The following is a 144,179-nucleotide window of genomic DNA, read 5'->3' on the forward strand; positions in this document are numbered from 1 at the left end:
CAGCATCATCCTGGCCCTGCAGGACAGCAGACCCTGCCAGGGTTCTTTTCTCACCAACAGCCCTCTGAGCCACTTGCCCAGCTAGATCCATTTCAGTGCCACTGCACAGGTAATATCAGGCACTGAGGCTGATTCCCAGCTGTGAGCTGAGTTCTAGAGGTGCTTATTTCCAAGCACAAGCATCTGCAGACCTGGCCTGTGCTCCTTGCAGATGTCTATGATGCCATCCTTGAGCCAAGAGACTGACAAGGGCTGTGAAGAGCAGCCAGGATTTTACTCTCCTGCATACACACAGGCAGAGAATGTGAAAACATCCACCTCCTCTAATTATACACTGTGGTTTCTAGTACAGCTTTTATAACTATGGATGGCATGGCAAGCACTGGTGGGAGGTGAAAGTTTTTAATTCTCTAAATTTTGCCCTTACCTACTGCATCTATTTCAAGCTCTCCCAGGTAAAGCAGGAGACAGAAGTCATTCCCCAGAGCAGATAAACTCCTTTCTGTTCTCCCATCTAGATACATTTAAATGTCTACTACTTAATTGCATTGTAAAGAATCCCAGCCCTTCCCTGGCAATGGTTGCTGAGAAGGCAGCGATTCCCTTGATGACAAGGGATGGGGAATCAGTGTGACTGTGCTAGAGGAGCTAAGAGCCCTGAGTGGCCACCAAGGGAGGTTCCATTACCTCATGGTCTCTTCTGGCTTTGTGTCTGCTGAGCATGGGCAATGAATATTATTATTACAAAGTGTGTCATCAAAGCATTACTCTGCATTTATTCAGGCTGTCAGAAATAAACCACTGGAGAGCAGTAGTAGCTGTAAACAGCTAGAGAGATTGAGGAAATTGTGGTTTGCTCACAGTATTTGGGGTGAGGAAGCAAAACCTCCTCACTGAGAGCAGCCAACCTTTCCTTACAACCTGTATAACAGGGGTGTCACAGCTGCAGCTGCAAACCAGACAGCATTGCTGTAGGATCCTACTCTTCCAGTTGACAGACCAGATGGTCCTGATCCACAGGTCTCAGACCCAGCACTTTCCCTCACCATGCTCACAAATCCCTGGGAGCCATCACAGCATCTGCAGCCTTCAGAGGAATTCAGTTGTGTTGCCTTCCAAAGGGCACAGTGCTGGGGTTTCTGCAGATGCAATGACAGGGTGTCACCTAAGAGAAATGATATGCAGTAAGATCAGTGTTAGCCACCACTGAGCTGCAGCTGCCTGTGCAAGCCAGGCGTTTTCTTTTTTTTTTTTTTTTTTTTTTTTTTAAGAACTGTAACTATGTCTACACAGATGAATTTGTCAGGCTTTGCCTCCATCCTTATGAAAAGGTGTTCCTCCCTGTCCCTGTGGATTTAGGATGATGTGGGAAGAACCCAGTGTCTCATCAAGTTCTCCACTGAGCTTTTGGGTGCCTCATGTCACAATACTCACTGCATTGTAATTGTAAAAAAATAGGAAATGCAGCCTTTTCCTTTCCTATCTCAAACTGTTGAAAAAACAGAAACTAGTTTCTGACTGTGTGCTTTTAGGAGAAATGAACACCTGAGGGGTCCCTCTCCTGGTGTCATTGCTGCTCTGACCTTCCAGGATAGTGCAATAAATACCAAGTTTTCAGCACAGCTGTTATTAAACACAAAGATTTCAGCTTAACTCCTGCAGTCCTCTTGACAATGTTTCTGGGGCTTGGCTCTCTGCTGGTCCAGGTGAGCCTGAAAAGGAAGAGCCTGAAAAGGAGGAGGGCTGGTGCAGGTGGGGCAGCAGCCTGGGGATGTGCCCCAAAGCCAGTGCCCAGATCCATCCTCCAAGAGGCTGCGTAGGAGGGATGCTGCCCCAACAGCTCCATGGAGTGTGTAGAGAATTCAGGGGGAACTGTAGCATGTGAAAGTGCAAAATTTATTCATCCCAGGTTGGCTGCCAGTGGCAGGGCACGGATGGGAAGGGGAATCAGGCTCTGGGAGGTACTGAGCTGTTTGCTTGGGAGGTCACTTGGTGCCACTCTTCTTGTCCCAGAGATCAGGCAAAGCCAAAAGCAAATAACACAATTCAGCATTTGCAGGAAGAACTGGAGACTTATTTGTCGTATGATTTGAAGGGGATTATTTTCCTGCAGCTGCAAACCAGGATGAGAAGATTATGGTGGCCATGGGGTTACAGGTCATTTTATCCATTCCTGTTTCCTCCATACTGCATGAACCTTTCTGCCACCCTGACACAGACCTGTAAAATGGAAATTTGATAACTCCATAATAAAAAGCACTTATGTAAAAAACCCAACCACTGAAATAAATCATCTAGATCTGTCTCAATTGCTGCAGGTTTTCTAGGAATAACTGCTTTCATGCTATGGCAAGTACATTTCTTTCTCTCTGCTCAGATTCAGCCTCTGGTTTGATTCCATGAACACCACAGGTTGTGAGATTGACAGGTGTGGGCTCAGCTTTCACAGATTAACAAAAGAACAATTCTGAACATTCAAAGGGAAATTGTCCATGTCAGCTAATCCACTGCTGCCTCCTGACCTCTGCAGAGCTATTCCACAGATGAGCTTTGAACATCAAATATTCCCTCATTAGCCCCAAGGGCTGCCTCACCTCTCTCAGCTCCCAGGCTTGGAGCTACTCCTGCTGTGACTGAAGTCACAGGGGAAAACCAAAGGGGCGACAAGTCTCAAGGAGGATCAGTAGGTTGGAACAGAGAGGGATACAGCTGGTCAGGCCTTTAGACCATCACAGCTCACTGAAGCGCTACCAAGGTAAAATGTAACTCTGCAGGACATCACCCGCAGCCTTGCTCCCTTTGGCAGCCAGTGGTGGGCCAGCAAGGCTGTGACTTCCTCACAGGGCTCATCTGTCTGCTGTGTCATGGTAACAGGGAGGGAGGGAGGAAGGCAGGAAGGAAGGAAGGCAGGAAGGAAGGAAGGAAGGAAGGAATGAATTGTTCTGGGATGGAGATGGTATGTAGGCAAAAGAAGAAGCAAAGCTGGAGGAAGCCAGTACTCAAAGATCAGGGTTTTTTTGAGGCATCTTGGTTTTATTAGTTCTTTTAGACATACAAGGAAGTTGGGACTTCATGCTTTTAAACTGACTTTTAAGGCTATGTTTGGATTTTCATTCTTCTCACCAAAGAACCTGTGCTGCAACCCTGAGGCACACCTTGGCACACAGTGCTGCTCAGCTTGGCAGCATTCTCCTGCTGAGGTCACATCTCTCCTCATTTGCCCAGGGAAGTGGAGAAAGGCAACATCTGCCCCGGCAGAGCCTGGCTGCCAGACCTGTAGGAAGAGAGGGGCAGGATCTGCCTCTCAGTTGACAGTGATGAGGTGACAGAGGCAGTGGCTTAGGGCACAGGAGAGTTCAACAGTGCTTTTAATTAGTGCAAAGGTAGGAGAAATGGGCATGATACTGGGTAGAGAAAAAAAGTTAGGGCAAAGTAGGTATGTTGAGGGAGACCAGTTTTGATAGGTTAGGTAGTTACCTCCTTCCACCATCTACTTACTTGTGATTTTCTTAGAAGTGTGTCACAATCTCACTGTCCCTTTCATCCACTGCTCAAACACTCCTGCTGAGCCTGAAAACAAACCAACACCCCTCGAGCTGGGCTAGGCTGGCATCACTGTGCTGCAGCAGCTGATGGAAGGGTGGAAGCTGAGCATGCTGCCAGCACCACTTCTCACCTCTGGTCGGCTTTACCTCAGTCACACACCCACCCCTACCATTCAAATGAATGTTGTAGTAAAATGGCTAGTCCTTGCCAGTAAATGAAACCTGTAAATGTTAACGTATTTTTGAAGTTACTGTACTTTGTCTGTACATACAAATTTTAATTATTGGTAGAAATAACTTGTTTGGTATCTAACTTGGCAAAAAACAACCATCTCATTCTATTACTTTTGGCTATACAAAACTAATTGTTTTGGATACTAACTAAACTAACTCCATTGTTGCACGGACTGCAAAGCCCCTTTCTCACAATTGTTCTGACACAGCTTCTCTGGACTGCAGAGCCAGCAGCAGCCTCTGGCCCTAATCTCATGCGCATGGAAGAAGAAATGTTGTAGGTTTGGGTCAACTCAATTAACAAATGGAAAAAAACCTGTCTCAAATCTTTGACATTTTTTTATTGCTCAGAGAAACAGACAGGAGAGACTGAAATGCCAGGTGGGCAAACAGAACATTTAGAAACCTGAAAGACACTCATCACATGAACAATACATTGTAGATCCATATTAATGTTAAAAAAATAAAAACCATTAAGCTGGAAGTTCAACCACAAGGGATATTTCTTGAACAAATATCAAGTTTGATATTTCCTGAACAAATATCAAGGAATAGGGGAACCAAGCTCAGCCAACCTGTTCCAAGTGTTCACTGGACAGCAACAGTGAAGAAAAGCTTCTTTGAATTCCTGGAGCTTTTGACTCCTGTAATTATTTCCTAAATCATGTAGAGTGCCTATGCTAGGAAAATTAACATTTTAGACAAATGATCTGGAAAAATAAAACAAAATAGAGTAGTGTGTACACTGAGGAGAAAGAGAGGGCCAAGTGACTGAACTGTTTTGACAGGATGTTTTTAGATTAATTTATCATTTATCTGTTAAGAAGAGTTGCTTTTAGCAGTATTTCTTGCAAAGTGCAAGGCCATTAAAGCTTTCACGTGCCCTACTGTGCAGCAGATAATTAAAGACATAGCATAATTAAAGCAAACTCAAAGCAGGAGTTTTGTATGGTGTACCTGGTTAGCACAAGCATTGAGAACAGGGTACAGAGTGGGAGCCCCCATGCTGAAACGTCTCCATTTCTGCAGGTACTGAACTGATGAAAACCAAACTAATTGAAACCACACACCTACAGATGGCACAACCACATCTTCGTTCTGCTTTCAGACATTCTCTGATTCACCCAAGTCTAGTTAGTTTAGTTACTCCGACTAGAGTTGGTCATGAATCTGACCACTCTGGAGAAGGTATGGTTGAGGTGTGGTACTAGAAACACTTCATGAACACATCACCAGAATTCAGAGAGAACAAGCCTGTGCCTGTGACCACTGACAGCAATGTGCAGTTCTATTCACAGTTCTCCTGGCCTAAAGATCAGTATTAGGGCACTGCACCAGGGTCACCCTCACTCTTTAATGGACCACAGCAACTCCCTACACCCCTTTAATCACATCTGTTAGCTTGAGTAAACATGGTCACATGACAAAGATTTTATTTCCTCTCATAAACTGACTTTGCAGGGCCTTGTAAGGACTTAAGTTTAGTTAAGCTATGCAAAGATATCCACCAAAGAAATACATGGGACACCAGCTGAGGCTAACTTTGCTTTGCGAATGTCCTGCTGCACACTCTTTGTCAGATGGCTCCTTAGCTTAATTTACACTTTTGGCTCTCAGTAGATCACTGACAAGAAACCTCACAACTAATGTGGTCATACAGTCATGGCTCCCAGTGGAAATATGATTTTTGGCTGTTTAAACAGATCCAAAACCTAACAGACATTTTAATTACTACATTCACCATAAATGCAACAATCTTAATTTTATTTATCTTGAACACTTCATTCCATTAGAAACCACCTTTTCTGAGGCATAGTGTGTACCAACAAACTAAGAACTGTGTCCATAAGTAGACAGAAGCAAGGCAATAATGAAATGGAAATGCCCATGCTAAACTGCACATTAATAAATGGATGTCCACTGCAAATCAGCTTTTCAGTTATCTCTCTGATCACAGCCTTACTGGCAGGCATGTTCTATCACTCAATACAACTGCATTGGACTAGCAAGAGACAGAGGCTTTGCAACACCAAAAGCAAATGCAGTGGAGCAATAGCGACTGTGAGATTTATGTCCATGTTACTCTCAGTTTAGCATGATATGACACGGTACCAACATGAGAACATGGTCCCCTTTATGAAGCCAAAAACCATCTGAAATGCAATGCTGCTTCAACTCAGATAAGCATATCTGCACTGGAAATCTGCTAAGTTCAACTAGTCATGTCCTCAGTCTGTTTCAGAATAAACATGAGATGATGGTGACTGATATTTTTCTGGTATTTTTGCTCCTGTAAGTCCCTTGTTGAGTCATCTAAAGACAAGTAACAGCTATAAACCCAGCAAACACTATTCATGTTTAACCATTTACTGAAAACACATTAAGTATAAAAAGATAGAGAGACTTTTTAGTGACAAAAATGGGAGGTAGACACCTCAGTTTAAGGTGATTTGAAGGCCATTCACAATCTCCCTTGGCACTTGAGTAATTATTAATCTGTCTAAATTCCAAAAATATGATGACAGTAAAATTATTATGTCTCTGTAATATATGAAGATAATAAAATCAGAAAATTAAGAGACCCTGAGCACCTGTGAAAACAATTCTAAAAAGATTTTTAAAAATTGCTTCCATTTCACTTGTGTGGAAAAAGTGAACAGAATAATTACTGTTGTTTCTCTGAACATCTTGCATCACAAGACAGAAGATCAAGAACAAATTCCAAATGCTGAAGGCCATCTCCTCTGCTCTATCATAGCCTCTTTTTCTACAGCACTGTAACACAGCTGTACCTCAAATACATGTTTGGGATGTCATGTGTAGGCCACACCCAAGAAAAACAATGAAAAACTCCAAGAGAAGAGACAGAATTATACAATACTGTATGACACAAGACAGAAACATTAAAATTTCAAGTGGCATTTGCTGCAAATAAGTGATATTTAAAAATTCCTCCCGAAATACTAACTTAATTCAAAACAAATCCTGTGCTGTGTAAAATTCGACATATATTTGCTAAACATTACACCTCAAAATAACTTTTAAAAAAAGAATGAATATTTAAGGTATTTTCGGAGAATTTCAGAGTTGGCAACCTCTCCTGTCAATCAGATGCTCTAATTGTTGCCTCAAAGTCAGTGGTCCATATCTTATCAAAATCCATAAAATAATTTTTATCTTATTCTAATAATAAAAACAGTAAGTTTACTTCTGTCTTATGTGCATGTACCTTTCCTTTCAAAGACCCATGGCTTAGTGCTCACAAATTAAAAAAGAAAACCCTATAAATACAGAAAAATAAAGCTTAATAGCACACAATATAAAAAATGACAAGTTTCAAACCCATTACATTGTTATTGTTGAAAAGTGCACTGCAATTAATCTGCAAAGGTCAGAGATGCTTTGATCATGTTCCTATTTTCCATGATTAAATCCTTAACAGTTTTTCATCTTCTCAATTAAATGAGAAATCTTTGATCCACCAAGGTTTTGGATGCCAAATTCTTCTGCCCAAGTGTATTACGAATAAACCTAAATATCTAAGAACATTTTGGAAAACATGTATTAATGAAGAAATACTTACACTAGTATGTTTCAGTATCTAACATAAATAGTAACTTCAGATCATCTTTAAATTGTAAATAATATGAATTAGGTGCTTAATTTCCTTTAGTATTTTTAAAACATTTCCCACTACCTTTCCACCCTAAATTATGATAGAATTATGTGAGATTAATTTTAACAGATATTCTTGTTTTCTGTTGAAAATTATTTGTAACCTCTTCATTCAGGATCACCATGTGAATCACAGAATGAATTTCTCACAAGTCTATTTGACAAAATAAATAAAAAACCAATTTCCTAAGGTTTCTGTATAATCTTCTCTCACTGCACACTGTTAACTCACTGCATTTATTATCTAGTTAACTATTTAAACTGCCATACTGACTCCCATTTAAAAATATTACTTTGTTCTTAAATTGAAATTTACCTCTTGTTGCAAATATGTTAGAATAGCTGCTAAAACAAAACTTTGGGAAGCTAAATCCACCACTGAGAAAAACAGGATATCGAAGATGAGCAGTGTTGTTTCATTGCCATAATAGAGAACATCAGTGAAAGAGTGTCCTTCATCTATGGAAAGAAAACATTTAAAAAATTTAGTATTTCTGTGAGTTGCAAGTTTGTGGAATTCATCAGTCCATGCTAAGGAAGCTGATAAGAAAATAGAGATAGAGCAGAGATAGAGCAATTTATGACATTCCATGGCAACAAGAGACAGTACTGTCATTCTACTAAAAATAATACAAACTTTTCACTTATAAAATGGCATCATACTGATGAACACAATAGGTAACCCATGTGTCAAACACAATTCTATTTACTCCTGAAATTGCAATCAGATTATTTTAAAAAGTTATTTTAAATCAAGAAGCAGATATAGGTTCCGTGTCACTGAAATTTTTAGTGGCTGTTAGCTCTGGCCTCAACTCAACAAAATCATAAAAACATTTGCTAAATGGCTTATTTAGGAGGAGGTTCAGAGCTTTGCATTATTTTTGTTTAATGGTTCCGCAGAAAATGGGTATTTTAAGGTAGAAGTACCTTCTTAACAGCCAAAGTACTCTAGCCCATTTATCTACGTCTTTATTTTATCAGAAAATACCACTTCTATAAGAGAAAAGAACATACAAACAATTAGAGAAAACATATGCTTTTCCCTTTTCCTACTTTTTCAAAAAATGTCCAATAGAAGTTTGATTGGAAACAGTGTATTTTCATTAAAAATTGTGTATTTCAGTGCCATGAAATCCTGATTTATATCTAAACTTCTGGGACCATAGCAGTCTAGATTTTCAAACAGTGTATTTCTATCAATGCTTATGATTATGAATTTCATAAACATGTGCACCACATCTGTAACTTTCAGCTGCCTTAAATAAAAAACATCACAGTCAAATAACAAATTATAAACAGGATTTCTACAGTTTCTAAAGAACTTCTTTTAACTACCTCCCTCACAAGTAGTCATTCAGTAATCTCTCCTGCTGTGAAGTCAATTTTAGATTGTAAATCCTGGGAAAGAAATCTACACAGAAACCAGAACACTTAAAATAGTACAAATACCACACATCTTTTTACCATTATAAAAAATACTTTTCTCTATTGGTTCCATGAACTCCATGCCAAGAATTCGTTCAAGCAGCAACTTATCTTTGACAATATAATCCATTTCTTTATGAACCTGTAAGAAAAAGAAAAACAACGCTTCTTGTTTTATGATTTCAAACCTGCTACAAAGTGAAGTAGAGCTACTTAGACCTTTATGAATGAAACAAAACCCATTGGTCTATTCCAAGACAAAAATAAGTACACAACAAAAAAGGATTTGTCATTTTTAAGTGCAGTCTGCACTGCTGGACAGCACTCCGATTGTTTTTTGTTTTTGAATGAAGTACTGTTCTGGATGCCATAAAATCTTTAGCAACAAATCTTAAAGCACATATGCTTAAAGAAGAATTGTAGTCCTTTAGATTTACAATTTTTAGTCTGTACCTTAAGTATATTTTCCTTAATATAGTAATGTCAATATACACACGTGATCAATGAAAGAACTGAGAAATTTGTTCATGGCGTTGTAGGCCCTTGTGCTTTGTTCAAAAGTATTTGCAGATGAGTCCAAAAGCCTGGCAGGACCACGTTTCTGAAATACAACAAGACCAAGATTTTAACAGAGAAATTTCATATTTTAAATAACATTTAAAGAATACCAATATCTCACTTACTCTTGTTAAAGTTTCATGAATCCAGTCATAGTTTAGTCGCATTTTTCTTGAAATGGAAATCTGAAATGTCTGGCCATCTGTGTTTGGTAACAAACCTCTCTGACTACACAGATTTTCCTATACAATTAAAGCAATTGTAAATTAACATTATTAATGTCATTCATAGACCCAAAAACAGTCAAAAGCTTTTAATTTCCTCTCATGCATAGATAATAGTTAATATCTCTAAATATTTGAAATCACTGCACTCTTGTTCTACTGCAGCAAGATTTTCTTAGGACATGAAATCCTGACCCCTGCTGTCACAACATCATATTTCTCTTTTCACCTGTGTTCGGTTCATTACCTTCTAATAATACATATTCTGATATTTATTCTGAAGATCTTTCTTTTAGGTCTATCATCTCTTCTATACTTGTCTCACTTTTTTTGTTTCTTTGTTTGGATTCCTGACTTTTTCTATGTCTTCTTCAGATCACATTTAATAAATCTCAGAAATCGCAAGAAAGTAAAGTTCGACATCTTCATGGGGAAAACCCCCTGCTTTTCCCAAAATTATATTAAAATAAGCAATTAGGAAAAAAATTGTAGGAATACCTAAATAAAAAACATTATTAATGAGATTCCTCTGTATTTCAGAGTTTGAGGTTTAATTTTCACATGGTTTTGTTTTTTTCTGTCCACTTAGCATTGAAATAGCAATATCCTTATTTAAGGTACTTTCACACTTGTCCCTAAAAAGATACAAGATGTCATGAAATTTAATGCAGTCCCTGATCTCGTATGAGACATTTTATATTTGCCTGATCTTGTAGCGAAGATACAACATATGACAAGCTCGCAAAAATACTTATGCAAATTAATTTCTGTAAAGAATGGGTTGTATCACCATAGTAGAAGAGATGGAATAAAGGAATTGATTGGCAGATTACAAGTTTCTGTATTAGTGTTTCAGATCTGTATCTTTATGAAAGCTTTTTGGTATGCACCTTTTTGAATGTGGCTGTGACCTTATGAAAAGGTCCTTAAATACTGAAAAGGTGACCTTAAATATTGAAAAGAAGGTTCTTAACTACATGAAAAAAAACTTTGTAGAGAAAAAGGAATTTTATATCCTTGAAATGTGAAGAAGTAACAAGATGAAACAGTGAAGGGAAAAAAAAGATGAAGAGCTAGTTGAAAGAACTACTGAGTCATATATTTACATACTAACAGCTGCTATCTTTAAGTAACATGGTTCAAGTAGTGCACAACTGCAGATCCATAATGCAAAGGTGTGTGGTCTTTATATAAAATAAATAACAGCAGATATAAAAGTGAATATTTTTACTTACTGCTTCTCTCTTCAGGTTCATATTCATTTCTTCCATATTGGTATCTGCATGTCCATGCACTGAGCGACCATGGATATAATGACCAAAGCAGTTGTGTGACAAGAGAAACACTGAAATCTAAGAGATGGGGGAAGAGAGAACACTTTAATCCACAATTATAATTTTATTTTTGATCTTCTGAATTCATAGTGAAGATCAGTCAAACCAACCAGTTCTGCTACAAATACTAAGTAGGCAGGTACTGAAAAAAATATGGGAGAAAAATATTTAGCAACTCTTTTATTAATTAGTTTTATCTATATGTAACTAGAAACACATACCAGCTTCAAGTTTAGTTTATCAACAGCAGGGATCTGCTGCTGGTTAATTCCATTGAGCCAACAAGTTAAAGCTATTAGATTTTTTTTTAATTATTCAAAGGTTATTTATGTGCTGTGTAATACATATGCATGATTCCAGCTGAACTCCTAAAAGACTCTATTTAACAGAACTTCATTCAGTATGACACAATGCTTATATATCACATAAACTCCAAAATGAACTCTTTTCTACAATCCAGGTACTACATAGGTGTTTCACAGAAGAGGAATAACCATGGCTGGAAAGATTGATAAAAGAGGTAAATCAGTATTTTTAAGAAGTTCTGGACAAATGAGGTAATCCAATCTGTTCTGACTGCACTCTTTGGTTAAAAGGGAATTCCTGCAGTACAAAGCTTCAAAACCCACATGTAAAGAAGAGAAAGTTCAGATGTGAGTAAGAGAAAAGCATGCAAAAGGTGATAACTGTTAAGAGGGACAAAATGAAATTCAGCAGCTGAGGGACAAGTACAAGATAGGAGCAAAACTTGGACATATATGTATTAAGTAAAACCAAGACAGCTTGCAAGTCAGAAGGACTAAAACACAAACCAGCACACAGAATGGCAGTAAATAGTTCCACACCTAATTTCTGTTACAAATTGTTATTTCTGAATTCTGTATCAGTACATGTAACCAATTTAAACTAAGAAAAAGAAAAACAACCAAAAAACCTAAAAATCAGATGTTTAAAAGAACGTATTGATACCTATGCTTCTGAAATAATTTTCCAATTAAAGTTTAACTGAAATCTTGCAGAGTTCACCACTAAAATGAGCTGAAGGAAACATCCGCTTTGGCTGTTAGCTAGTCATCTAAATTAAATGAATAAATATTATTTAATATTGTTAAATACTATCTTATGTACTGTTCTATTTAAAATGCCCCAAATGAGACACAGAAATACTTACATTGCTCACGCAACACAAATCAACAAATTGGCTTATCTTATCTTCAACAAATCTTTCATAAATCACAGCAAAAAATATAACCTGAAATAAATCAACCAAATTTTCTTTCATTAGTTCATCAGATTTGATGTTATTAAGCAATTAATTTCACCACTTAACACCCACAAACAACAGACTTCTGCAGTGGCCACCATTGCATTGGACTTAATGAAAAGGGATTGACATACTACTTCCTTTAAGAAGTAAAGTTGTAGTAAGAACCTGCTTTTTATTTTGAACTTGTCAGATGCTTCAAACTTGTTTAAAATAAAACAAAGTATGTGTATAAATTCACATCTTTGAAAGGACTGAAACTCTGATCCAAAGTCAGATGTGTCATATCTCAGAAGATTCATTTTGAGTCCCAAAGGTGTACTATGCTAAAACAACTAAACATAACAGTTAAGAACATGCCCCATACTATGATAAGCAGTTCGGACAGTCTAGAGATTTATTCTAGCTTCCAAGAACCAGCCTGAAAATGATAATTCAGGATGTCGTGTGTTTCACATACTTGTAGGATGGCAATGGCTACCCAGAGTGCAGCAGACACACCAAATCTTAAAATGCGGCTCCAAGGAGCTACATAGCTCTCACTGCTTCTTGTAAGACTGGAAGAAGCATCCATTAAAGCCAGGTTTGAAAATCCCACCACCTGAAGAGATAAGAAGGTCAATATAACAACAGGTGAGAATTAATAGTATTAATTAGGATCCTGCTGTTTACATCATAACAGGAAGTAAGAAAAAATAATGCAAAAATGGACCTGGGAACAGTAGCTTGCTTACTATGATGGAGCTCAACTGTGTGATCCAAAAGTCAGTATTTGGTTCTACTGAAAAACTGCAAAAGATTCTGCTGCTGTTCTGCATAGGGATATAACTTCTGCCAAATTTCAGCTCTTTGATACTTTATATTCCAGTGTTAAAGCAATTTTTCATGTGCTTTGCAACTCTTAAAAGACTGATTTATTTTGTTTTTATTGTATAGAAATATATTTTCCTCCACCATCTGCATGGTTGAATCTTTTTTAAACAAAAAAAATCTAGAAAAAGTTCCAAAATAAAAAAGATTAGAGTAATACTATGTGCTGAAATACTTAAGAGATGAAAAATTAGTGAAAATCTTTCATAACAGAAGTTGCACCAAAATATACTTGTGGTGGGTTGACCATTTCCTCATATCCTAGTGCTTTTTACTTGGGAGGAGAGACACCCACCTCACTACACCTTCCTTTCAGGTAGCTGCAGAGTGGAGTAAGAGTAGGTGCTTTCTTTTCTCCCTCTCTTGTAACATTCCACCTAAGTTGGTCCTGGCCAAAATGCTCACATAGTGAATAAAGAAAGTTTCAGGACTTTCATTATTTAATTTAAAAGAAAAATTTTTAAAGGACTATAACATTGAATAGAAGTGTTAAAATATGTCTAAGAACCTCACAAAAACAACTATATGCTACACATTTTAATAATACTTCCCAAGATAGAAAAAATTATTAAAATACAAAAGAAACAAGCCCAAACACTTTTTAAAAGCTAAAGCATAGTTTCTCACATATCCTGAAGCTGTAACTGAAGGCATACTACAATCAGGAACAGAACTGGCATATTTTATTTCCTGCATAATAAAAGGGTGCTGCAGCAAATTAGCAGGAAGGAAGCTCAGTTCAGACAAATATTAAATCAGAAATAAAGCTGTAGACTGTGGCAGGAGGGTGCTAGTAGGCAAATAAAGAATCGAGGGTGTACACAGATTTATCAGTCTCTTAAGCCCTTTAAGGAAACTCATTACCTTAAAAAAACCCCAAACAAATCTAACAAAGGTCTCTAAGGTAATTAAAGGTTGGATTCTTTTAAGTCTTCCTTAATTAAATATTGCAATGACCTATACATACATATAAACTAAAAAAAATGCATTAACATAATTACTAAGTTACATGATTTCAAGTAAATTTAAAGGTGATTCACAATTACCACACAGAATGCAAGAATTTAACATAATCACTAAGTTACATGATTTCAAGTAAATTTAAAGGTGACTCACAATTACCACACAGAATGCAAGACAAACATTAGACCCTTATGTTACACTCTGATTGTGAATTATAAATGATAATAGTAATGTTACCTCCAGAAAAAAAAGAACTGCAAGCACTTGGAAGAGAGGATTTATTTTCCTCACTGTCTGAATTTCATTCCACTCATTTGCTATAAAGTATGTCCTCCATATGCTCACAGGTGCAGCAACACTTTTAGTAACACCTTCACCTAAAAAGAGTACATACAGTAAAGCTCTAAAATTTAATATCTGAGAATAATATCTGAATTTCACCAAAGCTGCTTATACAAACAAGCATAGTTTGAATTACCTTCAACTGCTTTAAGAACTTTGCCCTTAGGTCTTTCCCAGTCAATAAAGAAAATATCAATAGCAAGCTGTGAAACCAGCAAGTGTAAAAATTGCAGAGCCTAAGAAAGAAAAGTAAGGACAGAAACAGCATATACACAAAGGTGGAGGAATAGTTATTGTATGGATTATTCATTCAACATAACAAGCAATATCTTGATTATACATGAGACTGCAGCTTTATTACCAACTTTTGATAATCTTTTGTTTGTTTAAATCTTTGAATAATGTTAAATCCAAAATTATGAAGAAAATACAGCAAAGTAACAAATAAAAAAACCCTGACTATTTCTGCATAACATACTAACCTGGACTATGAATTCAGTATAATACCCACAACTGATACAATATTTGTTTGTACCATGAAGACAAAGCAGTGATCTTAGAATTCTACATGTTTGAATGTAATTATTTGGATCTGTCTTCTTTCTAATCAGGAACTCACAGCACTTACATTCTGCTTTAAATGGAGTACTTGCTTTCTTGATATGATTCTATTTTATTTGTGTTTCTTTATACTTTTATCCTTGAAAGAATGATTTTTCAGTCTTTCTTTTGTGACCTTCTTGAGACATTTATTCTCCTATAAAGACTCCACAAAATAAATTTCTATGGAAAAATTACTTAATTCTCAGAAGAACATAACTATTAGGACATAACATCCACACACTAATAACTGTAAAAGATATTTAAAAACAAGGCTACTGAGAATGGGATACATACATAGAAGCATGCTGACATGTATTTTATGGTGAGGAAAAAATTATTTACCTTTAAACTAAATGCACATGCTATGTATGTAACAAAATCTTCTTCTTGAGATGGAAGAGGTAAAAGGACAGATACAAACTGCTGAGCCTATAATTGAAAAGTTACAGTGAAACAGTACACATGGCATATGTGACAACATAATTAAAAATGTTTAAGTGTGAATAAACTTTTCCAGAAAAAGATAAGTGACTATTAAGCAGACTGCAAGTACAACAAATCCTAAGGAAAAGAAACAGGTGAACACAAAATTTAAGCACACAAACCAGAATGTTATATAGAACTTGCCTTAATAGTCTGACAAGAAAAGAAAAACAAAAAGAAGAAAAAAGAAAATTAATGTCCATGTAAAAATATATTTAATATTACTAGGTTTTCATACATCCAAAACTGGAAGAACACTTACTTTGAAGAATACAAGCCAATAAATCCCTGTGCCCACTGTGATGATAAAGAAAACGTTGGCAAGGTCTCCAGCATAGAACAGTAAGAACTTGAAAACAGTCTGCAATTATAAAAATATGCTGTAGACATCTGTAAAACTAATTAAGTAATGCAAATGTTCATAATGCATTAATATAAAATGCTATGTAGCTCACATACATTTTCTAGTACTGAAAAGTAGCCCTAACAAAAGCTTTCCACTGTGGTTATATATTTATGGTATTTTCACTAGCTGAAACTCCTACATGCTGGTTGTTGTTCAAGGAAGAATTAATCTGAAAACCAAGTCCATTCAACTGATCAGAATAGCCCTGTAAATACCTTTTTTATTTTTAGAGCAGCATTTCCTGAATGACAATCAAAATCAAAAAGAATGCAAAACAACTACTTCCTCAAGTGAGCCTAACTTTGGGGCACAGTTCTGTGCAGCTAGAAATTATTTCAGTTACCTTAAGAAAACAAACTGTTATAATCACAGGGAATGACAGCAAAGGTGCCCTTAATGAGAGGAAGAGATGTCCCATTTCAGTTTGGCAGCTGTTCATACCTGCAAGTCAATTATAGAGCTTCCTGTCCGCCTCTTCCAGCCTGCAGTCTTGAGAAGAGACCATAACACTGCCAGTCCACCCAACACACCCAGTGCGATCTGAAAATAACAAAAAATGATTTGCAGATATTTTTAAAACACAAAATATAGGAGTAAATCCTTATATCAAAAAATTAAAGGGAATTACAACTTACATCAGTCTGAATCTGAGCCTCTCTCTGATTCATCTCATAGCTGACTGTGAAAGAAACCTGAATATTAAAATACAAAAAGTAAATATGCATAGTAATTCTGAAGTGCTACAACCATTACAGACAGTGGTAACTTTCAGTTTTAATTGGTGGGAATTCCCATCTAGGGCTACTATACAAGTACCACATACATCTTTTTTTACTGCATATGACCTGGTGTGCTCTGTTGCCAGGCCCAGTACCAGCATGTACTGTCCAACTCTTATTGCAGATTTTACCAGCAGTAATGCTGGGGATGGGTGCCTGCCATCTGCAAGTTAACTGTCTGTAATTCTTTCAAATGTGCATATTTTTTCCCTCCTGAAAAGAGCCACTGAATTCTTGATACTTTCCCTTTTATCACTGATTAAATGTAACCTTATGTAATTAGACCAACATGCAAAATCATGGTAAGCTTGCACAGCTCATATACTAGGGTTTTTTTTCAGTTTGAATGAAATAGAAATTGTCATGCAGCATGAAAATTGCTCCCTCTAGCTTAAATTTAACCTAAGACCTCTTTTGACTTTGGTCTGAAAAATTTGTACATAGAAGAGAAAATCTTTCTCTTGGTTTTGTAATATTCTGGCCTGAGTCTTTGTCACTGTACAGCTAAAATTAACACAAGCATAATAATAAATAGTATTTCTAATTAAGTTTAAAAGAAGCATCTCCCCTGCCCCCAAAACCTATCCCTTCCTGACCTATCCTTCCTGACATCTTGTGTTCCCCAAACATTTGTTCCTTCTATCACTGCACTTGGACTTAAGTCTAAATATCCTCAGTTACTACAAGCTCAGTGCTTACAGAAAGTGAAAACAAAATTCAATGTATCTTTTTAGTTGCATAAAATTTGTTAAATGCAACAAGACATCCAAAATTGGCAGTACCCAAATAGATCTTCACAGATCTAGATGTAAGGATGAAATATGACAGAAAATTGAGGAACTGAAAACAATTGTTCCTACCATCAGTATTTGAATTAGTTACTTTCTAGATACAGCGCTGTTCCAACAGTTAAGGAACAGTTAACATCACTTAGGCAGGAAAAAAAAATCTTGATTTTTCTAGCTTTCTAATTCTCTTGCTTTCATACAACTAATATGGAACTCAAGGAATGCTTCTAGGCCCACAAATTTCTTCTAGCCAGATATATATTTGTACTGGAAGTCTGAACAGTTGAAGGCTGACAAGCAGAAAATGCTAATATTAACTTTTTTTTGTTCTACCATCCTAAGATCAGTATTTTTACTTTTTAAAGCAGTGTGATCTAACATAACAACAAGAGAGAAGAATGGGACATCTGCTGCCCATGAAGGCAGGCAAAAGGGCAAGTAGATGTCCCTTCGGCATCTGCTACAGCAGAATTTGGTGGTTTTCAGAACAGAAAGATGAAACACTAAAGGATGTTTTAAATACATTACCAATATTTTAACTTAAACTACAGGTGATCTGAAGTGTTTGTGTCATAACAATCTCCTCTAAAGGCATTGTTCTAAATTAAAATACTAATTCCTTGCATAAATTGCTTGCAGTGCTGCAGAGTCCCTTATCTGTTATTTTAAGTGTGTATAATTTTATTTGAACTGTAGCCTAATTTAGCATTATAAAACCAATTTCAAATTCCAAGTGTTTTAAGTTAAAAAAGACTGAAGATAAACTGAAAAGAGAATACTTTTAACTGATTTGTTTTAAAAGGTTTTAGTGAAAACTTGTAACTTCAAAACTGATCAGAACTAGAAACTGCTTATTATATTTTGATAACCCACTACCAAAAACCGGAATTCCAACAGAACTAATAGTATAATTAAGGTGGCACAAAGATCTCACCATCACACTCTGGGTTTCAGGGTTTTGGATAAGCACATCTGTGTAAGCAACAGTAATTAGAGGAGGGTAGATGGTTCCTCTCTGTGTATGGGATACCAGCTGGATACTGCAGAAATACAGAGTATGATTATTAATAAAAAAACAACTGGATGAGCGCTTGGGAAGCAATCACTGAAACTTATAAGAAAATACTAAATGAACAGAACAACCTGATCAATAAAATGTGAATTTCTAACTCAATAACATGGCATTTCACATTTTAAATGCAAAACTGTAGTGTACAAAGGCATGTACAGAAATATATTAAAAAAGTCATAGGAAAGATTGTTTACTTGTAAGAAAATACCTGAATCAATCTTTACCTGTCTGCATCTTACAGGAGGACATCACATAAAGAAGGAGAAAAAAAGTTTCTTCCAAACTGTATTCCAGCTGAGATGAGCAATCAGTAATGACCCTAACAGGCAGTCTCACAATTTTAGTTAAACGACTACAAGCCTATTCTGGACTGTATAACAGAATAGGCAATGGGCTGGAAAAAATACTGTAAAAAAGAATATGGAGCATGAAATAAGATCCTTGTACAGTCAGCAACACACACATTGAAAAAGAATCAACGGAGGAGTCTTTCGGTCTTTCCAGACAACACCTGCTTCTAAGAGGTGACTGAATACCTGCTAACTTGCATTATGCAAACATGGTCTGATCCTTGTACCTGGAAGGGAATCATGGTGATTTTAATTCCCACAAGTCAAGGTTGTTTTCCTTCACTCATCAGAACAACCTAGGGAAATTCATTCCATTCCCAAATATGCAATGGAAAAAGCAGCACATCTTATATATTAGAAAATACATAACAAAACAACTTTTAAGACAATAAAATGCAGACTGTACAACACTGGCTTTATTTCTATGTACTATATATTATATGAGTTAATCACCTTATTGTTATTTTGCTAGCAATCCGAATTACCCTTGGTGGTTTTCCCAAGTCATTCTCTTTTCCACTAAGTGCATCCACCAAAAAAAATCGACGAGTCAAAAGCCAGTTGTTCATATTACTGCCTAGGAGAAAACATGACAGTTTCACACACACATTATTCAACACACAAAAAGAATGAAATGCATTAGAAACAACACATATAATTGTATAATACAGAGTAATTACTGAGGATATACAATTGTTTGTTTTCAACTTATACAAATATATAAGGAGATCAGATTTTATTTGTGCATATTACTGACTGGAATGCTTGCACTTAAACTATCAGAACTTGCCCACAAATACTACATTTTTAAAATGGAAACATGTTATGGTGTGTTCTGGTATCTTTAAACACAACACAGTAACAGAAGTTAACATAGATTATTTCTATTTGAAGTTTTCAGATTGTTTAAATTCACAGAAATGTTACTATCACCATCTTACCTTGATTAACAAACTTTTCATTGTACTGAAGATTCAAATTTAAAACTGGCACGGCCCAAAGATGTTGCTGTCCATTGCCACCATTATATTCAAGGAACAGGTCATAAAAAACTGGATTAGCAAAATCCAATAAAATCTTAGAAACTGAAATTTTGCACTACAAGAAGAAAAAATGAAAATTAAAAGATCACTTTAACCATTTAGTTAGTCAAGCTGTGGATTCCTTCCCTACAAAATCATTGTGGAATCTGTCCCACCTCTTCACAAAAGAAAGAATCACAGAATCAAGGTCCTGCATGAGCCTCCACTTCTCCAGGCTAAACCCTCAGCTCCCTCAGCTGCTCCTCATAGGACTTGTGATCCAGACCCTTCACCAGCTCTGTTGCCCCTCTCTCCATGCCCAGCACCTCAATTTCCTTTTTAAGTGAGGGGCCCAAAACTGGACACAGCACTCAAGGTTTGGCCTCACCAGTGGCAAGTACAGAGGGCAGTCACTACCCTAATCCTGCTGGCCACACAATCCTGGTACAGGCCAGGATGCCATTGGCCTTCTTGGCCACCTGGGCACATGCTGGCTCATGTCTGACCAGCTGGCTGTTGACCAGCAATCCCAGGTCTTCTGCTGGGCAGCTTTCCAGCCACTTTTCCCCACGTCTGAGCGCTGCATGAGGTGGTTGTGACCCAAGTGCAGGACCTGTCACTTGGCCTTGTTACCTCACACCATTGGCCTCGGCCCATCGATCCGGCCTGTCCAGATCCCTCCAGAGCCTGCCTGCCCTCCAGCAGATCAACACCCCCACCCACTCTGTGTCAGATTTGACAAACTGCAATCTTGCTGAGGGGTGCTCTTGATCCCCTTGTTGAGATGACTGATGAAGATGTTAAACAGGACCAGGACAGTACTGAGCCCTGGGGAACACCATAAGTGACCAGCTGGATTTAGTTGCATCCACCACTCTCTGGGCCAGACATCCAGCCACTTTTTCACCCTGTGAAGAGTGCACCTGTCCAAGCCATGAGTGCATATGTCCAAGAGAGTTTCTTGAGAATGCTGTGGGAAATGGTGCAAATGCTTTACTGAAGTACTGATAGACAAGGTTTTCAGCTATCTTCAAGCAACTACAAACTACTAATGATTTTATGCAAACTTGGAAATTACTGCAATTAACTACAATGGCTAATGTGGAGAATGAAGCTCTTAAAATTTTTCAACCGATTTGGAAAAAAATATCCTAGCAAACCTCACAGACATAAAATTTGAAACAGCATAAACATTAAAGTCAGGAAACATAAATGCTGAAGTAATGAAATCTGGTTCTGGGCCCACCAGTACCAGAGAGAAATTAGACTACTTGATACAGTCCAGCACAGGCCAATATGGTGAGGAAGAGACTGAAGCATCTCTGCTACGAAGAAGAGCTGAGACTCTTTTGCCTGGAGGTAAGAAGGCTCAGGGGATCTTATCAATGTGAATGAATATTGTACAAGGATGGTGTATGAGACAGAGCCAGGCTCTTTTCAGCAGTGCCCAGTGACAAGACCAGAGGCAATGGGCATAAACTGAAACAGGAGGCTCCCTCTGAGCATCAGAAGACAGGTTTTTACTGACACAGGTTGCCCAGAGCAGCTGTGGAGTCTCACTCCCTGAAGATTAAAAACCCATGTGGATATGATCCTTGGCAACCTGCCCTACATGGCCCTGCCTGTCTTGTGGACAAGACAGCCTCCTGAGGTCCCTGACTACCTCAACCACTCTGTGATTGTGTGAAGAAGTTAGATGTGAAAGCAGGTAACTTTTTGCAAATGTGAACAACCATGCATTTTAAATACTCATATAATTTGTCAACCATGTTTTCTCCAAAGCCACATGTTAAAAAAAAACAAAAACAAAAAAGTAATGCATACAATGGACAAAAATGATATTAAAAAAATACTCAGTAAGTTACCAATGTATCTATTCAAACCCAACAATATTAACTGTTATTAATACAGGTAATACAGAATCAATATCAAATACTCAAGATTTTAAAGAGAAAAGTCCCCATACTCAACTAGTTCAATGATCCTAAATATAACATGTTTTCATTCTGTCTAAAATACTGCAATATGGATTAAACAATGTTAAATAATATGAAAGATATTGTTAAATATCTTGATAAATAAAAATATTTAACAAAGATTTGTCAGTGCTATTTGGTAAACACTTTAAATTTCCCAGAGTAAGCTTTAACAGCTATTGCTTTCCAAGACTTTCACACCACCTAAATAGCAGCCAGAGTTTTGTATTTTCACACTTCAACACATAATGTGGGGAATGGTCTTCAATGTTTGATGAGTTAATAAACAATATTAATATATAGGTATGAGATGCTGTGCACATATAGGGAGTTTTATAAAGAAGTTTCTTTCTCCACTCTGTTGCCAAATAGATTATCACCTTCCCATCTAACATATTAAATGAAAAAATTAATGATGCTTTATCACTGGCAGAACAATTTCTGCAGCTCACATAATTTAGTGTTCTATTCCCTCTTCCTTTCCTGGTGTTTAGTAAAGTGTGAAAACCCCAACAGTGTTTTTTCATCGTTAAAAGACAGCTAAAGAATCTCTTTCCTCTGATGAGTCATCTGTTCAATTACAATAGATTTTCAATCTCTTCATAGAATTCACTAAAATCAGGGCATACTATAAAGAGTAAATGGGAACAATATTTAGGCATGGCATGACTGGATTTGCCTTCTTTCCATATGAAAACTGGCCAAAGATGGTGGTAGGAAAATTAAGAGATATGATACAAAGCATATGGCTGTCAAAATTCAGGCAATGTGTTCTTCCACTGCAAAGTCAGCAACCTACCAAAAACAAATGCCAGTTTAATTTATTGTGATTATGCTACGTAGTAAACAAGTTTTGTGATGTAGTTAAATAATTAAAAAAAACCCACACTAATTTCATTCAATTTCCCAAGAAAGAACTCCGTGTTGCAGCTTATGCCTAAACTCCAAAGATTCTTCAATATGCACTGAGTAACTAATGACATATAAGGCAGCTTAATTCAAAACTGAAAATAGCATTTTATATCTTACTTACATTTTGTTGGTAAGTTGTTCCAAAAACATAAGCTGCATTCAATTTAGTTTGGGTATCAGGACAAAGCTGAATAAAACATAATTATAATTAGGTTAATTCAAAGGCATTGTCTTCTCATGTGAAAAATATTTACAAGCACTTATGTATTAAGAGTTCTCACAAAAGATTTTTTTTTTATTTTTTAATAACAGAAGGATTTATTTTGGGGTCAACACAATTATTTATTTCACTAACACTGATGTGCTTAAAATGCTGGTTAAATGCTTGTATAGTATTTTTCAGTTCCGTCACTGAAATCTGTGGACAGCATCATCCAAACAGGCAAGAATAATCTTTCTGTGGACTGAATGTTCAGTGCACTGTATTGCCTCAAGCTCAATCAGAGGCTTCTGCTAAATTCAAGAATCCCATAAGAAAAGAAGTCCACATTCACACAGCCTTGTTTCTCTTAAGCTGGCATTCTCAGAGAATCAAAGCTATAGCAAATAATAGATTAAAAAAAAAATTTAATACAACTCTTTTATTTTCAACAAAGAACAGCAGATTCAGCTGAATCCAGAAAAAAAATGGTCCAAAATCTAATGGGAGGCCAGAGCCATTTTCCCAAAATGGGAATGAAGTCTAAATTTGCATAAAACACAATTCTATTAGTGTGAAACAGAAATTCTGGGAATTGCTACAATTATGCACTGAGACCACTTTAGCACTGTGATGTCTTATCATCATGCACAATCTATTACATTAAAGGAGGCTTTGAATAGAAAAGCTATTCCTTTCCCATTGGCTCTTGATACCTGTTAAAAACTTTGCCCAATAAATGTGTCCCAATAAACCTAAACTTTGATGTCAGAATATGTAAGTTTCTATGCATAGTACCTGTCTTAGTAACCTGTTCTCTTAAACACTAGTTTTCCTTAAAACTGGAGACACAGACACAAGATGGCTCATCCTGAGGCAATAACAAAGTAAATCCTGAATGTCAGCTGTTCTTCTATAGACACTGAAATGTTTGAAGTGATGTGCTCCAACAGAAAAGGAACCAACAATTCCCAATTGTTCTTGCTAGTGTTCCTATTGTTGTCTGTCTAGGGAAATAGTGAGGAGTGCCTAGATCACCACTGGACTGCTAAACAAATTCTATTCTGTAATATGCTGCAGCTGCCCTTTGTTCTCTCTGATAGACTAATTACTACTGCACTTTCTAATTGCTGCTTACTTGCATTTTTCACAGCCTAACTGCACAGTGTGGTACTGCTGAAGTAGAATGTCTGTGTCCCTGAAATGTGAGGGTGTAGTGGCCAAGGGTACTTCCAGCCATACTCCCCCTTTCTATGTAAAGTCTCCCACCATTTATTTATAACTTTCTGTTATGAAAAAAGCACATGCTGGTCATAGTGTACATTTTATATTTAAAACATAAAGAAATAAGCAAGCAAAAAAATCCCAAGACAATGCAAAGAAAATGATGTAGATCAGCTTTCCTACCTCCCTTGACAGTGACATAACCACTGATTTGACCGTCACCCCCATGATGTGTGCAAATAGCTGACAGCATCTAATGGGGACATACTCATAGCATCATCTATAAACACATGTGGACACAGAGCTAAAGAATACACTTTTCTCAACAAGAAAAAGAGGTTTAATAACAAACTACACATGAGCAACTATGCTGAATGGAAGACAGAGATAGCTGGCTCTAAATGATTAACACTATTTTCCAGAGCTTTCCAATATGCCAAATTTATACTGGTCCAAAGGATGAAGGCAGTGTTGATGAATTTATACTTCTGATCTTGTAGAGACAATTGTGAGCAAGAATAAAGAGCTGTCTTCCCTAACCTAGTGCTACAGTTATGAACTGTCATTAGTGTAATAACCAAACTCTAGGCTTTTGTCTTAATTTGGCTAAAGGTACTCGGAACATTGTGTTAGCAAGCGAAGATAACTATAATCAAACATACCTGTAAGAGACCTCCTTCCAAACTTTGCCACTTAAGAAAGTTTCCTGCTGCATCAAATGAGGCTGCAATAAATTTCAGCTTTACATCCTGTTGATGAAAAAAAAGACAAAAACCAATGAAACTTCCCTGAAGTGAACATACACATTTTAGAGACTGCTGTCTAATTGATGTTTCCTAAAACTTTCAGCACAATCCTTAATTTTTTTGCCCTTTTGATTTTGTTTTTAATTTTGGGTTTGGTAGTTTACTTTTTTATAAAAACATACCTTTCTTCTACAGCTTCAGTGGTGACATGGAAAAAATTCCAAAGGAACTTCTACATATGTAGATATGCCCTAACCTAATCAGGAATCTAAGCAGATTTCTAATGTATACAATGCTGGAATCTAGAGGGCTTCCAGGACCCTTCTGTGTTAGGAGGAACAACAAGTATTTTAGTTATCAAAACAACTGCTACATTGCAACTGTTTATTTTAAAACATAGCCTTGTAGAATATGGCTGAAAAAGGCATAATAATTTTATTTTTGAGTCAATAAGAAAACTCTAGATAAATCTGGCCATATAACTGACAAACAGGTTATCACTAGTACTATTTTCTGTGATTAGCTGAACTCGAATAACCTATTTCAGTTATTTTATTTTACAACTAATTTGGAAAAATAAATCACTTCACTGTTTGATTTACTATCTGATTTCTTCATAAAAACGTGCCAATTAACAAACTACTTAAGCAGCTCATCCCTTCCAGGGATGGATATCTGGCTTTGTTAACATTATTTTGCTCACCTCTTTTTTTTTCCATAATTCACTGCAGTAAGAGGAAAAGGCTGGAATAATACATGGAATCCACCTCTGATAAAATCAGCTTTTAGAGATTTGTAACAGAAATATTACAAATAAATTGAGTAGGGGGAGAAATGTATGTGTAAGCATCAGAAAGTGTTAAACACCACATAACAGTGATGGAGAACACTGTTCTCAGCTACAGAGCAGATAAATGGGTTGTGATAAAATCTGGCACAGACAACTTGTCAGCAAAAGACCCAGCACTCTGGCACACCAGAAGGGTGGCAGTAAAGATACAGCACATGACATTTACCTCTCTTTCTCACATGAGCTCACCATGAAATCTGACAAAAGGGTGTACATATTTTAAAAAATGTCAAAGATCAACTCTGCCTCAGATTTATGAAGATGGAAGTACACAAGACTCTGAAGCAAAAGACTGTCAAAACAACTATGAACTCCTAAGGTGTCTAAAAGGTTTGTCCAATTTTACCACTGCCAATCCAGACCCTTGGGGACACAATGAACACTTAAAAGCTGAAATCCTTTGTTCTTTGTGGCCTGGTCAGACCACACAGTCAAGCACATCTTGGCCTTATGAGAATGTGGGTATGAGCAGTGTAAGCAAAGGAAGAGACCAGGCATTATTTTAGGTAAATATCACCTTCCTCTTCCCTAAGGTCTCACACTGAGTTTTGTTACACTAACTGCCTAAAATTTACCTTTAGTACAGTCACATCTATAATAAATCTAAACGTTTTATGTGATTATGTCCTCTTCCTAATAGATGCTTCCCTATGTCTACCACCCAACACCTACCTTATCTGTTCCCTTAAAAGTGAAAGCTGTAGGAAAATGATTTTTCTCAAGCACTTGGGATGCTAATCCTGGTTGGTCACCATAAAACAGCCATGGAAGATTATGCCTCCTGAAAAGAATTACAATGTTTTCTCTAAAGAAACATAATATTTTTCATCAAAGAACATGTAGAATAATAATTTCCATACAAAGCTATTAGAGACCAAAAGTTATGGAAAAGGCAACTTACCAGTAGGGTATTGAATGAATGACGCCTACCCTTGCTGTACTGACAAAAATATACTGAAACAAACCACAGGCATCAGTACTTGAAGAGCTCAATGAGTTCATATTCATCACACACATATTTCCAAGAGCTTGGCATGCTGTTAGATTAGAGTACAACTGCAGTGGAGAAACACAAGAACACAGAAAAAAAGTATTTAATTACCCCTCCCTTTTGTGAGGCAGTTATAAAATTAAAGTTATTTTTAAGAAGCCACTCCTAAGCCTTTGTGTTCACTTGAAAGTAATTTCATTTTGTCAACACCTACTATTTTCTTCCATGTATTCAGGTACCATATTTTTATATATCTGCAGATGGCAGCATGAAATCAATACTCTCACTTTTTCAGCTTATTTTAGTTGCATCTGCTAGATGGTAAAAAAGTGACAGAAATGTCAAAATCTGCACTTGGAAAACAAAGTAAGAATCAAAATGTTTAATACTACTAGACTGTATGGCAAAGATTACTCCTTCAAAAACCTCAGACTGACAACTATAGATGCATGTAGTGTAAGTATTTTACATACATCTTCAGTTTCATGTACCTTGTTTAATTTTGGTAAACACACCAGTGCCAAGTGGTAAGCAGAGGTGACACCTGGCATCTGTGGGCAGGGGTCATTGCACTGGTATTAACTTGACACCTCCTTACCCCCATTTGTGTGGGTCAGACCAGCAGCTGCTCATCTCATGGAGGCAGCACCTCTGAATGGCTGAGCAGGGTGAGGCAGACAAACAGGATAAACTGATGCCAGTGATAAAGAATGGGACCAGTGGAAGAATACATCTCAGAGCTGTGTGTATGAGATGGTGACAGGAGCAGCTGCAAAGGTGATCTGGGAAAATTTTGAACAAAAGTCTGCTGAAATACTGACTGAGAGAACCCCTGCCAGCCTGGGAACATGGCCTGGGAGTCTGAAACATCCTTGAGAAGTACAGCTGGGTACCTGAACTTCAAAGACCTCTTGAGATACCATCAATAAGCACAAATCCAAGGAATTGTAACAGCAACCTATCATCTGGAAAGATAAAAAAGAGTCTAGACGAGGGTTAGGGTTTAGAAGAGGGAAAACATGCCAAAAGAGTAGGAATAGGCAACTGCTATTAATGGCTGTACATGACAAAGTAGAAGAACAGTCTGGAAGAAACAAAGACTAGCCTGAGATATAAAATGTTGTCATCTATTGGCTGCTCCAGGTGGTGCTGCCCTACACCACCTCATGTGTCTCTGATATAAAAGCTACTTTTTACCCAAAATGGAGAGTGAATCTGTCCCTGCCTCTCATCTCTCTCTCAATCTCTAGACACAGAGGGAGTCCCCTTCACCAACTTTTCTATGAGCTCTCCTAGGCAAGTTACCAGACTGTGGCTAGGGATGCCTGACTGCCTCCAAATTCTGCAATGCTGATGATCATCTTTGAAGTGAAACTTCATCTGTCATCAGTTTTGAGGCCCCACTCCTCAGAGTGGTTTCTTGAGTACTGTATTGGTACTATTTGGAATAATACACACATATGGCTAATTCATCATAAGCGCCTTTGCTGCTTTCCTAGTGATCATTTTGTAGCAACCTGTAATATTGAAATGTATGCCTGCTGCTACTGTTGACTGCTGCTACCACTGCAGTACATATATACACTTGCTTTACTAATCATAACTCTGCTCACTTTACCAGTAATAACTTGCAGTAATCTCTAATAAAAAAAAAATGTAGGAAATAAGACTCCATGTACTCGTGCATTATGGAATCCTGCAAATCCTTACTGTGATCTTTAGAGACTTCTTGACCAGGTAATCCTTTGGGTTGTGACAGATAGTAGAACCTGAGAAGTTAAAATCTGATCTTCAGGAGAGCAATACAGAAGGAAAATGAGAATGTGTGATAACAGAATTGGTAAAAGGGAGGCAGAGGCACATGCCCTTCACAAGTGTCTGTGACTGTTGCCGTAGCCACTCTTTCACTCATGGTTACTGTCACCCAGAGCAACAAAATGGTAAATAACACTTGCATACAGAAAGCAAAGTAAAGCTAAAAAGGGTGGTTCCATGGTTATGAATAACTGAAAATCAACTAAGAGGTAAAGAGCAGGTACCAGTAAATACTGGATATGCTCATTTATATCCAACAATATGGATAGCAGGTCACATAAGACCGAATATTTAAGGATTTTTTTCTTTAACACCATTCATCTTGTGAAAATTCCAACACTATAGACTTGCATTAATATTGATTAGCCCTCAATATTTCTATGCATTCTGTATATATAGTTATTTCTTTTCTATTCTCATCTCAAAATAAAATTATTTAAAAATAAGCAAGGTAAGTTCCAAATATAAAAGTGACATACTTTTACAGAGTACCATTCTGTATAAAAAAGCAAACTGTAAACATTAATGAAACTCACCCAACAGGCAAAGGCTGAGGACTGAAGGTTTTTCAGAAACCATGCTGATGCCAGTGTTATACCCTGTAAATAAGGAACTTTTTCACTGTCTTTGTTCACAACAACTCCTACATAATGTAACAGTCTGGAAAACTATGTCAGCTACAAGATGCTACTTATTTTTTTCTAAGACTGTTCTGTCATTTGTAAATATCTCAGTCTAACAATATCAGTTCAAAACTTAACCATAATGCAATAATTTCTTTCACTTCACTAAATTAGACAAAGTATACAGGAAAAGAGCTGAAATATTTAAGCTTTGAATATGGATTCTGTGATGCAGAAGTTTTCTTTACCACACAAGGGAAGTACTAACAATTTCAAGGGTAAGATGTTGACTTGATGAAAAATCTAACTCAGGACCAAATTTGCCAAATTAATTAGTTCCTCCTTTTTATAATCTCCTTTTTATAACTACTACATTGGGACTACACATAGCCTTTATACATACTGTAAACAATTGAAAAGACATTTTCAGTAACATATTACTTAGAAGATGGCATTTTCAGGAAGCAAATGAATGTCTGATATCTGAAAAACTGAAGACTGCTTTTCACTTTCTTTCAAGTGGTAGCTTTTAACATCAACTCATTTAGGAGCCAAATACATTTTTTAGCCACACAGCATATCGTGAATTCAGAACTACTTGGAAAATGGTCCTAACTTTGATCAGATTTCACATTTAATGAAAGTTCATTAGCTAAAACAATGAAAAGCTTCAAGCTTGTCAGTAGACCATATTTTCATTCATTAGCCAATTCAAGGAGTTCAGCAATTTCGTAGACAATCTCAAACTTTATAGGTGCCCATTTTCTTCTGTAAGCTTTAAGATCAAGCAGTAAACCCAAACCTTGTATTTTTTTTCACATGTTTTACACAAATACAAATTTTATATAGTAAAAAAGTCCAGAGGCACTCATGGTCTCTTCAGCATGTTTTTGTGATACAAGAGTAAGCTGTAAATGCACACAATTAATACAAAAGGTAACGTGCTACTAGTTTTGATACTAAAGCAATGTAAATTACTTCCCTTTTTCAGTTTCCAAAATGGCAAGAATTTTTAAAAGCTTACTCCATTATAACAATGCTTGCTTAGTGTCTATACCTGCACTCTATCTTGATGCAAATGACCTTGCCATCACTGGGATCAGACAAAACAAAAGGGAATTTGAAATATTTCCTGAAAGTAAGTAATGAGAAAGCTTAAAAGTGTTTTAGAATAAATACACTTACTAGCTGTGCAAAACGAACAGCTGCAACTCCCTTTGGGGGTAAGCCTTCATGAGCCAAGAAACACAACCCCCCAGTCTGAAAGAAATAAAAGAATAAAAAAATATTAATAAGATATTGATACACTTGTCAAAATAACTTTTCTTTTTCTGAACTTCAATACAATAACCATTCTTCTACTTACTAGAATGTTTGGGCTGTTGCAGTCACAAGACTTGCTTACTTGGATGAATGTCTTTTCACATCTTACACACCTGTGGATCACAAACATCAAGAAAGAACTTAAAATGTAATTAAGTATGATATTTAGTTCTCAGAGAAAGCTGATTACATAGCATGCCCAGGAACAGCATCAGCAACTTCACTAGTTTGAACTGAAATTCAAAAGTGATTACTGATTTGTTTCTACTATCAGTGAAGTAGAAAATAAATCAAATAATAGTTTATCAGAGTAAGAATTCTCTTCTGCTTCCAAGCCAAAGCCTTCTTTTTAGTCACATGAAAGCAAGACAAAAAAACCAAGCTGCTGGCCATATAAGGACTTCAGTGAGCTCAAAACACAGTGGGTTTGATACAGGGTTTCCAATTCCCTGCCTTCAAAACTGTGATCCCAAAGACACAATCTGTGCCTCAGGAATATTCCATTTCAACCAGCATGACATGTCCAAATTTATCATCAAAAAAGGCAAAGAGCACCCACCTGGTTCCTGATGCATCTGAAGCAGAGAAGGACTGCTCACTTCCATTACAATGCATGCACAATGCTTCATCAAGCAAAACACCATCGATGCTTCTTTCCACTAAGCAGAAAAGAAAAGCAACTCTGATAAAACTGCCTGATGCAGTGTCACACAGTTCAAGATAAATGAGAAAAAATGCAGCATCTGTGCAGATCTAAAATAAATTCAAAGAGTTTATTTTGAAAAAATCAAGACCACAACATGAAAATAACATCCACTATAAATGCACATTCATGCATGTATGTATGTGTGCACTGCTTATAGCTGTGCACATGCAGTTTAGTTTTAAATGTGAAATGCAACATTTCCTGTCTAATTTGGCCGTTCCTCTTTTATTTATTCTGAAAACAAAGGCCTCACTGCAAAGCAAAAATTCAAAACAACAAGTTTGCAAATTACTGGGGAAAAAAATTACATTTCATCTGAAATGATTCATGGAAATGTCACAATTTCCAAGTTTCAAAACTGCATCTTCCACCAACTATATCACCTGGCAAGAGATTTCAAACCTAATTATTAAAAAAAAACCAAAGAGAATAAAAAAAATACAGTACTAATGTTCTTCCTGCATGTCAAATTACAGAATCAGCTTTGTTCTCAATATTTTACCATAAAGGCCTGGAATGTATTTTTTAACTCTGATAAAGTTTAAAGTAGAAGAGTGGTATCCAGTGTTTTCCAGATTCCTAGGAAAATTTAAAATTATTGATCTGGAAAACAGTGATTCTCCAATATACTCTGTTAGAAATACAACCAAAGTAGACATTTGGAATACTTATTCAGAGAATTACAGGCATTCCACATCTTTGAAAATAAGGAAACCTAGAGGTCCCAAGAGCTTTTATGTTTTACACCACTGATGAAAACTGTACTTTTGCTCTTATGTTTCTACCACGCAAAATAAGCAAAAATCCATTTAACTTAAACACTAAATTTAACATTATTTTTCTATCTACTGAAAGTCATCTGCAACTCCTAGAGAGCATCAGGTAAGAAGCACAGGTATAGGGAAGCACATCTCAGAAAGTCACAGGTACAAGTGTCTCAGGGAGGCATGAAATCCACTGACACTAATGCGCAGCCATTTGCTTGATTTGCTCAGCCTGTTCTCTTCCACCTACTCATGCAGGTGTAATTCCTTTACTGCTCTTTATACTTCAAAACATTGTAATGTTTTTATAGTCTATATTGACATTGTTTTTATTCCAACTTTAATTACTCCATCCATTGCCAAAGAGCTTGAAGGAAGTGATACACCAGTATTCATTTATAGAATGTTTGCATAATAGTTTTTATTGCAATGAGCAATGGTACAGATTTATCTGTTGTCTTTCATGACAATTAAGATCAAGATCAATGTTGAATTTTTACATTAGATAAGAAAACATGTAAAATTTTCTTTCTTACTGAACAGAAGAGCATATCTTAGTAAACTCAAATAGCTAAACCAAGTGTTATAATCTCATAATTGGCATACGTTTTTTACCTAATATTTCATTACTGGGGCATTTGCAATTTCCTTTTGAAGTCAGGCCTTTGGGGCAAGTAATACAATTCCATCCATCTTGAGTAACTCCACTCTAAAATAAAATATAAAATTATTAGAATTTTCAAAAGTATAGAGATCACCCAGTATCTGTGAAGAATGCCTTATCCAGCCTTTAATTACTAGAAAATGTGTTCAGATAAAACATCGATAACATTCATGAAGCTTTTAAAGATAAAAAAAGGCTAAACAATCTGGCAAAAGCAATTTCTAGCAGACACACAAAAAAAGTTAAGCTCTTCCAAACCTGTCAGCTTACATCCTTCAGGAAAAATGAAAAGTAGAATGTTTAAAAAGAGGTAAAGAATAAACATAATAATGCATAAACAAACATTTTGCATATAAATTGAATATTGCAAATGCATATAAATACACAGAAGTAATGGAAATGGAAGAGTTCTAAGTGAAGCAGCTTTTATAATTGTTTGGAATTTTGTACCTACCCAGACAGTTCACATCTACACTTATTTTACACTATGAAGTAAATGCATTACAGATAAAAACCACGGAGGAAGTTGAAGGATGAACTCTCATCCTCAAGTGCTACTGATGTTACTCCCTTCTCCACTATGATCACTTTACCTTTGCAAAAGCCTTGGCAGTAGATCAAAGGCAAATGCCACCCTTGCAGGAAAGAGGAAAAACCAGCAAAAGATCACAACATGAAAGGGTATGTGCCAAAGTCTTTGTCTAACACAGCAAGAAGATGGAAAGAAAAGGGAAATTACCTACTAAGCCCATTAGCCACTGAACACCTAACTCAGTCAAGTAAGCTGCTCTCCTGAGAGTTTTTCTATAGCTATTGAAGAGAAAGAAGTATTCAGGAAGGCTTCACTCTCAAGAGTTGATTTGATGGAAAAATACATTTTTTTGCTTGCTACAGTGGGAAAAATCTGGTTTAGCCTGGTGTCTCTGGATCAATGCTGAGATTGTGACACAAAATTGTAATTTAATTTGTCAAGGAAGGTCAGAAGAACTGATCAAACTATAAATATAATTAAAGTAACGTAGTAGGAGCAGCTCATTTTGAAGCAAGAAGATGAAATATTGTGGATTTTGAAGACACAGCCTAAATATTACAATATTTAATAGTATTTCCATAAATAATTAATATATAAATTAAGATATCTTTGAGCTGAAAAGCATCTTCAGCATTGTACAGTTGTGCTCTCTGGACAAGGTCAAAGCAGAGAAGATAAGGAGTGGAAGGAACTTAAACACTTAAAAAATTCTTATTTTGTCTGTGGGGTCAAATTTGTAATGAAAAAAGCAAAATAATAGAAATAGACAACTCTAAATTGGAAAAAAATACTGCATGTAAGCAGGGTCTTAAAATTACCAATCAAAGACTATTACACAAAAATATTTTAAATTAATGAAAAGTAACTTGCAGTCAGGATAAAATTTAAAATTGGAAAACCCATAATGGTTATGATTAGTATTCTATTATTGTGGCAAACATGAAACATTAAATACTTACCATATTTTCTGGGCATTTTTCACAAGTAACAGAGAACCCATCATTACTAGAAACCATCCTGTATCCTGGCTCACATTCACAGGAACTGCCTGAAGAAAAAAAACCAAATGCACTTTTAATCCATATAGAACTGACTGGTTGTAACAGAATACTAAGAACAATTACTATTGTTCTCAAGAGATCAAGATGGATTATTAGATAGACACATAAAATACTTGAGTGAGAGGTGAATGAAAATAATCTTTTTAAAGAATGCCCATGCTACAGTTTGCACACAGATGTTTTAGGAGAATGTTACAAGGCTGACCTGCCAGGGTGGAACAGAGACACAGAGCTTGTATTTTGTGGGGTTTTCAATTAAACCAAATTTTACCTGTTGGTCTGTAATAATCTCTCCATCTAAATCTTGCCACAGCCTTTCCTCTCTACAACACCAGTATTAAATGTTTGTATACAGTTTTTATTTTTTCAATTTGAAGTCAGTCCTAAAACCAAAATGTGTTCCTATGAAAAGGTTTTTCAAAATATAACTGTTGTATGAAAAGTTGTTTTAAACTCAAGGCTTTAAAAATCGTGCATGGGGACCAAGGTTTATATTGAATGGTTTTCAGTGACTGAACACAATATACTTAACATTTCGTACAAAATTAAACACTATTTTTATGGCATAGTATAACGCCCACCTGCTAGTGCTCAACAACCATTTTTTTTAGAAACTTTTCCTGTCTCAGTGTCATGAATTTCTCTCTCTACTTTTAAACACATACCACAAACTGAAATTGATTACATCTACTAATAAACTGTTTTTATCGTTTAAGCTTATTGACCTATGCAGGCAAAAATAATGTGAAATTCTGTAGAAAGTTTTATAACTTTAAAGTACATTCTAACGAGACCAACTGTACAGAAACATTTGTCAAAGTGATCAAACACTTCTACTTAATTCTAAAGAAGAAAAAGCCCACTTGATTAGATCAATTAAAAGTTTGAGTTGTGACACTCACAGTGACAATACCTGGATTTTTAGGCATATCACCTGAAAGCAGAATCCAGGCTGATGAGCTAGCCATGGAATGTATAGGCAATCACAAGTGGAATTCAGCCAAGATGCAAACAGCACTGAGCAGTACCTACCTACACTGCTCCAGTCAGATCTGCAGGAAAAAATAAACCCTTGACCTCCCCTTGGAATTTTCCTCTCCTTGAAGCCCTTTATTTAGAGGAAGGTTCAGCCTAAAAAGGAGCTGTGGATCTAGACACCCACATTATCAGGAGATCTGAAAACAAATAGTGTATTTTTTTGCAGTAAGTGAACTGTGGGATTAGTCTTTAGGGCAGCATGGTGGTGGTGAAGGTGAGCAGCTTTCACTCAGCAGCTGTGGACGGAGCCCTGCACATCACTGCTTCCCACTGCAGTACCAGCTCTGGAGAGAGATGTTCGTGGGTCTTAAGTCTCAAATCACACACACCAGGGAACTCCCACTCTTGTTGGACTGTGTATTTTATGAAAGATGAATCCTTTAATAACTCTTTATGCCCTAAAGAAAGTAGCCAACGGTCTGTATTTCCCATTTAGCACTGTCAGGCTGTGCTGTATCTGCTGCAAGGTCCCGTGTGGGACTTGGACTAGCAGAGGCACAGCCTGAGGATCTGACACTTGGTATCTCAGACATTCAGGTCTGACTAGGAGTTCCTAGTTACAGAAGTGTTCGAGAACATAAATTCAGGGTCCTGTAGAATTTTACAGATGAACAATGCAAATACAATATAATGCCTGAGGTAAAAAAGGTTATTAGAAAAAGGCTGAACGTCATTTCTCTGAGCTGTATCTCCGATACATCACAGCTGTGCTGGGGCCTCTCAGGGATCCTGGCCCTTTCGCGGCTTTCCCAGACCTGTTTCAGGCTGCGGCTGTTTTACCGCCACAGCCCGAGCCCGAGTGCGCAGCTCCCGCTGCTGGCGGCGGATTCAGCGCGGAGCCGCCCGAGCCCCGCCTCCCCCATCGCTCACCGCCGGCGCTCTGCCGCTCGTGGGCCCCGCAGGGCGCGCAGGCCAGGCGGGAGCTGTCGAAGTAGTGGTCGGCGCCGCAGTCGGCGGGGCGCTGGAGCGGGAGGGAGAAGCCGCGGGCGGGGGGCAGCGCCGCCGACACCGCCATGAGCAGCGCGGCGGCGGCCATGGCCCCGCGGCCCCGCGTCGCCATGGCCACCGCGCGCCCGCCCGCGCGCGCCGATTGGCCAGAGCCGCGCGTACGGCGAGCGCCGGGGGCCCGCCGCCGCAACACGCGAAGCGTCCGCGGGGCGCGGCAGCCCGAGTTTATGTGCTTGGTCTAATCAGAGTTTTGTTCGTCTTGTGCGAGACCAGGAGCGAGAAACGAGGGGACACCGAGGCCTGGTTTGCACTTTCCGGTACCTCGTCTCTAGAATTAGTGCACAGTGTATCATCCCAATGGAACACGTGTTTGTAATTGAAGTGGTAACTAGGTGAAAACACAAAATGCCTAGAGCAATGGATGCTCAGCCAGTGTTACTCCCCGTACCTTTTACACAACTCTTGTTCATATCCCACAGAAGCACAGAATGAGTCCGGCTGGAAAGGACCACAGAGGGCCATCTGGTGCAACCTCCCTGCTCAAGCAGCGCCATCACAGAGCACATGGCACAGCACTGCCACCCGAGTTCTTGAATATCTCCAGTGAGAGAGACTCCACAGCCTCTCTGAGCAGCCTGTTCCAGTGCACCTGCACAGGAAAGTTCTTCATGCTCAGGTGGAACCTTCTGTGCATGTTTCTGCCTGTTGCCTTTTGTCTCACTCCCTCAGATGTTACCAAAACTTTGCAAGACACTGTGTCCCAGATTTTAGTTATTTCTCATTGTCCCTCTCCTGCGTGCTAATTGCCTAACTATTATGATTTTCGACATTAGCATGTTTTATTTCTCATTGGCTTTATTGGTTGGCTCAACAACTGTTAAAAGGTTTAGTTTATGTTTTCAAGTCGAATTACCTGTCTCCAGGCTCACGTTCATTTCTCATTGGCTTTATTGGTTGGCTCAACAACTGTTAAAAGGTTTAGTTTATGACCTGTCTCCAGGCTCACGTTAATGTAAATTCGACCGTGTAAAGATGCAACTTTTTACGCCACAGTCACACCGATCTGTCCCTGCACAGATCCATCAGTATACAGCCACAGTCACACCGATCTGTCACTGCACAGCTGCCTCAGGTCTACTCTGACGGAGACCGCACACGCGCCTCCAAGGCACAAAGCGCATGCGCACTGCCTGCAGCGAGGCTTTCACGCGCGCGCCGATGGGGCGCGTGGTCTGCGCACGCTCGCTGCAGCGGAGGGTGGCGGGCGGAGTCGACCCGCCGGGAGGGTGCGTGCGCAGGTCCGCGCTCGCGCAGCGCAGCTTCCCCTCAGCGTTGGGGGGGGCAGTGGAGGCGGCGCCATCTTGGCGAAGCCGTGCCGGGAGCTGCGGCGCTCGTCCGAGCGGCGTGTCCGGTGGGTGCGTGGATGGATGGCGTGAGGGACACGGCACGCCTCTCCGGGGTGCGGCGTGTGGCCGAGGGCGGCGCGGAGTCTGCCGGTTCTCGGTTACCCGACCCTCGCGGAACCGCTGCGCGGCCGCTCCGTGTGCCCCGGCCTTCTCGTGTCCCTGGGCTTCCCACCCCACTTCCCCGCTCCCGGTGCTTCCCTCAGCCCTGTCCCGGTGTCGGGAACCAGACGGGCTTCTTCGTGGGGGCGCAGCACCGGCGGCTCTGGCGGGCCGCGGCGCATGGCGCGGGGCGGCCTCCCCTCGCCCCGTCCCCTGCCCTGCCGCCCGCGGCGCGTCTCTCCAGCAGCGCTGGGGCCGGCGGGGCGACGTGCTCGGAAGCGGTTCCGTGCTACATTCGACCGTGTAGCGGGACCAGCTGCAGAGCTCACTCATGTTTTTCTTCAGCACTGTGCAAACTGCTATTCGCAGCAGCCTGCTTCCTCTGTTAAGGCTGATTTTTATTCTATACTGGTTCATTATCGTAGACGGGGTGTTTCTGTGGGTGTTCTTTCTAGCTTGCAGTCTGTGTAATCTTTCAGTGTTATGATAAAAATCCTAGTCTAGTGCAGACTTAGTTTCCTACCGCGTTTACAAGTTGTGGATTATTTTAATGACTTTAATGTTTGGAATTTCCTGAGACTGGAAGAATAGGTATTGTACTGTTTTCTAGCCAATTTTGCTCATATATAAACATAAAATTGTACACTTCTGTGCTTTTAAGCTGTGGCATGAAGTTGTTTATTCTCCAAATCCTTGCTCTCTGAAGTCCTTGTTCAGTTAATGAATTGCTCTTTTCATGACAAGTCAACTCTTTTTGGTTATGCACTTTCAATTTGGATGGCTTGTCTGTGCTCTCTACCCGTGTGTGATGGTAACAGTAAGAGCTGTTATTTGAACTTGAATTTGTTTATGGACTTCTTAGAGATCCTGTTATGTTCTGGAACCACTGGTCTGGTTTTCACCACTGAAGGTTGTGTATTGTATCCCTGGTGCATCCTGGAGAACTTGCTGTTTATCACCGAAGAATTATGGAGGAGAGCTGTTGTGAATGATGTTTAAAAATTGGGATAAGAAAGCGGAGTTGTGAATCCAGAAGTACTACAGATTAAATACATCGTGAAGTAGCAGGGCAGCGGATTTGCTTTTTCAAGACATGAAGGTGCTGTATGAAAATTCTGCCCTTGAATTCTCCATGCTTTTTGGCACTGTCATTGCATCTGTTGAGAAGACACGTTGTAAAGTGTTCTGGGTCTGGCTGGGATGGAGTTAACGTTCTTCACAGCAGCCCATACAGTTCAGTTTGGATTTGTGGCTAAAAGAATGTTGACAACACATCGGTGTTTTGGCTGTGGCCGAACAGCACTTGCACAGTATCAAGGCTTTATCAATTTCCCCTACTCTGTTCCTACAGTGAGTGTGCTCAGAGTAGGTGAGAAGCTGGGAGGGAACATGGCTGGGACAGCTGACCCAAACTCACCAAAGGGATATTCTCTGACATGTAACGTCATGCTGGGCAACAAAAACTGAGGTAGAGGAAGAAGTATTTTAATGGTTTTGGTTTCTTTGGGAGGATTTTTTCTTGGCTCCCAAGGCAGTTGTTGTTTGGAGGAAGGCTGGACATCAGTCAGCCTGTGGGACGTGGTGAGTGATTTCCTTTGTTTTGTGTTTTTCTTTCCACTGATGAAACTGTCTTTATCTTGACCCACAAGCTTTCTCGACTTTGTTCTTTCCCATCCCACTGATGGGGACAAGGAGTGAACAATCAGCTGTGTGGGTGCCTGGCTGCTGGCTGGGGTCGACTCACCACAAAAGTACAGAGAACAGATGGTCTTTAGTGAAGTTTCTAAATGGGCAGTTGTTTTCTGTTGTGCTTATGGAGTACTGGTGCAGAAGTGACGTGGAGTCCGTTGGTGACAGAATTTGGGCTTTGCTCTTGTTCAGGTGGAGTGACAGTAATGGTTATTGGTAGGTAACTCATCATCAGGATCTAGTGCTTTACAGAGCAAAGGTTGTTGAAGGAGTGTTTGCAGATGCTCGGAGCATTGGGCTGTTGTGTTTTAAAGGAATGCTGTCATTTGCTACAGAGGCTTGTGTTTGTTCTGAGAATATTATTCTGTTTATTGTGTGATGTTAGAAAATGTTGAAAATCAGGGTATGTTAAGTCAGTGTATTCAAGGTTTTCTTGTTCTTATGTTTGAAAGGCAGTAGAGTAAGGATTTAGGGAAAATGCTGAAGTTGGCTTTGTAAATTCAGGGACTTTCTGAGGTTTCTCTGTGTTGGATATTTTTGCTCTTTCATGATGGGCTTCACTGTGTATGTTAAGTGCAGTGCTGGACTGGTGAGTAGCATACTCTTGGAAAGTTTGAAACCAGGTGGATTTCAGAAGAATGGACATCGTGTAATCCTCAGATGGACCTAAGCACCTTTCAAGAACTCAGTTGAGAACTGTTCCCTCGATACACTGTCAGTCTGTTTCATTGCATCAGTTCAGTGTGGCACAATCGATGACCAAGTAATCTCATCGTATTTTCATCATTTCCAGAAGTCAACTTAAATTTTGAATTTCTTTTGCTTCTAAAATGGAAAGAGAAAGATGCGGTGCATGGCATCTTGGAACATGGAAGGAGTTCTTCACATGGGTTCATAACATGCTTGGCTTTAGTATTAGCCACTGCTATGGACAGGCTGCAGCAGTGTAGCACAGTGTGTAAAGCAAAGTACAGGTATCAGCCATTAATTATGTTTCATTTTCTTTCCACAGTTAAGTTGATTTTACAGAATTTATCAGGTCTCCAAAGCAGAAACAGGTAAGCTGTCAAAAGCTTAACACTTCTCACTGAGTATTGTGACAAGATCATACACAGCCTTTTTTCCTCACAAACTTGTGGCTGGCAACTAGGATATGCTTGTGGCCACTGCAGTTAATACTCTGACTACACCAAAGAGACAACATTTTTGAATGCTGAGAAAACACACATTACTGAACAGAACTGATCACTGGGTAGAGCAACTTGTCAAAGCAGTAAAGTCATCACTGTTTGTGAGTTACTTCATTTTCCAGTGACATAGTTATTCTTTTTCCTTTCTCCTTTTATCAATTAGTGTCCTGTTCAAAAGTAAACTGGATTTTTTTGTTCCTTAGGAGTGGGCAGAGATCTCTGGCACATAGTAACTATGCCGTGAAAGATTTGAGGTGCTCTTTAGGTATTGTGGATGGTGAGGAGTGACTTAGGTGGATTTTGTTGCCCTTAGGGTAGGGAATATTGAGAGATTTGTGCACGAGTGCCGGTGGAGTAGCTAATTGTTCTGACTAATCAACATTCAGTGAATTGTTTTAATCTTGTTCTCGTGAACTTGTGGGTTTTTTGATACCTTCTCTCTTGATGAGACAAGGGCATTCATTAAAAAGGCTCTAGCTTCTTAAGTGATAAGATACTGTAATAGCTGAGTACTAAAGACGTGCTATCATGTGTACCTTTTTGTCTGCAGGTGATTTTTGCTGTGGGTTGAGCTCAGCATGGCTGTAGTCATCCGTTTACAGGGGCTTCCTGTTGTTGCGGGTCCTCCAGATATTCGTCGTTTCTTCTTGGGATTGAATATTCCCGATGGAGGTGTGCATATTATTGGAGGAGAGATTGGGGAGGCTTTTATTATATTTGCAACAGATGAAGATGCACGGCGTGCCATGAGCTGTTCGGGAGGGTTTATCAAGGACTCGCGCATAGAGCTCTTTCTCAGCAGCAAGGCAGAGATGCAGAGTACCATAGAAATGAGCCGGAAACGATTTGACCGTGGGGGACGAGAAACTATGTCTGGCTCTAGAAGAACAGGTACTAATGGTTCTAGTACATCAAGTGTTGGAGATATACCACATTTAGTTACAGCTTCTCCAAAAGGAGTAAGAAAACCTAGTTATGGGCCACCAAATCGCCTGGAGGCTGGTTTCCACACCAACGGCACAAGATACGGTGATATGGGTATACCTAAGTCAAACTATCAGTTAAGAAAGGATTCCCACCTGTTTAACCCGGATGATCGTTACTTATTTCTACGTGGTATACCTTACTCTGCAACAGAAGTTGAAGTACGTGCTTTCCTTTCGGGGATGCGTGTGGATGGAGTGATTCTGATAAAGCACCGCAATGGTTTAAACAATGGTGATTGCTTGGTAAAATGTGCTACACCTGGTGATGCCTTAGAAGGACTTAAACGTCATAGACAATACATGGGTCAGAGGTTTATAGAAATTAGTCCCACTACAGAGGAACGGTGGATTGAATGCGGTGGGCGGATAGACATGCCAGATGAAATGGATCACTTTTTGTGTGAAGACCATTCTCCAAGAAGTTCAGGCTACATGCATTCAAGGAAGCATTCTCGTTCAAGATCACCAAGGAGACAAAGAACACATTCTCGTTCATCTCCTGGCCAGGAATATTACATACACTTAAGAAATCTGTCTTTTAATGTGGAAAAGAGAGATTTGAGAGATTTTTTTCCTGAACTGGATATACACAGCAAACAGATCAAGATTCTAACAGATAAGCATCAGAAAAGGACTAGAGATGCCTTTGTGGTGTTAAGGAGTGAGAGAGAATATCAGGCTGCTTTGGAATGTCATAGAAAGGTTCTTCTCAATCGTCCTGTGTACATTTTTCCAATTTCAAGAAAGTCAATGTTGAAAATAATTGACTCTTGTGAGAGGAAAAGATCACCGGACAGAGATCATTTTGGACAGGCCATATCAGAAAAAAGTTACCGGGAAGGTCATTCCAGCCCTAAGAATTGTGTTTATGTAAGGAATTTTCCATTTGATGTGTCAAAAATTGAAGTGCAGAAGTTCTTTTCAAGATTTGATATTGATGAAGATGATATTTACTTGCTCTATGATGAAAAAGGAGTTGGACTGGGAGAAGCACTAGTGAAGTTTAAATCCGAAGAACAAGCTATGAAAGCAGAAAATTTAAACCGTCAAACATTTTTGGGAACAGAAGTCTTAATAAGACTTATATCTCAAGATCAGATGCAGAAGTTTGGTGTTGCTGCATCATTATCTGCACCAAATGAAATGCATGGTCATTCACATCCATATGACAGAGGTGACCTCTCCCGTCCAGTTGGTTCACCATCTGGGCCACCACAAGGGCCACCCATGCATTCTTTTGGTCCCCCTGGGAACTTCAGGCATCATTCTGAATTTAGACATCCCCCTGAGGACTTCATGTGCCCTCCTAAGGATTTTAGGGGTCCACCACCCCTCATGGATTTTGGTGGTGACAGTGAACCTTTTGGCAGAATGGAGTTTGGGAATAATAAAATGGGAAATTTTCCTGAAGGAAGATTTATGCCAGATCCAAATTTCAGTGGTGGTTCTGAACGTGTTGTTCCTATTCTGTTGAAAAATTTACCTTTTAAAGCTACTCCTAATGAGATTCTGGATTTTTTCTATGGCTATAGAGTGATACCGGAGTCAGTTTCTGTGCAGTACAATGAACAAGGATTACCTTCTGGTGATGCCATTGTTGCTATGACAAACTATGAGGAAGCTATGGCTGCTATTAATGAACTGAATGATAGGCCCATTGGTCCACGGAAAGTTAAGTTAAGTTTGCTGTAAAGGAGGAAAAGATGCTCTAATAACACATTCTAGGTTTGCCAGTATTGACAGTTATTTTAACTTTTAATTACTGGAAGATGCAAAACAAAGTTTCCATCAACGGTTGTAAATAATACCCAGTTCAGTTGTTTAGCTCTTGGTTGAAATACCTGTAGGACATTGACTGTCATACATAAGGTATAAAAGGATGGAGTTGTAATGCTTTGGGGTTTTTTTTAAGATTAATTCCAGTCTTATGTCTTTGCATCAAATAAAAACATAAGTGCTGGCTGACCAGCACAAACGGTTGACTAGCTGACCACACAAACGGTTCAAATAGAAGATTTTCAGTGCTACCTGCATTAGTAAATGACACTTCTTACTGAGGTTAGCTTAATAAAATTTTGAAATTACTGATTTTTTTTTTTTTGGTTTCCTTTTGTGCAAACTTTTCAGGTTTTATTCGGTTTCATATGTTTGCAGGCATTCCTGTTTTAAGAGCTTGCTGTTCTCATTAGCTGGCTTTGCAACTTTTTTAAAATAAAAAGGAAATTGCCATTTAAATGTGTGTCTTATCTTTAAAACTTGTATAGTTAATGATCTCAATTATTATGCTCTGCAGATCTGGGTCTTGGTGAGAATGATGCTGGCTGCTTCATCTGGAAAGAGTCAACTGGTAGTTTGTCAACACAGCAAAGGATGGGTAGTTGACAGAGATTGCAGGGGCTGTTTTCATCAGTTAGGCTTTTTTCTCACTGTAGTACCTTGAGGCAGAAAATCAATGTTGGAATTAGATCAAGAATTCTGACTTCAGTGGTTTTGTTTTATCTTCACATGCTGCGTAATATGAATACTAACTGGCTAATGATGCCTGGATGTATTCCAGGTCAATCTGTGATTAGTTTTAACTAACTTCTGTCACTGGCAACCAAGCTGACAACTGTTATTTTCTTACGTAATAAAATAAATGCTTATGTCAGCATTTATAACTTGTTGTTTTCATTGTTTTATTACCAGCATGTTTAAATTTTAGGAAGAAATAAAAGCTTGGAAAAGCTGTGTCTTCAAAATTAAGGCTTAGTAGGAAACTTACTGTGTGGGCAAGGACTTTCATTGACATTACAGCTGTGCAATACACTATCTGTAGTACCAAAGGATTAAGTCTCAGTCCCCTCAAACTGAGACAAGAAAGTTGCACCCTGGCAGTGAAAACTTCTAACCTTTGCTTGTTCAATAACCAGAATTCCTGAATTCATGGAGAAGGGAAGTCTCTATTCCAGTTCCCTCCTCAAAGCAAGTTTTGGCTCAAATGGGCTACTCAAGGCCTTGTCTATTGCCTCTATAATAGCTTTAAGGACAGAGCTGTCCAGGCAGCCTTTCTGCAGAATGGTCCCCCCTCACTGGTGGTCAAACCTTTATTACTTTATGTGAAGTCATCATTGTGGTTGCAGAACTTCCATGCCAACTGTTTGGTACAAGAAAACAAATGAAATTTTTTGTTCTGTAATATTTAAAAGGTTAGTGTAGCTTTATTCTTCTGCACATTATTTATTCTGTATTTTAACTGCCAAGAAGAAAGCTTTTTGAATGATAATGCAAGGTTTGCATATGTAGATTCCTCTGAGCAAAGAAACGTAATGGCCAGGTTTTCAAATCTGAACGCATACTGGTTTTTGCTTTCTGGTAGGAATTAGCTTCAGAATCACAGAGTGCTGAATCCTCCTCTGAATTCAGAAGGAATTACAACCCAACAATTTTGTGCTTTATTTAATAGCTACTTTAAAAGAGATCAAGGAGCCAGAAGATGTTGCAGGAAAAATAAAGACATGAGAATTCTCAAACTTTCCTGACCATCATGTTGAAAACTTCAATGTGACTATTTCTGTAAGCTAGCATCTTTACTACTAAGCTGTGTTGAAAATGTGAATACTATTCACTTCTCCAGTTAATCAGTTTTAGATGATTTGTTGATTTTAAAGTGCTTGTTGTTATCACCCAGTAGATTTCAAACTTGGAGGTTGGAAAGGTAAGAGAGTTTAGTAGGTTGCTTTACCAGTAAAGTATGAGATTATCTTTAAAAAAAAAAAAAATCTGTTTTCAGAACAGGTTAAGAGTAATTGCTGATAAGATACCATTAGTTTTTCAGATGGTAAACTTCCCCCCCGCCCGACCCCGTGAACATACAAAAAGTATTATAAAGCTTATTATGGCAGAGGTCATAATTAAGGCATTACAAAATGGTCTTTTGTTTGCCCTGCAGCTGATGTGTATTTAATTTAATTTAAAGCAAGATTAGAGTTTATGACTAGGTTAATCTGACTACTTAGGTCTGATTGAAAGATCAAAAAAAAATTACTTTTTCACAGTCTGTATCTCAAAGTATGTACAGATGCACCGAAGTGCAGGAAACCTGGGAAGGGATGCCAGTACATCACTTAAATAATAAGGTTCATAGGACAGCTGGTGCTTAGTTTATAGCTGTTATCTGGTTGGTGTTTTGGGTCTGTGTGTGTCTGTCAGCCTCTGTTCCCCCTGCCTCTCCAGACTGGGCATTATGTTCTGATTCTGCCTCAATAGATGGTACAGGTGCATGGTGTGATGACAGCATTTCCTGATAACTGGGTTTTATAACATCAGATGTTTAGTGTTTGGAGGCACTATATTTCCAGTACAAAGGACAAATCAGAGACTGCCTATAATTACATGGCTTGAAGTCCTGTGCTTCCTTTTTAAGTACCATCCATATCATAAGGAGTAACAAATGAAATGATACAGTTGGTGATGCTTATAGAAAACACGGGAAATTTCCTTCATTATGTCTTCTCTGAAGTTGCTTTTGCTACCATTGTCCAAAATTTCTGGTGTAAAAGAGAACAGTTTCTGTTGTCAAAAACTAGAAATATGATCACCTATGAAAGCAGCTTGAGGCATTTAGGGCAGGTCTAACAGGACAGTCTGAGACTCTTAATCCCTAAGGAATGTGCCAGTGTGTTCAACAGAGAGGTAAAACAGTCTAGGCAAGAATGGGTCCAAGTTAGCATCATCTAGGTGCCAGTAATAAAAAATACAAATGAGTGAATGGAGTAACTGCAAGTCAGTCTTACAGTATGCACTCGTACCATGAGAAAATTCTTTGCCTAAAATCTAAAAAAGCATCTTTATGTGATACTTAATTCTTTACTAACATCCTAAATTGTTATTCTGCTGGCTTCAGCTTCTGGTGAAGTATTTTAGTCAGGGACCTTTCATCTGTAGTTTTGAGGTCACAATTTCTGTGCATCATGCAAAGTTAAGACACCACACATGCAGGACGAAGTTGCTCAACACTGTACTTTTCTGGAAGTTTTTCTGTGATTCCTGGAGTTGACTTCTTTTGTGATGCAGGGAGAATGAATTTTGTGCTTGTGAACTGCATAATCTTTTAGAAGGCAATTAATCTAAACAAAATAGCCTTTTTTTCAGAATTGCTTTCTCAACGCATAGTACACAAATATTTGCTGTTTGTATCTGTGTATATTATAGGAAAACCTGAAATTGTTATGAAGTTAGCCATCTGTTTTGGAGATGGACTACTTCATTGTGTATGAAATAGTAAAGTGGTGATCACCAGAATTCTGATGTGATATTACTATTTATTGAAGTGCCTTAGTTGCTGAAATAGATGGGAATTAATTATGTAGATAATTTTAAAAGTTTTGCTCATTGGTATTTACTCCTTGCCAGGAGTAATTCAATGTCAATGGTATGTAATGCTGGTGTAAAATTATTTTTTGGGTTTAAAATAACCCTATATTGTGAACTTGTAATTTATTTTCATCTCACGGACTTCTGACAAAACCTGTTTTTTTCACATGTTAAATCAGGTATGCATTGCATACTTTGCATCAGTGGACAAAAGTAGTATCAATATTATAAATGCACTTCCTGTTTTTTTTCTGTAACTGAAAGGAAGATTTTGTTATAACTTAAAATTGTTTTCCCAGTCACAAGTTTAAATTCTTCTGCATTTGTTCTTTAGCAGATACTAAAGCTGGAGGTGAACAGTGTGGTAGCAACTTTCTGGCAGACAAACGTGCACTGTTAAAAAATGAATACATGTAACCTCTATCTCCAAACAGGATAAGAAGTTACACTCAAAATGTGTAATTTCTTGTATGTTTGATGGAACCACTAACTGAATAATGTAGCTAAACATATGAAATTTGAACCATGTATAGCATGTCAATTAATATAATAAACATCATCTACATAAAATATCCACTAGTTTTATCATGAAGGCACTTTTATTTAAAAGCAAAGCAGCATTGAAAATAAGATACTGGGCCAGGTCCTTATTTGTGACTGTTCATTCTCTATGTGTAAAGGAATCAAAAGTCATCTGAACCTGGTGAAAGCCTGAGAAAAATGAAAAAAAAAAAAAAAAAAAAGTACACCTCACCATGCCTTCTGCCACCCAGAGTGGATAGCAAAATGAAATCTTAACAGGTTGTTGCTGCAAACAGTTTCTTAATTACCACAGTTACTTTAGGATGTATAAACCCACTTATAACAGTTACAGCTAGAGTACTTAAAAAATTCAAGAGGTGTATAGCCAGAGAGGTAATATATTGGCAATGTAACGAGAAAACAATGTTCATAACTGCTTGAAAGCTTAGTGCAGTTTTTGGACACTGTTCATCATGTAAGTTTAAGCAAATGTGATTACAATATAACATCTATGCAAATATAATACAGGCATCTATTTAAAGATTTCATTTTCTAGCTACTGAAATTGCCCACTTTCAGTGGATTTTTTTTCCATTCTTTGAAAGTGGTTATTTATTGTCTGGCACTCTAAAATCAGTGCTGATTCTTGCTCCTGCTGGAATTCTAAATATACACCCCAGTGAAATTTTAGATCCAACATACAAAAGCCTTTAGGTAAAGGGGTTTTTTTCCCCCTTAATAAAAATCCCCTCTTAGAACAGCTTTGTTATCTCACTTCCTTAGTAGCATCAAATTCATCCTCCTCATCATCCTCTTCATCATCTTCATCTTCCTCCTCATCCTCTTCTTCATCTTTTCTTAGCATTCTGCGGGAAATCTGATAAAACAAAAATCCAACCAAAGGGTATCAACTGTTTTGTTTCCTGCAAACAAAAAATAATTCTCCATTGAAATTTTCAGCCTAAATGCAGGGTCTTCATTTGGGGGTAAGGGGTAAGTTGTTTATTTATTAACTCTTCATAACATGCACACAAATGGAAAGATACATGACACAGAATAAAAATATTCTAATGATTTTTAAAAGCAAAAAAAAAAAAAGCATGTAGTCCCTCAGAATTATTACAGGATAGGTAAAATGGTATTTTTTACCAAATCCATGCTAAAAATCAACAAGATGCAATTCAGTTTTTTCCTGGGTTGGCTGCTGAAGCAGCAGGCTGAAGAGGAGTATTAGGGCCTAATCTTACCTTGAAGACATCAGACCTTGTCAGTTAAAAGCTCAAAACAAAGCTGCTTAAGCTTTTTACCTTTTTTTCCCCCCCTAGAATTAATTAGACAAACTTAAGAGTCTTGAATCATAGACGAAGTTCTTTCCCTGCCCATCAGAGCTTGCCTTTAGAGTGACTCCTTTTTTGGTTCATCAAACATTAAAAACAAGTGCCAGCTGCCAGGCTTTCATCTCATTTGACAGATTCTGCAGCCTGTAGTTTTTTTTTTAATGAGGGCTCAATCTAATTCCTGTTTAAGATAGATTCTTCACAGACAATGCAACATTTACAATTTAAAGAAGGATACATGTTTTTTTTTTCCCTTTCCCTGTAAGAAAGAGAACATTGAAGACACTTATCCAAGTAATCTGGAATGCTTTTGAAAAATTTCAGGTTCAGTAGTTCTCTAAGGGCATCTGCAGCTCTAATTTTTGTTATATTTTCTGTGTCTTCTCAAATACAGTGATATAATAAAAACTTCTGTACTGAAGACAGAGCTTGCCTTTTCTTTTAAGCAGCCTTCTATTTTAAAGGTCCTTAAATGCTCATTATTAAATTGACTTCTGACATGTTATGATTCATACAGCCATGTATGTAATGTAAGATTATGTGTGTGCATAAAGCAAACTGTAGTCATTGAACTTCCGAAAGAAGAAAAATCCTTAAGTCTTGTTCATGGTCACCAAGTACATAATTTAGCTCGAAGCAAACAGTTGCTTACAAATTTCTGAACACAACAGGAAATGGAGTTAATCATTGGGTGAAGCTGGGTTAACTTCAGTTGAAATGTCTAAAGCAGCAGTCTCTCATTCCGTGAAAGAAAAAAAAAGACAATGGCAGTGATTTGTAATTGGAGTTTAAGGAATGCTGCAGATTGAGCCTGTTAAGGAGAAATGAATTTCACTGGGACAGACTAATTTTCTAAGTTTTTTTCCTAGTTCAGAGTATCTGAAATTCTTCAGCAGAACTTGCATTGTATTTCTGAAGAAAAGCTCCCCTCTCCCTTTCCTGAAATAAGAATTGTTTTGGCTTTATGGCTTTTTTCTGCTCACTATTCAAATGCCTCTGACCATGCAGCAATTAACTAAATAGTGTATTAAATATTATCACTGGTGGTGGTAGGATGGCTATCCCTAAGAACCTAACTGGATCAAGGAAGGAAGGTGAGAAAATAAATTATGCAATTTAAATCCAAGTTATTGTGCCAAAGAACTAAAACATACCAGTATAAAAATTTAATTTTTCATAACTTAATGCAAAAAAAGAAAAACATTGTAATTTTTTGACCATAAATCATTTTACATAAAAATTAATGAGTTACATGCAGGTGATGACAGTCCTTGTTTAAGCAGTTCAGCTCCATCTTTCACTGCAGATGCTACTTCAGAAACATGGCAATTCTCTCCGCGTATTAGTGCTGGAGCATTTGGATGCAGTCATTTTCAATAATGGTTAAAATGATACTTTGCTGTCCTACAGAGTGTCAGTACAGAAGTTTGTTATATTTAATGGATGTAGGTAAAATTTGTGTAGTTGAATTTGATTTAAAATATCTGGAAAAGGTTATTCTGTTTTGCTATAGTTCCAAAATATAAGCTATACCAACCTGAATTGGTAAACCAAAACGTTGAGGATAAATTGCCAAGTGAAGTGTCATAAAACGAAGGACATAGCTCTTTGTGAGAAAATTAATCAAGCTCAAGGAGTACTTTAGATTTTTAACATACAAATAATATAGAAAGTTAGTCCACAGAGGCAGAAATAAATTCAAGGATGGTATGTGTTAAATCCTCTCAAAAGACCTGACTTGTGTTCTGGCACACTTTATTTCATCTGGTATGCAGTGACTTCCCACGCTGTCCCCCATGTACAGGCTAGTGTTTGTGTGTCTGTCCTCCCCTGCCCCACAGACTTGGATTGTGTGATTCTGTGAACTTCTTCCCACATCATTTATACTGCTTTACACTGGAAATAGCAAAGTACTACATTACAGACAGTAAAGGATTACTGTGCAGCAGGAAATGTGTCAAAAATTTCAGAGTGAAAGATCCACAGAAAAGAAAACAAGTCACCTGCACGTTTTTCTGAATACAGCATTTTTTTTTTCTCAAGAGATATTTGGTGGTTCCAAAGATTAGAGCCCTTAGTGTAATTCAGCACCATGCTATTTACAGAATCAGAAAGGGCTGCCCTTTCTTCACTGCCCTATGGTGACTGCATTAGTAGGGTGTTCCACCCCTTTTTTCTGCCATATGATCCTCCTCTGCAGACACACTGCACAGCCAAGTAAAATGACCTTATTTTGAATTGCATTGCAGTTTTCCTCTAGGTCTAGATGATTTCCTATTCTTTTCAGGTATGTTAGAGGTTATGAGAACACTAACACCCAAAGTTATAATTAAGAGCAGTCTAGGAAATGAGAAAGGTTAACCTGCAAGTTACTCAAAATGGAGTTCCACTCCACCTCTGGGAGAAATCACAATGTACATACTCTCAATTTTCTTGTTTTGTGTTTTTTCTCTCTTGCATTTTCTGAAGTGAATATGCTTGTGAATTCACAAGTGAATTCACAGCTTGAAGTGAATTCAAGCTTCTGAATCTTGAATATGAAATTTGCTTGAGTGATAGAGAGGACTGGCAAGTTACTCAGTCAAGGTAGTACTTCATGCACTGAATCACTAGGTTGTATCTCATCAGATGACACAATTCATACTTTCAACAGAACAGCTCAACTGTAATAATTGATGCTGTTCTGTGTTGAGAGCAGAGAAGGTGTAAAGTGTGTACAAAGTCAAGATAAGTATTCCTTACTACAATATCAATGCATGATTCTATTCAAAGAAGAAAGGTAAGATACATGCATTTTAAATGTGGCTTTGTCTTTAACTGAAACACTGGTAAGAATCATTGTAATTACAGGATTACAGTTGCAATGAATTAAAAATAATTTAGCCATTTTGCAATGTCTGCAAGTTTACTGCTGTAAACAAGTGGCAAAGATATTTGCAAGGTAGCTGGTCCAAAAAGAATGGCAGTGTCTTCAACTGTTTCACTCATTTTTATCATCCTTTTCCTCACCTGCTGTGAATTTTCAGAGTATAAATGGAGAAGTCTGTAGGTCATGAGTTTGCTCTGCTGCTAGAAGGTATCACTAGTCTGGATTAGGATCTGGTAGAGAGGTCACACTCTAGAATCCAAATACTAAGAATATGAAGTATTCTAAGAATGTCACTACTCTTTCAAATAAGCTCCTAGATCTCTTCTCTGCAAGATGCCAGTTTATTGATGGAAGACAAAGTATTGCTGGAAATGGCATTTGTCAAAAGTAAGCAACACAGCTTTAAAAGCTGAGGGCTTTTTTCCTTCAATGATAAAGCTGCATTATCAAGAGCCTATTATGATACTGATGCCATTGAAAGTTTCTTTATATTTCTGATGGTCCTGAACTTAAAGACAGTGAATCCATGTGCATTAGCTAAGTAGAGTTTTAAGATAGTGCTTTAGTATGTATTTTTTTTCTTACCTGTGCTGTTCTCAGTGAAGATTTTGAGGAGCCAGTTCTTTGCAAGGGGGACTTGGAATTTGCACGAACTATGTCTAAGCGAGACTGATAGTCTGGTGGATAAAGTGAGCTCCGAAAAACCTAATCAAATGGAGAAAGCTGTGACTTAGATGCTTGCAAGCTAAGAATCACCAAGACTGAAGCTTGCAGAAACGCAGCACTGGAGAATGAAACTTGATCTAGAGATGTGCATTGACTGTAGTTTGGACTGATCACTTTTAGCTGAAACAATGTCCTTGCTTAACCTGAGGCATGGCAACATACTTATGTGGTCAAGGTAAACATTCTTCAGAGCTTTGGGGGCATTTACACAGGCAAAACTGCAATGGGTTCCCACCAAGATATGTAGCTGAGTTTCAGGCTAAGCTAGAAGTGTGAACCCCAGCAACTCCTTCAGGCTCACCATTTCTTGCAGAGATGAACTCAACCACTTCACAAGCAAATCCCTGCTGTCAAATACAACTGCATCAGAAAAAATGTTACTTGAACTGTACAGAAGATGTACAACTCAAGAAAAATTTGGGAAACCTCTTAGAATACATGGGAGACCATGACATCCATTATATTTTCAAGTTATTTCAATAACCAATACAGCTATTTGTGCAAGACTTTAAGTCAAGAAGATGGTATATTATGGTCAGTATTTTTAAGAAAAGTAAATAATTGTCCAATTAACAGAAAATTTAAAATGAGATTAAAAATTTGGTTGTGAAAGACAAAGTACTGACTTTAAGGAGATTTCTGAATTGGTGCCATGTGCCATTATAATTGTGAAACTAAAATAGTACAAAATTGCCATAGCATAGTTTAAATGAAGTAAAATTACCAAGCAGTCTCAAATATGACTCACTGAAGACTCATGGTTTTTAAGTCTTGCGCCAACTTGCTTCTGAGCCATGTCATAGACAGAATAAAATTATGACTGGTAGGATTTACAAAAGAAGACTGAAAATGATCCAACTTTTTTGACAAACCAAACATACATACACAACACACACTTCCATGATATTAAGTTTAAAGACCCAACATCCAGAAGAACTGCAAGAATGAATAAAGGACTGAAAAGCCCATCTTGGGAAAGAGAAGACTATAATTCAGAAAGAAAAGAAAGGGTGACTTGAAGCTGGTTACTGCCACAAGGCAAAAACCCCAATGTAGTAAATAACAAATGTCTCTTAATTCTGTAACAGCCAATAAAAATGATTAAAAGATGAAAACAAACAAACAAACAAAATTCAGGTTAGAGGGAGATCTTTAATGTAGTAGTTAGTCTTTACATCATCTTATCACAGCAATATAAGATTTTTTCTAAGTGCATCTTTAGAGCAAGACACTGCAGAAGTGTTCTTTAAAAACTGTTTTATGTTTAGCTGAGCTTGGAGCGGCAGGTAATTTTGTGAGTCTCCTTTCTGTGTTTTGTGGGAAAGATTAGATTGCCACTGCAGTTGCTCTCTGTGTTCTCTGAGATTACAAACCTGCATGCTCTTGCTGAAGAAGTGCAAAACAAAAAAAAAGCTTGGTATACATGAGTTTCTTCTGGGACCCTGAAATATTTGTTGCATTTTTCTGTGTGGGACATGTGTAGCCTGATTGTGAAAACTGTTTTTATACAGGAAGTAAACAGAAAAGCAAATTTCAATCACTCTTACCTCCAAATCTTCATTTTCATCAATATTTTGGATATTCTGATAGGCAGCTGTATATATCTCTAAAGCTTTCCCATGGAACAACATTTCAATAGTTATGAATTCAGAAAATATATTCTGAAAGCAAATGAAAAGAAAGGTTTTCTTAATGCAGTATATTTTCACTTCAAAAAATTACTGTCCTCTGTATTTGGTATTTATATGATATAAATAACTGCATGATACTGAGTACTTTTAAATAGTCAGATTGGATGAATCTAAATTAATTTTAGACATTAAGCATAAATTCTGGCTGGGCTATCACTTATGCAGTTATTATTTAATAATAAGTTCTAAATAAATACTTCAAAAGTAAAGAGAAAATTTATTAGGAATAACATGTCTTACTGAAAAGCCATTTGATAATCTCCAATATGTATTCCTAAGATATTGCCAGTCAGAAGTTTTGCTATTTTGAAGACTGTCTTTTATAGCAGGTTGAGGATAAGTTATCTGTAGATTCTATATCTGTGATTTACAAATCTGTGAAATATTAATGAATACCATGAGATTTGCATTTCAGTGAATACTAGAATGTTGCTAATCTTGCTCCTGACTAATTTTATTATAGTATTAATTTTATTATGTAAGATGAAATGTGTGCACACATACTTTGATGTCCCTTATCTTCTGTTTCTCAAAATTATCAATGGTTTCCTCTAAGTGCCGAGTTGTTCGAGTCGCATCCAGTGTTGCTCTGTGCAGTTCATTTTCAGCCTGGTAAAGTAACACAAAGGTGAAATTAGTCTTGCATTTGATACAAAGCTATTTGCTGTAATTGCCATTATTTAAGTCTGAGTTTGCAAAAAAATACATATGTGTGTTACAATATTTTAAATCTGTAGCTTAATGAACATATAAAGATGCCTTCTACACTGTTGTGACTTTGATGTGAAACATGAGAATGACCAGCTGCAGCCAGTCAGGAAAGTCCCTCTGCCTTGATTCATTTTCTGTAATAATCATGAGATAGTTTTACTGAGCCAGTCCTGACATCCCATTGACAACCCAGTGACTGGGTTTAGGTACTTAACCCAGCACAGGCCATAGCGGTGGGTGAGCAGGAAAGGTCACGCCTTATTTTCTACTGCAGATCAACCTGCTGGGTCCAGGAAGTTTCTTTTCCAGTGTAGTGTGCTGAACCTTATCTTAGTAAATTTTTACAAATTATTTACATAAGCAATTAGAGCAGCAGCTGGAACTTATGTACTTATCCTGTAAATATCTCAATCTTGCAGGCTAGAGTTATTGAAATTTTTAGATTCAAATGCATTTCAGGTATTTTATGTTTTTAATATTTTTGCATTATTAAAATATCTTATTAAAAACATTTTCAGCAGGGCACTGGGAAGGGGACACATCAACCAATTCCTGACACATAAATACACATATTTGTTACTACAAAAAGCATTTTAGATAGCTATTTTAATTAGATATAATTATAAACTTTATAGAAAGATCACTACCGTTTAAGGAAAGATACTGAAACTATTCTGATTAAGTCAAGTCTGAGAACTGTACACTATTACAATTTAACAATGTACAGTTGTAAGAGCTTGCACTTGAAATCTACAAGATTTGGGTCTAAACTTCTGTTATTTTCCATACATTATTGGTCAAACATCACACACTAGTGATACTTACAGGCTCAGTCAGTAAGTATCATCACAAATCTATTCTGTCATTAGATTTGAAAGTAGTACATGGATCAAGTACTGTATCCTATGATCAAGTTGTAAGGTTCTTCCCATTTCTACAAAACTGCAACTTGATTTTTTTTTAATGGAAAAAGACACCACAGGTCCAGTTCCTGTGATACAGCTTTTAGTGTTACCTATATAGAAACCTAAGGAATAAGGCATGCTCTGTTCACGTCTTTGATTGTAATCTGCTAAACTTATTTCACAGGATTAGCAATTTGAAACAATCTCCTTTCAAAACCAGCCTAACATCATAGACACAATCCTGCCATTATGGGGCAAACAAAATTGATAATGATCTTTAGTAGTACATAAGGTCACATGTTCATCTCTCTTAATTTTGCCCAAACCACAGGAGGGAAGAAAAAACATTTTGTGTATTTTCAATTACTTCCATTAGTCACTCTGCAAGTGATGGCAGCTATTATGCATATGCAGCCCTTATGCATACAAATACAGTATGTTATTTCTGTGATAATCAAATACACCTCCTCAATACATCTTAGATTGGACATAATTTGTCACATATGCTTTGGGAGAGGAATACTGGTTGTTTTAGAGTGAAGTGTCTCAAGTTGCAGAGCCTGCATAGTTTGGACAACAGCAGTTTGGTATTTTTTGAACACTCACCTGTGACTGGAAATATTAGTAAAGGAAAAAAATGGCAATGTAACAATCAATATTCATGGACATGTAACAATCAATATTCTACTTTTAATATACTGTGAACTATTTACCTTAGTTATTTCAAAACATCTATGTATTTAGTGCTATTATGTTGTCTGAAGCCTCTGGCTGTAAGATGTAAAGTTTGGTAGAGCTTTGCTAGAATTCAAGTATCCAGGCCAAAACATTTCAGTACAGCTGTCTGTTTTGGACTGAGGGCTTGGTTATTTATTTTTAAACTAATAAAAAGCAGGCAGCCTACAGTTTAGCAGACTTCTTCAGGGAAAAAAAAAATCTATTTTTATTTACAGAAGTGTATTTCTAAAAATCTGGTAATGTTTTCCTTTCAAAGCTGTGCTAACACATCATTTGTAAGATGCGAGTGAGTACAGATTCTTTACTATCTGTGGCCAAAGTTGTTCACTGCAGCAACATCACAGTTGCTCAAGAATAAGAGAACCCCTGCAGGAGCCCAGCTGCTTTGCTCTAATGTGGCAAAGCCTCTCTCAGACCTGAAAGCTGACCTACACACATCCTAAAAAGCAAATGAACACATTCCTGCTCCTAATGCCTTTTTAAGTGTTTTAAGTGTCAATCTGACCTTTTTAAGTGTCAATCACTTTAAAATGCTAATAGGCAGCATTTGGTGCTTTTGCCATGTGCAGAATCAGACTGTACTGAGATTTTATAACTCTGAGGAAAAGCTTTAAGTGTAGAAAACAGGTGTTACAAGAAGCTAAGTCACAGAAGAATATTTGGGAGAAGATTAGAAAAGAAACAAGACGAAATGAACTAGGTGCCAGTGACATACCCATGAATTGAAATGGGAATTAGCTCAAGCGAGAAAAATGGGACCAGTCTCCCTTTGGGAAAAAACAGCTTATTGTTATAATTTACTCCCTTAATTCCAACAAAAAAGAACTTTGCAACACAGCTCAAGTTCTAACCCTGTGGCTGACAAACATCTGTCTTTATTATACAAGGGATTCTAATTAGTCATGACTTAACTGATTTAATTAATATTAAATGGAAATTCTCTGGCAAAAACAAAAATAAAATGTAATTCTCCTGTGTTCAGTTTGACCAACACAGTCATTTTCACTCTTTCTACAGTCTCATGCCCCAATCACTACAAAGATCCTGAAGATTCTGAAACAGAGTTGGCAAAATCCAACAATGAACAGGACTGCTTAACTCCCAAGTCCAACACTAAAATGTAATAAAAAGTAAACAGCACATCATGAACCTAGATCCTGTATCATAATACATAACCATAAAGGGACTGAAGTAGAATTGCCTTGATCCCATTTATTCTGGCATTCCCTAGATTCTGATTGCTTCAAAATTTGAAACGTCAATGAGATTTTAATGAAAATTCTAATTCAGTTTGATGGAGGCTTAATTTTTCCCACTGTGATACAGAATATTATACTGGGGAGGGTGACTGGTCTTTGGAAAAGAAGAGCAGTCTAGCTGAGTATTCTACTAGCAAAATAACAACTTATCCTTTCATACAGCTGGAGGAAACTTATATCCCATCTAGGTACCAGGAAGCACAATATAACAAAAATGGCAGGGAGAAAAACAATAAATCCACAGAAATAAAAAATAAATTGTCTGATTACACTTACTTTCAAAAACTTCCAAATTCCTGGATGTAATCTATGCCTACCTCTCTTGCATAAACATATCAAATAATTCATAGTTTCTTTTCAATTCAAAAGTGATTAACTACTGCTCTGTAGCAACTGTAATGAAGTTTAAGAAAAGATTCAGCACTGGAAACAGCTCCTCTAAGGAGCATTATTGTTATTACTACTTCCTAAACATAACAATTTAATTCCCAAGAAATTCTAAAAATATTTTTCCTAGTGACTAGAAATGCAGGATACGATAACGTGTAGATCTGATGGATTCCGCTGACGTGTCTTTTCCAGTTGAGACAATTGCTTGGCTTCTCGGTTCTTTGCTGTTAAAGTTGCTCTAAGATCATCCTGGAAATAAAATGTTTTAGACACGCTTGAAATACATCTAGGATAATACAAAATATGCTCTCCTTCATACATGCATTGCCTAGAAAACATGGACAAAACTTCTGCTTCAAATAAAAACAGATTTTAGTGATCTGTTAATTGATCCTATGAAAGAGAAGTCAGTGGGGACTGAGAGAGTTTAGCACCTTGTGCAACTCCCTATAGCACATGTTATGATTGAAAATGTGGGGAAGGAAAGAAAAAGATATTCACAGCTTTACATGAAAAGTATAGCAGATGGTCACAAGCTGAGATCCCCAGAGCGCTAAGAAGGCAGACCCATTCCTGTCTTAGCAATAAAATAAATGTGGTACTTAGAAATAAAAATCAAATATTAAGTGGCATCAATAAAGAAAAAAAAAAAAAAAAGCAGGCAGCAGTCAGTACCAAGAAGTTATGAAGAAAATATAGCTGCTGTCACCTGTCCACTGCCAGCTGCTGTCACTGCTGACAGTGGAGCTGCTGAAGGGGCTGGAGTTGAAGTCTGATGAGGAGAGGCTGAGGGAGCTGGGAGTGTTTAGCCTGGAGAAGGCTCAGGGGGAACCTTATCGCACTCTACAGCTCCCTGAAAGGAGGCTGTAGCCAGGTGCGGGTCAGTCTCTTCTCCCAGGCAAGCAGTGACAGGATGAGGACATAATAAGCTGCACCAGGGGAGATTTAGATGAAACATTAAGTCATTTTTTTCCACAGGAAGGGTGGTCAGGCATTGGAATAGGCTGCCCAGGGAAAAGACGGAATCACCACTCTGGAACTGTTCAAAAAAGGTGTAGATATGGCACTCAGGGACAGTTTACTGGTGAACATGGTGGTGCTGGGCTAATGGTTGGACTCAATGATCACAGAAGTCTTTTTCAACCTAAACAATTCTGTGCCACAAGGTACCATAGGAATTGTATGGCTGAAAGGGTTAAAGTGCATATATATATATATATATATATATATATATATATATATATGCATTTAGTAAAGTGTTTAAAATCATTTGAAACAAAATACATCCAAGTAATGATGGAGCTGAAGATAAAACTTAACTGATCTAGAAAGGGCAGAAACTGTTGACAACTGCTTCTGCTCCATTTCCAAAAGAGAAGTAGTATTTACTTCTAGGAAGACCTGTGACTATTTAAGAATGTTCATCTATCAGTTTTCTCAAATTTTTGTTCATGTTATAAAACTGTTTTGCAAACTGTTTGACATTAACGGAATGTAAGATTATCAGTCAAATATTTATCATTCCACTGATGCTGGTATGGAAAAGGTCATTAATTTTGATGGTTCCAGTTTAAAGGAGCAGTAGTTTAGAACAAGTAGAAATATAGTCTAAAGTCTAACAAAATCTGAGGTAGGATTGGGCATGCATTTCAAATGACCTTTTATTCTAAAATATCACTTCCACTTTTATTTACTACTCCAGAAAGCAGTTAGAGCTATTAGAAACTATCATACTGGGAAATTGTCTGTGCTCCTTCCTTGGATTTCACAATTTTAAGGCTTGTATGTCGCTGTGAACAGAAGGATATGCAACTAAGACTATATCTTTCAGTAAGTTTTGTGGTCCTGTGACCAGATTACTACTCAGTGACAAGCACAAGATTGCCAAGTTTCACAGTGCTGTGTGTTCCTTCAATAACAAGGCTGCACATGAGGACAGGGTCAAAACATCCAGTTTCTTCCTTGTTTCTATCCTTACTGTCTGTATGTCATTGTATATAACTGTCATTTTGCTTCATCTCCAGGGACACAGAACTAGCTTCTGATAATAAAAACTACTTCATCTTCAGCCCATCAATGCTGGTTTTACTGCTGTTCTTTCAGAATTTACACAACCTCTGTAAGGTCAAAGACTACTGAAAAGGCCTTTTGCTTTTATGAGAACCATGTGGCTACAAAAAAAGCAATAATAGAAAATTTTAAATTGTTTTTTTCCAGTTTTAAATTTTAAAGGTAGAAAAGAGAAAATAACATATTTTTTGTTGTTTTGAAACAACAAAGTTTTCCATCTAATGGTCACAGCTGCATGTTTAGTGCTATTTAATGACTGATGCATTAATAGCACTGACCTTCTAGGCCCATTTAAAACAGTCAATCAGATTTAACACTGTGGCTTGAAAGGGTGCTGACTTTCACACGAAGTGTACTTGAGGATGCAAAGTTCTAGAGTTACCATTATTAAATTCAGTATTTTCTTTCTAGCATGTAGTGACTTTGGAAATACCTACAGGAACCGAACTGTTCTCTACCTCTGTTTTCTGTAGCAACAGACACCGCAAAACATACTTCTCTTCTAGCCAAAGTGTGACAAAGAATTAGTGCTACCATGGCCGTAGTGGTGAAGCTCTGTACAAGTTTTGGATGTACAAAAGTAGGGCACATACATATTTTGTCCAAGAAAAGGGTGCAGAAAAAAACCAATAAAAATATTAAAAAGCTGGGGAAAATGTAATTTATGGTGAACTAATCAAGGTGTACATTACCTAACAGGAAAAAAAAAGAAAAATTTGTTTTACTAGCATCTAAATACCTTCATCCAGAAAAAAACCCAGAGCATTACAGAGCTCTTTCATCTCAGTGGAGCATGTAACAAGAACCGAAGATTAGGTGAAGTCTTTCATTTAAAACAAAACACCACAAACATCAACTAACCACTAACTACCACCAACAGTCCTACATTCACCTCCAGTGTCTTTAGACCAAGCTTTGACGTGTTTTTGAAAAATATGCTTTAGTTACACTCTAGGAAAAGTGGAATGGATTAGGCAATGAGATAAAAGGTACAAAGAATATAAAATTATTCACAGTTCCTCTAGGTTTTAACTATGAATTCAAGTCACACATAAGAACTCTGGTCACCCATCTATTTTCAAATCATACAAAAGTACAGCTATAGTTCATCCACCAGACAATGAGCTGGCAGAGCCTCATCACTGTACTGTTACCTGCTTTAGTCACTGAAGTTATTAAAGCAACTCAATCCTTTCTTCTGCACGTGGATCACTTTGGTTTTATGATGTCCTGTTTTACATGAAGGAAAGGAACCAGGAACAGAGTTGCCAAAAAGCAGAAAAGTGAAGATTGATATACAGAACAATGAAACAGGAAGAAATCCTCAAATCCTACATTTAAGGTGTGTTACAGGACAAGAATATTGTTTTAGCTTCCACTGAAGCTATTCAGCAATGTAAACCAGAACAAGTGAAGGAAACAATTTTACTGCATTAACACATAAAGGACAACACTACTCTGATGGACCTAGGCCTCTTTAAAGCATTTAGTAGCACAGGACATTGATGTCTTATACCACAGAAAAAGCAAGCTGTTTTTAGATAAAGCACAGAAATACTGCTGTGTACTTCGTGGGACAGATCCAGTAAGTAAGCAGCAGTGAGAACATCCCCTTTAGAGAAAGAAGCTATAATGACATACTCTGCCTGATTTTACTTAGTCAGCTAATGTAGTTACAGCTAAAGCAGTCCTAGAGCTAGCAGCTTGTGCTAGATTTACATGAGTGACAAAATTTCCTCTGTCACTAAATATGTCCCAGTGATTACAGATGATAACTGAAGACCAGGTAGTTGAAGTTTTAACCAAGGTTTATGGTCAATGTGCAATGGGAAAAAAATAACCATTTAATGGCCTACATTTTTAGTGAACCCTATCTTGGTTCAAAGGTAAACAGGTAAAATAATTGACCTCATCTACGGTTTAAAAATGCTCTTGTACTCCTCACTGTAGCTAAAATAAACATTATGCAACACTTTCTGACATTCTGAAAGGCAAAGACCACAGGAAATTCAATTCACTGTTGCAAGCAATGACTTGGTTTCAGTTGCTTCTGTCCTCAGTATTACTGGCTATCAGTGGCAGTGCAGCTCAAGACAGTCTCTTCAATGCTTTGGAAGCCCCAGGCATTGCTGAAATGTTTTGTGTTTCCTCAGCAACCCTACTGCCACAAACACATGAAACTTGTCTTCCATCCCCAGCATTTACACCCTACAAAGTACCCAGTTCTAGATCTCACAAACTGGTGACCATTACGATACCAGGTTTTAGGCACTACAGCTACAGCTCTGCTAAGGACTACCATGGGTAGTCCTACTCAAGTGTAGGATGCATTTCCTTCACAATTGTTTTTCTGACCACCAAGTGAGGTAACTGTGCAGTAAGTCCCAAACAGTACTTGGTTCTTCACCATATGGAAAAAAAAAAACCCAGAAAAAAAACCCATAGGAAAACTGCTTGCTTGAGATGCAGTGCCAGTCTATTCCAATTAATCATGATGAACACACCACAAGATTTTTGTTTTGGTATTTTTGTAAAATACCATCAGATAATAATAATTTAAGCTTTTGATTTACATAGATTATGGTACACACATATCAATTACAGATTTGAGTTTGCAGGATTAAAGTATTCTTTATATAAGATACAAGTATTATGATGATCTACTTTTAGTATCTGCTTATTAAAAACTCCTTGCACAAGCTTATCTTTCCTGGAGGAAAGAAACTTACAGGTATTTTAAGGGAATATTTCAAACCCCTATAAACATTGTTTTGAAAAATAGTGAATGAAGAGACCTCAGATTTTTGTGTATCTTCAGGTCATCATGATGATTTAATGGAGAGGGATTTAGGCACTATCTACTTATGAGGTTCAAATGTGTTTTCCAAGTTAAAAACCTTAATGGAGAACATAATTCTGAGTTAGAAAAGCTGTTAAAGGCTTGATGACTAAGAGCCAAAGCAGTAATAACAATATCATCACCATCATCATCAAAATCACACAATAATAAATGACATTATTTATAAATAAAAAGTCCTGAATTTACACTATTTACACTATCCAGGAAATGTCATACTAATGCCTTTTCTGAGCATTTGTTTGTCCTCGAAGAGCCTGAATATCCTAGTCTTCACATCAAAGCTCTTTCCTCCATCATATATATAGCTTCAGTTCAGATGTCTAACTATATAATTAAGTTAAACTGATTACTGAAATATGAAATCAGAACCATTTTCCCCATAAACAAAAAGTTTTCAACTGAGTGGCCAGGACATGGAAATGTACCTTGTGAGAAAACACATGTTTAACCTACCCTTTTAAGTTTCACTATGGTCCCATAACATTTCAGAGGTTCGACAACCTTGGCTTCCAGCCTGTCAACCTACAAAAAGAAAGCACAAGGTTGCTAAAACCATCCATATCCACGGTGTGCAAAATGGGAAACAATTACTTTAATAGTGACTCATCTTATTACAAATTAAATCCATATATGGTGAAAAAAAATTAGGATAAGCGTTTTTAAAAATTTTGGAAAAACCACAGTCAAGTACACTAACCAAGAAAGAAATTGCTTTCTGAAGAGCTCAAGCTGATTTCCAGTGGAATTCCTTTTCTCTGAATTAGATCAGGATAAATGAAACATGGAAAATTATGAATACATCAAAGTGAGTACTAAATACATCCAGCATTGCATCTTGGAGTTCTGTAGCTTTCTATATAAAGATCAGTGTATTTGCTCTACACCCACTGATAAGGTTACAGACTAAGGAATCTTTGCTATCAAATACACTGTGCAAAATGGAACTCTTCTTAAAAATAATGGAAACAGCATCACTGAGTGCACTAAAAATACCAATAACAGGGTATCTAAAATGCACAAATGCTCTCACAGATGAGTGGTTCTGAATTTTTGTTTCAGTTCTCCTAGTCAGAAAAACAGCTACATATGGTCAGACAGGCAATAGGATAAGACCTGCTTCTCAAATCTGACAAAACTGTCTTGAGTGGCTCCAGCATAATCTGCCAATGACTTATGGACTATGAGTGAGTCCTGTGGCCCATCGCTGCTACATCCACATTAGGACAAGGTGAATACCTCTAGTGGGAAGGGACAGTTGCCCCTATACTGGTAGTCACCAGTCAGCCAAAATCTATGCCAGCTGAGCAAACATTTCTCCTGAATACCATCTACTACTGCACTGTCAAACAATTTCACTTGAACTGCCAATAGAATAGAAAGGATTAAGCCAGTAAGGCTCTAAACAACACTTATTACAGAAGAACCAAATAACCTGGCCATCTAACTTACCCTACCATGTGTTGTGGTACCTCACACCTCACTATTTATATATCTAGCATTGCAGCTAAAGACCAGAAATTGATAATCCTTATAAGCTAATTTTCTCTTGCCCACTCTGTCAGCATACAGGGAAACTGTTAACTGACTTGATGCCTAATTTTAGGCAGTTTTCCCTGAAGTGATTAGGAGTGTAAATGATGAATGCTTTGGCAGCCTACCCAGACATTAATATATAGACGTGTTTTCTCCTGTTTCTCTTCTGACTGCAGAATATATGATTTCCCTTTTAATCACAGATAAGTAACTGAAAAGTTCAGATGGCAAACACAACATGTACAGCTTTAATTTTGTACCTCTGCTTGGCGATAGTCTTGAAGTCTGGAGAATTCATCTGCAAAGTTTTTCAGTCCAACTTTTAAGTTTGGTGTCTCTGTAGCTGCATATGCATATATTTCATTTACTAGAAGATCTGCTTTGTCTCGTAGTCTGGCAGTTTTACGTACATATCCAGCAAATATTTGGCACAATTCACCGAAATGTTTTTCCACATTTGAAACAGCATCTTGCATTTGTCTAGTCTGATTATCCCTGGATACCAAAGAAAAATAAGTGAAAAATAAGAAAGGCAGAAATGTTTACAACACATACAGAAGAAAAACTATATAATTACACTATTAATAATTTAGATATCTCATCTCAGTGCAAAGCAGAAATTTATTCTGAAAAAGAGAATGTTGTAACTGATGTAATATGTGCTTATTTATGAATGAATAACAAACAAAAAAGCAGATTTACACTTAAAGATCCAATAGAAAACCCAAATCACAAAAATCTGCTTGGAAGTTTTCCTCCTGCACTTAAGCAAAAGCTCACTATTACTAATGGCATTAGTTACTAACACAGTGGTAACACCTACAGTCTCAAACAAGACTTCTGCAATACCACCTTCCTGCTACAGCCTGCAATCTAAGCAGGCAAGGCAATGTCTGGAGAAATCAGGCAGTAGAGGACAAACTGCTAAAGGTATTACATGTTCTTTAAATTGCAAACAATTACTAAACTGCACTACAGAAGATAAATACCACCAAGAATTAAAGAAGAAAGGTGAATGGATATAAGAGTTGAAAACTGTAATACCACTGAAAAGACATCCATCACACTAATAAATTGCTTTCTTTCAAACTACATAAATCAAATCAATTTATTTGATCCAATGCCTGTATGTTTCATTATTAATGAATTAGATAAGTCATTCCAGTAACTCACAGATTTCACTTTGTATTTTGCTTTCATATTGCTATATTATTTGATGGTCATGTGAACTCATGCCCATTGTTGATCTGAGTGAATCAGCTGTAAGACAATTCAGCTAACAGTGCCTGCCAGATACTGGGTCCTCAGAAGTCTCTACAATCCAACACAAAGTTATTGATGCCAAGTGACAGAATTCTCTGCAAGAAAATTCACTCCTACCACTATCTTGGCAAGGGACAGAAACAAAAACTTCCTTCATATCCGTAAGATATCCCAACACTGCTGACCAATATTTAAATGCTGACTTTGTATCAGGATATATGATGATCAGAAAAACTGGAAGAAATGTGGTACTTTGAGACTAAACAACAATACAATCAATTCAAATGAGAAACACCTTTACTTCAGGAAAAGCATTTCACGAAGTTCTGCCTTAGGCAAAAACCCAGTTGGGTTGCTTCACGGCAAGCTGTCTGGAAGACTGTGCAAAACAGATTCCGTTAAGGTTAAAAAAAAACCCAAGGAAGTTATTCAGTCCTCCGGGACATGCTGGAGCACAGAACCACTTGAATAGGGACGGTTTCACCTGGTGGGTGAGTAGGCAAGTAAGAATTTCATTAAGTAATAATAAAGCTCTTTTTCAAAATTATATTACCTGACAAGACCTTCAGTAAAAGGTATATATTTCCTATTTTCTTGGAAGATCTTCATATCAGAAAGTGTTTCCCTCCAGGAGGAAGACGTAACCACCCACTTTACAATTCAGATCTTACACTACATTCATGCATCTAGTATTTCATGTTGGCAAGCAAAACACTACGTGTTCGTATGTGGGAGTGTAAAAGTTTTTATTCCCTCCTAATTATCGCGACCGCTTAGAACTCTCCACAGAATTATTCGCGAGAGGTCCAAATAAATATCGGCAGCACATTTTTACTCCATCTCTGCATAGCACACTAGGCCTGGAAAAGTTTTGCGGCCTTTACCGGAGGAAGGCAGAGGCGGCCCCATCTCCCAGGGAGGCAGATGCGCTGAGAAGGACCGGGCCCGCATCGCTCCCCGACCCCCGCGCCCCCCCGGGCACGCTGCGGGCAGCGGGGCCTCCTCCCCCGCAGCAGCCCGGGGCTCCCCGGCCCTCCGCGGCCCCGTACCTGGCGTCCAGCCCGCGGCCCAGCAGCATCATGGTGGCGATTGCGGCGGCGGCCGGCGGGAAGCAGGGAAGGAGGGCGGCGCTCCGCGTGCGCTCCGTTTCCATGGACACCCGGCCCGGCACCGCCCCTCGTCCTGCGGGACGGGCCGCGGCCGGGAGGAACTGTGGGGCGAGCACACGGTCCCCGAAAAGCAGAATCAGTGCGGTTGGAAAGGAGCGCTGAGATCAGCGAGTCCAACCTGTGATGGAACACCACCGTGTGAGCCGGAACATGGCACTGCGTGCCGCGCCCGGTCTTTCCTTAAACACCTCCAGGGACGGTGACTCCACCACCTCCCTGGGCAGCCTGTTCCAGGGCCTAATCACCCCTTCTGTGAAGAAATTCCTCCTTATGTCCAACATAAACCTCCTCTGGCGCAGCATAAGACTGTGTCTTCTTGTCCTATCACTTGTTACCTGGTAGAAGAGGCCGACCTTTGCCTGGCTACAGCCTCCTTTCAGGGAGCTGTCCAGAGCGATAAGGTCCCCGTGAGCTCCTTTTCTCCAGGATAAACGCCTCCAGCTCCCTCAGCCTCTCCTCACAGGACTTGTACTCCAGACCCTTCTCCAGCTCTGCTGTCCTTCTCTGGACACGCTCCAGCCCCTCAATGTCCTTCTTGTACTGAGGGGCCCAGAACTGGATGCAGTACTTGAGATGTGGCCTCACCATTGCCGAGTCTTGGGGGACAATCCCTGCCCTGCTCCTGCTGGCCACACTATTTCTGAAACAGGCCAGGATGCCATTGGCTTTTTGGCCTGGGCAAACACTGGTTCATGTTCGGCCACTGGCAACCAGCAACCCAGGTCCATTCCCACGGGGCAGCTTTTCAGCCCCTCTTCCCCCAGCCTGGAGCACTGCAGGGCGTTGTTGTGACCCAAGTACAGGACCTGGCATTTTACCTTTTTGAACCTCATACAGGGAGTTTTGGCCCATTGATCCAGTCTGTCCAGGTCCCTCTGCAGATCCTTTCAACACTCCTGCCCAACTTGCTGTCATCTGCAAATTTATTAAGGGTGCATTTGATTCCCTCATCCAGGTCATCATTAAAGATACTGACTAGGACTGGGACCAGCACTGATCCCTGGGGGACACAAGCAGTGACTCGTGCTCCCAACACACGAGCCCGCCCAAAGGCAGGGGCAGGGTCTGTTCAAGGACAGGTGCTGTATCAAGGGCTGGGCTAGTACAGGAGCAGAAAATCAGAAAGCTCAAGCCTCTCCCATTACCTAGAAAAAAAAAAAATTCAAAAAGGCCAACTTGTCTTCACCTAAGGGAGAGCTGTTGAGGTTGGGCAGCCATGGGAAAAATCCCGTGGAGCACTAGAAGAGATCTTAAAAAAAGAACAACAAAACAAAACCAAATGAAACCGAAAATATAAAAAAACCCCTAACCCCCTCTCTGTAGTGGTAACGTATTGGGCATGTGGCTTCAGGATTGTGTGGCCATGATCCTCTCAGAGTTCCTGCACATGCTGTGTGAGATTAATGCAGAAAAGACTCTTAAAGGAGGAGAGTGGCAATTGTGCTGTGTCCAACACAAACCCCTCTGATATTATTACAGTGGTCCATGAGAGCGAAGGACTCGGACAACAGGCAGCATGCTGGCACAGAGGTACATGGCAACAACTTCATGCAGATAACAAACTTTAATTTCCAACTAAAATCAATGGCCAAAAGTAATGAAGAAGCCAGGTAATGGTGATGCTTCCATGGCATTTAACAGGTTACAGGTTTGGTGTTGGCATTATGTTACTACACAAAATTGTACATGTGCACACACAGAAATACACACACAAAGAGGCCTCTCACTCAAGGGTACCCAGAAGATCTAAGGGTCAAAGGATCACTCAGGGATATCCAGTCTGAAAATAGTCACTGCTGTGGGAGAGAGTGGTGAAGGCCACTCAGACCAGGGAGGTCTCCTTGGATGGAGGTCATGGTGCAGAAATGTCTCTGCCATGTTGGCTGGGGACCCTGTCTGTGGACCAAGGGGTTCTGCCTCTTCCCAATCCCACCTTGGGTCCTGAAAGGTTGGTTGTCCCCATGTGTTAGCCAGGGAGAAGGTGAGTGCTACTACCACACATATATGAAAAAAAACTTTATTGGCTTGCATGAGCATGTGAGTAGAAACTGATTTAGTTAAACTTTGGTTTTTAACTTTTCATCTTGGTTTTTCTCTTGAAAGTAGATAATTCAGATCACTTCAATGAAAACTTTAATTCACATAAAGCAAAATAGTCCTCAAATAATGAGGATTTAATTAGTGGTTTCGACCAACTTAAGCTAAACAAAATGTTGCCAATTTTTCTTAAGGCAAGTTTGTGAAACCAGTGGCAAAACTCACTCCAAATGTTTGCAGCCTTTAAAGACTTGGTAGGCTAATATGTCTAAATGGGAAACGTCTTTCAGAGGATATAAGGGTGAGAGGACAGCTGTTACCTGGAAGTCTGAATTTCTCAACTGCAGGCCTGAGAGGAGAGGCTTCAATGTTTACTGTTGAATCTACCCACTATTAATAATCTAATAAATCAGCTAAATGACCTACCAAATAATTATATCATTATTATTAATGTGCAATCCTGTAGTTCCCCACACTGCAGCAAGATCAGTTTATCACTCTTGGATCTTATTCATTACACACAGCTACCACTGAATTACAGCTCTATCACCTCTCTCTTGACTGTGCCACACTGCTTGTTATTAAGGTGCAGTACAGTCCATCTCTGGAGGGATTTTTTGACGAAGATTTTTCCCCAAATTCTCCTTCAGTTACGTAGTTTCTGCTGTCTGCATGTTGTTTATGTGGCACACTTTGTGAGACATACTATTCCATTTTATTCCTTCCTTCACATAACTCCATTTACATCTAAGTACTTCTGTACATCTAAGTAATTCTGCTTCAGTCCTGAATCATAGTACTTGGCATAGACATTAAAAAACTTGATTTATATATGCTGATTTCACACATGGTTTGACTTAATAGTTCTTAATATGATGCTGTAGATAGTCCTGGAATATATGGCCCACCAGCTCCAGCTGCACATAGAAAGTTGAAAATAATTTCATGAGGGCCTGTTGAAATTTTGAGTCATCAGAGTGTACAAGAGCACAAGCTGCATAAATCATGGAGTGAAAAAATATTTTTGTACGATGATTTAGAAATAATTATGGAGAATTATGTTGAAAGTAATGCCAAATTTCCTGCTCATTACCTCTAAGTAAGTTTCCAGAATAACATACTAAAGATGATGACATCTTATAAATGACAAATTCTGCAGATAAGAAAGCTCTGAAATATCCAGTTGACAGTGTTTTCCAATATTCCTCCAGAGGATAAGCAACAGACTCCTCCTGACTTAAATCAGCTTGAGTAAATTCTCTGTACTGGTTTATTGGACAACAGTATGTAACTCCGGCAGTTCAGCAGCAGTGAAGAATTGCCTGTCATTACTGCGTAAAAAAAACAGGGTATGCAGAACTCTGTGGAAACTTCAGAAACATTAATTGGGATAGAATTTCTTCCACCATATTTAGGGAATGCTTTAGCCATTAGTAAGGTAAAGCCATATTTCTGGTTTGGAATTTAATCAATGAAAGCCGTATTTGTGGTTTGGAATTTAATCAATGAGTGTGTTCTAGATATATGTGAAATTCCAACAGAATGTTCAGTCTACTTTTGTTTTGGCTTACTGATGTTAATTTATATGGTATAGTAATTCCAGAGTGATCCATACAGGTCCAGAGGTTCATCTGTGCACTGTGGTTGATTAAGTCTGTATGTATTGATGAGCTGCCTATATATTCATGTTACTGCTTCTTTTCTCACAGTGTGTTCATAACTTTAAAATATTTTTTTGCAATCGTTAAACTTTTTACATAACATTCCATTTCCTGTTCACCTACGCTATCAATTCTTATTATATGTAATGAAAATGTAATGAATCACTATAGACCTTGAATATCAAACAACATTATTTTTAGCTCCTAGTGGATTTGGCATTATATAGATTTAATAATTTAAGTGTTTTCTCCTTCTGTAACCATTTTCCTCTTTGTGCTATTTCACTTCTTTGGGCCTGCAGCTCCCTTACTTAATGCAGGAACTAGAGCACCTCTTATTCCTAGCTCTGTGTTTTCTCAGGAACAAGAGGCAGCCTTTGGGAAACATCCTTCTCTGATGTACAAGCTTCCAATACCAAGTTTCAGAGATCTTAATTAAAAATCAGTTAGTTTGTTAGAGAAAAAGTTGTCAACATAATTAGAAGAGCAGTAAAACATTGTTTCCTCAGGCTAATACCCGCAGGCCGGTATAACCTGCTGTCATCCATTTTGTCAGTGTTGGTGAAAGCATAGCAACCTCTTGATGGTTTATGCATTTGCCTGTTGTTTTCTTACTTCTGCAATTGAGCTTTAGCCGCTGTCAGAGGCGGGATGCTGGGCTAGCAGGGTCTTTGTTCAGCACAGGCACGCATGTTTTGAAGGTGTTATTTTTTTATAAACAAAGAGGAGTCCTTTTGTTTACTTGAGTTCCTTGTTTACTTCTGTGTAAGTATTTCTGCTCCTGTGCTTCTCTTTATGCAAACTAAGTTCAAAGGTGAAATGCAAAATATGTCTGGAACATGCTGCTCTACAAGTTTTTTTTTTTGTGTCTCGCTTTCAGTGATTTGTCAGGCAGTAAGGTTTTGTATTACTGTTTCAATTTTATCAGCACGAATCACACCTATTTATCACAAGTGTTAGTGCCACTTTTTTCTACCATATAAAATTTCAGACTTGTTTCTCCCAAACTCTTATTTATGTAGTAGGATCCTGAGTCCTTGGCTTGCTTCCCCAGCCTGACTAATCCACATTGTTTCTGATTTATCATTAAGACTTACTGCTCAAATATGGACAGATGAAAATGTTCTTTGTTGACACTGGTTTATGATGTTTGATACTCTATTTCACGTAATCATATTTGTTGTGATTCAGACCATGATCTCTGATGTTTGGTGAGTGCTGATTCATATTGCAGGAAAGGAATTGGAAAACATCTGTTTCTTGGATTTACTGTCTATATCATTCTGAATGTTCTTATTCATTAGTATCAGTAAATGGTGCTCTGATTTTCATTAGTTGCACTGTAGAAATCCAAGATTAGGCTGTCAGAATGCTTCACCTGAAGACTGCTCATGGTTCCTGAACTGTGTGGACACATTGTGAACATTGCTGAGGACAAAGGGCCTGTTCCAATCTACTGTTCTTGGAAAGGGCTCTTGAAAGATGGGACTTTTGGAAAGAGACTATTACTACACATCTCCATGGAAATCTTTAGTAAAAAGCAAAGTATTTATTTGAACTTAGTGTATAGATGATGAGGAAAAGCAGTTTTGGATAGCAGGTCTGTTATTCTTTCTGCAGTAGTGTCTCTCCTTTCTCCAGTGGCAGGGGCACTGTCACAGCCTGCTCAGCTTGCCAGGGCTCTGATTGATGAAGGTGGGCAGTGGAGCCAGGCTGCTTTGCCATTCCCCTCAGGCTAGTGCCAGAAGCAATCTAATCTGCTTTTTGCTTTCAGATAACTGTTAATAAACACATTAATTAAACAGACACTGTTATTATTAACATAGTGCATAATTTTAATTAGTAAAACCTTTTTTTTTTTTTTCCCCAGACATACTTTATTGTTGAAATGAGTATGAGTCAACAGGAACAAGCAAGTCAGAGTTACTCACTTTCGATTTGGTATTTATTAAACTACAAAACTGGTGGCAAGTTACTTGGCTGCCTGAAAAGTAAAGCACAGAGTACAGAGTTCTTTGATTGCCCCATTCAGCAGTCAGGGAATTTCTCCTAGGTCCTTCACAACTGAAGTGAGTGAGATTGGTGATGATATGGATGGAGCTCATGTATTTGAATCAGGAATCTCCAACATGTACCAGGTGCAATGCCTTTGATGGAAGGTGCTTCATGTCTTCTGTGCAGGCTTATGCTGGTAGTCATGGCAGAATTCCTGCAGGATGTCTATAATGCTCTCCAAGAATGAGATCATAGGCAGGGCGTGTTTCTAAATTGCTTCTCACATAAGAAACTTCTTCCCAGAAATCCCAACAAGTGGCAGGGGGTGTCTTACACCCTTGCTGTAATTCCTGGCGCAGTAGCGGTAGAGGCTGCCCACCCTTGTGCTGTCTGTCTGGATGGATCCTGTGGGCCACTTGCGAGCCACTGTGGCTGGAGTAATGCAAAGGCATGAAATAGCCCTCTTGAGTGCTCTTATGGCATGGAACTGAGGCTGTATATGTCCTGAGATGTGGTTTATGAGATGTTTGCGAACCATGCTGCAATAATGTTGAAGGATGGTGGAGAACGCAGGGAGTTAATTGCAGAGCAAATGGGCATGGCAAACCCAGAGCAGTTCCAGCTAACTGGCTTTTGTGATCATTCCCTGGGGGAAATGATTCCCAGCACTGTGCTTATACTTTGTCTGAGAGAGAACAATTTGCAACTGACAAAAATAGGGTAGTGATAAGACAATTAAGCAATGCTAGGATTTGTCTCATGGTGCTATGACATTTAACAGTAACAAAGAACCATATACCCAAAAAGTCAGTTGCACATAGGGTCTCTTCCAGGTACACCTGGGATCTCTCTGCAGGGCTGAACTGCACATCTGGTCTTTTGATCAACCTTGAATTTGCCCTCAGAAGATTATAAGTATTTTATAAGATTTCAAAAGGAAGTTGGTATTTAAGTCCGTGACCGTTCTGTCATTAGCAGTAAGAATCAAATTTTTTTCTCAGAGAATTCATTTCCTCTTTTTGCAGTAGCAATGTTCTATTCCTGGCAAACGCCTGTACCAGAAATATTTTCTGCAACAGAAGTGTTAGCCTAGAGTGAGGCCATGCTGAAGACACTGGTATGTGATAACAGCTACCACTTGGTGGCATCCACACCATACTTTATTTAGCTGAAAACTCCACAGCCAGCAATCTGAGAAAATTTAGGGAGTACCTGGCTTGACATTCACTCCTTAAGAGTGTTTAAAATACTTAACCTTACACTGGTCAGGGCCTGATATGCATGACCCACTTTCTGTTTGTATTTTAGTGTGGGAGTATGCACATTTATTGTCTTTGCAGTTGAGTCAAATAATCAAAGTGATTAAACTCTTATCTCACTGCCCTTCTTTGGAAGACTGTTCAACTATTTTTTATTCACAGGAAACATGCTTAAGCTCTTGGATCCTTGGTCTTGACCTTGCTGCTTACCTTACCTGTTTAAAACAATGTTTGATTTTAGACAAGTCATTTAGAAGCAAAAATAGCATAGATCTGGTTAAGGGGAGAGTGTACTTAGAAAGACTTCTTGAATCTTGGATTTACACTTCAAAGGAAAAATATTCAGACTCATTCTGGAAAGCGTGAAACATTGGCATTACTAAAGAATGTTTATTAGCAGATATAAGCAACTACAGATTCACTTTACCTAAATTTTTGCATTTCAGTGAGACACCAGAAATATATTTCACCTGCCAAAATCTTAATTTGAAGGTCTTTGTCTGTCTCTGAAATGGCATATAGCACAACAGTCTCATTCAGTTTGAATCTTACGAGTACCTAACTTCAGATTTAAAGTTGCAAGCCTGTCCTGCTTGTATTTGTTGTCAAAGTACTGAGAAGAGAAGAGAAGCAAACACAGGATAAATGGTTGGACTTGACAGGTTGGAAAAGTCTTTTCCAATGTAAACAGTTTGGTGATTCCAAGACAATTTTTTTTTTTTAAATGGCTGCTGATTGTAAATTGATTTTTGGTTAGTTAGTGCATATATCCTTAAGTGGGCAGTTTTTCTGATAGTCAGGTGTAAGGAGAATCAAGAAGTTTTCAGCTATTCAAGACTTGGTCTGCAAGTCCTTTGTCATTTCAGGGAATACAGTATAGCAATAAGCATGGTGTGAGATATAAATTAATGGCATTTGGCTGTTTGTGAACTGGTACTAGAACAGTATTTCTACTTTTACATTTTTCACACATAAAATCCACTTGTGATGGATGTGAAGTAATAAATAATAAATAAAAATCTAAGAAAACTGTATATTTGTAACTTGTAATCTAATTGCATTACACAATTGTAATTGAATGGTATTTTGACATTTCAGTGCTATTCATTATTTGCTTTCATGCTTAGGTTCTTTAAGCTCTTAGAACTGAAGTTAGAAGGTTTGGGGGTTATCTCTCTTTTTTTTTTAATTTAAAATAAATTTCATTCCTAATTTTCATTCATTGGGGAGTTTGTGGAAATCAAGCACTTCCCAGTGTTTTTTAGCCTTTTTTCCCCCCTACTAATAAAACCAAAATAAAATTGAAAAAAATTCTATACACTTGATAAATAATCATTATTAATAGGTGAGATTGCTACTACTTTTGGAGGCAATGAAAGATTTAACTATCAATTGAAACTCACAGAATTATTTTGTAGTGCTCATCCTAACCTGATGAATCTCTCATTTGTCTCAGTGTCCTGTGTCAGTGTGGTGAGGGTTGGGCTTTAAATAAAGCACTCATGATTCTATTCTGTTAATTTTCAGTTTTATTAAGCAGAATAAAGCATTAATCTGAATTAATTTCTTCTTGAAAGTTTGATAATCCCAGGAGCAATACGTGACACTGTTCCACGTTTCAAACATGGAATAACCAGTGATGTTATCAAATAACTGAATTTGAGAACACTTCAAAATTCTCAGTACCTCTTAGTTCCTCACATCCCTCTAGTCCTTTGACATTGCTCATCATTGTTGTTAGCTGCATATTTAAAATTACAGCAAAGCCTGTATTGAAGTAAACTAAAGTGTAGGTGTCAGTCTGCTTCTAGAGGGCAGCAAATGACTGTGTTTTAGCCACAAGAGAAACAAAAAGTCACATACAGTTCTGCCAGCAAAACCAAAGGCACCATCCAGCATCTTGCAGTCAATAGGAAAACTTCCCACTGTCTTTGTAGGGTCAGGCCCCTGGTGCTTTCCTTGCTTTCTTCCCACCCCCACTTTTTCAGTGGATAAATAGTGTGCATAAAATGCATTGGATCCCTGTTATCACTTGTAAGTTTTTTAAGCTATGAACTATGGATGCAAACATTATGGTTTTTATTAACATTCTAAGGCTACAGATCATCGGGTATAAAAAGTGCATGACACAAATGTAATAGCATTTATATAAAAATGAGCTCATTGGGGTTTTTTATCTATTTTGTTTTGTGGTATTTAAAGGAATGTGAATGAATTCTTTCCTCTGTCCACACATGGTAGAGAACAGTGGGGGAGTGACCTTTCTTTTGGAAAAAAACCCATCACTGGTAGATTCACAAGTGTTGCTTCATACAATCAAAAGAAAGAAAGAAATATTGTAAGTAAAAGATTTATTTTAAATGCATTTCACTTTTATTTACATAGGTCTACATAGCATACGTTTTTCTATAGCCCTCCTTATCACTGCCCTGGTATGTTCACAAAAGATTATACCAACGTAGTGTAATCTAAATGGTGATGAATTGACTAAACATCTCATAACTACTATATTTTTCTCAGTCAGTGATCTATCTGCACAGAAGCTGTTCTAATTTTGTAGCCCCAAGGATCTCTTCCTCTTCCTTTTTTTTTTTTTTTTTTTTTTTTCCCATTAAAAATACACAGTTCCTTTTCAAAATTTCATTAGTTGAATTTGTGCAGAGCTAGAAGAATGGGAACAGGTCAGATAGCAACTTCTTTAGAGAGCCTGTTTTGACTCTTTGGCTCTTTGCTTAGAATGAGCTGAAGTTTTGCACTCCCCGTACCTGGGGGACAACCTGGCTCCAGGTATATAAGCTGATGAAATTGTCAGGCTTCTCTAAAGTGTGATTTACTCCTCATGACTACCTATGAATGTAGAAGACTGAAGGCAGCCACAGTACAGTACATTCTGCTAATGCAAACTCAGTGTTGTTGGCTGGGAACATGGGTTGTATGTCTTCTAGCCTAGAAGGCATTTTTACCAAGTATCAGATATCAGAAATAGCAGTGTAACAGAATCAGGTTCTGGCTGTCATCATTTCAGTGCTGTGCAGGTCAAGGAAGGGGATTGTTCCAGTAGAGATGGAGAAACTCTCTTTCAGCTGGGAAACCTCCCAGGGCATTAGTGGATGACTCTGGTTGAGGGAGAACCACTGTGGATTGTGTTTGCTCCACTCTTGCCACTGGTGACCTTTCTGGGGAGAGTTGGTTCCTTCAAGGGTGCTGAGAGTCCAGGGCTGTGGCAGGAGGATGCGTGTGGTAAAACTCTTCTCTTCTGGAGTCCAGTGAAGCCTGCAGCTGTTATTTTTTGTCTCAGAGACAGCCCTTAGTTCTTTCACTCATGAATGATTCTGGTGGCAATCCTGGTGCAAAACAGGTCTCTTTTCAGCTGCATTTTAAAATGTTGCACTGGAACTGCCTTTTCCAGGTCTGCATTAGTTTTTGCTCTGTTTCCAGTGCTGGTCCTGGATATCTGTGTCTGAAACCATTTACAGTTCTGATTCAATTTTCTAATAGAAAAATCTAAAAAGTGACTCACACCAGAGTTTCGATTTTTCTTTTCAATGGTTATGAATAAAACATAGCATAAAGGAAAAAAAGCTTTTGTTGTCTACTTCTGAGGGTACAAAGGAAACATAGAATATTCTGTGTGACTTAGTGGCTGAAAAAAAATCACAGCAAGGCTTCTAGAAAAGTCAAGAGGTGAAATACTTTAGCTAGATATGATATCTTTGAGATACCTCAAACAGGGTGCTGTAGAATTTTGCACCCATAAAAAGAGAGGGTTTGTTCTCCAAAGCTGAGGTTTAGTTTTTGGCAGTTTGCGTATCTAGAAATGATGATGTTAGCAGTCACATACTTGTTTCTCAGAATAGAATAGCTATTCATTACTCATTTCTGAAACACTTGCACAGATACTGGCCCACAGCATACTGTAGTTTAGGCTACTAAGTGTATTAGTTCTTGCCTGCTGACTTCTCCAGCATATGGTACTTTATTTTGTTGGCCACAGAAATGCTCTATAGCCTTACAGTAGCTTTGAGTGTGGTTCATAGCTTTCAACTTTAATTATGCTTAATAACATAATACATATACAGCAAATAACATTTCCCATATTTAAAGTGTGGTTCTACTCTGAAATGTGATGATTTAAAGATAATTCAACAAATAAGTTCCTTGTGCGAGTCAAATCATAACTTACTACTAAACCTAATAAATTTCCATATCTGCCTTTCCCTTATGTAGTGGGTTGATGCTGGCCAGACTCCAGGCACCCACCAAAGCCTCTCTATCCCTCCCCTCCACAGCTGGACAGGGGACAGAAAATATAATGAAGGATTCATGAGCTGAGATAAGGACTGGAAGAGATCACTCACCAAATACCAACATAGGCAAAACAGGCTTGAATTAGAGATATTAACTGAATTTATTACTAAAAAAATCAGAGAAGCATAATGGGAAGTAAAATAAGACCTTAAAAACACCTTCCCCTCATCTCCTCCCTCTTTACCAGCTCTGTCTCCTCCTCACAGCAGTGCAGGGAGACAGGGAATGGGGCTTATGGTCAGTTCATCATCTGTGGTTTCTCAAGCTACTCAGCTAAAGGAGCCGTTTCCCTGCTCTACTGTGGGGTCCCTCCCATGGAGACAGTTCTCCATGAACTTTTCTGATGTAGCTCCAACAACAGGTCTCTGCAAGGTGCTGCAATGTGAGTCCATCCCATGGGCAGCAGTCCCCCTCAAACTGCTGCAGTGTGGGTCACTCTCGCACGGGGTGCAGTCCTTCAAGGGCAGGCTGCTCCAGTGTAGGCTTTTCTCTTCACACTCCCACAGGGTCACAGCCTCCTCCAGGCTTCCCCCCTCTCTGGTGTGGGTCTTCTCCATGGATTGCAGGTGGATGTCTGCACCCCCATGGACCTCCATGGGCTGCGGGGCACAGCTTCACCATGGTCTTCCCCAGGTGCTGCAGGGGAATCCCAGCTCCAGTGCCTCAAGCATCTCCTCCCCCTTCGTCTTCACTGACCTTGGTGTCTGCAGAGTTGTTCCTCTCACATGTTCTCACCCTGCTCTTCTCTGGCCTCAATTACAACTGTGCAATAACTTGGGATTTTTTTCTTCTTAAACATGTTATTGCAGAGGTGTTACCCCCATTTCTAATTGGCCCAACTTTGGCCAGTGGCACATTCATCTTTGGAGCTACCAGGGATTGGCTCTGACGGACAAAGAGGAAGCTTTTAGCAGCTTCTCCCAGAAGCTGCCTCTGCAGGTCCCTGTCTACCAAAGCTTGGCCGTGCAAACCAAATACACCATAGCTGGGCAGAGCCAGCAGAGTCGATGCCCATGCTGGTACTCTGCCCTTCAGCCTCCGTGCAGAAATACTGCTGGTGCGTTCAAGGGTGAGTCTACTGCTCTGTGGCAGCTCTGTGAACTCTTCCCTTATTATAAAGATACCCTTTAGGATCTCTGCCTCCACCCAGCTGAGTTTTTTAAACAGTTATTATTGGTTAAGCTATCAGAAAAGTCTTGAATAGACTTCAGTAAATGACTTAATCTTTTGTTCACATTTCAGCAAGGACATCAATGAGAATCAATAAAAAGAATTTAAAAATCTGCAGATTGCTGCCACTTTTTTCTTTCTCATGCTGTAGAGAGATGATTATGCTGAGGTAGGGTTTTTGTTTTGTTTTGCTTTCTTTCATTTAGACTAGAGGATTTTGTTGTCAGCCCTTTTAAACTGGCCATGCTTTCATTTTGATACAGAAAAAGACAAGTAAGCCAGCTTGACAGGCACAAGCTCAAACACAAAGTGATCAGGAAGTTAAGCACTGAGATAAAAAAAAAAAGTTGAGACTTAGCTTAGAGGTGTCAATACCTTCTTAGTATATATCTTACCCTATATCAGGGCATAAATATGCTGTGGGCACAAGAGACAGCAGGGCTGTGTGCTGCCCTTGGAGTTGGAGGTGCAGCAAGGGGTGGGGAGGTTGGTGCTGGCTCTGAGAGCCATGCAGGCACAGTGTCTGCTGGCTGAGGGCTGATGGATGTGAGCTGCTGTCTCTGCACAGCAGTGAGCTGTGCACAGGGCAGCTCACCTGGAGCTCCCTGCAACAGGCTCCCTTCTTTGCACATGAGATGGCTTAATTTTCCACAGAGGAACGGTTATGAACAGTTCCCAGTTTTTTGCACAAAACTGACAAAAAGCAGGAATTTGGTCCTTTTACTTTAATAAGCATGACCACCTTTACAAGCCAATAAAAAACTCCAAACCACCTCAGACTGACAGCAGTGAAATAAGCAAAATAAGCCTTTCTTGCTGCTTTGAATTTCCTAAAAATTCATCCAATATTTCACTGTGGAGGCGGTCTGTACAGTAACATGAACTGCAATAAACTCATCCCAGTACATGCTGAAATTTCACGTACACACACACACACACACACACATAAAAGTAAACCCTTGAAATCAAATCAAAAAGTAATTGAAATCAAAAAGAATTGGAAATGGAGATTTTTTTCTTAATTACATTGAAAATAACTTTATTTTAGATGGTCTACCAGTTTTCATTTCAAATTCTCCTAGAGATGGTGATATTGGATGAAGAATTCATGCTACACTTTTTCTACAGCTTCCTCAGTATAACAGTCTCTGGTTTGTTATATGAGTAAGGTAAAAGTTGATTTGAGAACTAGCATTAAGCAGGGCAACTGTTGCTTAGACTTTTTTTCAGGATCGAGGCAGCCCAAGGAAACTAAATCTTTTGGCAAAACCTAAACTCAAAGCTAAGAAGAAAATGCCATACCCTAAAAATAATTTCATAAAATATTTTCCTGGTGTCTCTAGCCAAGGTTGCAATAAAGTTCACGCAGAAAAAAGCTAAATCATTGATCATTTTTGTCCTCTAAAAAATTGCATTGACCCTGTCCTCTCTGCAGTTTTAAACTTAGATCAGACCCTGGCACTCAAGAATACCCCTGGAAAGGTGTGCTAATGGCTTTGTGAATAGGGATGTTCTCTGCAGAGGTTCATCTAGTGCTTGCCACAAGGCTTGGAAATGTAGTGCCAGGGGCTGTTTTGACTGGGCCTGGCCACCCCGAGGTCATGTTCTTCCCCTGGAGTTTGTCATCCTGGCTGCACAGCTGCCAGCTAGGGAGCACTTTAGGAAGTCACCTTATTGCTGTGATACCGAATGTTCAACCCTTAACACATTCCAGGTGGAGAGGAGAAATGGGATGTTTGGTTCAGTGAAGACAATAATGGAATGTGCCTCTCCAGACTTGCTGTAGTTTATGCAGAAATTTTGCAGTTAATCATAGTGGATTGCCAGATACAAGGCAAAAGCAGGTCTGAAAAGTTTCAGCATGGCTTCAAATAAAACACAGAGAAATTTGTTGTAACATCTATAAAAATAAAATTCTTTAAGAGTGAACAAAAAGTGCACAATAGAATTGATGCTCACCTCCAAGGCTTGAGTAATAACAATGACAAATTAGTGTTGTTTTCTAAGGTTCTCTTTGATAAAATGGCAGAAGATATTGCATCTGTTAACAATATATTATATCCTTTTTTCATTTGAGAAAATGAAGACCTTTGAAATGGGCATGTGTTTATTTTGGATTCAAATAATGGAAATATTAAAATATTTCCCATAATTGCTTTTAGCTACAAAGTTTGAAGCAGAATCACCCACCATATGCATGATAATTTTCAAGACATTAATAATACCCCATTACAAGTGTCTCCAGCTCTAAGAGACTCCAGCTTTGAACTTTGGTAATGCATCATCATGATATTGTATCATTTGTAACAGATAATGCTGAAGGAGAGTGTATACAACTCAATGAAAAATGGAAAAGTTATTTGTTTTCAACTAATTGTATAGTTCCTGTCCTACATAATACGTGAATAAATGTAATAGCTATGTTATTATTTCTTCTTGAGGTTGTGTGTAGACACTGCATCCTGTCTGTCAAAGAGTTTAAAAATTACAAGGGAGATTTAATGTTGTCATCCTTGAAGATGAGAAAATAATGAAGCATGTACCCACAAGGTGGTTAATTCTATATTATTCATTTGAAAGAAACTTGAAATGTTCTTTATCTTATATAAATTACTGTTAGGTATGAACCACACAACTGCAATTTTATATTCTACCAGGAAAATGAAAATATAGAAAACATGGAGATATTTCCAGTGACAGTTTACAGTGTGCTAGAAGATTTCTATGGATACACTTTTAAAATTAAAACAGTTTGGGTTTGTGTGTGCTGAAGCTTAAAACATAATTTGTTAATTGAATGGTGAGTTACCACAAAAAGCTTGTGACAAATTTTGGCCATAGGCATTTGTACATAAAGCATGCTTCATGGAAAAAGAGGAGAAAAATGGCAGGTGATGGTGAAAAAAATGCTGGTAATTTAGTAAATTAGAAGCGTGGTTGGAAAACTAGCATGTCTGAGGGATTCAGTTCAGTGTTTGGTCTTGTTTTGGAAGTTAGAAAGTCCCTTCTTATCTCCAGTATGGCAGCAGGAGGATACATTCCTGGTGCAAACATACTTGGCAGAGTTTGCAAAAATTTGCTGAAGACTGATTGTGCTACAGGTCAACTTCAATTAAATTTATTTTGGTTTTATATGCAAAGAGGTCTAAGAAATTATTAGAAAACCAAAACAGAATGAACTGTATTACAAATGTTAAATATTAAATAATGACATTTTACCATTTATTGTTAATTTAACCTTTTGTTTCATAGTAATAGGAGTGCGTACTTAACAGGAAATTGAATTATATGCTAAAAATAACTGTATTTTTATAATATTTTCTTTAAAGTGAAGTATTATTCCTTATATTTTGAAAGAGCTGATACTGGTTTAATCAATTGGGTGGGATTTTTTTAGCATCTCTTTTCACAAGTTCTTATTTTTCCTTCTAAAAGTTCAATATTTTATTTCAGGGTAACAGCAAATAAAAATAGACAGGACACTTACCTGAATAATTAAATTATAGTAAGTTACACTTGTTGCACTGGTTCTACACTTCTAGAGAAAATGCAAACAGAACTAAACAGGATTTTGTTTTCTGTCAACCTTGGGCTGTCTGAAGTAGGAGCTTGATATTTTTACTGAGGTTTTGAATTAAACTAAATTAAATTAAATTAAACTGCCTGTTTCATCACCTTACTTGGTTTGTTGGGGGAACACTTTTAAAATTTTATTTTGAAACTGCAACTATATGATCACTTACAGACATCTGTCTTTGTGGATGGAAAGCAATTTCAATGAGAAGGTTCAATGAAGTGCTTGTGAGTTGGGCTGTAATGGAGCAAGGGGCTTGGATAGGAAAGAGAGGTTTAAGTCTTAGCTGTATGTAGAGCTCTCGAGGCATTGAAGAGTTCCAGTAAGCAGCTTGGTCCTTGGTGAGCCATGTCCTGTGCAAGGCTGGGAAACTTCCACCACCTGCCTTTCAGTCAAGGAGTCACCTGATGCTCCTTTTTGTCTTCTGCTCTGTACGCAATCAGTCGCCACCTTTGTGAGAAGGTTCATTAAGCTGTTAGGTGCAAAGCTGCAGCCCCAGCTGGCCAGGGATGCAGCAGGAGAGCCTTGTCCAGCTGTGTCCAGCTGTGTCCAGCTTTGTCAGCAGCTTGTGGGGGTCCTTTTGGTTCCTTCAAGGCCCCTGGCTAAGCCTCAGAGTGTTGCACCTTCTGAGCATTGGCTTTCTGCCTGGATGATTTTCCAGAGGAGAGGCACACCTGTGAATGTTGTTCTCACTAGTTACAAGTTGTCTGTGCTGGCACAAATTGAACTCAAGACCTCATGGGCAGCTCCTAGCTTTGCATCACCTGAGTGAAGTACAGGGCAGGCATGCTGGGTAGCAAAAGAAGGCTGATGGTTGAAATTCCAGCGGAAACCATGCAGGGAAATACATCCAGCTCCTGGGAACTCTTTTGAAGGCAACAGGGTGAAGGATAACTTTGAAATTGAAAGCTGACATTTTGCTTTTCATTGAGTTTCTGGTGTATCATTGGTGTCAGTCACAGTTTTGTAGCAGTGAGAAGGTGTGACCAGAGACCTCACACCTGAGCTTGTCTTCCTGGGGACTGGGCATGCTACTGAGGCACACAGGTCCTCTGAGATGTCTGTAGCAGGCTTTTAAGTTTGCAAGAAGCCCCCACAGCTTTTATGAGTTGCAGGTAGAGCAGCAAGCCTCGTTGCTACTAGTGACAGAATCAGGTCTTTATGTGGTTAATAATATGCTCTGTGCAGCTTTAGTAATCATTTGAGAGAAATTTTGGCTTCTTTTGAAAAATCAAAGTGATCATTAACTTACACTGAGCTGACACCAGAAATGAGTCAGAAAGGATCTTGATCTGAAAGCTTCCCTGTAGGGCACATACATGCATCCTCGAGCTTTTCTCTTCTTTCCCTGGGAAGGCTTGACCTCATCCAGTTCATAACTCTTTGACTTTCTGCCTGATATTGGTAACTTTTGAAAAGTTGCCAAGGGGCAGAATTATCTGATTCACAGGAACATTTGCACGTTCTCCAAAAACCCATTTTATTTCTCAATAAGAAAGATTGCTGTGAAATCTCATAGGAGAGTGATCATCATTTCCTGCTCAGACCATGGGGAAGGAGGCAGTTGAAGCACTTAGCCTGTCTATAATCATGATTTGTCATACTGTCTGGAATCTTTTGTTGAAGTGGATGAATGGAGCAATACTGAATAAACAAAAATTTGAGGATAGGACTATCGAATCTGGATTGATCTGTTTATGTTCACACTTCATAGACTTTAGCTGGTATGCTAGGCTAATATTTGCTTCCCCACTTTTCTGTAGGATTGTTGTATGTACTAATAACCCAGGCCAAGTGCCAAAAAAATTATGAGACCATTTTTGCAGAGGAAATTATTTTGCTGCAATGATTGTTAACAAGAAGGAGAGCAAAATGAATCAAATAAATTGCTGGTTTCTCCCATAAATGCCAGAGTGTTACTTCTTCTAACATCATCAGGAGCTGTAAGGAACAAAAGTTACATTTGAAGACCCTCCTTGGTTTCCAGAATAAGAACTTTGGCCCGAGTGAAGGGATAGTTCACATTTTGTGCTCCTCTCTATATTTGACCTGTGAAATTTTTGAATGAAAAATGAACTTTGCAGGCAATATGAAAATAAATAACAGGAAGGCAGGACTTCACCTTTTATTTTAGTTTGTGAGCTGCCAGAACCAGATCTTTGATGTTTCCTGTGTAAATGGCCTCTCAGCTTCTTGAGAAGGGATAGTCTACAGTTCACCGTCTCATTTCCTCGGAAGGAAGAACCTGAGTTGTATCACCACGTGAGAGCTTCTCTCTTCATGACATCCTGGTTGTCAGCACCTGTGAGCAGATGTCAGAGGCTCTCCCCAGGGTGGGCAGGCTCGCTGCTCCTGTCCTTTCACAGGAGGATGCTTCCTGACACTGTGTTTCTGCATGTGTGTGCACATGCCTTTTCTCTAAACCCTCTCAAGAGCTATTAAAAAGCAGTTAAACAAAGTTCTCCAGCTGAGACCAAACGGATCTGTTGCTGAATAGCATTCCATAGCATTGCTTTCACAGACAGAAAGAGAGGAACAAGTTCGGGGGAGATACAGACAACAGCAACTTTGCAGGTTGAATAGCTCTATAGCCCTAAAGCTAAAAAAATTAATCTTGTTTTGAATCTTTTGTGTCTTTGTGTAATCTTTAATGGGAGAGTTTTTCTACTCACTATCTAGTTTCTGGGATTTTAGAGGTTTATTATTTGCTGAGACCTCTTTTGGAGACCAGTTCCTCCAGCAGAAACTTGTTTGGCTGCTAAACAGTGTAAAGTTTTGGTTGTTATGATAAAAGGACAAGGTGCTAGGCTGGAAAAGGTAGTTGCTCTTGGGAACCATTCAAGTAAGTCTGCACGATCTAGGAGAGACTGAGCAATTTTTAATAACTGACTGAACATTAAATCCTCCTGTAGCAACCCACTGCCCTCATTTTTGTGGTTCTGGTCTTCAATTTCTGATGTAAATTTATTCATGGCCATTTGCGTTGGTGTTTTGCTTTGATTTATATAGCTCTTTCCAGCCCTGATGTTGCTCCTTTTATATTCCTAGAGAGAAATTGTATCTCATCTGAGACTTTCTTTTGCTGGGTTAATAACCTGAGCTCTTTGACTCTACCTCCTCCCTCCAGCCCCACTGCCCGCACCCCCCACCCCCCCTAATAGTTCTTTGAGATCATTCCAGCATTCCCCCCCCTTTTTTTTTTTGTGGAAACTGGTCACCAGGCTGATGAACAGAATTCCAAATTAGAATTTACTGTTGACAGTACTGCCAATGGCAGTAATGACAATCCTCTTTTTTCCATTACCCAGTTAATCCTAAATTGCATGATTTGTTATGCCAAAATCACCTCCAGTGTTGATACCTTTGCTTACGATCAACCATATAATCAGTTAAAAAAACTTTTTTTTTTTTTTTTTTTTTTAAATCTCTGGGTATTGGTAAATCAGCTGGTAGCAAAATTTGTTGTTATTAGCCCCAAAGTGCAGTAATTCACATTTAACACTATACCTACTATTCTCATTCCTGCCTATCAGGCCTTCAGGATGCTCAGGAGTATTATGGGCACATCATAATAAAATAGAAGACATGCTTATTGTTATGAGAAACCTGTAAACTTATCAAAACGTGACACTATGTAAGGGTACCAAAATTGAAAGACGGTAGTCTTACATTAGGTATTAGGAAGAAATTCTTTACTGCAAGGGTAGTGTGTTACTGGAACAAGTTGCCCAGAGAAGCTGTGGATGCCCCATCCCTGGAGGTGTTCAAGGCCAGGCTGGATGGAGCTCTGAGTAAGCTGGTCTCATGGAAGGTGTCCCTGCCCATGGCAGAAATGTTGGAACTAGGAGATCTTTAAGGTCCTTTCCAATCCAAACCATCCTATTAATTTATGACTGAGGCTGAGGTAAATGAATGAGCTCGCAGTGTAGCTCAGAAAGACTAATGCATGGCGTGCTGGGATTAATAATTTTTAATTTCATCACTAAACCAAATAGAATTTCTTATTGATGTGAAGCAGCAAACATGGCTGACAGAAGGTTGGAAATCATCAGAAAGGATATCCGGAATAAGTCAGGGGATTCTGAATGCCATTTTGGTCTCTGCATATGAAGGACAGTGTGGAGAAGGTACAAAGACAGATAAGATGATTAAGAGGATGGAGCAGTTTCCTTATGAGGAGAAACTATAAAGGCTGATACACTTCATACAGGAGACAGGAAGGCTGGGGTTGCAGTGTGACTAAACTTTTGGAAGTTGTGGAGATATTGGATAAGCTGAGCACAGAATGGCTTTTGAAAAAAATTCTTGATATTAGTTATAGAGGGAGCTTGGTGAAGCCAGTAGGGGACTGGTTTAAACACGAAACAACACTTTTTTTACTTCAAAGGCAGGGAATTACTGGATTTAGCTACTACAGAAGTCTGTATACACAGTGTCAGCAGGCTCAAAATAGATTAGTTTGTGGACATCAGGTCCAATTAGATCAAATGACTTAGAGCCATATACACTCAAATTTTGAATAGCTCCAAATACAGAGGATCCATAACTTCTCAGGGAGCCCTGGTCCACTGCTTGACCACCCTTGCAGTGAAAGAGATTTTTCTAATCTTTAATAGAAAATTTGCAATTTCAACTTGTGTCTGTTGCCTCTGCTTGCATCACTGTGCACCTCTGAGAAGAGAGTACTCTATCTTCTCAGTACTCTTCTGTCAGGTAGCTGAAGACAGCAGTATGATTCTCCACTGAGCCTTCTTCCTGCAGGTAGAACAAATTCAGGTTTCTCATCCTGTCTTTGTACCAGCTCCCAACCATACTGATGGCTCTTCATTGGTCTTGCTGCAGCATGTCCATGTTTTTCTATTGTTTATTTCAAAGAAATGTCTTAATTTGAAGCAATAGCTTCAAATTTGAAGCTGATAGCTTCAAATTTATTGAACTGATAGGTTCCTTTTTAAAACTTTTATAAAACTCATCACAAGGAGTTTTTAAATCTGGAGAGACACTAATATCATACTCATCCTCAGCACTGAAGTATATGACATTTGGTCATATTGCTGACCCTACCATTTGGGTTTTCAACTTGAGAGTGCTATAAACCTCCAAATATTCAAAGTGACATTTGCAAAAATATTCTTCTTCCACCTTCTAGAAATAATATCATAAACATTGTCAAAATTCATTAAGTCTAAAGGGCAGGAAGGTCTAATCTCTGCATAAGGGACAGGATGAAAGGCACATACTCCAGAATTTCAATGAGAATTCCCCAGTCGGCTTAAGCTGGCTGTTCCAGTAATGGTAAAATTCCAGGTATTATCTGCATCTCCCGTAGAGACTTTCCTCCGTTTTCTTCTGAGGTAGAAATCCATTTTGTAGCTTGAACAATGAAGTGAGCGATACTTCTGGGATTAAGGCTGCAACAATGATGGTGCAGACATCCCACTGAAGAAAAAAACATTTAATTGTCCTATGAAATCTAAGAGCCAAATGTAGTTCCTAAGGTGCATATCTGTATTGTACATACCTAAAAGAATGTAGCAACTTACAGGTTTCCCTCTCTGCAAACCAGCAATAAAAGTCAGATATCTGCTATGTATTGATTTACTCCACTGCTCCTAGACTGAATTGGGTAATAGCTTGCCATTAGCTCGCAGTTCATCATCTTCTGGCATCTAATCAATAGATCAAGTGGTAGCTGCAGTTAATCTTATTTCTACATATCAATATACAGATCAGCACAGACTTTTGTTTGTTTCTCTTCATCCTCTTCAAGACTGATCCAGGAATTCCCATTCTTGATGGCAGGATGGATCAAAAAACCTATTGCATTCCCTCCTTCCCCTTCTGTAATTCCCCATACCCAGACTTGAGCATCACTATCAAAACTCAAATATAATGTTAGTCTAAATTTAGACACTCAATCTTCTCTTTCTTCCATCCTTTCCATCTTTAAACATTTCAGGCATATAAGCAGCTCTTTCTGTATGTGGTTGGCACTTGGTTTCCTCTGCCCAGCTCTTTCCTGGAGCCCACTTTCCAGTCCTCTCTCTTGTAGTTTCCCACAAATGTTTACTTGGGCAGTTTCTTTGTCCTTTCTTTCATGAAAATAGCAGGCTTTCTCTTATAATATTTTTTGTTCTGCACTGCTTTTTGATGTTCCTGACTTTCTGGTTCAGATGCCTGTGCAAGACGTATTCCATAGAATCACAGAATCATAGAATGGTTTGGGTTAGAAGGGACCTTAAAGATCATCTAGTTGCAACCCCCTGTGACATGGGCAGGGACACCTTCCTCTAGACCAGGTTTCTCAGAGCCCCCAAACCTGGTCTTCAACACTTTCAGGGATGGCACACCCACAGCTTCTCTGGTCAGCCTCAGCACACTCACAGTAATGAATTTTCATGGAACAGATCCTCTTAGAACCTGTGCTAAGGCACACGGAGAACAGGGAGGTGACTCAAGACATCCAGCAAAACTTCACCAAGGGCAAGTCCTGCCTGATCAAAGTACTGGCCTTCTATGATGAGGTGACTACATCAGTGGACAAGGGGAGGGTTACAGATGTAATTTATCTGGACTTCTGTAAAACCATTGACACAGTCCCCCGCAACATCCTTCTCTCTAAATTGCAGAGGGATGGCTTTGGTGGGTGGACTGTTTGGTGAATGAGGAAGTGGTCAAAGAGTCACATACAAAGGGTCTCAGAGTCACATACATTTGATCAACAGCTCAAATTCAAGCTGTTGACAAGTGGTGACCCTCAGAAGACCATATTAGGAAAAGTGTTATTTAATATCATTATTAATGACATAGACAAAGGGATTGAGTGTAGCCTCAGCAAATTTGCAGATGACACCAAACTGAGTGGTGCAGTTGACACAGCTGAAGAAGGGGATGCCATCCAGAGGGACCTGGACAAGCTCAAGAAGTGGGCCTATGGGAACCTCATGAAGTTTAACAAGACTAAGAGCAAGGTTCTGGAGAGGAACAGATGGAGAGCAGCCCTGCTGAGAAGGACTTGGTGTTGCTGGTGGATGAGAGGCTGGATGTACCTGGCAATGTGCTCTTGCAGCCTAGAAAGGCAAACGTGTCCTGGGCTGCAGCAGAAGAGGTGTGTGCGTCAGGTTGAGGGAGGGGATCCTGCCCCTCACCTGGAGTGCTGCAACCACCTCTGGAGCACAAGAAAAACACCAGTCTGTTGGAGCAAGTCCAGAGGAGGCCACCAAGATGACTGGAGGGATGCAGCACCTCTCCTACGACGAAAGGCGGAGAGAAATGGAATATTTCAGCCTGGATAAGTGACAGCTTCAAGTTGACCTGATCCCAGCCTTCTAGTACATGAAGGAAGCCTACAAGAAAGACAGAGAGGGACTTTTTACAAGAGCATGTAGTGGTAGGACAAGGGGGAATATCTCTTATGGTCCAATAATTTTGTTTATTTTTCTAATGTCGTGTGTAAATGAATTGGTGCGTGTGCTACAGCAGCATCCCTGCAATCACAGTCCCCTGAAGGTTCAGGTCGTGGGTAGCTCTGACTCATGTGTTCTGGCTTTCACTCCAGGGAAAACAGGCTCCTTCAGGGTGAAGGAGCTGGTGTGTATGCCTGCCTTTTGCCCAAGTCCAGATTTTTGGACTGCATACTACAGCCCAAGGAGACTGGATGTGCTCTAATGTGCCCCAGCTTGGACACAGCCTAAAAGACAAGAACATTCAGAGATTTTGTTATTTTATTTTCATTACTTATCTATATTTGGACCCAATTCAGACAAAAATAGAAAGAAAGCACAAGCCTGCATTTGTGTTACCTGCTTTGCAAGTCACTGCTTTTAATAAAAATACATTCAGGTGTATTACACAAAGCAAAGAAATAATGTTCCTAGAAATAACTGTAAGGCCTCTTTTTGATAATATCAGTAAAAATAGAAACAAATTAAAATATAACAAAGACATATTTGATCTAAATTTGACATTTATGAGCCATTGGCTTCAGATGCACATTTGACCATCCATCAGGATCCATCAGGAAACAAAGCTCCTTCACTCCAGACAAAGAGAGATTTAAAAGTTTTATAAGAGAGCGTGTGAGTCACATGAAATGGCACTTGGACCCACAAATGAGTAGTGTGGGCAAATTAACTGAGGACATGTGGCACAAGTTGTGAAATGACCGCAACAAAAAAAGGATGAGATGAAAGGGATGCAGTGAAAAGAAGGAACTGAAGAGCAATGGTTGTGCTTGCTTTGGATGGGCTGCTAGCTGTGGGAAAAATAATGGATACAGCTGGATAAATTATTGAGTTTTGGATGAATTTTGCAGCTGGGGTGATGACATAAAGTACCTGTCCTCACAGCTATTTTCCTTCATTTATAACCTGGTTACCCATCCATCTCCAAACATCACTTTATAGTGTACACTTCTGAAATTGTGCCCCTCAAAATTGGGGAAGTCATTGGAACAATAAAGAAAAATATAGAGTTCTTTCGAGAACTAATAGTTTTGTTATCACGTGTGAGTCAGCTTGTGTGGGAGTTGAAGAGCTTTGTAGCACATTTGTTAACTCTGTGCAGCTAGTGGAGTTTAGTGTTTAAATGAATGCCTGTGAAAGTTGTCTCATCCAACTAGATCAATTTATTTTAAGTCTTTGCAACAAATCTGTTTTTACAATCTCTTTGGTATTGGGTTAAATTCCTCAGTGTAAAATGAATTGCATATCAGATTTTGCATATTATGAAAGCTGTACCCACAGTGTTTCCAGGCATGAGAATATTAATTGGTGGAATTTAAAGATGAATACAGATGGCAAGCCTATTAATAAATGATGGGCACGGAAGTACACCAATTCTTAGAAAAATATTGTGTGTGGAGTGTATGGTGTAGTTTAAGATAAGCATGATTTTCATCCCTAAAGAATTTTTATATATATTTGCAAATTAGATCTAATATATGTATGTAACAGAAAAGGATAACTCTGCAGCAGGTTGAAATTGCTCACTTTTAGTGAAAAATAGAAATATTCTCATTAAGACAGAATATTTAACAACTGGCAGAGTGAGCATCTGTTGGCTGAGTGTAAGGAAAAAAAAATAAACACAGCATCTCTCTGTGCAGTGTAACACTGTGAAGAGGCAGTCCTGTGACATCCAAGTGTGTACTCTCAGAGCTCAGTGGAGATGTGCATGTGCTGTGCAAGGATTTACAGGCTGTGACAGAGACAGTGCAACATTTTATGAGAATATTGTGAGTACCAGGACCACTGACCAACCAAATGCTGCTGCTGCAGCCCTGCCTGGTGGTAGCCTTGGTTGTGGTTGGGGTGCATGGAGATGAGAAGCTGATGGCAAAATGACACTCAGTGAAGTCTGCTTTGGAGTACAATATGTATGTGTAGCCCAGGGAAAGTAAAAAGCTGCTGTGTCACTGAGGTGATGCAAGTATGTGCAGAGCGTCCTGGCACAGCCTCAAGAGAGGAGCACCCTCTGGGGAACTTGGTGTTGACCTGTATTGCTCTCCAGGCACTACTGGGAACTCTTATTAAGAGTCATGCAGTGACTTTTGCTTCTGTGGCATGGACAACAGTAAGGATTTGAGTTTAGCTGCTTAAAAACAAGCCTTTCCTTAATGAAATGTACTGCAGAGGTTAATCTGGGAAATGAAGTTGATAAATTCAAACTAGTCAAATAGTAGTGGTTCTTAAATTTTCATCAGTAACTTGGATTAAAAGGCAGAGGCCTCCTCAGCAAGTTCCCTGACAACGCAAAGCTGGGAGGAGCGGCCGATACCCCAGAGTGCTGTGCAGCCCTTGAGAATGACCTCGGCAGGCTGCAGAGATGGGCAGAGAGGAACCATCTGAAAATCAACAGAGGTGAATGCAGGGTCCTGCACCTGGGGAGGAACAACCTGCACCAGTACAGGACAGGGGTGACCTGCTAGAAACAGCTCTGCAGAGAAAGATCTGGTGGACAACAAACTGTCCATGAGCCAGCAGTGCCCTTGTGGCCAATAAAGCCAAAGTGTCCTGGGGTGCGCTAGGAAGAGCATTGCCAGCAAGTCCAGGGAGGTGACACTGGATCTCTGCTCAGCCCAAGTGAGGTCACATCTGGAGTGCTGTGTCCAGTTCTGGGCTCCTCAGGACAAGACAAACATGGAGCTGCTGAAGTGGGTCCAGAGGAGGGCTACAAAGATCGTGAGGGGACTGGAGCATCTCTCATACGAGGAAAGGCTGAGGGAGCTGGGCCTGTTCAGCCTCTAGAAGAAGCACCTGAGAGGGGACCTCATCAATGTCTATCAGTCTCTGAAGGGAGGGTGTCAAGAGGATGGATCTAAGCTCTTCACGGTGGTGCTGAGCACTAGGACAAGAGGCAATGGGGAAAAAATTATGCACAGGAACTGCCACTTGAATGTGAGGAAGAACTTTACTGGGCAAGTGACTGAGTACTGGAACAGATTGCCCAGAGAGGTGGTGGAGTTTCCCTCACTGGAGATATTCAAGAACCATCTGGACACAATCCTGTGCCATGTGCTCTGGGATGGCCCTGCTTGAGCAGGGAGGTTGGATCAGATGACCCACTGTGGTACCTTCACATCTGACCATTCTGATTTTTTTAAATTTTGGTATTGACCAAAATACCAAAATACTTGAGGGAGAAGGAGATGATGGATAGGAGGAAGGTTGGAGAGAAAACACCCTTCATGCTATGAAATGACAGAAAACCAGATAAATATAAGTTAAATTTGATATATACTTCTTTCATCCTGAATGCCAGCATGAAAATTTCCCTGTACATTATAAATGTAGAACATTTCTTACAACACTTAAGTTACCAAGCTCCCATTGGCATAACTTCAGCCTAAATTTTACTCATTTTCTTCACGGGTTTAAAATCTCTTGATCAAATCCAAATCACCTTTATAAGACTCTGGGATAATCCTTCAGGAATACTTTCAGTAGTTCAGGGCTTTAGTTTGTGCTGCTTTATGATCAGTCTTTTGTATTTCCTGTACCTAATTATGCATTTTAATGAAGCTTGCCTCTATAACTTTCATCTCCCATAGAGATGATAATTTTCACTTAGAATAATTTTAGAATTCTTTCAGATGATTAGTACTCTTTAGAATATATAATTTTTTTACTCTGGCAGTTGGAAAGATCATACTAGTAATTTATGCCTGTTCTAGGCTCAAAACCTCCCTGAGTTTAATGAAGCCAGTTTTAAGTCACACGGTGGAAATCTACCTGCAAATATCCTTTCATATTGGCTGAATCTTGGGTTGGATTGATAGATATCAGCACAAACAAAGAGATGCAACCTGGGTTTAAGTGGATCTCACACAGCACATATTTGCAGTGATTCCCCTGTATTGGTTTGTACATCAGTATCAGTTTTACTACTGGAATGGGCTTCAGGACCTTCAGCTTTTTCCATTTGGCACAGAGAAGAAGCTGACCTTTCAGCAGCAGTAAGTCTGGTCCGTGTGGGATGTCACTCCTCACACTCCCCCTGACCAAGGTGGACGGAGCACCAGCGGCCAAAGGTCGGGGCAGCAAGCAGGGGCTGGGGAAGATGTGGTGGTGGCTGGGTGTGATGGGCTGCTTATTTGCACAGGCACAGAGAAGACTGGAAATTACTGAGTGAGAACACAGCTAGCTTAAGAAACCTCCCGTGAATTTTTGACTTCGAGCTGTCAATGTTTCCAGCTATTTTTAATACTTGCCTTGCAGGCAGAGATAGAAGTATGAGTTTGATAGCAGGCACAGGTGGTGCCATGGCCTGCCTTTATTGTCTTTGGTCATGGAGGTAGAGGAGGATATTACTACCTGAAGTCCTCTTCAGCTAGTTGGGGAGCTGCAAGTGGGGGTGATTGTAAGGTACATCCCTTAATTGAGACTCTGTGTGTTTATTGGGGAGGGCTGGAACAGCTGGAAGTGTTGACACAGACCCTTTGTAGTCCTGCTGGGATCATCATCCCTGAAATGGATTTTCATAATCGGAAGAGTATGAATAACATAAATAAAAGGTGGTTATTTGCCTTGTTTTTCTTCTTTTTTTTTTTCCCCCTGGAGTTTTATACTATAGTTGTGAGCCATCTCTGTTAGTTGGTTGGTAGACTGCTCTAATGAATAATTAATAATTGCTCTTTAATTATTGCTTGAAAAAAACTTTTATAATGAAAGTACTGAGGATGAGTGTTATTCTTGGGGCTTTTTTTTTTATTTTTCTATGAAGATATCTTTATTTTGCTTGCTTAAGGAAATAAGACTTAATGTGGTAATGGGAATATACATGTGAATTATGTTTGTGAAGGTGTACGAATATAGCTACCTTAGTGCCTTAATGTTTGTCTGACCAATTTCTACAAAATTTAATGAAAGGATAGAAGTCTTACAGTCACTGTGTTCTTAAACACTGTGAAAAATAGAAATCCTTATAGAGGAAAGAAACCCTTTTAAGGACTTTGCCAAAGGGAAGTCTGCTGTCTTTAAAAGACATCAAAGAATCCCAGTGGAAGGCTTCCCCCTTGAGATGTAAACCAGCAGGGTGTTTTTGGCTCCACTGCAGAGAAAGCTACTTGTTTACTCTGTTTGGATAACTCCTGTCCCTTCTTCAAGTCAGGAGACCATTTTTTAGTTAATTGTAGTGTTAACTTAAAGGAGACTTGAGGAATTTTTGTTTTGTTTTGGACAATGCAGAAGTCTAAGTATAAATAGCAAATCTGCTTCTTTTCCTTCAAAAGTGTAGCTGAATTAACAGGTGTTGTGTTAATGTAATTTATTCTGGAGAAAAAAAACCCAACCTGTGTAAATAATAGGGGCTACGTAGTGTTGCTGTCTCCTCTCATAAAAGCAGAGGGAGAATGGATGTAACACAACAGTCAATGTTCTCAGTTACCAAAGTGGAAATTCAGTCACTCAGCAGTCATGCTGCGCTGCCTGAGAGAAAAATTTCAAATGACAAGAGGAGATCTGAATGTGATTGGAAGGAGAACTCCTAAAACAATGTCACTATCTCGCTACCCTGAGAGTGGATTATCTCTACAAATCCTTCTACTACTTACTAATAATGGGAGAGAATGGAGTTATGAAATATGATTGTTTTAGAGAAGACATACCTGAACCATCTTTATCCTAGGTGCCATATATATAGGTGCTATACATAACAACCAGCTGCTGAGAAGTGCCCAGATTCTGACTCAGAGAAATCATCTGATTCACAGAAGCTGTTGATTCCTATTAATGGGGTTCACCCTCTCAGCCCTTCCAGTTAATTTCTAGCACAGCTGTCAGTGCAAAAAATATAATGTTGCAGGACTAGGAGTAATTTGGGAACTTTTTCATTGCAAAGAAAATTCTCAGAGAAAGTGGAAGCAGCCTGGGACTTACCAAGGTGGATGTATAATATTTACAGATGGAGGTTGGAATGAAGTCTTAAAGGAGGCCCAAATAGTTCAACTTATTTAGCAATGTCTCATTAAGTTATGAACATCTCTAAAGATGGGGGATCCATAAAACCTTAGGGTCCAGTATTTGACGGCCCTTGTAGTAGAAGAGGTTATCCTAATATTTCATGGGAATTTTGTATGTTCCAACTTGTGTCTTCTGCCTTTGGTCACATGTCTGTTCACCTCTGGGATAAGAGTTTCTGCATCTCCTTTGTACTCTCCCATCAGGTAGCTGAAGATAGCAGTAAAATGCTGCAGTGTGCCTTTGTCCAGGCAGATTGAAGTCAGGTTTCTCATCCTGTTCTCATTTCTCTTGTGCTCCAGCCCTGACCATATTGATTGCCCTTTGCTGGCCCTGCTCACTATGTCTGTCCTGTTAGAACAGACTAACGTGTCAATGGTGTTCATTGCACTCCTCACCAAAACACCGAAGTCCTTTTTGGCAAAACTTCAGGTTTTTTACCACTTTCTTTATTTACCCAGACTGTACTATTGCTTAGTATTGTTACATCTACATTGAAAGATTTGGCATTTGGCTTCTATGCACTTCATAAGATTCCTGCCAGCCCTTTTCTCAAAGCTGTTGAAGTCTCTGCATAGCAGCTCTACCTGCAGCATATTAACTGCTCCACTCAGTTTGATCGTCTCTGCATTTACTGAGAATCTTCTGGGTCTTTCATGAGCAGTATTGGTCCCAGTTTCTCATCATGATCTGCTTTTCCAGTGAATATCTCACCAACTTGGCCGCAGATGACCATGAGAGGAAGACTTTGGTAAAGTCTTGTGTATAAATTATCCTACTGCTTTCTTCTCACCAACTCTGCCAATCATTTCACCATACACAGCTATCATGTTAGGCAGAATTTGCCTTCGGTAAATCCATGCCAACTGTTTCTAATCATGTTCCTTTTTTCCGTATTTTTTTAACATGTGTTTACATATTTGAATTGTTTCCTTGTGTTGTCTGGAGTACATACTAATTAAAGTCTCTTTTTTTCCTCCTAATTAAATGGGATATAGTGAATCACTCTATGGAGACATTAGCACAAACAACAAGAAACTTTTAAGTCTATCAAGAACAGCAAACCCATAAAGGATGTGATGGTTTTTGCAAGCTTTTGAAGAATAACAAATGGTTATGACAGATGTACAGTCCGCCAAAAGCCTGAATAATTTCTTCGTGTAGGTCCCCTCTTCAGAAGGTGTCAGGGAGTTCATCACGTTGATCTTACTTGTGTCAGGTAAAGATGGAATGATGAGAAGGAACAATTTTTTAAAGGCAATGGCAAAATACCTCCAGGACTCTGGGGGAGCACCCAGGAAATGCCAAGACACCCAGTAATGAGGATATGGTTAAAACTTCCTGCAATAAAACATGACCTGGATTGGAACTGCAACTGATTAAAACCACCACACTATGAAAGAGAATAGTAGAACATTTGGGGATGATCCTAGAAAAGCTAATAAAACTTATAGTAGTTAAACTGGATGAAATAGCTAGAAATAGTTATAAAGCATCCAGATGACATGATATGACACAGCATGAATGACAGTTATATAAAGGAAAATCTTGTATCAGTAGGGCAAGAATATTTTAAATACTTCAACAGAAAAACAGATAAGCAGAATTCATAGCCTCCATTTGCTTGGATTTTAAAAGGCATTGATATATGTTGAAATACTAAAGAAATAAAGAATTAGTAGTGATGAGTTAGTTTGGACTAGATTTAAACAACTAAAAGCTAAATTTAAATTAATCTATAATTTATTTTAAGTCAGTAGACTGCAGGCCAAGTAGCCAGCACAAGTAACAGCTGACATAATCGTTTTATGGTTGAACCCTCCCTCCTCCCTCCCTCTCTCCTCACGAACAAGAGTAGCTGTTGCCATTGCATTATCTAAGACTCCATAAGCAAAACAGGAGATAAGGAAAGCAAAAAAAAAAAAAATAAAAAGCCTCCTTGAAAAGATAAAGAAAGGAATGCAGCAGCTCAGGGAGGAAAAGTGACTGCTGAGGTAAGATGAGGAATTACCAGCTTTAAAGAAAGAACTGGAAAAAAAAATTGAAAGGTGAACAGAACAGAGGAGTTGTGGATGCTTTGAACTTGTGAATGCTTTGAACTTTTAGGAGTTGAATCTGCATGATCTCTGCTGTAGTGCATCTCCAGTCTCATGACTCACAGGACATCTGGCCAACAGACTGGTGAGAGTTTATTAACAGGGGCTACATGTCACTGCTTAGCTCTGCATAGTTGTGTATGTTCCAGTAAAGCTTGTCTGTTGGAGGATGGACTTTTTTTTTCTCAGCTCTTGATTACCCACTACCCACATTTATCATTCTGGCATCAGATTTGGCTTTTCTGGGTGGGCTTGTAAGTTAAGTGAAGTGAGAAAGATAGACTCCCAGGCAGGACTAGGGGTTTGAAGGATCACTGTTTCCATCTCTGAATGCAAGGAAGGTGGAAGTGCCAAGATAACTTTGTTTTGAAACAGGAGTAGTTATCTCCTCATTACTATAAAATAGATTTGAAATAACTGGAAGTTAGCAATTCACACTTCAAATGTATGTGCTTCCCAGCCAGTCAGCTATGGCATGCAAAGAGGCACCTGTGACACACCTGGTGGGGCATCTGCTGTCAGGAAAGGCCTGTAAGAGTCACATCACACCCTGGGATAACCAAGTGGCCACTGCCCCAGCTGAACAAAGTGGAGGAGGTCAGGATGTGTCTCCATGGCTGTCTCTGTCTTTGATTTGTTAATAGATGAAGAAAATGCAATGTAAGGCTATGAGGGCTTCCTGCCTATCCAAAACCACAGAAACCTGTCTTTTTGGATGGTACTGTAAAAGTGACAAAGCCAAGAAATTGGGTATTTTGGTTGGTTTGTAGGTGGTCCAAATTATGGTGGAGGGGAAACACCTCACATGGGGTGTGTGATGGGGTCTGTAAATATTAGCAAAATGATCCAGGAAAAGTTGCTGTTACTTTATGTTCAGGCTGACAGATGGCAGCACTAAAAGACACCTTGGTGGATCAGCCGCTGCTGGGATCCTGTTTCAGATTGTGCAGTGATGCACCAGCTCTTGCTCTGCAGGAAAAGAGTGTGCAGTCTGCAAATGGCACCCCTCCTTCAGCTTCAGCATTCAAGGCTGCAAGTCTTTAAGAGATGGCCTGCTCTCGAGGAAGGACAGAGAATTTTGGCAAGATAGTATTGCAAACACTGGATCTAACCCTCTCTGATTTGGTGGGATAGTTTGGGATGGAAAGTGGTATGGTGTCACAAGCATATCAACTTAAAAACTCGACAGTGCCTAAACACGCAAATCAGGTTGTTAACATGTGCTAACCCTCAGGGAAATTCAGGAATGAATAAAACCTTGAGAAGATTACGAAGTGGTGCCTGATGGTCTAAGATAAGTGAAGATGTAGTGATGTGTGTTAGGAATTTAACATTTATGACCACCAATTACATGCAAAAGTAATAAACTCACAAGAGGATGTCTAGACTATAGAGCAGGTTGTGAAATGGACCCTTCTTATCCCAAACTTATAATATTTTCCTCAACTGACTGAAGTATTTCCAACTTACAGGAAGAGAGCCAGCGCAGCTGCTCAGACAATGAAAGGACAGATGTTTCTCTGACAGAAACTGGCTATGACTTGGGCCTGTATGTCACAGGAAAAATTATAAATGATTGTGTCTGGCATTAGGGTTTGCACAAAGGCTTTGCATTGCTGGACATCCCCAGGGAGAACTGCTGAACGCTGAGGATGGCTCTGAAAGAGGTTATAAAGCAGCAAGGGAAGGTCTGAGAAATGAATCTCCCAATAATCCTAATGCTGGAATGAGGAACTACTGCATCTCCTGGAGTAGAAGAGACTTGAGGATGCTCCATTTGTGATTAGGAGCGTGGCTGCCAAATAAATTACAACCATATGGTCCAACAGACAGATGGATTCAAGGCATGTTAAAGACAGTGTCAGCTACACACCACCAGGTAGCCGAGCATACATTAGAAGCAAATGTTCAAAAGATGGATAAAGTAGCATGCTTGTTGCACCTGGCAGAATGAAATATTGGAGACTGAGTAACAGAGAGTCAAAGGAAAAAAAACACATGCTGACACTTCAGGGGATGAGACTTCCTAGAAGTGTCAAGTAGGTCAGCCCCACCAGCTAAATCTAAAAAGGGAAAGAAAGGCCAGAAAAACATGTTCTATTTTTCAAATTCAAATGCATGGAAAAGATTATGAAGCTGAGGATTTGACTTTCATTTTGCAGAAAAATCAAAATGTAGCCTGACTGGACAGAGAAAATGATAAATATCACAGAATCTCTGGCCTTGTTTGAGTGCAAGTACTTTCAAATTTGTGATTTCAGGATTTTCCTGGTTGCTGGTACATGTACACCTGACAAAATTAAAACATCTGCAAGAAGTTTGGCAGGAAAGATAATTGTTCCCAGGAGAAAAGGCACTCTAACAAAGGAGATGGAATCCAGGACATATTTAAATAAAAGACAGATAAAGAGTAGCACATATTGGTCAAGGTATAAAGGCTACATGAAAAGACACTGGAAATGTGAAAATAAAATTTTAAAAAGTGTGCTTAAACTTGTCCAATATTTAACACTCAGGCCACATGACCCATCTTTTCTGTCTACCCTGAACACAGCTGCTTCATATATGAAGTCTGGCTGATCCTACTTGTTGGCCATGGCACTGAGAGGAGCAGGAAACAGGGAACTCTGGCAGATCAGTAGCATTAATGCTGGAGCCCCTACAGTGTTGTACAAGATCTCTAAGTCCTCCTAACTGAACAGAAGCCAAGCCACAGTACTGGAACAGTGATTCATACGAGATGTGTTGCCTGTCTGGGGGAAAAAAAAAATAAAATCAATCCACAAATGAAAAGATCTAATGTTATTGAAAGTACTGAAAGGATGGAAAGTAAAAACAAAAACACAACCCAAAATCTCTTGTTCTTAGTTGCAAACAGCACTTGCAGCAGATGCACTGAGATGGAGACTGTCCTTCCCACTGAGATCAGAAGGATTGTGTTGGATTCAGCTATGGATAAAGAGTGGCAAGCACACACTTGATGGAAACTGTTCACTTTTATCCAGGATCAAGTTCTCAATTTAATGATTGCCTGGTGTGTCATTTTAAGATCACTCTGCAGAAGTATAAGCAAACAGCATTAGCTTATGTATGAAAAGGATGTGTGTGAAAAAGATGTGTGTGTTTCAGAATAACGTGTGAATCTGATTTAATTAATGACATCTCCAATCAAACTGTGTTTACTGACTCAAATGTAGCAGTTATTGGATGTTTTTGTTGTATAAACCACCTGTGTTTTCTGGTAGATTAGTCATTAAATACTGTACCCAGCATCAAAATATAACCCCAAATGCAACAGATATGAAATTGTTTGATGTAAAAGAAATATTAAACACAGATTTTCAATAACTATCAGAAATGCTATGGAAGTAGCCAGAATGGCCTTGATACCAGAGTTGTGTACCACAGTGGTAGATACTGGAATGAATTGGAAGAAGGAAGAATATCAATGGTATGGTTTTCTTTGGCTGGTCAGTCACCCACAGTTGCTGGAGTCTTGAATGTCTCTGTCTTGGCCACCAAGAAGTATTGTCTGCATTACTGGGCACATCCCAGTGAGCCTGAAATGCCATGGACACCTGCCATGGTGATGATAATAGTCTCATTTATTAAATGAGGGCTTTCAAGGAAGGTGGGGCAAACAGATGGTAGCTGACAGGGGTTGTAGTTAGTGTAATAATATTTTTCTTGAGAATTTTTCTCTTGCAAAGTCCAGCATAGGTGCTGCCATGTACTGCATATGTGACACAAAGAACAGAACAGGAAACTGGGGGAAAATGTCCCTAGAAAGACAGTGAAAGTAGTATAACAGCTGAGAGAGGAAAAGCAACACTAAAGCAAGCCTCAAAAACAAACATGGGAACAAAGTCAAAAGATCCAGAAGAAAGAAGCAGTGAACACTTTGAGCTCAAAGGAGTTGAATCCACTTAGATCCCTGCAGGTGACCACTGCCAGGCCCCCAGTCCTCCCAGGATGTTGGAGTAGGAGATTGGTGAGATCTGCTACAAAACAGTGCTTGGGTTATTACAGTTGTGGAGGTATTTTGTGAAATTAATCTGTCTCTGTCTCAGGTGTGTAGTGCCTGCTATACATGGTTTCCATTTTAGAAACAAAGGCTGATTCTGCTCTCAAAGACACTTGAGTCTCTGGAATAATACAAAGACAAAGGAGCGTAATTAATATCAGAACCTGTGCTACATCAGTTCTTCTAACTTCAGTGAAATAAAGAGGATATTGGAAGTGTCATGAGTTTTCAGCACAGAATGTGTTCATTTCAACTGATGTACTATGAAGGGACAGTTTGTACCAAAAAACTACTTATTAATTATTGGATGCAAAAATTACCTATTGTATTGTGTTGTATTTAATTCTCTTCTGTCTGCTATCGGTTTCAAAGTCCCTGAATCACTTGGGGTTATGCTTCTTCTCAAATACATTTGATATTATATCCATGACTATGTATTTTTCTCTTTGTTTAACTCATTAACTTTCTGTTTTGCCTTTTAGACCATTTTTTTTCCCTGAGATTGTTCCAGTGTGACTTTTCTGCAGCTTTGTCTTTGGAAGATAACTTAGGGTTTTCAGAGTGAAAATTCAGTTCCATTGCTTAAAGAAGCCTTATTATATAAGGAAAAAAAAAAAAGACTGATATACAAACCCTTTTTTCATCCACTTTGGTTATTAAACAAGTCTTCTGGGGATTATATAAGTCCAGAGATTCTTGAACTTCTGCCAGCATCATGGTACACTTCCAGTGGGTATATATAACTCTTTAATGCCTAGAATGCAGCTGGATGTGTTGGGTTTACAGATACCCAGAGTCTAATGCACATTGCCTGCTGCAACACGGATTTGTTCTTTTGCCATAACTCTTACTAGATTGTTATACAATAAAGAGCCAGGTGCCAACAATCTTAGCAATGATGCCCCAGCTAAATCTGCTATAGATGAAAGTGCACCTGCTAGAAGTATTTCCCAGGACATGCAATCATTTAGCCTATAAATTTAAATAATGCTTATTCTCTTGGTTAAATTACACCTAGCAGTTTAGTCAGATACATAAAGAAAAACTGGTACGTATGCCAAAAATTAATAAATTTGAGTCTCTGATCACTGATGCAGATTTTACAGCCCTGGAACTCCATGAATTCCAGTGGAGTTACTTCAGATTTATACCATTTAAGCATGAAAAGGTTTGGAATCACTTGTAAGGATTTTCTTTTATTATCTGGAAAAATATTTACAAAGATGTGTTCTCCTGCTGTTTTATTGAATTGTATGCAGTAGTAATGGAGACGTGGCTTCTGTCTTGAGCCCTAGTTTTCAGATTTTAGGGCTGGATAACTTTCTAACCATGTATTGTTTCAGAGCTAAACAAGTGAAAGGCTCTTGGTGCTGTAGGAAAATTTTATTGCCTTTAATGGATGCAGAATTTCCAAACTGACTTCACTGAGCAACAACACAGGGTACAAATCACCAAAGGTAGTCTACCTTTTGTAAGAGCTTTTCTTGAATAGTTACAACTTAGGTCTGAAGTACCTAAGTTGTGATTCTTCTTGTGACCTGGTATAACTCATATGTTGTTCTTTAGAAATCACCCCCTTGAAGAGCTTGTTTCTTTCCTCTGGATATACGGTGCTAAACTAAATTTATATGGTGAAAGTACACATTTGTGTTAAAAGTGTCTGGGGGTACAGATGCCTTAGAGAATGTAAGGATTAGAAAGGACTTTGCAGATCTGTTCAAATCCATATTCTGGATGACTGAAACTTATTGTTGTCACATACCCATGAACATTATATCATCTTATGTCATTGCCTGCAAAGTCTTATGCTAACCAGGGTTGCCTAACTAGTACTCCTGCTGGGATGTCCAGGAGAAAAGAGGGGCTGGATGGCTGACAACTGGTTTATTGTCTCAAGTCTTATTGCCATCATAATATCTGTGATTAAAAGTACATTTATAGTCCCACTCTCACGGGCAGTACTTTTCTATCTGAATTTGATAGTTTTGATTTAAGCTGAAATCCAGTTTTATGCTGTGTGCACAGTAGGTAATAATAGGTCTTCTGGAATGGTCTTAAGTTACCTAATGCTATAATTAGAATATTAAATACAAAGGTTCCTTTTTCAAACCATTACAGAGTCTTCAAAAGTCTCTCCTGGCTTTATTACTTTATGAGTAAAACTTCTGTGTGAGGATGAAATAACAGCACATTTTCAGAAGCTGTGAACAGTTTCTGAGTAAAAAAGAATATAATAGTATTTTTTGATGATACAGAACTAATTAAAAGATTGTTTTATTCACATAATTTTAAGTAAGGGTAGCATGGCTTGCTCTGTTAGTCAGCAGAGGCTGTGCTCTAGAGACATGAAACTTCTTCTGCTGAGGAGTTGGACCAGTCTGACTTCTAATTAGTTCTACCATGCACTTTCTTTCTAATGTCTGCAGGATTATGGGGGTCTGCTATGTCTAAAGAGGCTTTTCTGTGCAGTGTTGTCCTTTAAGAGCATTGTTCCTTTAGATTTTAGGCCAGCAAATATAAAATCTGAGTGGCCCAAAGTGTCTTTTTAACAGTACTGGAACGAGAAATGGAGAAGAAGTAGATCCAGAGTCAGGGAGTCAGACCTAGTTTTGTGCAGCAGCTTTTCCTTACCTACATCCAGCAGATCCTGGGCAGAGTTCAGATAAAAATGAACAAACAAAAAACCCCACCAAAACTATTAACATGTTAATACTGGTATTATTGCCTGTTCTTTTGGCACTTAGCTTTCCTCTTGGAGAAAAGCCAGCTCATCTTCTGTTTTTTTCAGTGTTATTGATTCTCTTGAGATGCTACATACTCAGGTCAGGCTTTGTGATTTGTGTTAAAGTGGTGGAGCTGAGAGTAAATCTATTAATTTATTTCAGTGTAGGAAGTAAAAAACTGAACACTTACTGCTGTTGCTGAATCAGTAAACAGAGGTTAATAAATGGTGCCACTCTGCAGATCTTTTTTTGCAGGCAGCACCTGGAATAATCTTACAGTATTTGTAGGACATTAAGTATGAGTGAATTCAATGTAATTTTAAACTTGCAGACTTTCAGGTAACAGTGTGGAAGAAAACATATTTTACAGGGGTTTTTATTGTAGTTCTGAAGCTGGAGTCTTGAAACCATTTTGGAGTGACTAAATTTTGCTGTGAAAATAAATGTTTCAATTGCAGATCAGGGTGATTTTGAGAAACAAGTTTAGCTGCTGCACAAATATTATATCTGCAAGAGTTATAAAAAATACATCACATACAGGAGACCAGAAGTGAAGTGTTACAAAGGTGAGAAATAAAATGAGTAAGCCAGGAATGAAAAAGGTTATAGTCTGGCTGGAAGGTAAGTGTTGAGTGGTCCAGGCATCTGCACAGTGCAGATGGGGCTGATGTATTGTAAGCTTTTGTACATATCGGGAACTACTTAAGATCACAAAGTTTATTGCTATATAATTTTTTTTCGGTGAGTACTGTTAGCAAAATTCACAGATGGATTCAAGAGAGAAGTACATTTGTTCAGAGAGATAAATGTGATAGTGATGGGCTGAAAATTGTCAGTAAGGGAAAAACTGGGAGGAGGAACAACTTACTGAGTGGCACAGTGCTGCAGACAGACTAGTAATTGGAAGGCTGTCAGTGACTGAGGGTTAGAAGAATGAAGCTAAGCACAGTATGACTCTTTGGGAAAACTGGTAGTGACACCATTCCAGATTTAAGCCTGGGAGACTTCAACACTGCCCATCAGAACAAGTGCTGATTAACAGATCCCACCTTGCTCTAACTGGAGCAATGTAGAATTCACCCATTTCTTGTCTCCTGGGCCCAAACACCAAACAGGTGACTGTGACTGCAGTGATATTTGTTATTAGCTACTGTTTTTCATCCCAGTTCATAGACAAGCAAATAAAAACTTTTGTGTTAGTGACTCCCTTGTCCAAAGGTGAACAAAACTGCAACAACTAACTTAAATGCAGACAAAACAGGAACTTTGTTGTGCAGCAACGTTATTTATATTGATTTCTTTGTTAAAAATACCTTAAATATATGACAAATTGTCAATATCAAAAACCATTAAGGGAATTAACCTGTTCTGTATCTGTTCTGTGCACAAATATGTCTCTTTGGTTGTCACCATGCTTTAGGATAGTCTAGACACCAGAGAAATCCTGTACATTAAAACATTACCTGAACCAGTAGGAAACATGGAGAGAGAAAATTCTCACTGTTTGGGTAGTGTTTGCTGCTTGAACTTCCATCTCTCTCTTGTCTAGGAAAGATACAGTATGTTGGATGGAAAACACCTGTGGACAGGACCTGAGCCACAGGCAGCTAATTGGACCTTGGGGACTGGATTATTGAGAGTGGCAAGGGATGTGAAGAATGTGGATAATTTCAGGAGAGTGCTCAGTGGGACGCAAGAAAGTTAAATCTGATGGTGAAGGTGTAATGATGTTGAACAAATACGGCATCAGGTTGTGTGAAGATACATGGTGTTCTTGTCCTCAAAAAGGCAACTTTTCCTGAAGCATTCTCACTTAGATAAGCTGTTTATTAAATGTGGTGAGTGCAGCTTGGGAAGTACACTGTAAGAAATACTTCTGTACTTCGTAAGATCATTCCCTTATTGTTCCCTAACCTGTTGTCATCACTACAAGCTCTGACCTGGACCTCTCATTAATCAGAGCTGAAGAGTTTTGTAGTTCTCACACCAGGGAAGGAAGTCAGGGTTTTAGTTCCCAGCAATCTTCTCTTGTTCATAAATATTTTTGTTACTTTTGTGGGGAAAAAGAAAATTAACTTTCTGCTCCTTGACTAATCTTGTTCCTTTTGGTGGAATGCAAATATCAGCAATAGTAATGGGAAAAGAACGTTCAACAGTTGAGTTACTCAAATTTCTTTCGACAGTTGTGTTACTCAAAGAAAAAAAATAAAACCCAAATGTTTCCAAAACAGAACAGTACAAAGATGCTAAAAAATCATCAATCACGAGACAAGGTAATATGCAGAAATAGGTACATTCTGCTTTTGGTTGTGCTTAAAGTTCTGGATGATGAAACTAATTTCAGGTTACTCTAGGTTTTTCTTTTTACAAGAAAGAATAAACTCTAGCACATTTATTAAACCAGTTGCCTTCCTTATGATATCAAAATTCAAAGACTAAAATGCTCTGAATTTAGGTCTTATAAATTCCTGAATGTGCAAAATTCAACACACTGAGCTGCAATTTAGAGACAGGTGCAGACTTATGAATCTGATAGTATTGCGATCTTAGATTTAATTTTTGCTGTCAATTGAACTAAATACTATTAAAATATTGTATTGTTATGTATATAAGAGTGCTTCTTTAAACTATTTTGCACTGCTGAGTTGATGGGTTCTTAGCATATCAAAGCAGCAGTGTGGTTGTAATACTCTGTTTAAATTAAACTGAGACATAAACAGAAAATAAAATAAACCATGTATTTTTCTTGAAAGGTCTGCATTTTTAAATCTCAGATCTAAAAAGTATTTCCAAAGCCAATGGTAAATAGAGGATATTCTGTGCTATGAGAGGTCATTTTTTGGTTGCATGACTCTTCGTCCAAAAACTTTTTGAAGTTTCACAATGAACTCCATCAAGAGGCTTTTCTATTGAAATCTAATGCATTCTGTCACATCTTTTGCCTAAAGAATGAGAACTTGGCTAACATAGCCAGAGGCAGGGCAGCAGAAGACATGTACAGTGACTCTAAGTGGAAGTGAATGACTACTGACTGCCCAGGCATGGGATGGGAAGGAGAGCTCAGCTCAGGCTGAGGCATGCTAGCAGCGTTGTCTTGTTCCCTGAAGATGTCCTTTGTGACCCTTTTCCTTTCCTCTCCCTTTTCCTGGGGCAAAAAGCCCCAGCAGGCGAAAGAAAGAACAGGGGAAGATGGCAGATCCGGAGGCAGGGGCTTAAACAGGGCTGTCTGTGCTTCCCCAGCAGCGATGGGGTCAGAGGAAAAGCTCGGCTTGCATCTTCTCCTGGAGGGGGACTGCTGTCGGGCACACCCCTGTGCATGCTGAGGAAAGAAATGCCCTCGTGTGCAGATAAAGATGGCAGAGAGCACTTCTGCTGTGGTCCCTGGATCCTCTGCCAGTCCACACAAACAACACAATTTGTCTGTTCTCCAGACATTTATGTTTTAAGTGGAGAGGAGGGCTGAGCACTCACAGGACAGCAAAGAAGAGAAATTAACAGGATGCTTAGAGAATTAATAATGTCGTGTGGAACTACTCCTGATTTAGTTACCACCTAAGAAGTGGCTGAATCAGTCAAACAGCCATCAAACCATCCAGTGCCTGGCTGGCCTCAGTGGCTGTAGTTTGCATGAAATCCAGTTTTGAATGCACAGATGTCACTCCTGTTAAGATCATTTACTTAGTGCAAACTGGAGTTCGTGTTATCCCTCCTAAGAATCAGACTAACAATGAAATAGCACCAAAGACTTTTCAACCCAGGCATCATTCCATTAGTTCAGTTTTTGGATTTGGGTCCTTTCTAAAAATTCTGGAAGATGCCTACATTTTAATGCCTTACATTTCCTCCTGAAAGGAGAGATGGGGATTTGCAGGTGCACATTGTGTGTACATGTCAGCGAGAGAGAGGCGGCTGGTTCATCGCACAGGTGTCTGGGCAATGCAGAAAACCTCTCAAGCTGGTGGAATCAAATTGCATTCAGCATTGTGCAGTGCAAATGAGCTTTCTCTTCTGGGCAGATGAGAGGTTTTTTAATACATAGTTATTTAAGTGGGATTTTTTTGGAAGTTAAACCAGCAGGCTGTGTGAGGACAGGCTGAGAAAGGGATGTGAGGTGCAGGCGGCAGCTGCATCTGTACTGTTGTCATTGCTCAGCCTTTCACCTTGCACGTGCTCACTATATTGTAAAAATAATTGTAAAATAGCAACAATTTCTTCCATCTCTCTTCCCCTGTAAAATGCTGAGTGACAAAGTACTGTCTGGAGAGCAGTCATTTTTGTGGTTGAGGAGAAGAAAGGAAAATAAGACCCAGGAAAACACTGATAAAGGGGCATTATCCTTATTTCACCTTGGTGTTAACAAAAGCCTTAACAAGCCTAGAGCCTGAGTGCAGAAAATGTGCTGGTAAGTGTGTGACCAGCCCATGCACACCTGCTGCTGCTGCAGCTGGGTGGGAGAGCAGGAGCTGCTGGAGGTTCCAGTGTTTCCCCTGTAATGGTTCGCATTGCTGAGGCTGCTGCACTCAGCACGGCTGGGGGAGAAAGCAAGGCACCAGCAAGGGTCAGAGCCCTGGGACGGTTCTGTGCCTTAATCCCAGTGGACAGCAAAACAACACACAGCTGCCTGCTCACTCCCCCACCCTGTGGGATGTAGGGGAGAATCAGAAGGGTAAAGTGAGAAAACCTGTGGATTGAGACCAAGGCAGTTAAATAATATTTACCACCACCACAGCCCCACTGCCCCCACAATAAAAAAAAAGAAGTAAAAAACAACAAAGAGGAAGGGACTTTCCCCCTCTCTCTCCCCCCACCACCAAGAAACACAAAACAATTTCTCACTACAAACAGATTGGTGACCAGAGCAACATCAGTCTCCACCAGCCTTCACCTCTGCCCAGTTTTATTGCTGAGCATGATTCTATTTGATTTGAAATTTCTCTCTGGTCAGCTGGGAATTTCTCTCTCCCAGCTGTATCCCCTCCCAGCCCTTTGTGCATCCCCATGCTCCTCACTGGTGAGGTGGGGTGGGAAGGAGAAAAGGCCCTGCCTCTGTGTAAGCCCCACTCTGCCACAGCTGAAACATCCCTGTGTTGTTAATGCTTTTCATCACCTATCCAAAACACTGCCCCACACCAGCCACTACTAAGAAAATCAACTCTACACCGGCCAAAACCAGTGCAAATTGTTAGGGGTATGGAATCATTGCACTGGGCCCAATCAGTGTTCCTGTGTTCAAGGGACACGTTTCAATCTCTGAGGATTTGTTGTGTTGGACAAAGAATGAATCACTGCTAGCTCCAACACTGGTCCTGATCCTTCAGCCAAGGCTTGCACAAATCTCTCCCCTGCAGGTGGTGACGTTTTTTGATGTATATGGGCAAGGGAGCCAGTGTAATTAGAAGGAAAAAAAGCTGAAGGAGAACTAATTAATGTAGGTTTTTTTTTTTTTTTTTTTTTTTTTTTCTGGCTTTGTTAATGAGTAAATGGAATTGGGAAACAGAGATACTGTATATGAAACACCTTGACAGTTTAAAAACTGTTAGCCACATCTAGTGAGACTGCTTAAGTTTTAGTACTAATAGCAAAGCAGTTCCCAGAACGACAGTTCTCTGAGCTGCAGTGGTACTCTGGGGATGCTGCTGCTGTTTGTAACAATATTACTCCTCTTTGGTTTTTTTTTTGATTTTGTTTTCATGTTTTTTGTTTTTTGGTTTTTTTTAATCGCATCACTCCCCATTTATTGTATTACTTGCTGTGTGTGATGAGAACAAGGGAGGTTCCCATTTGGAGTGGCTCCTGAATGTCTTGCCACATCTCAGCCAGCTCTCCCAAGGAACAGCTGCCTCCTTCATCCCCTCTTGTCCTGATAATTCAGCAGTCACCAACTTTCACCCAGCGTCAAAGGCAGGTGAGGTACAGATCACTGATGACTTTTTATGCAATGAAAACCTGAGAAAGAAATGTGTATAAATGACTATCCTTTCCCAGGATTTTACACAATGCTCCATACAATAGTTGATAACATTAGGTGAAAGCATCACAATTTGAAAGGAAAGCACCTAGTTTTGTAGCATTGACCTTTTCTGCTGTAGTACAGGCTTTTGTAGAAAGTTGGTTGAAGAAAACCATTTATCTGATTCTTACCCTGAAGCAAAAATGAACAGACAGAAGAGCTGGTACATTACTTTTATTTTACCTTTATACTTTGTTATCAAAATATTATAACACAGCATGCACTCACATTTTTTAATGCAGGCATCTTGGCATGGATCCATTTATAAACATTGTTTGTAAATGCCAAGCTCACATTGAAGGCAGTGGCGTTTGAGATGTCTAGGATCAAGCACACTCAGCTCTTGGGTAGATTTGCTGATTTGTATGAGAACTCACGTGTTTTTGTATGTCCAACGCTGCATTTTTTGTACAAAAATAAATTGTTTCTTAAGCACATATTTTATCTTCTCTCATAAATCTATAGCTGTCAAAACCCAGGCTGCACTCTAATGTAGTCCTCACTATGTCAGTCTTTCCTGTGGGCTAACTTATGCACATAAATATCCACAGAAGGAGAAACCCTGGAATTTTCTGCTCTCCCACATTTACTTGCTACAACTGAGTATTGATCCCAAAAGGTTCTGTACTGGACAGCTTCGGTTACAAACATGAACATTTGAATTTGTTCCACACTGGGCCAAATTTAGAACCAGTATTAACTCGAATTTGTCTATTGGGTGGTTTCTTCCTTTTCTAGAGGGAAGTAGATTTGGTTTCAGTGTAAAAATGTTCAGTGGTACAAATATTGCTTGAGCTGTGCTTCTTGCAACAGATCTGAATTTGGCCTAGTGTGCAAACACAGTTTTAGATTGAGCGGGAAATCCTTGATTACTGTATGCAATTCCTTGCTTTCAGATAAAACAGGTTAGAGAATGTATTTAATAAGCTTCAATTTACCCCACTTATGCAATTTCCCCCCCACTCTAATATTAGGAACCCTTTCTTCTAATGGCTCAAAATGTTCTTCTAAATCCAATTTTATGTGTTCAGGAACAATTTATACCCATTTGTTCTCATGCCACCATTTTCCTTTAGCTTAAATAGCTCTTTCTTCTCCGTGTGTTTACCTCCCCACAACATATTTACAGGCAGCAATCATAACCCTCATTGTTTATCACATCTCTATTTGCTACTTTAATTAGAAATAGCAACCCTAATTTCTTCCTTTTTCTTTTCTTTATAAAGTAAAAGATTGATTATTGGATATTTGATGCCACCAATTTTCGTTCCTTTTTTCCGTGTTAATTTTAAATGGCATCAATTTGTTTAACTTGCTGCTCATATGGAAAAAAGAATTTTATGCCTAATTGGCTGCATTTTCATAGCTACACAAAGGGGACATTGCATAAAGGCAGAGCAATTGGATCCCCTGTCAAAATAAATTAGAAAGTATATTTTTGGTTCTTGTTAGGATAACAAAAATACTTGAATCCTTCACAAGCTGTATAATCATTTGACCTATTTATGACATCAGGTGCACTTGGTTCACCTCCAAAGACCAAATGAAGTGATAACTGTAGCTAGTCAATAATCCAGGACTTAGCTGGCCCAGGAGACATTAGTGTTAGTGTCCTATGGGTGATGTCTAAATTAGATGGCAGTCAGGTATGTGTGCACTAGAGTGGTCATTAGAGTGGGCAGATGTGCACAGCTAATGGCTTACAGTGGGGATTGCTGCAGGGGGAATTCCTTGAGAAAAAAGTGAGTTAATGTGAGACAATAGGCTATACAAAAGGGTGCTTTTCTGTGGCAAATATTTTCAACATACAGACTAGTTATGAGTCATTGATGGACAAAATATATGAATTATTAATTTAACATAAAACCTGAAACTAATTGGGTGCGTGAACACCAAAACCATACAAAGGAAGCTTTTAATTCTAAATATGTAGAAAGCAGGAATGCAGCACAGAGCCTTATGCATAACAGAATAAAGCTCTACACATGTAAGCAAAAAATTGTCTGTGATCTCAGTGCAGTATTGAGAGCTAACCAGCATTAGTCCCAGATCACAGAGAAAACTAAGTGCACAAGTGACCTGTGTTGCAGCATCTATGCAAATCTCAGGCAGATGCAGAGATTTATATACACTTTACACACCCCTGAGGAAATACCCATTTTATACCACTGATGGAGCAGATGTATTTTCCTCTGTGAAATGTGCATAGAATCTGATCAGAACAAAGTGTTTGATGTGTTCAACACAAGCACACACCATCCCTTAACTTTACCAGTAAACTGGGATAGAGAGCAATGTTGTACCAGAACTAATTAGAGGGTTTATTGCATGCTATGACTGTACATTTGTAGGAATGCTTTAGAAAAATTCTGCACCATTCCAAGTGCACTGGAAATTCTTATCCAGGCACAAATAATTTTTATATTGATCAAAATTGGCATTGTGATGAAAAAGCTGCCAATGAGAGGTATTACAATCCCTTGAAAATTTTTATGTGTGTTTCCAGTATGTTCTCCTCCTCCCCTCCCACTTCTGTCCTTTAACTTCATGGATATGGAAGATAAAAAAGTGAAAAACTCTGGGCAAAAGTCATTCCCAAAAAGAGCCTCATGGAGTAACCAGCCCAGTCTTCCATCTGGATATTTTGTAACAGGAAAGTGAGTATTATGCTGCAAAGTTTGAATTTGTACTTATAATTGTTTTGGTGTCATACCATCAGAAAGAAAGAACACAGGGCAGTTATGGTCTGTGCAATCCTAAACTACAAAATGAGAAGTATATTTGAAACGTCAAGGCATTTGCATGTGTCTTGTGCCATGGTCATGGAAAATTATGTAAGGATCCATGAATAAAACATTTTTAGTACATAAACAGAGTAGAAACAAGAAAAAAGGAACAAAACATGCAATAATGGATCAAGAAGGAAATGATTCCTTTAATCTTTTTCTGACTTTGGATCATAGCACTCCAAGTAAAGCAGAATTACTCCTAGTAATGTCCAGAGAAATACATAATTTAAAACCCATCCACAGCAAAGATTATAATCCTCGGGTTGTTTTGAACCCTACAGATGGAGAAATTATTGTTAGTCCTTCTAAGCCTTTGATACTTCAGTGAGGAGATCCAAAAAGGGGCACATTAGTGTCCATAGATTTAAATGCAGGATTAGCAAGATGTTAGTGTTGATTTCAAGACAATGAAAGCCAGCCTCACAAAGCAAACAAATCACTCATCCTGCTTCTGCCATCAGCTGACAATAACATTGCAAGGAAGGCTGCTTGTTCCGAGGAACTTGTAGCTCACACAGTGACACAGATATTTGTCAGTCTAATGAAAGCCTAAGAGAAGGGAGCATATCATTTGGAAATGACTTAGGTAGCTGAGTTATTGAGGGGTTAAATATAATACAATTATTTCTTCATGCCAAGAGATATGGCAGCTGATTTTGAGATATGATGTTTTAATGATGAATGAGTTCCTGCGATTATTCAGGACGTTATTGCTCATTGCCAGCGAGACAGGTTTTGGTGCTTGTTAGCTGAAAACCCAAGATCTGTCAGAAGCAGGGTACTAAGGAGATAATTTATACTGAGTCATAAAAATGAAGTGTTCTCATTCTAGAACTGATTCTTACTGATATCGTTTTGCAACCAGTGAAGTGATATGACGAACTTCTGAAATTAAGACTATATTTCCAGACTCTTGCTAAGAACAACCCAGCCCTTCTCAAAGTGCACACCTTTCTGCTTTTGAATTAAAAAAAATAAGCTTTATTTTGCTGATTTGGCTTACTTTAGATAATCATTTGGAGATGTAGTAACTACAGACTAGATTTTCTGCTGGCTCATAGGTTGGCATTGGTCCAGTGAGCAAGTGAAATTACAGGGAGCTTGACATCTGAGAATCCCCTGTAGCTGTCTGAGTTTAAATAGTTTTAAAGTTTTAAGAGCTTATGATTCTCCAAACTGTCTCCATGGATTTAATGCAGCATCGAGAAATTAAATTCCCTGGACAGAGACATGAGTTTTATGCTGTAGAAACTGTGACTGATGGTGAAACAGGGAAGGGTTAATTAGTTGATCCGATTTACTCTGTTTGCCATCCTTGAGAAATTCCATGATCTGGAAAAATAACTAAGTTGGTTTGGGGGCTAAAAGGAGGGACTCCTAGTGTTTCCCGCTTTTGGGAAATTACAAAGAGTTTGTTTGAGCAAGAATAGGAATATTTTATTTTAAAAACTGGAAATCTTGAAGAGATCATAGTTTAGTACAAAAACTTGGTGTCTCCCAACAGGTAAGAAGGCAGTCTTGAAAGACTTTTGAGTTCTGTCATCTACATGAACTGTTTTTCTACATTTTCTGATGGTGACACTTTCTATCTGAAAACTGTGTGCTTTCAGAATTGACATGGCACTAAGGACAGTCAAATAAACTGGACTGATGGCACAGCATCCTCACATGCAGAGCCCCTGTGGTGGGGAGGTGGAAGAGAAAACTTGCAATGGTTTGGAAGAAAAAAAATAGGCAGAGGCAAGATAAGCATTTTGAGAATTTGGAATTTCTGATAGAGGAGGAGGTGTGCTTTAAAAACTTGAGCATGGACAGACAAGTATTATTAATTTTCACCCTTTTCTCCATTTAAAATTACTTTTTTGCAGTTAATTTTTGCCTATTTACAAAAGTTCACCAGCCTGTATGTGGTGAATGATGAACCTGACTACTGTTCAACTAGAGAAGGAATGCTGACTTGACATTTGCCTACCATAGCCATGTCAATCCTACATGCTGGTATCTCTTCAGGCAATAGTTCTAGTTTAACACCAAGGACTTCTACATTGCAGCAACATTTTAACATCACTCTTCGTTCAGATTCCTTGTAGATGTGTGATAAACAGGAGACACACTGCCTGAGAGAACAGCGTGAACCAAGGCTGAGGGGAACACCTGGTGCAGGGTGGATGAGGCTGCTGCTCAGCTCTGGTCCCTTGGAGATGGAGAGAGCTGTGGCAGAGGGTCAGGATGCCAGAGCGCTCCTTTCTCCAGCAGGCCTGGCCAGTAGTAGCCCAGGGGAAGTGGTGATGCTCATCCTTCACCTACTGTGCATTAGAGCTGATGAAAACATCAAACAGCAAGGAGGAGAAACACAGAAGTGAAAAGAGCATGATGGAAACAACATGCAAGCATGCCAAGAGGAAGAACCTCCTGGCAGAGCAGGAGGTAAAAAGGGAAACCCATGCCTGTGAGCTCCTTAGTTGTCTTCCTTGGCCTGAAAGATCTCTGCAGATAAAAGGAGCTTGCTGTTCTGTTCTGGAAACAACAAAAACTTTTCAAGATTTTTTCTTCTGGGAAAAAGAGAGATATATGTATGTGGCTGTGAAAGATGTTTAGGGCACTGTAACTGCACCTCACCTTCATCAATGTGTGGTGCCAGGTTACTGGCTGAGAGCCTTGGCCACATGGCTGTGCCTCCTGTGCCAGTTCAAGGAGTATTTCACATTTCTCAATATGCTGCTTTTTTATAGAGATTGAAGCATTTTCAGAGAGGCAAGCAGAGGCTCTCTATTCCCGGAGACACTTTGAAAAATTCAACTCTAAGGCTCTTTTAAGTGCTCATGGTTTTTCTGAGACAGAACAAGTCTGGAAGCTGGAGTTTTGCACAATTCTTGGTGTCCCCACTACAAGTGCAGAGCCAACATCTTTTTCCCAGTTTGACCAGAAATTTTATCCTGCTGCTGGAAAAGATCTTCTGGCAGAAGTTTGCTGATACTCAGATAAACTCCATGAAAACATTTTCTGTAGATGAAGTAGTGTGTTCCAACTTCTTTGCCATAAAATTCATTGTTAAAACATTATTTCACAGAAATGCATCCTAGAGACTTACAGGGGAATTATTGCAGTGAAGCCCTAGAAAAGACTGGATTCAAAACTTCGGAAAAGCAATGAGAGTTTTCTCTTCAACTTAACCTTCCCCACAGTGAGTCTTGCACTCATGCAGCACCAGTTTGGTGGGAGCCCAGAAATTCCTGGTTGCTCTTTAAAATCTCTTTCCCACCATAGGCTTTGTTTACTTAGAATGAGTCAATTATAAATTAGCAGTTTATCTCAGCTAATTGACTTCTAAACTTCTCAACTGCCTTTGCAGTCCTGAGGGCAGCTCCACAGACACTGATCACACTGGACAGGAGATAGTGGTGTGTGGTTGATGGGCAGCTCATGCCAAAAGAGAGCACCTAGCTCAACTTGTCAGTGATTTCAGCCTTCAGGATGGATATTATTGTTGCAAGTGCAGCAGCTCCTCTGGGAAGAGTTATATGCACATTATCCACCAGAGGCTTTTTTAAAATTAAAATTCATCCTCCAGGGAGACTCTAACAGCCCATGAGGATGCCGGGGTGGAGGAGGACTATAAAAAAATGCAATTGGTCTGAGAGAAGCTATTTTACCTTTGCACACTCCTTTCTTCTGTGGCTGCAGCCTGGACTCATAGTCCAGTGCTGGGAGCTGACCAGGGGCTGTAGGGTCTGAGGCGCTGCTGGACCACCCTGACCAAGGGGGGCTCAGGCAGGAGCTCGCAGCCACCAGCTCTCTCTCCAGCTGGCTTTCCATGAGGTGGGAACTTCAGCACATGGTCTGTGAGCACTGCTGTGTGCTTTGGCACCAAAGGAGACACAAACACAGGGTTGGGAGTAAAACAGGGCTTCACTGCCTGCTTTGTCCCACCTTTGCATTAAGAATGGGAATGAAGCAATGGAGCTCTCTGAGTCAGGCTTGAATTTCTGATCTTACACTAGCTTCCTCTCTGTTTCTCTTCTAATTAGTCTCACAGAGAGGTGCTGGAATCATTGAGAGGGTCCTGGAGGGAATAACAGTGTACATATGCCTTTTGCCCAAAGCGTGAGGGGAAAAACCCCTCCTGTTTTGGCATTCCTGGAAGCGTGCAAATAGTTATTTTATTGGTGTTTAGATACAAATGATCTTTTGAAGCTTAGAACATACAAGGTACTGCCATTTTATTTTATTTTTTTTTTGTGGGGGTGGTGGTTAGGGGGGTGCTGTGGACAAAGGATGACAGGGCAACTAAAGGGAGGGCATTTGGAGCTGAATGCTCTCCTGGGATCTCTAGGAGGGCTTTTCCCATGGCAGTTCTGCAGCTTTTATCTGTTTTCAGCACAATTACAGTGGATCTGCAGGGACTTTGAAAATTCCCCTTTAGGCTTGATTTGGGGAGCCCTCTGATTGCAGAATTGATTTCTGCCTTTCTAAAATTTCTGGCTGATTGTCCCATTAGTTAAAGTGTGTGGAGGATGTGAAATGGGAAGCTACAGAAAAGTAGGCAAGCCATGTTTATTTTTTGCTCCCTCTGATGGCTCATTCTGCACCCTTTGTGCACACATAGCTTTTATGCTGGCCAGTTGCAATCTTAAAAGTGACAATAATAATTCAGGTCACAGCCTAATAAAGCATCTATAAACATTCATATCTTCTGGCATGTGAATAGCCCTTTTGAACATCAGGAGTTTTATTACCTTGCCATTTTTGCGAATAAGAGATTTTCCATATGTCTCAGCAGGTACAGTGATTAAGCAAACTAATAAGAGAATAAAAAACCAGTTTTGAAAAGTTTTTTGTTTTACCAAGTGGGTAAAAGATCCCAGAACCACAGTATAATTTGGGTTGGAAGAAACCTTTGAAAGTCACTTAGTTCCACATCCCAGCAACGAGCAGGGACATGTTCAACTCGACCAGGTTGCTCATATACATCTATCCATTAGATTTTTATGTTTTAAACTTATTAGGAATCAATACAAAAATATTAGATATATTTATATTAAATATCTTTATTTTACACACTTTCAACAGAAACCTAAGGGGAGTGTTTTGATCAATATTTCCATATGAATTTCATTAGTCATGAAAACCAATTAGTTCCTAGCAGTATCTGTAATACAGATGCTTTCCACTGGGAACTTTGATGAAATTTAGCTCATTTCTCATAGGTCCCTTGACACCCATAAGAACAGCAATATCTTTCAGGGCCACTACTGGCCCAGAGTGGCAAGGTCGTGATGAAAGTTGCCACCTCCTTCTTTGTTCTGTCTTTGTGTCATGAAAAGGAATGAAGGAACAAAGATTCAAACCTCTGGATTTTGCAGTCTCTAGAAATCCCCTGCTTTCCCACTATGATGTGCTATAGATAAAATACAATGTATTAAGACAAAAGGATATTAGACATAAATACATTTTCAGCCAGCACTTCCTCACAAACACAATTTCTTGGAAATTGTGATTGACTGACAATCTTGCTTATTTTCTGTAGTACCATTTGAGCTTCTTTTTTTAGCAATTGTATGTTTTTATTTGAACTACAAATTATTTCTTGCCAATTATGCTGATGAAGTGTGAAGCTCATTCACAATTCCTCTTTCAGATTCCAGTTCAGTACACAATAATCTTCAAACTACCTACGGTTGGATTGTCAAGGTAGAAGTAGGTTATTTGTTGCTGACATGATCTGACCTACATTAGAAGGAGAAAAAAATAATTTCCCCTTTTTTTTTGCTGATTCCATAACCTGTATTTACAAAAATGTGTGAAGTCCATCCTTAAGGAAAGTATTTTGTATTTCAGGCCAAAAAGTGTCACCATAACTTCAGTTAGCTTCACTGCAGGATGTAAGAGGAAATAATTTACTCTAGTGTTGGCAAAACCACTAGATTTGAAATTTGTATGTGCATATATGTCCTTCAGAGGAGCTGATTCAAAAGAAAAAGGTGAAGACTAGTTAGCAGCCTGAAGGCTAGGGAATTCCCTTGGGCTGACAGCAGCCATGATTTGAGCACTGTAGACTGGAAAATTACTTAAAACACAAATCTCTTACTATTCAAGCAAATGCTTTAACCATGCCAAAGGTGACTGGTGTTGGCACTGCTTACTCCAGCCTTTTTTCAGTGTATATGCCCAGGGCTGATGTGTTCAGAGATGAGCCCATGCTGCTGCTTCTCTGTGTCGGGTGTGGTCTGTTTGCCCAAGGGAGAGGAACCCTTGTACCATCTTACTACAATACAGCAGTGCTTAGGCAGGACATAGGAATGAGTCTGTTCAGACTTTGTTCTTCTGAGTAAGAGCAAATGTCTGTGTTTAGGGGTCTGGTTGAAAAAACCAACCAACCAACCAACCAACCAACCAACCAACCAACCAACCCACCAACCAACCAACCAACCCACCAACCAACCAAAAACATGGACAGGGCTAGAGTCCATTGGGACACAAGATTTCTCAGGCTTGCAGCTGTCTGGATCCCAAGATTAGCTGAGAGTTTATTCTTTTTTTATCTACACTCAACAAGTGAGTGTTATTGCACTTGGCTTTGTGCAGTTATCATACATTTACACTATGAACTGTCTGAGAATAACCCTCTGGTAAAGAGCTGTTCTCACTACCAGAAAAGTCACACTGAGTGGACATTGTAACAGACACTTGGCGAGATCAAGGTCAAAATTTATCCTTTGGGAATTTAGAAGCAGACAGGGAAAGTCAGAGTCAGTTTGTATTCTGGAAAGTCAGAAGCTGGTGTAGAATTGGGACTTTTTTATCACATTTTTTGGCTGGTAACTAGTCAGTTACTTAACACTAATAAAGCCATGTGAAACAGTCTTCGCTGAAGTTCTGGTTACAATTGTCTTGAATAGTATTTAACTCCAAAGATTAGCCCCCTGCAACTGCAGACTAAGAGACTACTTCTCAACATCAGTATGAGAAAATTGATCTCTACTATAACTCTGAGTGTGATTCCGAGACAGGAATAATTCAAGAACGTAAATAATTAAACCTTCTAAAACTGCAGTTCTGCTTTCACAGTCATATTGTGCCATGATTTTTGAGGACTTTCACCAGACAAATGAAGCTACTTGATGTGCTAAGGGGTTAATCAGTTTGGTTTCTTAACAATTCTTAACCACAATGAAAACATTTTAGCACCTAAGAGGAGAGATTGTGGGTTAAAAACAGAGGATACATGATTTATCACTCCCCTCACAAATAAAATTTATTCATTGCATCCACCAGCCATCACACAGATGGTCAGAAAATTGGCTTTGTGTAGGGATGTGGATTCAGGCATGAATATTAATATGAGACAGATGTAAACGCATATTAATATGCATTTGCTTTGCATGGACTGACATTACAATATTTTCATTAAAGAAACCGCATTTGAAATGGAAAGTATAGGTCACCTTTTTAAAACATAAAATAGTAGGGTACAATGTATTTGCATCTTCCTGGAACAACAGAAACAATGGAACAAATTTTTTATTTTAAAAAGAAAGAAGAGTGTGTGACTTTTCTTTTAGAAAAATATGTTGGATGCAACACAACAATTAACAAATCAGGAAAACATCTCTCACTTTGTGGTTAAAACACATTTCCTCCCTTTTGCCTGCCTTGTTATGCTGGCAGTAATGCACGTCGTAAAGTGGGGGTGATAGATACCGGCCTTCAGATCAGCATACGGTGAAGTTCAGCTAAGTTAGGTAGACTGACTAAACTCATTCTGTCTCAAAATGCACCACTCAATATGTTGTTGTTTTTCCAATGGCAGCAATGCATAAAACCCATAAGATTTATGAAGATACAATATTTCATGTGGGTTTTTTTTGTAAGGGACAGCATTGATGTTCACAGCACCACTCACATCTGTGCATTGTTAGTATTTGCTCAGTGTTAGCATTGTGCCTGTGCCCAAAGAGAAACACAGTGCCATTATATATGTCCCATTATAAAAGACAATTTCACAGATATCTGCTAAGCATTTTTTTTTTTTGCAAATGTTCTGTAATGGAAATATAATTTCAAAGGGAAAATTGGATTTATTTTATTCTTATATGAAACATTCAGGTGCATTTGAGCTGGTAGCTGTAACACTTGAGTGTTTGAGAAAACAGTTTTATAGTTACACACATTTGCAAAGAGAGGTTGTTGAAGTTAAGGTGAAAGATATCAGCAGGCTGTCCAGGGTCTTGTCAGATTACATGCACCCTTTGAATGCACCTATGTGGTTATAAATCTGTGGAAGCACCTGACTGGCTTCTCCTTGCATTGTAAAGCAAGTAGGTAGCCCTGTGCATCCTGCACATGTAGTTGTGAGCTCAGGGAGCCTACTTTGTCATCTGCAACTGTGTACTTTAAAGATGGCACAAGTGCTGGTGCAAAGAAGATGGAGCCTTTTGTGCCTGTTCATTCCCTGTGGCTAGCAATGAAAACCCTGTCTATAAGATGGATATAATAATTACACTGCTGTAAATTGAGCTGAGTGTATATACACTCACAATATGTTATTGGCCAAGCCCCACTGCTTGCTAAGTGCAGGATGGGGCTCAGAAGCTGCAGCCCAAGGGGCTCCTTGTGCTCTTCCCTCCGGTGAGGCTGCTCAGGGCATGGCACAGGAGCCTCCTGCTCTGCTTTGGGCATGGCACCTGCCCGTGAAGGAAATGGGCTTGGAAATGCTCTGTAGAGACAGGTGTGACACCTTCGTGCTACCTGTGGGTTGCCCTGGGGAGGTGGCATCTTTGATTGACTTTTTAGAGCAACCAGTCACTCTGGCCGGCACAGTGAGAGGGGGGTACTATGTGGTGCTCCAGAGTTTTGGAAACCTCCATGAAAACAGTAGCCTTTTAGCTCTTCATGCTGCCAGATGCCAAGGGAGCTTTTTTGGATTTCTTGCAGCAGATGCTGGGTAAATAAACGTGGACTCTGTGACCTTTGCTCCAGCCCTCCCAGGTGCTTGAATGACTCTGAGGCTCCTCTGCGCATGTGTGCATGTATGTCAGTTTAATGATGGAAGGGGAGAAGGAAAGTTCATACTTGTTTTACTTCTCCCTGTCCTCCCTTTTCAAATGCCTAAGTTTCAGAAAGTTTCACACAGAAGACCGCTGAGTTACTCCTGGGAGTGTGCTGCCCTTGTTTTCCCTGTGGCTGACGGGCTCCAGCTCAGCTGTCAGTCAAACAGAGCATCTCCAAAAAGGCAATGCAGGGGGGACCCAGCTCCCGGCTCATTATACACCTCTGTCAATAGAACAGAGGGGAGCTCACTCACACAATGTGTTTTGTATCACAGGTAACTTCCTCAAATTCCCAGTCAAAAATCTTACTAATTCAACATTCTGTGGTCTGATTCATCTGGCAAACTAGCAGAGGTGTCAGCAAATCTGGCAGCTCCCAGCAAGGCTTTCTTCTCATGACTTCCTTCTCCAGCCCCATATTCAATGTGTCTCTTTTCTCTCTCCCTCTTCTTTTTTTTCCCCTCAAAAAGTGCCAGAAAACCAGTATCTTATTCAGCAAGTTTTCATAAATTATTTTCAATGAAAAAATATAGATTAAAAAAAACCCCTACTTTTTTTGTTTTAATTAAAATATTTTTGTTTGTTGAACAAGCCTAGCTTATTTATGTCTCATATCTGAGCATTCAATTGGATCTCCCTGTCATACCAAGTTGTCATCAGGGAGTCTGATTTCTTGTGTCTCACACATGGCAAGACTCTGACCAGGTGGATTGTGAGAAAATAAGAATGATCTCCCATTGTTTGCATTGTTTGCTTTCTGAAAGTGTTCGATATTCGCATTTCCCATCCAAGTGCCAGGTTTCATTTAGGTGTTGCACAGACCACTAGTTGGGCAATGGAATGTGGGAGACAGGAATAGGTATGACAGAGCCCTGTTGCCAGAGAAGATCTCACCCTCTTTTTAAGTGACAGGAGGTTTCTGTAAGAAGTGAGGCTGTGCTCAGCTCATTAATGCCCCCTGTATATACATGTTAATAGACCATATACTACATGCTGTATGCTGGAAAGCTTAATGTTCATGACTTTCATCTTGAGAGGTATATTTGCGAAGTTAAATGTGTTCTGATATTTTGAAAACAAAAAAATAGGAGTCTGGTATATCTAGGTTGTGGTACCTGTAGCACCTCCTCTGGGGAAAAAATAAAAGAAACTGGCTGAAGGCCATAAATTAAGTCTCCTTGTAAACGAAATAGTTAAAAAATATCTTTCTCTATTTATTCTTCACTAGTAGACAATCAGTGAAGAAGAGAAGAGAGCTGGGATCTGCATCTGCTTGTGATTACTTGCTTTGCTTTTTATACTACATGAAGAGTTCCCATAAGATTGTTTTCAAGACAATGATGTTGGAGGTTCCTTGGGCCCCATTGGATCAGACTTCAGTTATCCTCAAGATATCTTTCTGTCCTAGCAGCAGTTTGGAGCAGTGGGGACTGCAGTATTCACCTCCATCCTGAGTGACTGTTCAGGCTCTTCCAGGCAGCTTGTTGGCTTTGCCCCTGACTGAGCAACTTTATCTTGCTCTGCTCTACAGCCTGCATTTATTTCAGCTTCTGTTCCTTGTACCACTTGCAGTTTTCTACTAAATGCTGTTCTTTGCAGTGTTAAGAAGTCAAACTCTGTTTCTCCCTTTGTGGACAATACAGATTTTTATGAACAATATCATTGTGAGCAATGCCTTGCAGAGCTTGTGGCTGTCAGTGACTCCCTAGCATGCTAGTGAAGGCCAAAGAGGGGCTGTCACTGGCCACCAGAGGACATGGATCTCAGTGCCAGGCTCTGTGGGGCTCTGCATTGCTATCCTCTGGATACTGTGAGGAATGTGCTGGCAGGATGGGACACTTGCACAGAGCTTTAGCCTTTCCTTCTATTTTATTGCCTTGAAATTACTCTCAAGCCAGTTAAGCACAAATAAAATATTCACAATGCCAAAAATGAGTAGCATTCCCAAAAATGTGTACAAAGTATTGGTGTACAATTGAAAAATGGGAAACAGTGATACCTCTGTGGGGTCTGTGTGGGAAGAGCTTCCTGTGGGTGAGCCCTGCTGTGGTGTCTGGCACCAGGGATCAGCCACAGGGTCTGCCTTTCTGCAGGCAGGTGCTGCCCAAACCCTGTCAGCCAGTGCCTGGCCCCCTCACCTCCAGGTACTGCTCTTTAGCTTGTTAGTAGGATCTGGATGATTAATTTTTGTCCCAGACTTGCTTCTTTCTGAGAAGACAGACAAACAGTATTTCTCTGAGTTAATGCAGCTGCTGCTTCCTTACATAAAAGATATCAAGGCATGGTCCCTGTTTAACTGATCACAACCATTCCTGAGTCAGTGGAAGTAGAGCCTCCCTTGCTCCTTTGCACGCCCACCTGGGCAGTAATAGATAAATTTTGATATAAAATATGATTTTCACTCAACCTTACATTAACTGCATCTGTGCTTTGTCAGAAACACTCTTACAAATGTCTAAATGGTTGTGTAGTCATTTCATGGTGAAATAGTCTTGGGATGATTTGACCTCAACACTTTTTTTGTTGATGCATACTGAAATAACCACGTATTTGTGGTTCAAGTCAGTCAGGATTGTTTTCTGTCTGCATTGGATTTTCAAGGACAGATGGCTTCCAACGTCTAGAGCTCAATTCAAGTTAAAACTGGAGAGGAAGTAGTTTGATTCTTTGCAGGAATTACTGTCTAAACAGAACCTGACTTCAACAGATTTCTATGCAAAACCCTTTGATTCCCCTTTTCCATCTGTGATAAATTTGAGTTGTTATTGTTGGATTTGTATCTTTCCTTTGATAAACATATTAAAATATGGTCAAAATAGCTTTTTATCTTCTAAAAGATATACTGTGAATGAAATCCCCTCTGACTTCTGTGGGTTTGGAAGCAGTTTTTCTGATTTTATTACAGTTGCACCAGGTTTTTGCAATTCTTTGCTTGTGGTTTGCTCACAGTGCTAATGCAGAATTTGTGTTTGGCTCAGAAAGCAGCTGTAAAATGGCATTTGGTACCTGGAGATATTAATATTTCCCTCACCTTGATGCTTTCCCCATTTTTTGCCATTGATGACTACCTCCATTGGAGTGAAACTAGGAGTCCTGGCAGTCAGTTTTGGGAGGGATGCTGAATACCACACTTCTGATGTCAGGCTTGAGAATGTTCCCATGATCCTTTTGCTTTCACGGTGCAGGACTTAACTCCCAAACAGTGTGAACGCAGAGTTTTCAATATTTACGCTTCTGGGTTTGCATCTTCCCTCATTGAGCAAGCCATAGCTGCAAAAAGAGACATCACAGCTGTCAAGACCTTATGGTTCCTGTGGTGATGGTCAGTCAAAGTTACGCTGTTCTTCCCAGAGTACCTTGGATGACCTAAGATGGTTACAGGGAAAAAGAAGGAACACTTAAACACTGATTCACACTGGCTTGAACTGTGGTCATCTATTCCCAGTTGTTTCCTTGTGAAAATATCTCACTTTTTAACCTCTTCACTGGTATTATTACCAGAAGGACTTGGGCATGTTGGTTGATGAGGAAGCTTGACATGACCTGACAATGTGCACTCACAGCTCAGAAAGCCAGAGGTGTCCTGGGCTGAATCCAAAGCAGGGTGGCCAGCAGGGCAGGGAGGGGATTCTGTCCCTCTGCTCTGCCCTTGTGAGACCCCATCTGCAGTGCTGTGCACACTTCTGGGGCCCCCAACAGGAGAAGGATGTGGATCCATTCAAGTGTGTCCAGAGGAGGGCTACAGGGACACTCAGAGGGTTTGAATACCTCTGCAGTGAAGAGAGACTGAGACAGCTGGGATTGTTCAGCCAGGAGAAGAGAAGGCTCCAGGGAGACCTTAAAGCAACATTCAATTACTTGAAGAAGGCCTACAAGAAGGCTGGAGATGGACTTTTGACAAGGACATGTAGTGGTAGGACGAAAAGCAATGGCTTTATACTGGAAGAGGGTAGGTTTAGGTTACATACTAAGACGAAATTCTTCACTGTGAGGGTGGTGAGACACCAGAACAGGTGGCCCAGAGAATCTGCGGATGCCAGGCTGGATGGAGCTTTGAGCAACCTGGTCTAGTGGAAGGTGTTCCTGCCCACAGCAGAGTGTTGGAACTAGATAGTCTTCAAGGTTATTTCCAACCCAAACCGTTCTATGACCTTCATTATCTGTAATAGTATTATTAAAATTTGCCAGCATTGTGTCATTGATGAGTCCAGCAATCTTAGCTGTTGGTGTGTAGCTGACAATGACACCCTCTTTGACTGGGGCACCTGTGGGCATCCAGCTTCTTGAAGCAAGCAGGACCTCTCTGCAGCAGCAGCAGCTGCCCCTTGCTGCTGCAGCTGGGCAAGACCTGGGCAGTGTGCCTGGGTGCTCGGGGAAATTTATTCTTTGAAAGACCCTAGCATTCACCAGATACTGATACCCACATTTTCCTAAGGTTGTCTGGCTGACTGAGGAAGGCAAAATGTAACAATCATTTTCTTCTATGTGTCTGTCCTACTGGATATAATTTTGATAGGACAGGAGATAATTTAAAACCTAAAAAAGGTAGATTCAGACTAAATATATGGAAGATATTTTTTTTGTGATGAGAGTGATGGAATACTGGCACAAGTTGCCCAAAGAGGTGGTAGATGCTCCATCCCTGGGAACATTCAAGGCCAAGTTGAATGGGATTCTGAGCAACCTGACCTAGTTGAAGATTTCCCTGCCCATGGCAGTGAGGTTGGTCTACACAGCATTTACAGGTCCCTTCCCACCCAAACTATTCTACAATTTTTTTATTCTATTACCTTATTGTTCTACGATTTTCTTGGTTATTATTCTATGGCTTTCTTGGTTTCTCAGTGCCAGGTTATGGCATTGAGACCCTGGTATTGAAATTCTTATATTCTCTTGATTTGAAGAACAGCATTCCTTCCTTCAGCAAATAAAAATATAACCCTAAAACAACTAATTTAACTGACAATATTACATTTTTAGGATATTTTAACCCATATAAAATACTGAATAGTTTGTCCTTTGGAAAGGTGAATTTCTCACACCTTTATTGAGAATCAGAAAGATCCCCCAGAGCAGTTGCCTCTCCCTGGTGTAGACAAGGAAACGTTGGCATGATGGGATGAAATGCTGCCAGTGCAGCCCCAAAATCAGCCCCAGTGAGATGTGCTGGGCTCAGTGAGATTACACAATGCAATTGGATCATTCAGATTGTTTGCTGTCTTGCTAAGTTTAGGGTTGACAGTCAGATTCAAACCCAAATTCAGCAAGTTTTCATCTTGCTAAGCTTTTGCTCAGTGTGACACACTGTGTATTTTTGCTTCAGTTAATGGGTTATTTCTGTTGCACAGGGAGGATTAATTGTACTGTGATCATTTTGCAGTTAGTATGTCATGGATATTAATCAATCTGAGTCTGGAAAAAGATGAGTATTGATCTGTGTTATTTGCTAGAAGTACACTGCCACATTTTTGCTTGAGAGCTCCCTTGCGAAATATAATTTGTTTGTGCAAGCTTGAAACAAAAATTCAGTCTCAAGAAGAGCTAATTAAAATAATGGCTTGCTGCTATTTTAATATTAATTAACTTTTCAGTCATTCATGTTGCTGCATGCCAGTGATGACTGCAGGCCCACAGAATTAGGTAATGACGTGGACTGGCTGAGCATTGTGGCCAAGCACAATGAGAGCCCAGGGAAGGGGCAGGTCACCACAGCCTGAGCACCCATCTGTGCCTGCATGGCAGGAGAGCACGGGACTTTGACTCTGAATGAGTTGTCAGGGAGTAGGATGCAAATATCTGCATTCCTCCATGCATCCTCCATCCCCAAACCCAAGGATCCACTCTCCCAATCCACCATCAGGGAGTAGCTCTGGCTTCTCTCTTGGGCACCTCTCTTGGGTGGGAGAGCCTGGTGGAGCTGTTGTGTGGCCCAGGGTCCTCTGCTCTCCTGCAGAGGCTCCTTGTGACCTTCCTGTGAGTGAAAGTGAGGCTTCTTGCAGGAAAGAAACACGCTGATGATGTGACTGGGGCCACCAACTGCTATCACAAAGACAACAGTAGAGCTATGAGCTATTTGGAACAGCTTTTGGACAACACCAATCTGGACTGAATTTAAAAAAAATCTGTCTCAGTGGTTTCTCTCCCTCCCTTTACATTCCTGATTTTTTTTTTTTTTTTGGTTGCTGTTTTTTTAAAATCTTAAACACTTTAAAGACTGTTTTCTGGTCTTTAGTTTTAGACAGATGAACAACAGAACTTTAGAAGTTGATTGTGTTCAGATGTACATCTGCAGCAATAATTGGGATACACAAGGACAAGGGAATGTGTCACTCTAACATTTCACAATCAATGTTGGAATGCAACCACAAACAGAAACCACATTCTGTTGTTAATTGTTTGATTTAAACCCATAAACCCTGTAAAACTCAAAAACATAAGAACAATAAAATCACATAATGCTGATGAAAGGCATGCAAGTTTTGGGGCCAGATTCCTGTCCCCAGATTCACATCAGCTCATGCACAGATCTTGTGTACCAAGTTAAGATGTAAATTCTCTTTTCAGACTCCTGGAGTCAGTGTTGCAGGGGGGAAACTGGGATGACCTGAATGGTTCAGGAAGACAGGCACATCCTACCCTCTCTTCTTCCCCTTTTTCCCCTTTCCATTCTCTTTCATGCCCCTTCTCCCATGGCAGATCTTGCTATGATTCAGGCTTTTTCCTGAACCACTGTGTTCTCCCAGAGAAGCAGCATTAAGGAGGTTTGCAGCTTGCCATGCAGCTTTGTTGTAGTTGCCCTAGAACTCAGTGGAAATTCAGTTTTAGTGGGAAATTTATTGTACTAATTACCAAAAAATAATTAAACAAAAAACTTTTGTACACCTCCTTCCACAAATTCCAAACCTTCAAAGCCTCTTAGCTAACAGGATCTAGACTTTTCAAGTAAAACTTTCCAAGCTTCAATCACAAACAAATATTCCCTGTGACTGTCTTTTCAAATAAAAAATTATGCTCTTTCATATGAAAAAAAGTAATTGAAAGAATTCAGTGACCCCTAGCAAATAGATCGCTCTTGTTTTGACCTTTACTTTGGAGAAAAAAAATAAATAATTCATGTTTGGTTCAGCATTGTCTAAAGTTACCTAAACATGGTCCTGCTTTTCCTATTCTGACTATGATGGTGGAAACAAAAGGTTCTTCTCCCAGGCAGTAATAATGAAGCACCACAAGAGCTGATACCTTTGGATGTTTTGCACTGAGACAGACTTTCTGTCAGTCATGGGCTAGGAAAAGGAGGTGAATTTCCACTGTTCTGCACAAACTAGGAGTAAAACTAGTCTAAAGTCTGAAACAACCTTGACTAGGACTGATGAATCTGCTACAACAAAGATAAGACTATATAGACATGATCCAACCCTCATCTGAACTGTTTTCTGGAGATCATGGTATTTACAGACATATATACACAGGACAGCATGTGATAGTTATAGGATTTGATTACGTGAACACATATTTGCATTCCGTGGTAAGAAAGTGGAAAGATGGGATCATAGCAACTCTAAATCATCTGAAATACAAACTGGAAACTACCATGCTGAAAACTTTAGAAATCAGGCTTGGTAAGCTAAATAAACCTCCTATGTCTCTGAGTTTTCAGGTAAAAAAGTGTATAAATAATTTCCACACTCTTCCTTATATGGAATTTAGCCATTTGTATTCTGCTCAGACCCCTGTTTCCCATTCAATTCTTTGTTTCCAAGCTTGTCCATTTTCATTTATCACCTCCTCTTCTCCCATCCGAAATCATATTCTGGTAGTTCACCTGCCTGGAAAAAGTTCCCTGCTGCTTCTCTAGTGCCAGATCTACTTCTGCTATGGCTTGGTGTTGGCAGAGATGTTGCTGGGGCTTGGTCATTTGTGGACAAACTGCAAAGCAGGCAGTGGTGACTGAATGATGAATATCAATGTAAAGTGAATTGACACAGACAGGCTTTTGTTGCCAAGAATAGTAGGAAACTGTTTTATTCCTTAATTTGTTGACAGCTCTGGCAGGTTAAAGAGCCAAGTGTCATATCAGTACGTTGTTGGTACATGGAGAGGTTGATGAATACTTCTAGATTCAGCTAAAAATAAAAAAGGGAAGGAAAAATGTAGGCTAGATTGGTGTCACTTTTGCTGGAGTGGGATTTTGTCAGTAATATATTGCTATGAAAGGTTCCAAGTTTTCTATATACTCTTACTTTGCTAAAGCCCCTTTGATGTGCAAGTGTGTATTTTATATGAGAAATTAATGAAAAGTAACCATCACATCATGGGAAAATGTACAGTAAAAAGAAAGCTCATATTATGAATTTGGTATAATTTGTTTAAGGAAGAATATGCATATAGAAATAAATAGTCCTCAGAAAGAAAAACATATAAATGACAATCTCCTTCCACTTAACTCTACTTTACAGGAAGAAAACTATTATTTTAAGAGTACTATCAGCATCCAAAAAAAGACTGTTCTGCGAAAAACATGGCAACATTGCACAATGTCTTCTTAAGGTGTGAAACAAACCCCATATGAATCTGCATAGAATAACATTTAACACCTTTTTCTGAACTACACTTTTGGAGGACTGCCCTTCCATTTCCAGGTTTGTTGCTGATATTTAGTGCTCATGAGGAACCTTTCCCTAAACTTGCTGTGTGTGTGTGTTTTCAATCATGCCTTCTGAGCTTGTAGGATGGACATTCCTGAAATATTTCCTATCAGCTCTACTTTAAAATTGATTATTTGATTTTTGTAAATACGTAAGAATTATTTAAATACAATAATCAAATAGAAAGGAATAGCAACAAATTCAGGCTTTGTGCAGTCACCAGCATATATCTACACAGAGTTAGCTGCATGTTTAGGGCTTGTGCAGTGTACATCACTTTTTCTTTCTGAAGAAGTAGCCCAGAAAACGGAAGGAAGGATCAAGGTGGCACAGCAAATGTGAGCCCTGTTTTAAAATTTCTTGAAACTAGTATATTAAATCAGGAGAGGGCACAGTTCAAAAGAATTACCTTCTTTCCTTGATACTAAATTTATGGTGTAGGTTGGCAGGCAGGTTTAATTATACTCTGGAAATTATGGAAGCCCATATTTTACTGAGTATTTCCCTGTGCTTTGCTTAGGGTGGGTGCCAGAATCAGTGTATGCCTGTGAGAGTCTGGGCTCATGCTTTGCAATAACTGAGCCACTGGCATCAAGCAGCTACACAGTAATTCATCCACCTGGGTTCTTTCACACTACCACTTTTCAGAACCTGCAGAACAATATTGAAAATTAAACCCAGTTAATAGAAAAAAATGTTAAATCAGTGGCCATAAAATTTAATGGGTTTATAGCAGTCTTAACACAGTAGGACTGAATTATCATGTTAATTTAATTTCCATTTCTAAATGAACCAGAAGGCACAATAAAGGTCAATTAACCACTTTCTTCCTGGTCTTCTTTTATTCTTCTACTGTCTCTTTTAAATCACAGTCACCTCCAAAGCACTCAAACATTTTCTGGAAATTCATGTGTTTCTCTTAGAGACTCCATATGAATACAATACAGCTAACAACACATCAGGTGCTCAAATACATGGATTGCTTTACCATGTTCTATCTGTACCTGTGGATAAGTCTGTGTTAGAGCTAAATAAACATTGCAGAGAGGTTTATTTGCTGGTATTCATTGCTCTGCCATTGTTTTTGGATGAGTTTTGGGCTTTGGACAATTAATATTAGCTGCAATATCCTTACAAGCAAATAGGGTGTGTGCATCCTTCCCTTCTTGTTTCCTCTGCACACAGTGCTCTCCATCACTGCTGGTGAAGCAGCTTCAAAGTCTTCCCTAAAATTAGCATATGCCATGATGCCCTCCCAAAATTCACAGCAGTTAGCCTAAGAGACTGCTTAGCACATTGCCCAGGCTTATCTCGTTTTAATTGCTTCCCTCTTCAGTCATTGATTTCCCCCCAAAATTCACAGCAGTTAGCCTAAGAGACTGCTTAGCACATTGCCCAGGCTTATTATCTCATTTTAATTGCTTCCCTCTGCAGTCATTGATTTCCCTCTACCTTACATCTGGAGTGCAAGGTCTCACTTGCACCATGACAAGCTCACCTTGGTCATTACCCATAGAAATAGAGACTGGGCACTTTAATCTATGGGGACCATAGTAATGACTGCTCTAGGTTTCTTCAGAGGCACCTGTGATTTCCATTGAGGTGAGCATGCCAGCCATGTGGCTTATGCTATTTGGGATCATGTCACTTGCCATATTTATTGGTGTGTTGTTTGTGTGTGCTCAGAAGGGCTGTGACACCTGGATACAGACACCAGTAAACTGCAGGAGGGCTGAAGCACAAAAGGTAAAGACTCTGCTATGCTGAACTGATGGGAATTCTGCCTGTTGGTTTTAGTAAGGCCAAGGTTATACTGGAGATGTTTAACTTCCCAAGGTCATGCAGAGTCCCAGTGATCCTGCTGGGGATGTAGTCAGATGTCTTGGATTGCACCTTGTTTATGCAACAAATCTCCCCTCCCTTCTGAGTCAAGTCTGCCTATGTCTTAAGGTTTCCTCTGGAATATATTCCTTATATGTTCTTGATTATTTCCTTTCTTCAAAAGAGTGTTTGTAGACAAAATTATTTCCTTATTTCTCTTTCTGTGATGAAATAGGATCCAATGAGTCATGATTAGGGCAACGTATGTATAGAGTGGTTTTATTTTTTATTTATTTGTGACCTTTTTTGTTAAGGAATTGGCAAGCTTTCCCACTTCATATTTAAACAACCTTGAAAAACTGATCTAAAGAGATGTTAAAAAAAAGATAAATCTTTAATTTTACATATCCTGTGGGCTGGAATTGCACAAGGCCTGAAATTTTGCCACATAAAACAGTGCTCTTTGTATGGTCATATGTGCAGCATGAGCTGTACAGAACTGACATAGCCTGAGGCAATTTTGATTTCTGTATCCAAGCAGTACTATTTTTGAGGTCCACAAATCAATTTAGACCCTCTCTCCCAACACAGGCAAACTCCCATCATGTACTGGTGCAGAGTGTCTGTTGTGGGACCCGGAGCAGGAAATGGAGAGGTACCTCCTGCCCAGGCAACTGGGCATGCAAGACCAGCTGCATCTTCTGTGTATTTAATAAATCTGCCCCAGGTCTTGCTAAGCAATGTGTGTTCTGCTGGGCTTTTAAAGGACATGGCAAGTGACTAAGGTTATGTGTTACTGGGGTGTTGTTTGAAAATTCAGCATAGTTTCCTGAAAGTTCAAACTTTTCCTTACTTTGGGAAATGAAATAAATCATGCCCAGTGGGTTTCTCACAGCAAAATGCAGGTTGCTGTTATGGCAATGTAAAGGAAGAGCAAAAATAAAGATAGGGAACTAAAGTTTAAAGAGATTTCTGCAATTGTCGATTTCAAATGCAGAAGCCCCTTAGGCAAGTGTCAGGCGAAGCTGGTAGGAGGGAAACCAAGAATAGTCTGTAGAAATAACTCCAAAATGTCATTGAAAAATAGAAGGAATGAATCAATTATATAGAGCTCTTAAAGCCATCCATTAGAGAACAACAGTTCTTTACTACAGGAGAAGGGAAAAATCTGCAGAAATTTATTCCTATTAAAACATAGTTTGTATTCTAAAAGACTATAATTCTGTCTGTTGGCATGTGTGAATTCTTCAAGATGTATTTATAAATAGTTATTCTGCTAAAGCAATTACAACCTGTATTGATGATATTCCAGGTAGGTTCATATTGGTGTTTTTTTTTGCTTTTTAACTTTAAGTGTGTCAGATCCAGGCACACTGATCTTGCTATATTTTTTTTTTGTGTGAAGCCTTGTGCTGGTCACGCCTTTGTGGCTATCACTTAGGTTTCATTTGTAAAGTCTTGTCAGACATTTGGAAATGATAGTTTATGATCTGGCACAAGCAATCCTGTGCCCCCCCCGACCACCAGCAGCCAGGTAGCCAAAGGGAATAACCCAGGGGCTGAACTCTGCACAAGGTGTGCTTAGCTCGATGGACAACTCTGAATAATAATCCTGTGAATATCAGACCTGTCCTGCAATTTCCCGAGCAGAAGAAAGATGCTGGAGAAGTTATTTGGTCCACAGTTCTAAGTTTTCATTTGGAAGAAATCAGTGTGGAATTGGAGGAACTGAATATGTCAATATAATAATAAAATGTGTAGTGAGGAAATCTTGGATCCTGAAACTGGTGGGCATCATTTAGCACCTTTGATCTCTATGTGTACCTCTTAATTCTAGACAAGAGTCAGGAAAGTTAATATGTGGAAATTGGGGATTTTAGCCAGCAGTATGTACATCAAGATCTTCAAAGTGATTTTGGATGTGTCAGATTTGAGATATTTATTGTTTTATCTGCCTTAAAAGCTGCCTATTCTCATGAAGTGCACAGAGCATGAGTGACCACCTGCTCCCTTTCCCCAGCAAGGGTCATACCTGTTAGATTTTTGCATGAGGCAGTTTATTGATGGGTTTTTTTCCTGCACTGAAAAATAAACATGCTTTAGGTTTCTTTCCCCCTTTTTATATGAATATCTGTTCGTTTATTTGTATGACTGGAATGACTTCCTATGACTGATGTACTTTGTATTCCAGAACATACAATATGAAAACTAGTATCTATTTTCCCTGTTCTTCAGACTGAAATGGTTATTGGGTTAAGCTGGTGGTGGGTTCAGCTGCTTTTTTGGGAGTTGTTATTGAGTTTCAGCCAATTAAAAGAGAAAATTAGATACTGATTCATAGAATCATTGGATCAGTTAGGTTGGAAAAGACCATTAAGATCATCTAGTCCAACTGTTACATTGTATGTAATGCAGTGAAAAAATAATTTTCTTTGACCAGCTTGGCCACTGAAAAGAAAGTGCCAATAGTATTATTTCCCTGAGAGGAATGTAACCTATGTGTGCATATGTATTTGTTTCCTGCTGCATCTGCCAGGAAAGCTGGAGAAAGATGTTACTCATTACCTACTTGGAAACATCTGTCCATTTTCAGAGCATAGCTTTTACAAGGCATGATATTCAATATTACATTTACACATCCTGAAAAGATTTAGAAAGGGAACAAAACTGTTACAAACAGTGAAGGGAATGTGGTTAGACTTAGCAGTCAGAAATGAATGAACATATTTTTGGAGAGGAACGCCCTGCAAAGCTGCTGCTGGAGAGCAGGGGAGCTGCTTGCCTAGCTTGGAGACAACCCCATCCAGGGTCTTCTGTCTCCCTCCCTGATGCCCTCCTTCTCTTTATCCCAGCCAGCCAGAGTACTGCCTATATGGCACGGCCGTCCTGGTCAGCAAAAAGAAACCCAAGACTTCTGTTGCATGTACACAATCCCACACTGGCGTGCTTAGAGCTTGATGGGCTCCTGTTTGGAGCACTGGGACCTTGGTTGATTGGTAGAAATTTCAAGAAAAGGATTATGATAAGATCTGAAGTTCAGATTCCAAATTCATAAATTACCTCAACTCTCATTGTTCCTTTAATAGTCAAGTACTCTTCTATTTTCTGCTCCTTTAGTCATGAAAGTGGAACTAAATGTCCGCTTTACAAGTCAGTGTCACACAGCACTGAGGAGCAAGAAGCCTTACTATTGACTGAAAAGCAGATGGTATAATATCATAATGTACTTTTGCACAGGGAGGTGAGCCAGTTCAATTCATCTCTCCCCTACCTTGCACCCAGTGTCTCTCCCTCACATCCCCTTCATAGACACAGAGAGCAGTGATACAGATGACATCTCTGGGGCTAATGGCCCTTCTTCTATTTATATTTCTCAATTGGGGATTGACTGATTACATTTTTATAGTCACTTGTCCTTTTCAACTCATAAAAAGATTTCTTTTTCCTCCTCCTCCTCATATTTTTTTTTAATTTAATTTTTATTAAGGATAACTGTCATCCCATGAAAAGCTTTCTCCTTTCAGGAAGTCTTTAACAGGATTGCACACATTGTCTCTCTGTTGGTTGTGCTGCTTTTAGTGTTGCACAACTGCATTTGTCAGAAGGAGATGTTTATTAAATGCAGATATACATTACACAAGCACCATGTTCATGCTATAATTTTAACCATAGCATCTTGAAATCCACTAGGGCATGGTTTGATAGAGAAATTATGATTTCTCTGGAAGTCCATGTGTTACTCAATGCATAGGTTCATTATCCAGAGATTCCACACGGGTTTATACAATGGCAGAATCAGATGTATTTTTTTAAGGTTTAAATTAGGCTCTAAACCAGTGAGATCTTATTTTAAAATTACCTATATTAAAAGTATTTGTAAGTCTGCAAGTCTGTATCTAAGCAGCTTTCACCACAGTTAAGATACAGGAAACAGTTTCTAGGATTTTAGTGTTTATTCAATTCACCCAAATATTATGTGGGGGAACAAAATAAATGTCAGTAATCTTTGCAATTTGTAAGTTAACAATATATTATCACTGCAATATAGTTTAAATGTGTTTATTTAATTAGAAATGCAAATATTCCTAAAATCAGTATTAGACAAATTTTGAGAAGAATAAGTCCTAAATTACTAACGTGCTATAGTGAAATGTAAGTCTATTAAATTTAGCTGAAGTTTTAAATTAACAAAATTATGCAAAGTCAATTTGCTTGAATAGGTGGGGCAGACCAGGCAGGAGGGTTGTATGTAACAACATTCCAGGAGGGACTGGAATGCATGGAGATCACAGTTGGCAGTGACACACCTGAGAGCCTCTGGGTGAGGATTAAGGGACAAACAGATAATGCAGATGTCATCACTGGAGTCTGCTGTAGACCTCTCATGCAGGATGATGATGCTGATGAATTATTCTTCAAGGAACTAAGGGGCACCTCCAAGTCAACTGCCATTGTCCTTTTTGGGGGACTTCCGCTGGCTGGAAATTAACTGGGAATATCATACAGCTGTAACAAACAGGTCCAAGAGTTTCCTAAAACATCTGGATGATAACTTCATGGTACAGGTACCAAGGGATCTGACTCAGAAAAGTGCCCTTCTTGGTCTGCTGCTTGTCACCAGAGTGTATCTTGTGAGTGAAGTGGTGATTGGCACTGTCTTGGCCACGACCACCATGAAGTGATTGAGTTTAAAATCTTTGTTGACAGGAGGAAAAGTTCAGGAAAGCCTCAACTCTGGTCATGAGGAGAGCAGACTCCAGGTTGCCCAGGGACCTAGTTAGAAAAGTGTCCTGGGAAAATGCTTTTGAGGGTGCTGGGGTCCATTATGCTGGTCCCTTTTGGAGCACCACCTCCTAATGGAACAAGAATGGGCAATTCCAAACTGTTGGAAGTCAAGCAAATAAGACAGAAGGCTGGCTTAGCTGGGATCTTGTTTTGGGTCTAAGGCAGAAAAGGAAGGTGTGTGCCCAGTGGAAGCAAGGTCAGGTGACCTGGAAGAATACAGAGATGCAGCTTGCCACTGTAGGGAGAAAATTCATGCAGCTAAAGATCAGCTGGATTTGAAGCTGGCCAGAAATGTGGGGGACAATAAAAAGTTATTTAAAATATATTAATGGCAAAAGGTAGCATGGAAATAACATCAGCCTGTTACAGGATGAGGATGGGCACCTCACAAACAGGGACATGGACAGGGCAGAGGTGTTTGATGAATTCTTTGCCTCTGTCTTCAACACAGATGATGGACCAAGGGGGTCTCAGTGCTCTGAGCTGGAGGACCATGGCTGTGAGAATGATCAAATCCCAGCTGACCCTGAACTTGAGCGGGATTTGCTGCTCCAGCTGGATCCATGTAAGTCTATGAAGTCCTAGTAGGATTAACCCAAAAATACTCAAAGAGCTGATAGATACCATTGTGAGGCCTCCATCAGCGATTTTTTAATGGTCTTGGCAATCTGGAGATGTCCCAGCTGACTGGAAGCTGCCTAATGGTGTCCCAGTTTTCAGGCAGGGCAAGAAGAATGACCCTGCTGGCTCCTGCATTGGGCACAAAGAGTTATAATAAATGAGATGACATCAGGCTGGTGACTGATCACTAGTGGGGTTTCACACTCTTCAACATCTTCATAAATTACTTGGATGCAGGACTTGAAGGCATACTAAGTTTGCTCGTGATACCAAATTGGGAGGGGCTGACTCCCTTGAAAGCAGAGAGGCTCTGGAGAGACACCTAGGCAGCTTGGATCACCAATCATATGAAGTTCAACAAAGGCAAGTGCAGGATTCTGCATGTGGGATGGGGCAATCCTGGATGTATGGACAGCCTGGGGAACGAGAGACTGGAGAGCAGCTCCACAGAAAGGGACCAGGGGATCCTGGTCAGTGGAAAGTTGAATGTGAGTCAGCAGTGGCCTGGCAGCCAGGAGGGCCACCCTGTCCTGGGGGCATCAGGCACAGCAAGGCCAGCCAGGCACGGGAGGGGATTGTCCTGCTCTGCTCTGCTCTGCACTGGGGCAGCCTCACCTCGAGTGCTGGGGGCAGTTTCAGGCACCACAACATAAAAAAGACATTAAACTATTAGAGAGTGTCCAAAGGAGCGCCATGAGGACGGTGAAGATAAGCTCCCCACTAGTCCCTCATCTGCCTGTGAAGTCTGTAGCAGTCTGTAGATATTTTGTACATGTCTTTTTTTTTTTTTTAAGTTTGGACTTTGTCTGAGAGAATTTGTGACTAACCACTTATGATTTTCTTCAGACATTTAATGAGGACATACTAGATTTTTTTTACTAGCGTTGTTTCCACTTTAGATGGATTCAGATATGTAATAACATTCTAGACTACTGCAGTGCTTTCTTTCCAGTTTTCATGCTGTGTTTATTACAGCAGTTTCCTATTCACAGTGGTATCTAGGTATTATTTAGATACTGAAATTTAATATGAAACCAAAAACATACCAGGCAGCCTGATCCCTATCTTTTTCACCGGTCAACAAATGGAATCATTGTAGCAAGAACTGTACAACTGGGAAACTCATATTTAAGAGATCTTACTCTGCAGCCCAAAGCTGGGCAGATACGAACCTTGTGAGGTCTCAGCTGAAACCTGTTCTACAGATAAGGCTGTTATATATGACTGCCCTGATTTCATATCCCATGAATTAATGTCTGTGAGTCGGTAATAGAAACATCTCAGAATATTCCAGCTACCATACTGACACAGGAAACACCTGGGTATCATATTAGGTGATCTAGAAAGAGCTAATCTGGACAGATGTGGTAAAAGTGGTTGAGGGAAAGGAGTTTCTAAGATGCTTATTTATGTGGTGTTCAGTAACAGCATCCAAAGAGATTTTCACCCTGAAGATTCTGAGGATGCCTTACAGATGACATACTGTCTTGTTTTTGGTCACGCCATCTCTGGGATAGGTCATGGGATTCTACTTCCTTCCTAACACTCCATTTCCACTGACTTTTTTAATAGAACAGGGACTGTGCTGATGGGCTTGTCTGATTTCCAAAAGCCTTTGAGACACATGTAAGTAGTGATGGCCCTTTTTATTCAGAACCTGATCCCTCCTGAGCAGCACCCCTGAGAAATGGGGTGGAGATTGGTCTCTGAATCCAGTTACTGAGGAGTTTCAACCACTGCCTGCCGTGAACTATGCTGCATCTTATTAAAGAGACCTTGTCAATGAAACTACAGATTTTACTTGCAGGGTGAGGTATGGACCCTTAGCACCGAGCATAGCAAATTCTGAAATTCTGCTTTCCTGTTAAGACCGACAAAAGTTTCACACTGCAGATCAGTCCTCAACTTTTCCAGTCAATCACTTGTGTGTTTGATGAAAAATTCTCCTGTAATAAGAATAAGCTGCAATAAAAAAGCCATATGTATTTTTGCTGTACAAGCAGTGATGCTGTTCTGTGGAGTTCCATTGGTCCTATAGCTCCACAGCACTGAAGAGATAAAACAATTTTGCTCAGAAAAGGTGCAGAGTAAACTGAAATTGTTTTATGAAAACATCCATGTTAATTTTACCTTTGAAGGAAACACATACACAAATAAAATCAATGGTTGCCAGGAACCATGACAGAGTGTTGCAAAAAATGCAACAAAATAGGAAAAACCCCTGAAGCAGATAAAGCAGAACAGAAAAACACAGTCAAAATATTTGTTTCTCCTCAGAAAAAAACCCCCAAAAAACAAACCAACCAAAACCAACCCCAAACTTTTACAAATTGAAGCTGTTCTCCCTTATCTTCTAATCTAACGTGATCATGATTGAAAAGATTTTTTTAAAATAAATTAATACTATGTGGTTGATAAATACACCCTGTTCTTCATAGAGGCTGTTGATCTTTTTATTTTTTCTAGTGCAAATTGCATCCTAAGGGAGCTAATGTTAGGCACTGCATCTGGTTAATGACTTGATAAATTATTTGACTCAGTGGCTGTTGACCTCGAGTTTATAATGTGATTTCACAAAAAAACTGCATAGAAACCTAACGAAGATAGACATGTTTTGGGTTTTTTCCCCTAAATATAACAGCAAGTAAAAAAATCTGCATAGAAACCTAATGGAGATAGACTTTTTTTTTTCCCCCAAATATAGCAGCAAGTTAGAGAACAGTAGAAAAAGTAAGCACAAAAGTTAACAAGCACAGTTCCTTAGCTTCTCATTGACTTGAAGACACCCAGTTGTGACAAAATTCTGCCGCTGTCATTGACAGCTACTTTAATGTGATGGATTATTTTAAAGGGCTCATCTGAAAAGGTACACTGATAATAGGATAGCAGTATGGGCCAAAACATGGAAAATGTACTTTATACTTCTGGTATCTATCTTATATTTCTGCTACTGCATATTAAAAAGTTTAATAAAGCTGTGACCTCTTGCTTATGGGCTGGCATGTTGGCTTGGAGCACACACAATTTATTTACCAGCTCTTTTCTTCTTACACTTTGAGGCCCAGATCCTCCCCTCCCCACCTTTGTTACTGAAGGCAAAAGAAAGAAAAGTGTAGGAATGCATGAGGTACTATATGAAAGGCATTTGGGAGAGCTGCCTTTGTGGTGTGATTGGTCATTAATATGGACATTGCCAGCCACTTGGGGTTAACACTGGGGAGGCTTCCTATGACTTGGCTGCTCTTGCAGTGAAGCTGTCTGTCTATTTCTTGAATGTTTTGTGGAGTCCATGAGACAGCATGTAAAGTTTCTGAACACTGAAAGGGGAAGAGGAGCTGTGCAGATCATCCATGGTCTTGACTCTATGTCCCCACAGTCATGACAGCAGCCAGAGCTAGTTATAATGAACCCCATCCCCAAAGATCCTGCACTTCATTACCACAAAACATAATTTAGTGAATCACCTGCATGAACCCTAGTCTGAAACTGGCTTTCCTCCATCGAGGAGGGATGCAGGGTAAGTCAGACATACTTCTGGGGACAGCTTCCTGCAGAATCTTCAGGTCCCAGTCCTTCTCAGCAGGGCTGCTCTGGATCTGTTCATCCCCAGCCTGTGCTGATACCACAACCCCAACCCAGGTGCAGCACTTTGCACTTGATCTTGTTAGACCTCATGATATTCCCATGGACCACTTTTTGAGCTTGTCCAGATCCCTCTGGATGGCATTCCCTTCTGAGGTGTGTCAACTACACCACTCAGCTTGGTGTCATCTGCAAATTTGCTGAGGCTGCACTCAATCCCTTCTTCTATTTAATTAATGAAGATAATAAATAACACTTTTCCCACTATGAACCCCAAAGAGACACCAGCTATCACTGATATCCATTGAACTTTGAGCTGCTGATCACTACTCTCTGTGTGTGACCATCCTCACCTACCTAGCAGTCCACTCATCATATCCATCTCTCTGCAATTTAGAGAGGGATGCTGTGGAGACAGTGTCAAAGGCTTTACAGAAGTCCAGATAAATGACACCTGTAGCCTTCCCATGTCCACTGATATAATTCATCCATCATAGAAAGCCGGTACTTTGGTCAGGCAGGACTTGCCCAAATCACCTCCCTGTCCTCCGTGTGCCTTAGCACAGATTCTAGGAGGATCTGTCCCATTATCTGCATAGACACAGAGGTGAGGAAGACAGGTTGGTAGTTTCCAGAGCCCTTCTTTTTGCCCTTTTAAAAGATAAGTACTATGTTCCCTTTTTCCAGTCAACTGGGATTTCCCTTGCCTGCCATGACTTTTCAAATATCATAGAGAGTGACTTGGCAACAGCATCAGCCAATTCCCTCGGGGCTCTGGGATGTCTCTCACTGGGTCCCATGGACTTCTGTCTGTTCATGTTCCTCAGCTGATTTCCTGATCTTTATGTGCAGTGGGAAGCACTTTGCCTCCCTAGTTCCCATCTTGCTGTCCATCCACTCGAGAGCTGTGAGAAGTCTGAGGCTGCCTCATCTATTGCTACCAGTTTTCTAGTGTTGTTTATTGGGGGGTACACCTTCTTTGACCTTCCTTTTCTGGATAACATACCTGTATAAAGCCCTTCCAGTTATTCTTTGTGTTCCTGGAGAGGTTCAATTCCAGCTTCAGGGAAGGGAAGACTGTAGTAGAGCTGAAGAATGGGGGAGCTGAGGATTGAGGTCAGCCCCCATGTAAATTCAGGGGAACTAATCCATCACCTATGACAATTCCACACGAGATGGCAATAACTTGCATTCAGAATTTAAATTTGTCAAACTGTGTTAGGTGGAGTTGTGGCATGTGACAGGTTTGGGCCCATGGCTGTTCAAACACATACATTTGGTTTATTTCTCAATTCAGCTAAATATGAAAAGGATTACTTTATTTTTAGGGGTTTTTAAATATTTGGATTGCATGTTGTGGAACCATCCTCCCATAAATATTTTCTGCCAAAAATGAGATAGATTTCTTTCAAAGACATGAATCTTCAATAAACATGTTGTAGACTGTAGAAATGTGGAATTTTCATCCTGATTATAAACCTGACAGTTTAAA

General features: G+C 39.3%; 3 protein-coding genes across 10 annotated transcripts; 1 reads left to right on the forward strand and 2 right to left on the reverse strand.

The window, feature by feature from the left end:
- Positions 1–4,135: 4,135 nt before the first annotated feature.
- On the reverse strand, positions 4,136–36,400 carry TMEM67 (transmembrane protein 67). The gene is made up of 28 exons (XM_041464525.1): positions 36,235–36,400; positions 34,225–34,313; positions 32,685–32,778; positions 31,159–31,258; positions 30,643–30,712; positions 30,462–30,536; positions 29,190–29,252; positions 26,749–26,903; positions 26,520–26,628; positions 24,914–25,000; positions 22,950–23,015; positions 19,860–20,016; positions 19,372–19,495; positions 18,431–18,536; positions 16,565–16,621; positions 16,371–16,469; positions 15,786–15,884; positions 15,383–15,469; positions 14,574–14,673; positions 14,333–14,472; positions 12,723–12,863; positions 12,170–12,250; positions 10,900–11,016; positions 9,566–9,682; positions 9,379–9,483; positions 8,922–9,024; positions 7,771–7,913; positions 4,136–7,318 (listed from the first exon to the last, which is right to left on the reverse strand). The coding sequence occupies exons 1-28, from the start codon at positions 36,398–36,400 to the stop codon at positions 7,238–7,240; spliced, it is 2,931 nt and encodes a 976-aa protein (XP_041320459.1). The 3' UTR covers positions 4,136–7,237.
- A 1,205-nt stretch (positions 36,401–37,605) lies between these two features.
- RBM12B (RNA binding motif protein 12B) lies at positions 37,606–44,335 on the forward strand. 4 transcript variants are annotated; one of them, XM_041464361.1, is made up of 4 exons: positions 37,649–37,723; positions 38,680–39,398; positions 40,519–40,564; positions 41,247–44,335. In XM_041464361.1, exon 4 carries the CDS (start codon positions 41,275–41,277, stop codon positions 43,372–43,374), a length of 2,100 nt encoding a protein of 699 aa, XP_041320295.1. In that variant the 5' UTR covers positions 37,649–37,723; positions 38,680–39,398; positions 40,519–40,564; positions 41,247–41,274; the 3' UTR covers positions 43,375–44,335. The 4 variants fall into 4 exon arrangements, with proteins under 4 accessions (XP_041320293.1, XP_041320295.1, XP_041320297.1 ...); XM_041464363.1 differs by having other exon boundaries at positions 38,680–38,916; XM_041464359.1 differs by lacking the exon at positions 38,680–39,398 and having other exon boundaries at positions 37,606–37,723.
- Positions 44,336–47,621: 3,286 nt separating this feature from the next.
- CIBAR1 (CBY1 interacting BAR domain containing 1) lies at positions 47,622–67,048 on the reverse strand. Of its 5 annotated transcripts, XM_041464364.1 has the most exons (10): positions 66,961–67,048; positions 64,909–65,143; positions 63,569–63,637; positions 58,333–58,434; positions 56,405–56,410; positions 54,687–54,791; positions 54,039–54,152; positions 52,351–52,470; positions 48,335–48,436; positions 47,622–47,748 (listed from the first exon to the last, which is right to left on the reverse strand). In XM_041464364.1, exons 1-10 carry the CDS (start codon positions 66,990–66,992, stop codon positions 47,728–47,730), a joined length of 906 nt encoding a protein of 301 aa, XP_041320298.1. In that variant the 5' UTR covers positions 66,993–67,048; the 3' UTR covers positions 47,622–47,727. The 5 variants fall into 5 exon arrangements, with proteins under 5 accessions (XP_041320298.1, XP_041320299.1, XP_041320301.1 ...); XM_041464365.1 differs by lacking the exon at positions 63,569–63,637 and having other exon boundaries at positions 66,961–67,031; XM_041464367.1 differs by lacking the exon at positions 52,351–52,470 and having other exon boundaries at positions 66,961–67,031.
- Positions 67,049–144,179: the final 77,131 nt, after the last annotated feature.

The sequence above is a fragment of the Pyrgilauda ruficollis genome, unplaced genomic scaffold (genome assembly GCF_017590135.1).
Source record: "Pyrgilauda ruficollis isolate IOZ18807 unplaced genomic scaffold, ASM1759013v1 scaffold18, whole genome shotgun sequence".
In the NCBI taxonomy this organism is placed as follows: Eukaryota; Metazoa; Chordata; class Aves; order Passeriformes; family Passeridae; genus Pyrgilauda; species Pyrgilauda ruficollis.

Excerpts from the sequence above, each read along its gene's own strand:
- CIBAR1 (XM_041464364.1), bottom strand. The coding sequence starts at position 66,992 with ATGATGCTGCTGGGCCGCGGGCTGGACGCCAG. Across the intron at positions 65,144-66,960 it reads GGCCGCGGGCTGGACGCCAG|GGATAATCAGACTAGACAAA; the intron begins GTACGGGGCCGC and ends TTTGGTATCCAG. Across the intron at positions 54,153-54,686 it reads AGAAGATAAGGGACATCAAA|AATATATTTTCTGAATTCAT; the intron begins GTATGTGTGCAC and ends ATTTGCTTTCAG.
- TMEM67 (XM_041464525.1), bottom strand. The coding sequence starts at position 36,400 with ATGGCCGCCGCCGCGCTGCTCATGGCGGTGTCGGCGGCGCTGCCCCCC. Across the intron at positions 31,259-32,684 it reads CCCCAGTAATGAAATATTAG|TGGAAAGAAGCATCGATGGT; the intron begins GTAAAAAACGTA and ends TTTTCTGCTTAG. Across the intron at positions 11,017-12,169 it reads ATTTGTGTTGCGTGAGCAAT|ATTTCAGTGTTTCTCTTGTC; the intron begins GTAAGTATTTCT and ends CCCATCTCTTAG.
- RBM12B (XM_041464359.1), top strand. The coding sequence starts at position 41,275 with ATGGCTGTAGTCATCCGTTTACAGGGGCTTCCTGTTGTTGCGGGTCCT.